This window comes from Paramormyrops kingsleyae, chromosome 5 (genome assembly GCF_048594095.1).
Source record: "Paramormyrops kingsleyae isolate MSU_618 chromosome 5, PKINGS_0.4, whole genome shotgun sequence".
Classification (NCBI taxonomy): Eukaryota; Metazoa; Chordata; class Actinopteri; order Osteoglossiformes; family Mormyridae; genus Paramormyrops; species Paramormyrops kingsleyae.
The window spans coordinates 17,473,967-17,618,145 of NC_132801.1; the positions used below are offsets into that span (position 1 = coordinate 17,473,967).

The 144,179-nt window shown below is 38.2% G+C and overlaps 2 protein-coding genes across 10 annotated transcripts in view; one reads left to right on the forward strand and one right to left on the reverse strand.

Moving 5' to 3' along the window:
* The first annotated feature begins 31,374 nt into the window (after positions 1 to 31,374).
* shisa6 (shisa family member 6) lies at positions 31,375 to 103,876 on the forward strand. Of its 4 annotated transcripts, XM_023837273.2 has the most exons (8): positions 31,375 to 31,437; positions 32,151 to 33,126; positions 36,805 to 36,965; positions 41,656 to 41,754; positions 83,273 to 83,311; positions 90,676 to 90,738; positions 94,935 to 95,087; positions 101,308 to 103,876. In XM_023837273.2, the coding sequence occupies exons 2-8, from the start codon at positions 32,585 to 32,587 to the stop codon at positions 101,904 to 101,906; spliced, it is 1,656 nt and encodes a 551-aa protein (XP_023693041.1). In that variant the 5' UTR covers positions 31,375 to 31,437; positions 32,151 to 32,584; the 3' UTR covers positions 101,907 to 103,876. The 4 variants fall into 4 exon arrangements, with proteins under 4 accessions (XP_023693041.1, XP_023693043.1, XP_023693042.1 ...); XM_023837275.2 differs by lacking the exon at positions 90,676 to 90,738; XM_023837274.2 differs by lacking the exon at positions 83,273 to 83,311.
* Positions 103,877 to 114,283: 10,407 nt separating this feature from the next.
* The window catches only part of dnah9 (dynein, axonemal, heavy chain 9), a 121,360-nt gene continuing 91,464 nt past the window's right edge, over positions 114,284 to 144,179 (reverse strand). For 5 of the 6 annotated variants that reach the window (XM_072712265.1, XM_072712264.1, XM_072712262.1 and 2 more), the window contains 8 exons: positions 143,302 to 143,429; positions 132,452 to 132,679; positions 130,973 to 131,164; positions 128,059 to 128,250; positions 126,877 to 127,047; positions 122,095 to 122,277; positions 119,330 to 119,719; positions 114,284 to 114,787 (listed from right to left, as the gene is read on the reverse strand). In XM_072712265.1, coding sequence (XP_072568366.1) covers positions 114,560 to 114,787; positions 119,330 to 119,719; positions 122,095 to 122,277; positions 126,877 to 127,047; positions 128,059 to 128,250; positions 130,973 to 131,164; positions 132,452 to 132,679; positions 143,302 to 143,429 — 1,712 coding nt within the window. In that variant the 3' untranslated portion in view covers positions 114,284 to 114,559. The remainder of the gene's footprint in view (positions 114,788 to 119,329; positions 119,720 to 122,094; positions 122,278 to 126,876; positions 127,048 to 128,058; positions 128,251 to 130,972; positions 131,165 to 132,451; positions 132,680 to 143,301; positions 143,430 to 144,179) is intronic. The other variant, XM_072712263.1, reaches the window with a different exon arrangement.

Here is a 144,179-nt window from a genome sequence, read left to right on the forward strand (position 1 = left end):
TTCATACATTCATAGCAGAACATCATCAGGAGCCGGGGAGAAACAGTGCCAGCTGTAAACTATTCCTGAGGAACACACAGATGTAATTCACTGTGGTTTGAAGTATTTTTCAGCCCACTCACAGGATCCACGACGCCTTTCTGCTACCATTCAATGTTTTAAGGCTGAGACATTATTGTTGTTGGAGACTAAGAAAAATATAATGATCAAAAAATGCATTATCTTTTTAAAAAATTTTCTAATCCTTTCGGTTTGCAACAACCAAATCCTTTGTCTGCTACCATGTGAAATTAATGTCTCCGCAAAGACATTATGGAAATTAAACTGCTTATGCCTAATTGTACAAATTATTTTGATACTGCCTGGAAGTCTAACTATAAAAATATACATATACTTGGAACAATTGGAGTATGTTTTGAGTAGCACTGTGGCCTCAGAGCTCTGGGCTTGTTTATGTCCCTCCCATGGCTTTGTTTATGAAGCTTTTCTGTTCCTTCCATGTTTGGGTGGGTTTCACGGGGTATTTTGGTTTCTGCAGTCTAAAGAGGTGTTTTGGTAAATTGGTTTGTCCCCCTGAACCGTGTATCTGCCTGGGGGGTCGCCAACTGGGATCCCAAGGTGTTTTGTTGTGTGGTTGGTGTGGTAACACGCTGCATCAGTGCCTGCTCCCTAACCTGACCTGAGCTGTTTGTCCAATTTGCCTTAAAGGTGTGTGTTCCCCTAGACAGACTGTCAACTTGGTCAGTTGACAGAAGAATAGCAATCAAACTTTTTGTACATCTACTTGAATCTGTGTTTTTATCAGAGGTGGAGAATTCTAGGTTTTTTTTCAACCAACCAGTTGAGTACTTTGTGACTCAACTGGTTGGTTGAAACAAAATCTTGGTCTGGATTTGTACTCTCTGGACCTGAAATCTCCACCTATATATAATTATATATGCCCTATACACTTCTATTAAAGACTAATTTACTTGTATTGATGTGATTCATATTTAATTATATGCTTTGTAAATTGTATTTTAAAAATGTAAATCTTGTAAATGTCAATGAAATGATCACCCAAAATATGGGATTTCAATATTAATCTCAACACTGTTAAAACAAGGCCCATCGCTGAGGAGAGGCTTATTCAACTTATTCAGGGCCCCAATAAATAAGCAATTAGCCAACTAGCTAGTGCCAAATGGTAGGGAGGCCACATAGGTTGCATTAGCCTAGGCTATGCAATCGCATGTCCATGACAGGATTTAAATAAAGCGTATAAGTGTAAGGCATAACACAGTACAGCCATGTTTATTATGCATTATGAAGCTCTATGATGTACTATAGATACAGTACCTTCAAAATGCAGTACAAAGTATCCTTAATTCTTATACATAATGAGTTTTTGAAGGTATCTATGCTGCATTATAGATGAGAGCTTCATTGGAGCTTATGAAGCATTATAATCAACATTATAATGTCTTATGTCAATCAATATAATTATTATTAATTATTATACTTACTGTACCATTATAATGCATTATGACGGTATCTATGATCCATCAGTAGTAGTAAAGTGCTACTAAAAATGTATACTTTATTATTATTTAGCCTGTCATTATCTTGGGATGTTTCTCTTTTGGTCAGGGCCTCTAATGATGACTCTGTCTCAAACAATGGCCTGAGCCTACATGAGCCTTTTTTGATGTTTTCTGAGCTAACTCACGTGTTTAGTCAGGCTGACACCATTTATTTTTAATAGATGGGGGTTTGTGGTCACTATAAATATAGGAAACTGGAAGAATCACTTTAAAGAGCGGCTGCAGAATAAGAGTAAGACACTTACATGGACCAAAAATACAGAAACTGGGTTTCTCATGTCTGATTCAAAATTTGAAATTTCTGGGCCCAAAGGAGATGCTGGGAGGGTGAGTACCTGAGTCATGTGTGTGTCCAATTGTTGAGCATGAAGGAGGCGGTAGTAGCTTTGCTGGTGAGACTTGGTGATTTTTACCGTATTGTTTTAAGAAGTCTAAAGAGGACTCTTCTCCCAGAGCTGCCTCAGTTCTTCTTGGCCTAAGACCAAAGCGTCCATATTTGCTATAATATAAACTACTACAGACCCAAATCTTGACAACCTAAAACATACTTCAGAATTGTGCAAGAGTAATCTGATGAAAATGGAAAGTGAAGGACATCTCAGTCAGCCTACCCAGTCTCCAGAACCTAATCCGATATCATCTGTGTGGGATGGAAATGCTGAAAAAACATGGAAAGATATGTTGGGAAATTTTGTACTGAGACGTGCCAACCAGATGCCTTGTGTTTGTGAAGCTATTATCAAGGATAATGTTGATTATACTACATAACCTTCTGGGAAGGCTTTCTATTACTTGCTGGAACATTGCTGGTGGGATTTACTGTCATTAAGTTGAGTGTAGTTGTTGCACGATCAAGAACCTTTCAGTGAGTTTTCCATAAGGCTTATACCAACCAACCAACTGAATGGGCTTCCAAATGTTTCCCTTTCACAATTCATTCACAGTCAGTTGACCAGGGCAGATTTAGCAGGGCAGAAATATGGCAAACTGAATTATTGCAGAGAGGGCATCCTATGATGTAGCCAAGTCACTAACCTCTTCTGTACGGCCACCTGTTCTTCTGCCATTGTTAGTTTTTGGAGATTACATGGCTGTGTGCTTAATTATACATGTGTCAACAATGGGTGTGACTTCATTAGCCAATTTTTCTGATTGATTGGGGCGTAAACATAATTTTGACTATATAGTGACTTTGATATTTACAGCAATTGTTTATATATTTTATAATAATGGTTTATATTCAACTCCAAAATTAGGAAAAGTATATCTAGCTCAATGTTTATAAGATGTTTGTTCCACCAAAAAACCATGAATTATCATATTGCCACAATAGCTTTGACAAACATACCAAAAATCATTTTCTTAATATATCTGTATATATCAGTTTTGCCATCTCTCTCCTCTTTGGTGCTATACATATGTTTTCAGATACAATAATTCATGTGATAATGTTACTGACTAAAGAATTTCTTTATTTGTTCTAATCTAAGCTATCCAAAAATTATGTTTTAAAATTTTGAAATAAATACATTATTAATTTAGCTCATCAACCACCATTAATTCACTTCAAATATGGGTCATCTTAGTGAAAGAACCACCTATGCATTACAGAAGTTTTGCAAAAGTTAATAGAACATTGAAACTTTTCTCTCCCACTGGTTTTGCTCATTAATAGAGGAATAAATATATTGGTTGAACCTCTACCCCCGTGTGTCTTTTTTTAAACTGTTTAACATGTCAGTGTCAGCATTTAATGCTGAAAGAAATTTACAAGATGAGATTTTAACACTTCCGCTCAAATCAATTTACTGGTAAGTTGGTAAGGCAGGAAAAAATACAGACTTCCCAGCACATAGAAGCATATGGAAAAATCTGGGCTGCAATTCTTATGGCTTGCCTGCATTAGTGCTGATAACTGAGCTTTAGATATGCACTCTATGCATTATTATACAGGGCTACTGAATGTTTGTAGTTAACCCACCACATCTGCACACTTACACAGATTAATTTTGCTGTGATGTAACTTTCTACACCTTTATCATATAGGAAAAAAACTTTTGATTTATTATTAACTTGTATCTGATGTGTCTCATTTGTTATAAACCCAGCATAGTACACAGTATGCCCATCAAACTGTAGGGTTCGTATCCTGGGTTTCAGTGGCGCCAGGTTTCAGAACCTTTTGAATAAACTAGATCAATTTAATCGATGGATGATGGACTCGATGTGCTTATGTATAAATTTACATGTATAAATTAGTATAATTGCTGTTACAAAACATATGGATATGTTTTGGCATAAGAATAAATATGTGCAGCACAACTTGTTAAAGAAAGCATTAGCTAACAATGCATTAGTTACTTTTGCTTCTACGTCTAGCATAAAAGCATGCAGATTTAACACATGTACTGTAGTTCTCCGTAGTCTCAAGTGTCCTTTCACATGAAGTTAGCAGTAAGTACTAAACACTATACAATATATGTTTTTACACTGGGTGATAAATGGACGTAATCCCTCTGTCAATTACCTTAAAACGAAGCCAACTTTTTCCAACCCCTGGTGGAAGTTACTTTTCCGGCCACAAACAGCACTCTTGTTTTTAATGTGCACTCATGTTTCTTCTGTGATTGCTTTGTTAAAAAGTGTCATCAGTGCATTTGAATTTCAAATGTGTTTTTATTTCAAAAACATTGTTCTTGACTTTTCCACAAATGGTTACAGTTATGAAACCATTGCATCTGTTCCATTAAACTCTTCTTTCTGTTCTAACATGACAGATGCGTTTCCATAAAACCTTAGAATCATGCAAAATCAAGCAACAAAATGTACATGGTCTATGAAAATAACCTGAATTGTGGACAGACCACTCAAAACCTAGCCAAGTACTTAGCTATTGCATTTATAAGAACTTTTCAGTAACACTTTACTTAAAGCACTTATGCATAATAGATACCTTCATAATGCATTCATAAAGTATTACAAACACAGCTATAACTATTTATAAAAAGGCATAACACATTATAGCCAAATTTATTATGCAATATGTGTGCACTATAAAGCTCTCATCTATATTGCACTATAAATACCTTCATAATCCATTATGATGGCCATTATAGTAGAAGGTATCTATTTTGCATTACAGATGAAAGCATCATAGAGCATTCATAATGCATAGTAAACATGGCTATGTGTTGCCTTTTTATAACTAGTTATAGCTGTTTTATAGTAGTTTTATGAATGCATTATATTGCATTACAAAGGTTTCTATAATGCATTATGATGACTGCTTTAAGTAAATTTTTGCCAACTTTTTTTTCCTCATTATACACCTGATGTTAAACACCTCAAATTTCTCAAACACTATGCTTCTTGGACACTTTCTTGATACTTTATTCACTCATTAAACGGAAGCAGAATATATATTGTTAAAATTAATCCATTAGTATGGATTAATTTTATGCGGATTAAAGTGTACAACTATTGAATTAAACACGTTAAAATTTTTTCAAAACAAGTTACTGTACATTATTTGACAGATGTGACAGTGAATAGTAATGTGACACACATATTGAATTGACACTTATTAATACTGGGCTGATTGTTTTCTCAATAGGGGGTTTTGAATTGATGTAGCTATATATGCAGGATTTCAAATCTGTTGTTCGTTACCAGAGATCTTTCCCCTATTTACTAATTGTACATATCTATCCAGTATTTACCAACCACATCTGAGACATTTCCCATTTTGAAAACACATAATAAAAGTAGTTTGCTGTAAGGCATTACAGTCTATCATAATTCATCAGGTCTGATAAGCTGAAATAAAGGAGAAAAGCCATCAGAGAATATTTGTCAACTTGCCATTCATGTCAGCTCAAAAAGGAAGCGTTAAGATTTGGAATCCAGAGTTTGATCCATTAATCCATTTTTTCTAGCTGCTTATGTAGTACAAGGTCATGATGGCTATTACAGAAGGCATGGGACAAAGGGCAGGGGGTGCCCTTCATGGGGTGCCACCATATCGCAGATTTCCATAGATGATTCATTCTAATATACTGTATATCACATTAAGAATGTTAAGTGTTTTTAGAACTAAATGTATTGTCACCTTGACTCCATAATCAGACTGACAAATATAAGAACATTGTAATGAAGAACCATAAGTCTTTTCATCTTATTCATTTGAAGTTACAGAGTACAAATACTTAATTACTGCATTTAAATAGTTTTTTTTTTCAGATTTGTGCTTTATTTGAGTATTTTAACTTGTAACTTTCACTTTCACAATGGTGGCTTTTTACTCCGATACATTCTGCTCAACCATCGCCCATCACCAATGCTTTGTGCCGGATCCTGCCAAAACACATTCTGGGACGTCTCTAGTTTGTCTGTGTTCTGGCACCTATCTGCGCAGATCTGGCAGCTCTCTACAAAAACTAAGACATTAACATATAAAAACAAAATTAAATAAACATGTATTTTAATTTAATGTGCACCTTTCATGCAATTTCACATACTTTAATAGTTTAGATTTATTCTTAGAAATACGTGGCGTGTTTTCAGCACCGTGTTTTGCATGCGTTCTGGGACGTGTGCCCTGGGACGTGTGCCACCCTCCACATTCATATGCCCTTTGTGTACTGGCACCTTCTGTCTGTTACCCAGTTAAACAAAAATACTATTGCATGCAGAGCACCTGAGTAGGGCTGCACAATTCAACGTAAAATATGAGTCACAATTTTTTTCACCCAGAATCGAGGTTATGATTTTCACATGCTGCATTGACTTTTAGGAGGGAAGTACACCTGTTATTGTCGAAGTACATTTCCACAATGGTGCAGTATAGACATTTGTGAATATAGTGGTTTTTTGTGAGTATAGTGGACCTGAAAATCTGTCCCCAAAAGTAAGGAAGTTTGATGTTCTACCACACTTTGGGAACATTTTGGTCCAGATGTGATCTCTGCAACCCCCCCCCCCCCCCTACCACACACACACACACACACACACACACACACACACACACACTATGTCAGCCTTATGAGGCTGTGATTTAATAGTGTTCAACTCCTTATTGTCCCATTTTTCTACCGATTATGGTATTTTGTTTGAGCTCCAGATAATTCGCAAGACAATGCAGTTTACTAGCAGTTTTCTACCTGAATTCCAAATTCAGTCCAAATTCCAAAAAATCACCATCAAAGGCTCTGAGGAAACACATTTTTATCCTAAAATGCACTTTCTGACATTTCCACCATTTAAATCAATTTGTTCTTGTTCATCTGGATGCCCTCCAGTGTCTCTCGGCAGCCCTGCCAGCTACCATTACCCAGCCACGCTGAATATTCTAAAGCTAAGCTGTTCAGTTGGGCATCATGCTCCTCTACAATGACTGCTAAATGCAATTCATGCACCCATCAAAACATTGATCCTGGAAGACCACTATCCTGTATCACACAAGCATTTTATCTCACACCCATGTCTCCTAGATTCTGCTTGCTAAAAACGGTATTTCCTCTGTAAGAAATATCCATCAAGTTTAACTGCTTTGCTGACATGATGTATTACTCTGCCTGACTGTGGTAAGGTACAAGGTCTTCCAAGTATGTATTTTGCAGAAATCTAATAGACATCCTTGGTGTTAAATTAACACTGCTGATTTATGCTGTATAGAGGATTAATACATGTTACCACATGATTGCCATCCAACAATATATACATATGTATTCAGAATAAATGTTGCATGTCTAATTATATTGATTTACGTCTAACTCCTTTGTCTAGGGTCACTTATAATGGAGGAAACTAATTGCAATAATGAATGAGATGTGTTGAAATGGAAACACTATTAACATACAACCAATTTATTGAGTGGCTTAAAAGGTTTACACATAAGTTATTCATAAGTGCCAGGTAATTAAATCACAGGCTTTTCAGCCATATGCCTATATAGCATAACAACAATAACAATGCCCATCCATCCATCTTTTGAAGGCTTATCCAGTGGCTCACAGGGAGTGTGGAGCCCATCGCAGGCACCATTGGGCAGCAGGTTGGAGGCCACTCAGAACAGGGCTGCAGTCTATCACAGAATGCACACACTGGCACACTACAGACAATTGAGAGATGCTTATTTGCCTTTATAATGCATTCTTAAAACATTAGCAGCATGTATGTATATATATATACCTTAACAGCTTTAATATACATGAAAACAAGCTTTTTATGACGATTACAATGTTTATGTATATTACAGCTGTCATGTCTTGACAATGTTATGAAGGTATACTTACATGCTGCTTATGAATGCACTATGAACGCATTATAAATGCATTATGAAGGTGCACTGAATATTCTATGAATGCATTATGAAGGTGTAGTTAATGTAAAGTGTTACTGTACCATCCACCCATTGTTCTTTAACAGTGTCATTGGACTGTGGGAGGAAACCAAGCATCCCAGCAGAAGCCATCATGACTCCAGAGCAGCATGCAAACTCCACACACATCGAACAGGGACATGACTCAAGCCCTCTGGCCTGGACATCTGACGCAGGAATATGACCCATTGAACCACCATGGCATTCATTCCAGCAAATTTTAACTTCACATTTCTCGAGTTCAGAATGTGATTTATTTTAAAGGTCCCCCAAAATAATATCAAACTCAAAGCACCTTATGAAAATTTGTAACCTAAGGAATTACCAAATGCCAAAAGTTTTGCCATATTGAGTAATTTTAAATGTAGAACAATATTTTGTTAATACAAATACATTTTTACCCTTGTTATCAAAGGGATTTATTGTCTAATAATCTTCCTTATCCATTTTGGATTTTCAATTATTACTGGTGCATAATCGGTGTCACTGTCCTGCCCTGCCCTGTCTGATCCTCCTGGATCCTCCTATAATAAGCCATGCCTGGTGTTTGTTTGTCTTACTTCTTGTTCCAGCCCTCATGTGATTCACTCCAGCTGCCTCTCGTTGTGCTCACTCGTTGGCCTAGTATTTAATTGCTTCTCGTGTGTTCTCCAGTTTTGTCTTTGAAGTTGTGTTGCCCCGTTACTTGTGCCCTAGCCTCCCCTTCTTGATCCCCCGTGATCCCATTTGTTTATCTGTTCTTTAATAAACTCCCTTTCATATGCCCTTATGTCTGCTCCTGCTTCCTCCATTCCGCCCGCAAATGACAGTCATGGCCTGAAATCACAGGAGTCAAGGGCAAGCATTATGGAAAACAAAAGGGCTTTATTGAACTTAAACAGGAGCTGGGAAACAAAACAGACCATGAGGAGTCAGAGAACAAGAAATAAAAGAGTGGGGAAGGACTGGGGCACATAGACTTCACATTGATGACAGGACTAGGGAGCAGTGGAATGAGAAGCACTTTTATACATAAGGGAACAAACAAGGGGCAGCTGGAGTGAGAAATAAACAGGCAGGAACAAGACGTAAGCCAAACGATTCACAGGCATGGCTCATTAGGGCCATGCCAGGGAGGAAACAGGAGGGTCATATGGGCAGAGTGTGACAATAGGCATAGTACTGGGTGAAGGATGGAAATGTCTTTGCCAGAAACATCATATTGTCATCATAGTGCACCATCTTTATTTATTACTGTGTAGAGATGGTCTTATTATACTATAATACACCCTGGAAAAAAGACATTTTTTGCAAACAGTACAGTAATGAAAAACAACATTGAAATATAGCTACTGCTACATGAAGGTAAAACTTAGGAAGCAAATATGGTATAGGCAGTTAAACATTTTTATTTTAAAGGTTAGTATTTCTGTTAACTCTGCTATTATTCTATCTGAAGGTCCTATATCTGAAATGATTGGAATAACTTACAATTCAAAATTTATACCTTTTGTCTGCTCTGGACCGGAAATTCTCAAGGGTGGTAACAAAAGGCCAGACTATAGGCAAGGATCTTGGGAGAGGATGAAAAAGGCGCTCATTCCAACCACAAATGAAAGCATCATTCAATGAAATGGCGGGGTTGAGTCCCATGGCTGCAGAAAGGGCAGAGAAGAACAGGTGCCCTGGCAGCCTATTCATCCAACAGTAGCACTGACCCAGGGTGACTGTAACTACTTCGCAAAACATCCTTTGGAAAGATTAAATTTAGTTAGAGTATGATCTGAAGTCATAAAATGTCAATGATGTGCGATGCTCCAGGGAGTATGCGGTGTACTATTAGTTCTGCTCTTGGCAAGATGGTTGATTCTCATGTCTGTGGCCATGCTGTCTATTCTCCAGTATTGTATTGTGCCCTAGAGAGGGAAGCTCTCATTTCCATATGGTGGTAATTCATCGTTGTATTGAATTTAATGATCTGGGGTCCAGTAGGGGAAGCCTTTATTGATCTTTGGCTCTTTGTTTTAGCCAATGAAGGGACAACCTAAATAAGAGGATTATGCATACACAACATATGGTTCAGCAAAGTGTAAACACCTCTAGGAAGAAATCTACACTTTCTTTTAGAGCACAATGTACACATGTTAGTGCATCATATATGATACTGAATAATTTCGTGAACCATTTATTCATGTTGCATTGTTTTTTCTCTTTTTTTTTTTAAAAGTCCCATATTTTACGTTATATTCAGAGGAGGTGATAATATATAAAGTAATCATCTGCGACAATATGTGTTCATAAAAATACTAGAGCTGCTTTTAATCAGCAATAAATAAAAACACCGATCACACATTTCCAAAGCTGTATGAAACTATAATGAGATTGTTTTTCTGTCCTTTTACTAAAATTTGCTTTTATTCAAAAGGTTAACAATTGAAGACTTACTGCAAAAACTTTATTAAGAAAAATTGTGTACATTTAAATGTATGTAGTTTAGTATTTTTTACCCCTTACATATTTTTTGCTATTAGGCAATATACTTAAAAAATAAACTTGGTAAGGTTTTTCTCATACTAAGGTTTATTAAAACCCTAAGGTAACTTAGCAAAATGTTTTAATATTTAAGTTCTCTCAGCAAATTGGTAAGAGACTAAATGTGTCCTCCCTTGCATGCCTGGGAACGTCAAGGACAGACAATGTATAGCTTCAGAACATAGCTCTGTTGGTCATTGGCTATTTATCACCATGCAAGCTGCACTGTTCAGCACAGCCACGAAGAGATATTGCTGACCGGGACTGCATTTTGACCAACTGGGTGCCATTTTTAAATTGGTTGTTGTCCAAAAAGCCAGGAAGAACATGGTTTAAGAGTAAGTCTGAAAGTCCATCATGTCATAATTTCATTATGGAAGCTGTGTAGCTTTTTTGTGATCATCTTGGATTATTTACTGGTCAAATGAAATGTTCTGTTAGTTTACAGACATAACTGAAATGTAAAAATCACTTTAATGTGCAGATTCATATTGCAGTGACCCTTGGATGCTTGTTTTCACCAAAGTAGGATGGCCATTCACGCAATAACTTGAGGAACATAAATATTGTTTTTTTTTTGTTATTTCTAAATGCATTTGGATTTCAAGGACCACTGAACTTCCATTCATACACACACGCACACAAACACACATATCTTCCACACAGACATTTTCTTTTGAGACTGCTTGTCAATTAACTTTTTCACTTAGAACAGCTATTTTAGAACTATAATTTGGGTTTCAATTTATTAGTACTTAAAAATATTTTTTTCCTTAAAACTACTGGCTGTTTTCTATTTTTTGTAAACACGTGAATAAAGTAATGATCCAAAATTTTTACTTAATTAAGCAAACATCCCAAGAATTTCTGTGAGCACTGTAAAGTCATTAGTGACTCCTTATACAATTGCCATAAAATTAATATGCATGCATGTTGATTTATGAATCACATGCATTACAGCGAAATGAATTATGTTCCAAGAACACAGAAGTACATCCTGCACTTTCAACAAATGTTTAGTTTGTATCAGTTTTGTAAATGACATCATTTTTATTCATATGGATGAAAATAATTATTCTGTAGTATGTTCCCTTGCAATATTTTGAGAATTTATGGGCTAATGACAATAATAACAAGATGAATATGTGCCTAAAATATTTATGGAAAAACCCAATTATTAATATTATTAATATAACCCAATTTTAATAAATGTATTTGAAAAACATTGCACATTCCAGGTCTGTTCCTCTACTTTGCTGAGTTGTCTAAGTGATAGGAGTTATGACTGCAAGTTGACCTTGCCTATCAGACAAGTGGATCAATGTCATATTGTTGTTTATACAATGGCTTTAAATCTTATAATACATTTATTTTCCACACATACTTTCACTGCAACTTTATAATTCACTACCCATGAAATTTATGCTACTCTTTTCTCCTTGTTAATTTTTTAATATTCAGATCGCATATATCTGCTTTGGAAATGTTATTAATATTTAATATTTAATACATAACATTAACACATGCTTAAAACTTTCTTATTCCATACAAGCAAAGTTGATCCAACTTTGGAGGTCAATAATTTGGTTTGTATATGTGTGGATTATTTACATGATATGCTATACATATATTATCGTATGAAACATTAAATAGCAGAGGTTATTGCTCTGAACACACCTGGAGAGTCTACTATACAAAGTTTTTTCATTCTGTACTCCTGGTTTTTAAGACTGTTTTCCCAGGCAGGGATTCCAGGAAGCACTGCATGGTGGCCAGCCTGGATGAGGTGCTAGTCCTAGACACAGACCCTCTTAAACTGTATGCAAACACTGGAAGAAGGAAGTGTGAGACCACAGAGCTGCACGCCTAGGGAGCGTGTCACCATGGATTAGTGTTATTTTTAAAATAGATTATTTTCGTGCTACAGGAAACAGCTTTCATGGAAAAACTCCATGAGAGACTGGGATTTTTATTTGGTGAGTCCCCTTGAAGAGAGTGATGGGAGTGGAGAAAGTATGGGGAAACAGAAAGAAACTTCCATAAAATTAGCATATTAAAGTAAGGTTCTTCGGGAAGAAGTCTGCCAGTTTAATAGGAGAGCAGAAGTCTTTGGTCTCTATGATAAGTATGAGTCAAAACAAGAGGTGAACTTTCCCCAGGGTTCTATGCAGGTTGCAAGCACAGATTACTATAATTGGCTGTCCTTTGTGTCTGAAACTTTGCCCCAGCACCTGTTCTGCGTGAGAGAAAACTTCCTGTGTGGAAGCATTCTTGTAATCCGCAGAGTTGGAACCACTGGGATTACGAGGCCAGAGGTAAAATGTTGTATTTCTTTAATTATGTTGATTGACACTAATTGCTGCTTGACGCCCTTAGTTTGGGATCTTGCTCAGAGCTCATTAGCAGGACTATGAACCCTGATCTGGTAAATGCAGGAGGAAAGTGCAGCCTCTCTATCATTGCCCGCTGCATGTACTATGTACATGGTAACTGAAGATGCCTGCTGGCTTTAGTCTCGGGTGGCATGTCAAATCAAAGGTAGTTAGCCTTCAATCGACATAAATTTCTTAAATTTCATATATGCAACCCATTTGCAGTGTTTGTTCTATGTTTGACCAGTGCAAACTACGCAAACTAGCTATCAGTCACCTCCCAGGCAAGAGTCCCTAGAATTTGTTTCCATCTAAAAGGTAAAAAATGTAATACATTTTGAGATTAAACTCACAAGTTTTACGTTTAAAGTTGAAAGAAACTTTCAATATTAAAATCAAACGTTTTGAGAGTAATGTAAAAATAAACTTTTGAAATTAAAGTAGGAAGTTTTGTGATAAAAGCTGAATTCTACCAATAGCTTCACCTAGCACAGCGGTTCCAAAAGTGGTGGCTCACAAAATGATTTGCAGAATATCTCTATAAATATTATGTGATAAATAATTTGACCTGCAGTTGGCCAATCATGATAAATCTGCCAAGGGCATAAATCTGGGTATGGGCGTGTGCTTACCAATATTGTGGGAGATCGGGTGCTGATTTGGTCCCTACCAGTGTTGGTACCTGGCACTGGAATAAAAGTTGGAGACCACTAATATAAGCATAGCAGAAGAAGCACGTCTCTGACTAGGGGTGCGACGGTACAGGGATCCCACGGTACAGTACGTACAGTACCTCGGTATTTGGGCCACGGTTTCGGTTCGGTTTAAACACAACACTACAGACAACAACAAAACAAATAATAAACTGCCTATTTATGTATGAAATATGTATACATGTATAAAATTCAAACTTACAAAATGTAAACAAAAACACTTCAAATAATGTTGAAGTGCCTCTTAAAGTGCTCTAAACACTCTATATTCCACTCAAGGCTCTGTGCTTGAGCCAAATCGTTTTCGATGGCTTTGCGCGATTTGTCAGAGGTCAGGAATTATAACGTCGCTGAAATGTGTACGGCAGGGCACAACATAATGTGGGTCGAGCATTTTAATTAAGTGGCGAAGACCCCGCATGTTCGACAACAGAAAAGAGTTGCAAATCTTTAGCAATGAACGTTCCCACTGAACGGGTTATTTTCTTATGTTTACCGGATGTGGCAGGGTATGTGTCACACCCTGCTCCGTACGATCCCGATGTGTGCCACGCCCCCCTCATTACCTCGTGTTCAACCCTGATTGTGCGCGCCTGTGTCCTATTAAGTCTAGCTTGTCTTGTGTATTTAGTCCTCGTCTGAGTCAGTCTTCCCCAGACTTGTCATTGTAGTGTCCCGTTAGATGTCCGTGCCTGTCCGTCCCTCCCGTAATAAACCCTTTACCTGAACTCCTGGCTGCTACTCGCCTGCTTCCTTGCTCGCCTCCCGTCTGGCGTGACAGTATGTCTGTTGAAAAGCTTTTTCGATAGACACTTGTTTACCTGCAGTTACCTTTTCTTCTGTCCTCCGTTCAGGAACCGTTATATCAGCATGACTACGCTTGAGATGCTTAGCCATATTGCTCGTTTTTCCATTAGCGTATGGGACACGTGTTAGGCAATGTTTACAAACAGTGACATTTCTATTAACAGGGTTCCCCCAGTTCTGGCAGAATAAATTTCCATGACTTTTCCAAAACTTTTCCAGTACCACAAGAAAATTTTCAAAAACCCACAAGTTTGCTTCGATTTGATGATCATGCAGTTTCAGATAGTAATTGTCCTGCCCCGATTGTCCGCTCCTTCCGTGTGCCACGCCCCCTCCTTAACCCCGTGTGGAATCCCCGTGTGATCAGCTGTTTCTGGTTGTTGTCATTAGTCCTCTGTTTCAGTTTGCTCCCCCAGTCCGGTCATTGTAATATCACTACGTGTTTTCTTGCCTGCCCTTTTTATTGAACCCTGTGTTCCCCGATTTCCTGACTGCCGCTCCTCTGTCTCAGCTTCGCGTCCCGCATACGGCACGACAGTAATACTACAATTTTCGGTACGATAATAGCCAATCTTCTTACCTAATAAACACAGACGGTGGACAACTTTTGCCAATGTGCAAATAGCATTCAATTGTTAAGGAAATTAATCCCAATATTATACGTAGCCTATGATTGGTAGAGGCAAACGGAGTCAAAAACGGGAAACTGTGATCAATAAAATTCAAATACGTGCAAAAAGATAAATAAAACCATAAAAACTGGAATAGCGAGCGAAAAAGCAGCGATCTCAAATACGCGAAATCTGCGCGGAAACGGATGTTTACCAAGGTAGTTAACTACTGACTTCCACTCGTACATTTCTGTTAGCACGTTGCGGAACGAAGCGGGAAACAAAAATGGACAAGGCTAGTTTCCAAAACTTTTCCATAACTTTTCCCCTCTATCCAAGAATTCCAAAACTTATCCAGGGCCTAGAAAAATTATTTCAAAATTCCAAAACTTTTCCAGGTTTTCCATGACCACATTGTATTAACTGTTTTGACTCCCTGGTCGTTGTATTCTACAGCTAACCCAAAAAAATCCATACTGGAGATTTGTACAAAGCCGGTGCTTCTTCAAACTTCTGCCTCATGCTTGCTTGTTTTTCTTTTTTTCCGCATCTGTGTATCGAGCTGCGAGCCTAGCTCCAGTTACGTCAGTGTGAGAGGGCGAGTGGATGGAGCCAAATCATTTAGGCAACAAGCATCAAAAAACATTTTAGCTGCATTTTGTTAGTTTTTTTGTTAGTTCATTTTAAAGAAGTTGGCCCCGGTTTATTTAATTACATTTATTAGCTATAGGAACTAGTGCCCGGTATTTAGCGACATACATCAAAAACATTTTGAAACTTTGGTAGAATAACGCCTTAGTTATTTTAATCAACAGGCTTTTTCAGTAAATGTTTGTTCACGCTCATGCGCACACACACACACACACACACAGCAAAACCCCGGACATGCACATTTTAAATAAACCCCTTAACCATAACGTTTTTTAAGTAATTAAGTGTTATTTAAAATAAAACACCCTAAGCACATCGACGGAACCCAGAGCCGCTATCGATGGATCTTCGCGTTTGGTGAAATACTTTTTCTATTTTACATTGAAATAAAACTCTTAAACTGATTACGGCTTTTATTCTTTTTTAAAAACTTGGGCTAAAATATTTGTGCTTGTTTCGCATTTGCTCTTTTTGACAGTGTTTCGCTCGGGCATGCCTCTACTTGTTTAAAAGTTAAAAGTTTGGGCATTGTGTAATTTGTGCTTAAAATACGGTGTTTGCTCTGTCTGAGGTGAAGTGTCTGCTGCAGACGTAAGTGCTCCCCTTTTTAACTGTGAGGTTTGGTCCTTCATCCCGCCGGATAGCCTGAATCCATTTACGTCGAACTTCACCATTAACAGGGAAGGAATGAAAAGATAGATGTGGCTGCTTTTGGGCATTACAAGAACAGCCCGGTACATTGAAAGAAGAAGAGGTCGGTGCTTGCGCCATTTTTTTAAAACCGGCGGAAGTAAAGATACCCTACGATTACGTATTTCCGGTCAAAAATGCGGAAGTTATGAAAAAGGTCTATTAAACGCCATTTTCAAAAGGAAAGTGCAAAACCGAAATACCGCGGTACACAAGGGCAGCGCGTACCGAACGGCCCGGTATTTTAATTTAATTAATACATTTTTTATTTAACCATTATTGTCCCTCCAGGGGAAATTCTTTTTACGCCTCCATCAACTTGCTCTTTGTAGAACAAGCTGTCTGCGAAGGGCAGCTAGCCCTTCGTTGCATCCCTATCTCTGACACTGTAATTTTGGGGCCGGGGGCTGGAAAGTTTGGCAACCCATGTCCTAGCAGTTGTGACACTTCACTGCATGTGGAATGAAACCAGAAAGGAGCTGGTTGTGAGGCATATGCATGGTGTCATCATTTAAAATGATTAATCTCCTACAGATATCTCACAGTCACTGGCAAGTTTCTACTATTTTTAACTTTTGACTTTTTTCTTTAAAGTTTATTTCAACTTTAATCTCAAGTTTTTTTTTTCTTTTCTTTTTAGGTGGCCGTAATACTCTTCCATATTGAAGCAAGCACTTCACCATGTCTTGTTTTAACATTTCAGTCGAGTTGGTTATCAAGGCTTTGAAACTGACAGCGAAGTTATCTGCATTAACGTTGTTTATAATTAGCCACACCTTCAGGCAATATCCTGAATCCTTGTCTATTTTGTCAGTTAGTAGATCAAAGTATCTTTTGATGTTTGCAGTAAGTACTCCTTGATCTTCTTCATCATTTACCTCAACCTCTCCATTTGAAATGTGCTGAGAACCTTTACCTCCTTCTCTAAGACCATGAAATGTCTGTCAGGAAGGGAATGTGTGCTCCTGTCTCATAAGATGATCCATTTTGACTTTCACAATAATTTTGCAATGTTTAATTCTGACACGCTGTACAGAACACTATAATTCACTAGTATGCAAGAATGACACTAACAGGTTTATTGAGAAAATGTAAATTATTTAATTAGCTTAAAAAAGCTGTAAGAACTGTACATTGTACTGAGTTTAACTGTTTATGAAACAAAGAAAACTTTGATTAACTGGTTTGTTGCTTGATTGATTGATTGATTGATTGATTGATCGATCGAGTGACATTCAAAATACTTGTTCTGTTTTGAGCACCCAGAATACACTACACGTCCCTCTTTACCGATGTTTGTGAAAGTATACTTTTATCCTTCAGAGTGTATAAATGCAAATAGGAAGCTTAACTTTTGTAGTGGAGGGAAGCAGCCTGCAGCACTGACTATGCAGCAGGCAATTAATCAGTCAGATGGTGCACTAAGGACGGAAAGCATTTCAAACATTGGCAGGGATCCCAACATTTCTGTCTATCTGTCTCTCTGCCTGTCTATCTCTGTTTGTTTTTGTTTTCACAGACTTTATGATTGCATCTATGTGACCATGGTGTTTATCAGTAAAGTAGTTTAATGAACTATTCTTTTTCTTCATGGTTGAAGGCTATTGAGCCCTTGCATGCTGCCAAATTGGCTGTCGTTTAAACTACCCAAAAGCAGTATTTTGTCAAGTGATTTTTAAGGGGATCTATATTTATTGCATTATAGCATTCCACTGCTTAGTGTCCTACTAAAAATTCTAATAAAAACAATTTGCTTTTTACAAACTCTATTTTATTATTATTCCAAAACATGCAATCTCACAATTTAGCAATTTATGTGTAAATGAAATATAAAGACCACGTTTCAGCTTTGTGAAATTAAAATATTAGTGACAATTCCAATGGAGCTGGGCTTCTTTTGTCTATAGTGGCCCTGGCTACTGCTACAAGATGGAGGTTCTCCGAAGAGATCAGGGTGTAAGAGTTCAAACATTGACTTTATAATATTCAAAAGAAAAAAAGAAATCTGTTGCACTGGAGGAGACAATATCACCCTCCCCCTTGAAGCTGAGCTTGGTTCTAAACATGTTTAATTAAAAAAAGAAAACATATTTGTCCATTATAGTGTAAACAATGCATCAATCAGAAACCAACTATGATAGCCTGTGTTACATCTGAAAATGTGGATATCATTAAGCTACGGGGGGAGTTAAAATGTACTAAACATGCAAATTTTGTTAATACATTTTAAACCCATCAGCTTCTCTGGATATCTTAAAATTCAGTCTAGCCAGGCATCAGATTTAGTAAATTGTACAACTAACCTCCTCAAAGTTCAATAGCTTTAACAACCTCATCTAGACTAAAATAACACTTCACAGGACAGAACTTTTAAAAACTAATTAAATGTAGTAAACTTCTTGAACAAAGCATATATAGGTTTTACACTTCACATAAAACCATTCATAAACAATCTGCTTTAGGCTAACCAGTATAGGCATGGCTGTATGATATTTGCTCTTGTGAGTTTCTGGGTATTTTCTCCTTTAGGGCTCACAGCATGTATATTCAAAAACAAGCGGACAGTTCACATAATTGCCTAGTCCCAGAGCCATTTCAACTGTGTATCCTATACAGCTTTCCAGGAATAATGGAACAAAGTTCTGTGAAATCAATATATTTTGGAGAACATAGTATTGTGGGAAGCCCTTTGACTGCCCCCCCCCCATTCTTACACTTGCTGTGTTGATTTTCTATGAGTAGTACTTTGGTTTTCTCCCACAGCTCAAGGAAATGCAGTGGGATGATTTGGTGACTGAATTATCTGTAGTCTAAGGTTGTGTGAATGTGGTGCCCTGCATTGGACTATCATCCTGTCCAGGGTGTTCCACTTACTTGTGTCCTGTGCTACCCCAATCCCAAAATCCAGTAATGGTTAGAAAATGGATGGATGGGCATCTTGCTATTTTTAAAAAAAATCTATTGCAAAAGTTAGTTAATTATTTTGCTTTCTTAGAATATCGAAGCCACTTTCAGCATACACATTTCAGCCATTTTTTAGAGCTAGCCTTATATAATAGAGAGTTTAATTCTAAGATTGGTGGCTGCTGTTTATGGTAAAATAGACCGGTTTTAGCTTTGACTTCTATTTATCTATGTAATTAACACCAGAAGCTCAATATTGTTGAGTCTATTTGGACATTAATCAGTGCTGTTGAACAATTCATGTCAAAAGAAAAAGCACCAGCTTTCAAGATATTGCAAAATCTTCCCTTAATGAAACCAATATCTCTTAAAAATGAAAGGATGGAGCAGTAATAAATGAAACAAACAGAATAGTGGAGAGAGCCAAGAACTGGCCCTTTCTCTACGTGGATCTAAACTAAAATCCGGATTACACCAATCTCACATACAAATATTGCTGTTGGGTTATCTAAGATCTCTGTTGCCCTGTTCCCAATAGCTTTGGTCACCTCTATTAAACTGTGCTTATCCTCGGTGCTGTGCACCTCTAGACTGGCTGGGCATGAAAGGTAGTGTGTGTCCTACACTGATGGAACATTGTGCCACACAATAACCACTAATGGGTGTCAGGGATTGGGCTGTATTGCTCTTAATGGTACTTGTGAGGATTAGTGCACAGACTCACTGCAGGCAATATTGAACAACAAGCGGTGATCCTTGATGGAGGAATCCTGGGTAATGTAACATAAGTCCTGATAATGAGCATTTATTAAAATATTACATTACAGTTCATTAATGTTAAGCTTGCATGTTAGTAAATATTCTTTATGAAAATAAAAGTATAAGGTATTATAATAAAAGTCTAAAGTCCATTTGTTAGTGAAAATATGTAAATTACTAATATTTTCAGGATTATAAAAATTGCAAGAAATGCACCATGAATCCTTTGAAAGCAGTTCTTATACATACCTCTGAAAAATGCAATGTTACCATAAACTTGCAATGATTCCTCCAAATTTCTAGAAGACACTGCAGCCTCACAGTTACATTCTGTCATAGTGAAATATTTTGGCAATTTTATCAAGCCCACTGAGACAACTGCAAGCGTGGGACATCAATCAGATTCAATAAAATTTAATTTAACGTGCCACATTTTTACAAACAGGATGTCACGAGTGCTGTACAGTTTACTCTCCAGACTGAAAAAATGTAATTTGCCTATACAGGGAAAAGAAAGGTATTCCTCAAACCCTTATGGAGAAAACCTTTAAGTTTGACTCCTAAAAATTATCATCATGAGTTTTTAGATATGCACTGTTCAGTTAACCAAAACCAGGAAACAATGTTATCCAAAAAAAGACTCTGAAACCCAGAATTCCATAGCAGCTGTATAAAACAACAAATGTCATCTCCTGATGCTGTAACAGATGGAGCAACAAAATGACACAGTGAATAAAATGAATTTATTTCGATCCACAGATACATACATATATACAGACATACATGCATGCATGCATACAGAATTGGCTTGGCCATTTCGCATAGGGGGCACTTTCTTGGTGGGCTGGCAAAATTGTTTGGCAAAATGTATCAGTTGGCAAAGGTTCATGGGGCTTTTGAGGATGCCAAAGTCCACGGCCGAAATCTGTTCCCAGATCAGCCCTACATGCATACAAACATACATACATACAAACATGTGCAATATCACTTATCCAGGATAGAGTGACAATGCTCCTATAATCTATTCCAGGACACACAGGAAATAAGACAGGGAACACCCTGGGCGGAATACTTGCATCATTTTATCGGAATTAAACTTACACACATCGTACGGTTAGGAGGACCAGCGTCTCCAATGTGCCCATAGTGTATGTATGTTCCCTGAGACGGATTACGTCTCATCCAGGGTGTCCTACGCTGATTGGAAGCAGCTCCGCAAGTCCCCGTATGACACGCCTTTTGAATGGATGGATGTTAGGTATGCCACATCTATATGTAATGATGACGTGACGGCATGTCAACAAAAATATGATACACTCCCTTGAGTACAAGTGCTACCCCTTTCAGAAATATAAACAGTAAAATAGGCAACATTCAATAGGCAATTACGTCAAGCAAATGACCTCTTAAGAGAAATAGTAAATGTATAAACTGTTCAGATTTATTTATGATATTGGGTGTCTTTGCAAGTATTATTTTATGATTTAAAAAAGGTCAAACAATTGTGCATATGTATGCTCATGTTTGTTTATAGAAAATGCTCCAACTAATACTCTCTCATATGTTAAAATGGAAGAAGGCCAGAAAAGCTTGTAATTATGCTGAGGTACAATACAAATTCAGCAGATGCTGGTGACAAGTAAAGGGCGATCATGAATATCTGTGAAGAATTGTGAGGCCATCAAATCTGAATTTCTAAACAATGGCAGTTAATTTGATCTTGAGCCAACCACTAAAAATACAGAACAGACATTTTTGTTTTCTTATTTTTACTATAATTTCAGAAACAGAGCTGAACAATTTATCTTGGATGGATGCTTTTAACGAGTTTGTTTGTCGTACTGGATGTATATGTCATTACCTTGCATGGTTATAGAGGCAGTAGGTTATTTTCTAGAAGAACTGATAAGTAAACATTATTTGGTAAAGCACTGCAGACAGGTGTGTTCATTGTTATTCACAGGAGGCTCTGGTTTCCTTCAAGACCTCCGGTTATGCCCATAAGAAAGCTCCACTCTCCTCCACCAAGAAACTGGTCATTTTACATGGTTTAAGTCCACTCACTTGGTAGATCCTGTTTGACACATGAATATGAATAATTATATTTTACCTGGTGACATGGTGCTATGCAGATTTTTCCATCTAAAGTAGAAAATTCACTTGCCCCTTATACTTATCTTGACTGTGATACGATCAGATTGCTGTGCACAGTTACCATTAGCACACCACATTTTCCTTGGATGTCTTCTGTTGGAGATGTCTGAAGGGAGACTGCAGGCGCGGTACTTCCAAAAGTGATAAAAGCAGTCATTTTTAATTTGTGAGATTGTGGCAGGTATAGTACCTCTGTGATGAACTTTGTGGGAATGGGAAGCATTCTTATTATTCATATCACTGCCAGGCTCTAGCTGATTGTCATCATGTTTAAAACCAGTGAAAAAACATTTACTTCTAAACCTGACATAATAGTGGAAAGAAAATTCCAGGGAGTGTTGTTTTCCACAGAAAATAGTAAATTATCTAACTCTTCATCACTGAATGAATATAATGACCTTAACTTATCTGCTTATTTTTTTAACCTGATCATAAAATAATAAAAGACATGATAAGATTTCTTTCTACTGCACAAAATCATGTGTGACTCAGTATTATACATCATGCAAAAGCAGTTTTATAACATTTTAACATGCCAGTGCCTTCTTCAGACGCTAAAAGCACACAGTTTCAAAGTTTCTTATTGACAGTTGGCACTATTGAGATGCCTTTCCCTTGTCCAAAACCCCTGCAGTGTTTTATTTGAGCTCATACAAAGATTCATACATCTAGAATACCCTCTTATAAATACTTATGAATCTATATACATGCTTTTAGAAACTAACAAACTGCTTTACTCTCATATCATTTATTACTGGGTAAAAAAACAGCAGGAATATTATACAGGTATTTCTTTTGCATTTTTCCATGGTTCATTTTGTTAAGTGGCATATAAAAATAATCTGAATTCAAAGGAATGTAATACTGAGCATTTTGTCAAGACACAGAGAAGTGTTTTTAAAAAGGTAGATGGTGGTGTCTGGAAAGATGCTGGGTTTTGCTTTGTTGAATGAAATAATGATGAGAAAAATATGGATGAACAAATGGATTGAACAAGGCCTTGTTCACACATACACAGGTATTTTTTAAAATGTAGCCTTTTCTATGCGTTTTGGCCTTTCATCCACATGGAAACGGGTTTGTAGGTCATAAACAGGGAGAACAGCGTTTTTGGCTTGTAACGTCAAAGTGCGCGTCGTTATCTACTCTGTTTGACGTCAGTGTGTGCGCTGTTCTCTGTTTACCGTAGGTGAGTTTGCTCTTGACGGCATGTTTTTAGCGTTTTCATGTGGATAGAGATTTTATAAAGCGATGTTTGTATGGATGTGATTTTTTTTTATAGCAGAGGAGGAAAAAATGCTGTTTATGAAAATACCCGTGTATGTGTGAACAAGGCTTAAGATTGAATAATTGAATGAATTAATGAATGAATGAATCAATCAATCAATGTGATCTTTAGTGTATGCTCTACATGACGTAAGTGTATGAATGCACAAAGTATAATGGTAATTGGCTGTTTGGTAGGTAACTGTTAGAATTCCAGTGGCTAATGATCTTTAGGAGAATAATTTGAGGATCAAGCAATATTGGGTAATTTTTGTCTATTTGAAACTTTTGTATTAATCTAAGGATGTTTTCACACCGGCACTTTTTACTTCAGTTAAAATGGAGTATGTTTCAATTTCCCCCTTGGTGATATTCGTTTTGGTAGGTGTGACAGTAACTACACCCAGGTGTAAACAACCAGACCAAGACCCTTGAGAGGATGTGGTCTCGGTCCTGTCCCAAATGAATTCTGGAGCAGTTTGTTTGTGGTGTGAGCGTGATTCAACCTCATTCCGACCCAATATCGAGTTTTACTCTGCGAGTTTGAGCTAAACGGCTCCCGTACCCAGGTGTGCTTTGCATTTTGCGATGTAGCAAAGCATGCAAACCAGTAGCAGCAGCTAGGCGGAGAAGGAGAAATGAACCGAGGTCCTTGGTCTAGCAGCAAGGTGCATTGCCTTCTTGAAATCGAGACGGATGACTAGGTCTGTCAGCTCCTAAAAACAACTCATAAAAACTGAAGTTTTCAAAATGTTCAATCAATGGCTGAAGGAAAAAGGATTTGACTGGTTGATTGGCCAGTGCTGTGCGAAAGTTAAAAAAAAACAAGGTAATAATGCATAAAATTCAGAGGTATTCGAATGTATAGCACAGAACACAGACCTTCCTCTATCACCTTCTTGCACCCACCACACAACACATCTGACCAATAATCAGAATGAACGTGCTCACATGGTTTGTAGTGGTGAATTCTTTCTTTTCTTGGATTTTTTGTCTGTGAAAGCAAACCAAACTGAGGGGGAAATGCTACAAGTTTACCAACTCATGAACTGATTCGGACCAGAGAACCTGAACTACAGGTGTGAAAATGCTGCTGAGATATACTGTCACAATAACAATGTAAATGATTGACTTTGAGTAGGCATAAGTGATAAAGAATTACACATTAAAAACCTGGGAAAAATCTGTTTGAGGGCAAAGAAGCAGAAAGTGTCGGTATATGGTGTTGAGTATGGAAGCTGGCAGTATTAAATTAATGTGAGCTTTGTGCAGTGCTTTGACATCTACATGAGTTGATAAGCAGTATGCTAGTTCTGCACATCTCTGGGATGCACATTAACATATGCAGTCGGGACATGTGCTCCACTGCAATACCTCAGAAATGCTAGAAGTGGCAGCTTAATAAGGAGGGACTACCTTTGGAAATCAAAGCACATCTGTTTGTTGCTGATGCGTATATATACAGGGCACCATGGCCATGCTAGTCTTTTGAGGGGATCAGATGGATCTTTGAATCACAAAAGGGTGGAGAGTATGGACTGAAGCCAGGGTATTGAGGACGTTCCAGCTGTAGAATGCAGTTTGAGTTTAAATAAGGCACCTAAGTAATCTGCATGATTGATTAAGCCAAGACTCTTCAATAAAAGCTGAAATCAAGAGCTGCCCAGTAACAGTGCTAATTCTGCTGGGACATGCCAGCAGCACATTTGGTGGGAATGATTTTAGGAGCACGTGCAGAATGGAGACTGCCTAAAATGAATGGAAATATCTTCAAATGCTGAAGAGGTAGTAACTGAGATCCTAGGGTAAAAAAAACAGAATAGATTGCTTTGATGAAGTGAGCAAAAGCAGCTGAACATTGGAGGAGCTCAGATAGACAGATAATCACTGAGAAAGCTAGGAGGAAGTATCAAGTGAGGAGGACAGACAGTGGGCCTGGAGTAGGAGTGCTGGGGAGGGGTTATAGGAGTGAACAAGGGAGCACTAGGAGTTTAGTCAAGGACTAGATGGTACAGAGAAACTGAGAAATGGAAAAGCAATACAGGGCAGAGACCACAAATACACGGGACCAGGCAGCTACTGTAGCTGGGTCCTGCATCATACCAACCTGTACACCAGAGGAGGTAAGTGGCAAAAGGCGAGGGAAACAACTGCAAAAATACCAAAGACACAACAAAAGCTCCTTGGGCACCATTAGTCAAGGAGACAGTTATGTCTGCCAAGACACTAGTGCAAGAGGCACGACTGCGGAAAGGAAATCGGGCCAGAGTGGAAGTTGCTCGGAGCAGGGAGTGAGGACATGGTGTGTAGCCAAGAAGCAATCACCGTAGACAAACTGGAACCAGCAGGTCATGGTACTAGAGGAAAAAAACAGCTCTGAGGGAACTGCCAGTGTAAAATGGCCAGGATGAGGAGGCTGGGTACTGCAAAGGGCAGCTGGAGGAGGAGGCTGGGTACTGCAAAGGGCAGCTGGAGGAGGAGGCCGGGTACTGCAAAGGGCAGCTGGAGGGGGAGGCCGGGTACTGCAAAGGGCAGCTGGAGGAGGAGGCCGGGTTCTGCAAAGGGCAGCTGGAGGAGGAGGCCGGGTACTGCAAAGGGCAGCTGGAGGGGGAGGCCGGGTACTGCAAAGGGCAGCTGGAGGGGGAGGCCGGGTACTGCAAAGGGCAGCTGGAGGGGGAGGCTGGGTACTGCAAAGGGCAGCTGGAGGGGGAGGCTGGGTACTGCAAAGGGCAGCTGGAGGGGGAGGCTGGGTACTGCAAAGGGCAGCTGGAGGAGGAGGCTGGATACTGCAAAGGGCAGCTGGAGGAGGAGGCTGGGTACTGCAAAGGGCAGCTGGAGGAGGAGGCTGGGTACTGCTAAGAGCAGCTGGAGGAGGAGGCTGGGTACTGCAAAAGGCAGCTGGAGGAGGAGGCCGGGTACTGCAAAGGGCAGCTGGAGGAGGAGGCCGGGTACTGCAAAGGGCAGCTGGAGGAGGAGGCCGGGTACTGCAAAGGGCAGCTGGAGGAGGAGGCCGGGTACTGCAAAGGACAGCTGGAGGAGGAGGCCGGGTACTGCAAAGGGCAGCTGGAGGAGGAGGCCGGGTACTGCAAAGGGCAGCTGGAGGAGGAGGCCGGGTACTGCAAAGGACAGCTGGAGGAGGCAGTAGAAGAAGCACAAGCAGGTTGGGAAGCAAAAACTGTGGCCACCAGAATGTTGGTGATCAAATGGACAGACTCACTCATGAGCAGCAAATAAAGAACAGCAACATCATGCCTAGGAAGGGTCACTGGTCAGACCAAAGAGAAATTTATCAAACGGGGGTTTTGTTATTGAAACCTACCGTAATTCATGCCTAATGCATTCCTATCTCATTTAGACTTATTGATTAGTGAATATGGTATAGAGTTACTCTGATTTTCAGGAGTAATATCGTAACATTCTAAAATTCACTAACTATGTGCAGAGTAAATGTCTGCAAAGGACAAACTTGCATTCTTATTTTTAAGCTCTATGCTACCGGAACATATCTCAAATACTTAACATAAATATTATCTTCTGTGGTATGCGTATTTGTTACTGAAATTCAAACAGCATGATTACACAGATATAGTACTGGAACATACAGTACTGCAAGCAGATGTTCTGGTATTTTTTAAAGCTTGTATTTTGATGTATTTATATAACACAGAAATTAGAGGAGAACATTTATCGTCACTAAATATCTCATGCCCTTACATACATAAATGCATGATTTTTAAAATCAGTTGAGTTTGCTTAATCTTGTCTTAACATGTGATACCAAATTGCATTAAAGATTCAGAGGGGGAAACTCCAAAGGCAGTATAGAAGTAACCATTCTTACCCAGGGGAAATGAATCTGCTTTCTTAGGTTCCATTGGTGGTGTGGCACAGTGTGCTTGACAGGGAACAGAACATGTATCCCCTCAGTACCAAAGCATGCACAATAATCCAGTGAGAAATACCATTAACCTGCTGGGGTGACGTGCAACTAAGAGTTATTTAAAACCTTTACATAGGTCCAGAGGTTAACATAATTTCCCAGTGGACTCACAGAGGCTCAAAGAATTGTCCTGTTCTATGTACCACTGTCCCTCCCCCCAACAAGGATAAAATTCATGTAATCAACAATCATGAACTGCAAGGCCATGGTACCAAAACAGAAAATGGGTTAGACTATGTTTGTATCACATTTTCACATACTTTCTTATCTGGAATACAATAGACATTATTATAAAAGAAATGTTACATTTTGCCATTCTGGTTATGTTAAGTACATAGATTTCAGTATTGTAATACTGGATATATCTATATTGATTGGCGTTTTATTCACAGTAAAGAAGTGAAGCTCAAGTAAAGAAGCTGAATATTAGCAAAGCAGCAGTTATGCTTTGTTTGTTTATGAGCTCACTGGAAAATGTTCCGGCAGCAGTTGGACACTTAACTTTCTGACCTATAGATTTTTCTGCAGTTTCACCTTGTATGTGTAAAACAATGACTGAGGTAGTAGCAGGTCCCCATAACCCTGACCAGGATAAGCTGTTGTGAGATGAATGGATGAGTGAAGAGTGACATTCATTAAACTGAAGTGTGGCAGTTTATTTACTTTGTGTCTGAGACTGTAAAGCGATGTTTCCATGATTCCATGATCTGCTCATGCGACATCTGATGCTAAAGCATTGATAAATGAGTCTGCAGTTCTACTTCTTTCTTACATATCTAAGCAACCTGAGTCAACAGAAAATTGTTAGTCCTCAATCAATCTGCAATGATTATAATCATGCAAGGGATTCCTATAGTGAGTTTTTCATGATTAACCCAGAAAGCTTCAATATACTCCTTTCTTTTTTTCCCTTTTTCCCCTAGCTCTTCATAAATTTTACTTTCAGGATTTCTTTTCAAACCACAGTGTTGATTTTATCTGCCTCAGTTATATTTTCCCACAGTTGCTTCTTTTGATACTTTTCCAGGTTTCACATTTAACCAAACCAATTATGAAAAATGCAAAGCACCATTGTTTTCTAACAAAATTGTGCCTTTCGACCCAAGTACATAATTTAAGGTATTTGGTTATTATGCTGCTCACGTGCTTTCCCTTGAGGCCATCGCTGCGATGCAGTACAGTGGTTTGATTGTCTAGTTTTAAATAAAATAATGTCATTCTGCAGAATGGATGAAGACATGGATGATGTCAGTATCAGGACATGTGTCAAGTTCATGAACAGTTAGCAATGAACCTCTGACGGTCTGGTGTCCAAGGGCATATGTTTGATTGATAGATAGAATTGATATGTAGGTTCCACATCCATCAGTGCTTGAGCAGATATTCATGCATCAACATCTAGCCATCTCTTGAATGAAAAATATATATGATGACGTGACCTTATATGCACGGTGTCCCCTGCCTTGTGGCCTGTGATTCCCGGGATAGGCTTCAGGTCCTCTTCGATCTGGATACTGGATGGATCTTGGTGCTGGATATATGGATGGAAGATGGATGGATGGACTGCTGGATGGATGGATGGATGGACTGCTGGATGGATGGATGGCTGCAATAATAGGCGTTAACAGTGGATATTGCAGTTTAGATTTTGAAATGCCGTAAATGCCATAAATAATTTTTTTTAGGTTTTTAAAAGGTTAATTATCTCCATACAACTTAAAAAAATCATTATAACCATAATGAGTTGGTCAATGCTTGGGGATGGTTAATTGTTATTTGAATGCCCTGACAACAAACTAATTGGCACAATCATTTTCTTCACCTCACAATTTTCAGAAATTTATTAGCTTTGAGATTTGGCATGAAATACCTCCTATTCTTCATTATTGACAGTCTATCAAACAAGTTACAATTATGACCGTAAAAGATGGGGTTAATGTCACAAAATCTTTTGAACATTCTTTATACATTCCTTTCCATTTCAATATTATGCAGCCCCAAATCATATCTCAGTTTTTTTTTTTTAAGTAGTGGACAAGCTTTGAATGACTCTACACATATTATGTCCATCACTCTAAAGGGTTTTTGGTATAATTAAACTTTAAACATTTTTCTTGAACTGTCTATATACATTTCATAGAAGCGCTTAAATATTTTATTACAACTAGTAGGAATGACATTAAAAATGGGTTACTTAGCAACTGCTTCCTGACTTTATAATCGTATCATTGTACAAGAACTTATATTGACAGGTGCATGTATGCAAACTTATGCAACAATAAAACATTTCCTCTTAAGTTATGGGTTCATTTAAGTAATCGAAAGGCTCGTAATTAAATAAAATGCATACTTTTGCATCAAGTCATGTTTTCTTTCATCTTAATGCACTTTGATGTTTTGCCATTGTTTTTTTCTTAATAAATTGTACAAAAAGGTCAATGTATGTAAATTAGCTACAATGAAATATAGATGCCTCTATGTTCTTTTCCAACCTGTCTCTTGGTAGAGGTAAGAGGTGAGCAGCTTCGCTTGTTCTAACCCTGGCAGGTTTGCTCGGACGTTGCCCAGTCCTGCAAATCTCAGGGGTGTAGGGCTATCAAAACCCTCCAGGGAAACTGATCTGGCTGACATCATCTCCGTCCAATCAGAACACTTCTCCACAAGGCTCAGCACGAGTTTTGGGCTGAAGTGATGCCACTGGTTTGTGCTAGGTGTCAATTGACAAAACCAGCCCATGGTCTGAAATGTCAGGCCTTTAAGGATACTGCCAGGGAGGAAGTGCACTCAAATGATTTGCGCTTCTGATATACAGTACATGTACATCTTTTGTGCACTGATTTTTTTTTCCTTTCAAATAATAATTATAAAATATAATTGAAATTATTAATTTGCTAAATTGTTTGCATATTGATTGAGTTGTGTAGTGTGACTGCTGCATCACAGAATACAACCAGGCTGAGTGTTACATAATATGTTCTGCTTCATATCTTAGTTCATTATGTGTTGTTTCCCATATGTCCGCACCATCCCCAGGTGACAGAAGGAAAAGCATATAATAATGAAGCACTATAAATGTGTGTGTGTGTGTATATATATATATTTATATATTTATATATTTATATGTGTGTGTGTGTGTGCATGCGCGTGAATGTCTGCGTTATATGTTCATAAGCCTATTTATATTTAAACCTGTAGTTTGACCTTTCTACATATTTCCTTGAAACCCATTTCAACACATAAATAAATAAATGTACAAGCAGGCAATTTCTCCAAATGTTTTTTTTCTATCCTGTTTCGGATGCTTTTTTAAACATAGGGATCGTTTTCACAGCATCTGCGTTTAGCACACACCGGCTTAATGTATCAGCACGCTTTAATGCGCTAGCTTCTCTAGAGATAAAAAAAAGGGGGTGGAGACAAAGGGAATAGCTTTACAGTATGTTGCCTACGTCCAAGTGTAAGTGTTATCCAAGTGTAAGCTCTTCAAAGGAATGCTAAAGAAATAGTTCTACTTCTAATCACAAATTAGATGTTCTAATGTAGTATAATTACGAATAAAATTGTGCTAAAGTTAGAACAGCAAATTTGTTTGAGTTACATCAAGGTATAATTAAGCTATATAGTCAAGGGTTAGCATTTTGAATATTACAGTTTACAGATCCTTATTTTACAGTCATAGTCCTAAATTGTGTTTTAAATGTGAGTCACATTGATTGATTTTACTGAATAAAGATCAGCATAAAGTTTTATGTAACCTAATTGCGATTATGCGGACGTGTTTTAGCTTTTAGGACTGAGGGAATGTTGCATGGAACAGTGCAATAACAGCCCACCAAAAGACACCAAAAGGGGACCTCGCTAATGCAATGGCATGAGTACCTGGGTGTTAAGTGCAACTAATAACAATAACCAGTTGCGCTGTTGTAAGAGAGTGATTTGTAATTAACTGGTTGCCGGTATATTAGTGACGCTGCTGCCGATGTTAAAGTCATCGACGGGGGCGGACCTTCGTGGGCTCTCTTGCCGAACACTGAAATCCATCCTATCCATTCAGTCCCCGAACTGAAAGAGTGAACAGCTGGAATCGGAAATACCCGGTAAGTCATCTTCAGGAAGAGAAACGTATTACTGCATGCTCTTCCACATGTAACTGTAAAATATGTGCTGCATTTAATTGCCTCTAAACTTATTTAAGAATTTTATATATATTTTAAATGCCGTTATTGATTAGCGTGTATATATTTTCTTAACTGTAATCGCATATTCTCTTCTTCTGTTTTGTCGTCTGTATGCATTTCATATTTATAATTTTAAGTTTTATTTTTGTAGTTGGATATTACCGAGCACGTGTATATGCCGTGATGGGCATTTATATATACCTCACGTATATCAAACGTCTATAGTGAACTTACAAGTTTATATGCTCGTATTGTGAAAGATCCACTGCACATAAAAGCCAAATGACAAATCCGTCCAATTTGTAGCTGCAGCACGAGAGACGGAAACATTTATAACCAAAGCAGAATTGACAAACGGGGATGCTTTTGTGTTCAGTGTGATTACAGAAGCATGCAATATATTTTTCTGAAAATGTACGGTTCATCTTTAGTATTTTAACAGTTCCGTCTGAAGTGAAATGCATCAGAAAATTATCAAATAATCATAAAATAGCACATCGATGTTTACCAGACATTAAATTACTTAAAAGTGCTTTCCAAAGAATTTCATTTCTTTAGTGTAGCCTATTCGTATAGTTTATTCCTAAAAAGGTGATTAATCGCATTTTGTGTGAATTCCCTGCCTTCTCTAGGACAACTTCACATTCACAAGATGTGCAGCTTGCAGAATAAAGATAGTTGTCATGAATGCCGGTCTATCAGAAACATACGACGGCAGCATTAACGTCGAGTTAAATGAATTCATATTAAAGATATGCTGTGTGCTCGAGTGAAAAGAACAAGAGAATAGAAGAAAAATATAAAATGCCTCGCATAATTTTCCTGCCGAAGCTGACGGGTGGCAGAAGCGCTCTTCCTTCATCCACTGAATGGCTTTTTCAGAAAATCCAGTAGAGTGCAGCGGGAACAAGGACGGAAATGAACAACTGAAGGATAGCGCAAGACTCGTTTGTCAGGGTTATGGTGACCAGAGAGGATTAAACCCTAAAATTTGCGTGTGAAGAAAAGTCAATCAAAAGAAAAGGAGCAAAGTAGGAAAGGTGCACCAGAAAAGAACTGTCAAGACATGGGTATACAATACCTCCTTCTTCTCCTCCTATATTTATACTTTGACCCTTTGAACGTGCATTGTGCAGCAACAGACAAGAAGATTAGAAACGTTCCCAAACGGACTCAGAAGGCGAAGGAGGTGAACAGTACTGCTGTTCCTCCAGCAGCTACACGGAGAGTTGCGCAGATCCAGCCACCAACTACAGGCAATCATGAAACATGCCTTGGTTATTATGACGTGAGCGGACAGTTTGATAAAGAATTTGAATGCAATAACACTGACCACCGTTACTGTTGTGGAAGTTGTTTTCTTCGATTCTGTTGTCAATTTAAAGGGAATCGCTTAGATCAGAGAATTTGTACTAATGACAAGTCGCCAGACTGGATCAAAACTCTTCCCCCTTCCCCTATACCAACAGTTGATCCAAAGATGGTTCAAACGAACACAACAGTCTTCATAACCTGTGGGGTAATTACTTTCATCATAGTCTTGGGAGTTTCTGCAAAAGTCGCTTATGATAAATCAACACAACCCCCTCAGGAAATGAATATTCACAGGTAAGCAGGTATTTGCAATTTATACACAGACTGATTCCATCTTTCTTGGTCAACATATGTCTGTCGTCGTCCTTGGCTCCCTTTTCTACTCGGTTTATGTACATTTTTTCTTAAATGTTTTAGCAAATGTAGGCCTATTAATGCAGACGGCATGCACATGAATCATTTTGCTGGGTGACAGAATTTGACTGCAATACTAAATGTTTTTCATAAGTTTTGCTATAATAAGTCATACCAATGCTGTGTCATAGCCATAATGAATCACCACTGTTATCAAAGTGTATACCTCAGTACAGTGATATAGAAACATGGGGGGATATATACCCCCCCCCCCCCCCCCACACAACCCAATATTTAATTTGACTTCACCTCTCCCCCCTCAAAAAATGGGCCTTTATATTAAAACGATTGTCTTCCCCAATATCAAACTCTCTCCTTCGCCCTTGCCTTACAAATGTATCCTTCATTTATCAAACCAGCAATGAAATTCGCCCTAATCAATACTTAAATTTCAAACTTTCTTCACAGAGGAAATATGTTTAGTTGAACCTTTTAAATGCATATACAGTATTTACAGTAGACACGCTTCTATGTGAAATAAAACTGAACAAATACTGTTTCCAAAGACCAAGAATGATACCTTTCCCTTTGAAGTACTGCATGTGCGAGTGCTTGCTTTAACATGCAAATATATTCTGGTTAACACTGAAAATGGATGCCCATGCTAGAATTAAGGAAAACGATTACACGATTCAGAATGTGCATTTATTTGTTTGTTTGTTTATGTACGGTTCTTAAAATACTTCTGTTTGTATATGTCATGACAAAACTGAACAAATTTTATGGCTGCAAATCATCTATAATCATTTTGAAGCTGAAGATGGATACCCTGTGCTTGTAGAACTTCAAATACTTGTATGCACAGTCCAATTTAATCTGTCCTCAGTTTCTTAACATGATTTTTTTAAAATCCTTTTTTGATTTCAACCATTTTGACCATTTTAGCCAAGTGGGTAAATAATCACGCGTACAAGTTCCAATACAGTTTATATTAATAAATTTTATTATAGTTAACATTAATAAAATAGAAAAGACTACTTCTCTACTATGGGGCTTCATATGCAGCAAGAGTTAAGATTTATCACGTTGTTGATGTTACTGAGGAAACATATTAAAAAGTGTAAGAGGAGTTTGATGTTCAGTCTGGGGGAGGCAAAAAAAACTGCATCCAGCTTACCATATGTGTTGACGCATGTATCTGCTGCACACATAACCTATTATTTTGGCAGCCTGTAGAGCGCCACCACATTCAACTAGAGGGGTAGTGCCTGCTCTGCCCCCCCCCCTCCCCAAACTCTGCCAATGTATAAAAGAACACTGACTGATTAATAGTTCAGCACAAACAAAAGACCAAAGTTAACATCATTGGTAGCAGCAAACCACAGAATAACAATGAGGAAAATGAAATTCCATTTGATTTGTAGGAAACTAGCTTCATTTTATCTAGATGAAAGTAACCAAAGGGAACCAGTGTAGGAAGGTAAGCAGAATACAGTGGTTGTAAGGTGAGTGAAAAACACAGAAGTGTAGAAGCAACGAAAACAAATGATCAAAACATAGAAAACCACAACATTTATAGTTTGTGACTTGATTGTTATATCTTACATGAGAACTTCAGTGTACATTACTCCTTCAGTAGATTGTTTAGGAAAGAGTATTTTTTGCCTTGTAACATTGTTCAGCTGGACCTACTGTAATAATTTGATCTGAATGCACAATCTGTCTTACACATAAATATCATGTATAATGCATTTTCGTCTTCATAATAAGGGTCTACATACATCCTTGCAAGAAGGTAGACCATGAACTTTGTTTGGATAATACCTTATATTTTACTCTTAGGCCAGATACACTCAATGGACATTTTCAGAAACACAGATAACAAAATTAGTGACATTTTAGCCTGCATGTACAGATGCAGATCCCCATCATTACAATATGTATATCACTGAAGTGTTATTTAAAAATTTATGAGGAGACAATGAATAACACTAAGGTTATGACATCACTGACAATGCCAAACCATTTGGTATCAAGCAATAGCCTTTACGGAGTGCTCAATCAATCAATCGATCTCTGGAATAAAAAAAACTCTCAGATTAGTTGTGTGATAATTCTTATTTTTGAGCCATAAGCAAATGATCAGGAATTAATGGCATTAGGTATATTTTAAATGTTGTCACTTTAGCCACTTAGCCAGTAAAATCATGAATGTTCTTGCAACAAAGTCACATCAAAGTAGGGAACAAATTCAACTAAATTAGAAAGCAGATTTTCAGTTCTTTGAAGTACTTTTGGACTGAACCGTTGCTAATAATTACACTTAATATTTAAAGGTTTGTATGCATTATAGCCTACAATATGCAGTGCATCTGAATATTCTTCACATTTTCTAAGGATACATCTGTTAGGAATCACTGCATTGAAACACTGGAACTGCTGAGCACTGCTAGCAAGATGAATGTTAGGTTCCTTCCCACAATTTCCCAACAAAAACAAATTTGAACATTTTATTGTCACGTACTTTGATTATCAGGCTGGTTGCATCCATTAAATGTCTTTTGTATATGATATTTCTTGATTTGAGTGAGTATTTGAGCTATTGTGACAGACCGAAATGCAGAGTGCAGCAAATGGGTGCTTGTACTTTTCCAAATACTCATAATTATCCGAAGTACATTGCAGGGCCAGTTTCACAGACTGAGATTCGTTTAGCCAAATACTGTTTGACTTGCATATCATACGAATAAATTCAGGGGATACATAATATGTATGCTACAAAAAAGTGATATGTCTTCATTGGAATGCCATTAAATTGTGAATTTACATACGTAGGTGTAGCATTTCAAATAGTAAATGTGAACTTGGATAGTCTTAAAATAATCCCAAATTGATTTGCTCCCTACAAAAGTTAAAGTAGTAGGCTGGAATATTAGAAACCAGAATGCCTACCTAAATCTGAGGATATGCTATCAAAATCAATCTCACCAGTCTGGACTGAGAAGGCTGTTAATATGAATTCCTAATACTATACCTGATCTTGTGAAGAGGAGGGCTTTGTTTTGGTTATTTTAATAAGATGACAGTGACATTTTTCTAAAGTAGTAGCACTATAACACCACGATTCTCACAATCCAGACAAGACAATTAGAGTAACAAAATTACCAGTTTAAATTGAGGTCGCTGATGTTTCTGCAGTGCTGAGCTTTAGCCTGGCATCTGCAGCAAAAGTAATTTAATTTCCAACTGAAAACCAGAAGCAGAATGAATAAATGTGTTTTGCCTTCATGATGCATGGCTTTTGTGCTTTGTAGTCCCTGAAGGTTTGTTCCATCTGCACTTGGCGCGGCCCTGACAGAAAATATTTTGAAGTTCAGCTCATTTACAACTGTGATTATGATTTACATTTTACTGGCATCTGTTTGAAGAGCTGTCGGAAAAATAAAAATCGTAAAAAGCCCAATGGATTCAACCATTCAAATTTTCTGCCAAGAAGTGTCGTGTACAGAACGCTTTATGTATGTGAGTGTGTGTCTGGTTGTGTGAAAAAACAGATATTTTATAATATTTAACAGTTTTTTCACCGTTTTTTTCCCATCGTTTTTTTGCTGTTTTCAGAGCCCTTGCCGACATTTTAAGGCAACAAGGACCAATTCCAATATCTCAATATGAGCGGGAAAACATCGCGGCAATGGATGGCACGCCCAAAGAAAACACGCCTGTTCGAACATCTTCAAAAAACCACTACACTCCAGTTCATAAATCAAAATCCAACCATGGTAAGTGTATTTGCAGAGAAAAGGTTAACAAAAAGAGACTGATTTACATTATGATAATATATTTCTATAACTAGTAATTAACATGTTTGTGTGACAGTATATTGGTTGAGATTCACACTCTTCTTTTTATGCACCCTATGATCCATAACAAAGTTTTGCCTTTTTTCCATTCTGATGAAATTCAGGCCATGTGAGGTTTAATGTCATAGTACAGTTATGTAAGGGATCTCCACTGGTGAACCATGAAGTGTTGAGTTGCAGGCCAACAACTTCTATTTTGTTCAACACCCTCTAGTAGATTCCCACACATCTGCTCTGACGTGGCCTCTTCATATGATTGTGTACATGCTCATGCTCGCTTTCTTGGCAGCTGCGCAACTTGCAAATGCACAGCTTCCAAATATTCTTTTTCACCACCCAGTAATCATCAGATTTGTCCAAGCAAACTGCATATTAAGCTAATTGCATGAAAGCCTGGCCTTCATACCTGGCACATGGCAGGATAACAGGAAACAAGGCCCAAGTGGATATTGTAATTCTCAAACCATGGGGAGGTCTAATGGTGGAAGAATGTGATATTTGTGTGGAATGACTAGACGAGAGGGGAGAGTCATGCTCTCAAGTTATGCAACATTTGATCTCTCCCCAGAGACTGAACATGGCGTCATATATCACTTTGTGCAGTTTCCCTTAATTTCCGGTGTGATTCTATATCGATTACATCAGACATTATGTAGCTAAGTATTATTTTGTCATTTATGGATTACTTTTGTTTTAACTAATCTATTTATGAATACTTAGGGAAAAAAACCCTTTCTTATATACACATGGAATTGCATCAGATTCCACTTAAGGTTAATAATTGGTAACAATCGGTAACCATAGGGTAGTTTATCATAGTATTGATTATAGTCAGTACACACTGATGTTGTGGGTGCACACTTCATAAAGAATGAGTACAGAACCTCTGAGAGTGGCATGTAATCCAGAGTACTGCACTGGCTTCTGTTCAGGCAGTATGATATTGAACAGACATATAACAGAATAACTTCCCATGTTTCTTTTAGAGATGTTCTTTTGATACAGAATTTATATGAAAAAGTATGCAGCCTGTAAAAATTTTACAATATTCTTCTGACATTCCATTACAGAAAGAACAGCACCAGCAATTAAACAGAATAAGCATAAAGAACAGATACTCTGCAATACCCTCGCACTAACCCACAAATTAATAAAGTATTCATATTTTATTATGCGTAGTCAAAATATATTATACTTCTACAGACATTTTGGAATTTGTCATTTTTATGTATTTTACAATGCAATTACGTTATTGGGATTTATCTTAAAGAAAAATAAACCTTGAAGAAACCTAGGTAAATCATTTAAAGAAGCCTAAATATTTACATAAACTTAAACTATATAGACTATACTTATTTTTAGTGCATTATTTGCCCATGAAATATGTTTGAGTATACCCATGTCTTGACAACTGAAATGCATACATGTCTTGACAACTGAAATGCATACATGTCTTGACAACTAAACTAATCTATGGATGTGAATTTGGATGTGTATTTTTGCCTTCTGAATATTGCATTATCAAATCAGAGCATAAACATCTTTTAGATATATTTGTCTATATAAGGCAAACCTGTGGGTGGATGCCTGAGTATTGCAGTGATGAACCTGAGTACTGCCACCCACATGCCTGAGTATTGCAGTTATGAATCTGAGTACTGCCTACAGTTCCCTGTGGCTGTTTAGGAATGAAGTGGGCATGGGAAACACACCCCCAGTCACCTTTAAAGCCTCACGCCATTATTGCAGTTTCTGTCTGTGACAAATATTTTTGATTGAATGCACTTGCAGATGCTTTTTTCCCAAGCGACATACAGTTGATGCAGCAGGGTCAGCCAACCCCTGGAGCAACTGGGGTTAGGGGCCCAGCTCAAGGGCCCAATGGCAAATCACCCTGCCAGGCATGGGATTTGAATCGGCAACCCTCCCACCATGGGCAAATTCTATCCTAATGAGCCACACAGTATTGCAAGGTTAAAGTGTCCTACAAGCACTTGGTGAATATGCCCTGAGACTTTCAGATACTTATTTGGGAGATACAAACTGTTGTGCCTTAATGTTTAAAAAGTAGTATAGAACATTTCCTTTGCATAAATTATCAGTTGAGGCATTACCCAAGGTGCATTTTAGAGAACTACCATTCTGATGAATAATTCATTATTTCTTTGATTGTAAAAAGTAATATAAATTAAAAAGTGGATATAGTGATCTATTTCTAGGTAAAAATGTGTTTATATAAATGAACACTTTCATACCAGTTGATCACTGCCGTAGAATCACACTGGTGGGCCGAACTCCACTGGCAAGATCATTCAAAACAGCTTTACATAATTCTGACTTTCATAGGCAGAACTCAGCGAGACTGCAAATGGGAGCTAAAACAATTAACTTAATTTGGAAAAGCTGGAGAAGGATTTCCTTCCTGAATATGTCTGCTGGAGTTTTTTGCTCTCTGTGTTTTACATGTTTTGAAATCTTGCTCTGCTTCCAGAAATCAACTTCTATAATATATGTGTGTGTGTGTATGTGTGCGTGTGTGTGTGTGTGTGCATGTGTATATATGTATTATTTTTCATTGCTTTAAGATATCAGCTCTGCATGCATAAACATTGGCTGGATTACTAAACTACGATTTAATTAGTTTAATTAAAAGGAATTATGCCAATGGGCATTTTTAGATTATACCTTCTCCTTTTTTGGTGAATCAAATATTGCTCAGTGTTGCATATATTAATAATTTTGTGGATATTAGCTGTGCATGTTTCAAAAGAATGATCATTTGGATTTCACACGAAACAAAGCTTCAGCCTGTGGTTTTTGAGAACTTGCATATCTGACCTGGCTACTAATGCTTAGGATGTTTTGTAATAGGACTTGTGGCTTTCTATGCAGTCTGAAGGGCAGGGATGTAAGCCAATGTCTCTAAAAAAGGTTCTCTACCTGTTTTTAATGGAGATGGGGGTTGAACAATGAAGAAACATAATAGTCTGTCTCAAGGCTGTGTCTATTTCTGTTTTCCATTTGCAGCCTTTTTGACATTTTGATGTATGTACTCTCCCTTTATTATCTGTTTATTATCTGTGATTATTACGCTCTTCAACCACGGCAAATCACGAGCATTACTGATAATACAGTATAATGTGGGCATCAAAGCCATTTTTAGGAGAACCTCAGAATGTATAATAAACACATTTGTAACATAGCTGTTACTTTTTGATGATTCAAAAGACTTGATTGTGTAAGATTTGCTGAAGTGTATGGCAGAAAAGGGATCAACTAATATGTAAAAACACCAATGCATTAGAATTCATAGAATTATATTAATTATGTTTTCTGTTGAAGTACGGGACATTTGACTTTTTGAATAGCGTTCCATATAAATAACACAGAATCATTTATAATGGCTTGATAATAATGTAATTATGCAGGTGTATGTGTGGTCTGTGATATTTTTTGTACCCTTGGTACAGGATGAAATTAAATGTCACACGTGATTTTGACACTTTAACTAAGAGAAAAAAAAGATGCTGTGTTTGGAGCAGAAAAACTGGTTTTTAAGACTTTACGCCTTAACTCCACCACTTTTTTTTTTTCTTTTGCAAGTGTGACCTTCGTGGTATAGACATGATTCTGGCCTTGCATCAGAGACCATAAATTCTTAATGTGCAGTCTTCCCAGCACTAATCTCACTGTGAGTCTGCGGAGATATCAACTGAAGGATGTGTGATCTGTTCTTCTGGAAAGTTTTGAAAAGTGAAGCAGTAGATGTTGGAATTGTGCGTCATGTGTGAACAAAGCATTTTCTGAACTGTGAAAGTGGCATGAGTCGTGTGTGTTTACGTCAATGGTATTACGGAAATTGCTCTTGGCTGAGATGTTTATCAGTGTTATTTAAGGCCTTTGAGGAAGTTTAACAAGGTAATCTGAGAAAATGTGTAGGCCTATATGTGTATTTTCACTATCTGCTTTTGTGGTTTTGTGATTTTCAGCACATTCAAGTTGCAGTTGAGTTTATGAATTAACAAAAAATTCTTTGTGCTTTTCTCTTTATTGCAAAATCAGCCAAAGTAAAGCTACTTACATTATCGGGATAACTAAGAAAGGTGCATGTTATTAGGAAAACAAGTGCGTTATGTATTCATAAAAGATTATAGCTTATAATAAAAAAAAATCATAGATCAAATTTTGAAATCAAAAGAAGTTAATCTATTCAAGGAAATCACATTTAAGTGTATAACATACAGCATGTATCAAAGGGAAACAGAGTACGGAATGACCATTTTAATTCAGCATAAACATCTTTGGTTTAAAAAAGGAAATCTGGAACATTGCTAGTATTTCATTCATTAGTTCTAAGTCGCAAACAATTTTTAAAGTATCCCAAGGAGAGCAGCCATTGCTTTACAGTTACACTTTACAGCTAAAGTGAAGACCCACTGTGTATGTCTGTGTGATTTTAAATTATACACGACTGTATTGTCTATCAGCTGTGATCCCTGTGTCAGCAGAGCAGTTTAAAGCCTCTGAGTGAATAGGACGTAGTGCTTCAGATGTAGTACAGTCTAAAGCAGAGCCCTGTCCGTGATGCTGTGGTGTGTGTTTTATTTAGGAGGACACTACACGAAAGAGAACATCCGGAGTGGAGGCCATGACTTTCACAACTTCATCTCCTCTGGGTTTGTGACATTGGGCCGAGGACACCTTAAAGGTAATGCCTGTCATTTTTGGGTGCTGCAGTTTCTGGCTCCCCCTCAGAATCCTTTCTTGCTCTCAAAGTAACTTCAATACTGCTGCGCAGAATTTAATTTTTCATGACGCTTCCACTGGTGGAGAAAAACTGCCAGTGCACCACAGAGCAAAGGGTGAGTCCAGGTGGAGTAGGGTCTGAAAACAAATGTATTCAGCCAGGCTGAACATTGTCCGCCCACATGGCACAATGACGATCTCATCTGTCAGCTGTGTGGTTGATGGCAGACAGATGTGAAAATGGGAAAAGTAGAAGGGGCCAAAAGATTCTGATCGAAAGGGCATTTTACGCTGGGGTGTAAAACTGCACCCATGTGGCTATACACGGGAAGTCTTCATAAGACGTTAAACAAATTACTATTACCAGCAAGTTAGTATTTCAGTTATCGTTGCTAATTGTTTAAATAGCTTATAAAATTATTATGATTACTATATACTTTTATGAGTTCAGTAATTCAGGCATTATTACAAATTAACAATTGTTTTCCTGCCTACACTCAAATACCATGGATAATCTCCTTTAGTTTTCATAAAACATATCTGCTAGTCTGATTAATTCTAACGCCCTCTTTGATTATAGTTTTTTTTGTCTTATTGTGAACCATACAGTAGGTTACATGTTCATCAGACAGCACAGCTGAACACAGCAGACTTTATCAGCAGACAGCTTCTCCTACACTCGAAAACAGAGAATTGAATGACGAAATGAATGAGCTTAGAGACGACAAGATTAAAAGTGTTGTTCGAAGTTTTCTAGAGTCTGCAGGCTGTACGTTGGAAGATCTGGAGCGTGTGTGTATCGATGCTGTGTTTTGTGTGGAAATTGCTGGTAGTTGCTTAGATTGCAAGAATGAATCGAGTTTTGGGTAGAAGTCCATGACAATGGCAGAAACACTAAAAGTACGATAAGTAATGTCATTATACACTCATTCTCCCCTACACATCATATGACTTTGGCATAATATGAGTATGGAAAGTTTATAGCAATCCAGCTATTCTTTTTCTCCTGGCATGGATAAAGAACCTCAGGAAAGCAATTACTTATGCAATGTAGCTTTTATTCTCTTAGGTCATCTCTGCAGTGTTCTTCTAACATGCAAGGGCATCGATTCGATGCCCCACTGTGACACCTCAGGGTAAAACAAACTTCTAAGCCTGCATTGACACATACATCAATTTAAGCATGGACTAACCTTGGTTTACATGTCAGTGTAAAAGAGCTTTATTTGATGGTGGGTGAAAACTTTAAGCAATTAATTACTGTAGGTATAAGAGAACTTGCTGTCCAATTTTTATTTTGTATCCATTTTGAAGTGGTACATTCTGAAATGATAAATCATTTAGGATGCAATCACATTTTGAGGTTAAGTGCAGTTCATGTTCATCTTTAACTTAAGATAATAAGGTCAAAGACATCAAAATTTAAATTGTATCTTTCAGCTACATAATAAAATCAATTATAAAAATATCTATGATTTAAGGGAGCTCACAGTGTAATTTAAACATTAATGAGAGCTGGCTGGTTAAAGGTTTTTTTTTACAGAAAATCATAAAAAAAAATCACACACAAACACATTTGCTAGATTTTTTTAAATGTATGTGCTGTATCTTAAAGCTATAACATCTCAAATCATTGTAGAGTTTGTGCATTGTCCTCCTAGAAGAACCTTTTATATATAACTGAACAAAACGTTAATATCTTGTTCAAATCATTGATAGTAGTTATGAGATGAACAGATAAGGGGTGGAATAAAGTCTCAAATATTGCTCCTAATTCAGTGGCATTTAGGTTGATATGTATATAATTATTATGTACATTACAATTATATTTAGTGTTCTGTGATTGATAAATGTGTGGGTGATCCCACTGAAGCTTGCAGAACCACACAGAGACAGGATCAGGTGGTGTGCCTGTATTTCCGAGTACTCAAAGATTCCGTTTTTAACAGGCGTGATTTGTGAGTGCTGTCATATTAAATTAACTGCTTTTAAAAAAACAAAAGATTTTTAAAAATCGTGTTGAAGCACATAATTTTTCAAGTCATCTGAGTTGAGTGGATCCTAGTTGAGTATATCAACACAAGCAAAAGGAATCTTATTTGAAGTTTGGATTAGGGTAAATCAAGAATAGGGAGGGTTGGCTTGAAGTAAAGTTTTTATGGTTTTATCTGACATAAACTTATGGTCTCATTGATGTCTTAATTGCCGTATTACAATCACATTACTACACAATATGAAGAAGCAACTCTGAACTGGACAAACAGATGGAACATGAATGGGTGGATGGATGGAGAGTGAAGATTTGAGAATTAGGTTTCTAGAATTTTCAGTCATGTTTTTAACCCATGACCCTGACCATGAAAAGCAGTTGGAAGATGAATGGATGGACTTATTATTTGAGAGAGGTGGTAATTATTGCAGCCATTCTGTGCATACCATTTCTAGTCAAGTTGCTGCAATACTTATCAAAAAAATAAAGTTTTATTTAATAATTTAAATGTATATGCATGCAGCTATTGGAAACCAAATGAAACCTGGTGTAAGGTGTCACAGATTTTCTGTTTATATAACATTAAATACATACTTATATACTTAATATAAGTTTCACATTTTATCAGTTTATTGGTATGGATGGCAAGTAATCATAAACACACACATACAGTACACACACATGTGTGTGTGTGTGTATAGATATATATATATATATATATAATTTAGAGATAAGGGCTGATCAGGAAGTGTGATAAACATGCGTCATTTTCAGATTAATATCTTTTGATTTCGCACTGTTTGCACTGAATTTGCTTTTGCTATTCAGTGCTTGCCTTACTGACGGATTAGCGTTTTTTTGGCAATACTGCAGCTTTGCCTAGCCGGATTTGTTTTTCAGAAACACTTCATACTTGCCATCTCGCCTTAAGGTGAGCAATCAAATTTGTCTTGTTGAATTGTTTATTAGTAGAAATTTTAGTAGAGTAATGTATTTCTAATTACGTTAAATTGATTCCACACAGCAGACATTTTTCTAACTGTTTAGTACACTGGTGTGCAAAGCAATATGGGTCACCATTTTAAAGGGAATTATCGCCGGTAAATATCGGCTCATTTTTAATTTTTGCCCAATGCAATCAACGCAATCAACAGCATAGTCCAAACTTGCTTATATGCTACCGTATAGTCTGCGATGTATTATTTCAAATAATTTCTAGTCACTGTCACTAAAAACCCACAAATCTACCCCATAAGCCACAGATTGGTTACCAAATAAGTAACCATCCTTGTCAGGTAATTCTGCTGCAGACCCCCTGCCCTAGTATCTGCAGTGTATGTGTATGAAAATATGGGACGAATTTGAATTCATAATGGAGCCTTTCATGATCCACCTTGAAATATGCAATGCATTCAGTGTTGGTCAGTAGAATGACCACAAGGACACTACAGTGAGTCCTGCTGCAACACAACTAATGCATTATTGAAAAACCTCATATTCAATAATATTGTGTACCAAAATTCATATATCCAATGGGAAAAAGGAGTCAGTGGAATGCAACTCAAAAACTTCTTAACTTACGCCAAATTAAATGAATTAAATAATAAAACCAGTGAAGCCAGTGGCCAATAATCTAATCATACGCATTTAAGTAAGAAATAATAAGAACACATTAATAAATTATAGGCCTAGTTGCACTTAAATCCCACACTTAAGTGAATGGGAGAATACGCATAAGTCAAAAAAGTGAGTAGCTGTGCGTTTTTTTTTCTTTTACTTAACTGTATGGTAGAATTGACCCCCAAGTAGTTAGCAGCAGATCCTTTACTGTAAGTCCTGTGAGTTTGAAGGTGGGGTCTCCATGGATTGGACTTGTTTGTCCAGCCCATCCCACAGATGCTCGAGCAGACAGATCTGAGGAATTTGGAGGCCAAGTCAACACCTTGAAATTTTTCCTCAAACCATTCCTGAACAATACCTGCAGTATGGCAGGGAGTATTGTCCTTCTGAACGAGGCCACTGCCATCAGGGAATAACGTTGCCATGAAGGGGTTTACGTGGTCTGCAACTATGTTTAGGTAGGTGGTTCGTGTCAAAGTAACATCCACATGAATGCCAGGACCCAAGGTTTCCCAGGAGAACATTACACAAATCATCACCCTGCCTCCTTCTGCTTACCTTTTTCCCATAGTGCATCTTGGTGCTATCTCTTCCCCCAGGTAAACAGTGTACAGTACATGCACCTGGCCTTCTACATGATGTGACACAAAAACTCATCATACCAGACCACCTTGTTCCGTTGCTCCTTGGTTCAGTCCTGCACTCACATGCCCATTGTAGGTGCTTTCACTCTACCGGTCTGCAGCTGTGCAGCCCCATACACGTCAAGCTGCGATGCACTGTGTGTTCTGACACCTTTATATCATAGCCGGCATTAACCTTTGAGAAATTTGTGCTACAGTAGCTCTCTGGGATTGTTTCAGACGGGCTAGCCTTCACTCCCCACATGCATGGATGAGCCTTGGGTGCCCTTGACCCCATCGCTGATTCATCAAGTTGGCCTTCCTTTGTCCACTTTTGGTAGGCACCTGCCGTTTTGGAGATGGTCTTACACAGTTTTCTAACCATCACAGTTTGGCCCTTGTCAAAGTTGCCAAGGTCCTCATAATGGTCGCATGTAACCATAATGATTACCATAATGACAAAGTATTATTTTAGTATTTCGTTTGACCGAACATACACTGGGATTAAAATCTTTTATCTGCTCATTAAACGGGATGATCTATGACAGAATTCATTTTAGGTTACATTCATTTCAAGTTACACGGTGGTGTTATCAGCACTTCAGGTGTTGATGGTTCTGACCTTTTTTTCACCTTGTGACAAGTCATGTTTGATAATTAGATGCTGCAAGCACAGACAGTCACCAGTGATAGAGATAATCAAGATAATGATACTGTTATCTTCATCAGAAAACACACAAAAAGGGCTTGGTGTATTAGTAACGCATATATGACTACAAACAAAATGAAGCCACTATTGATTATTTAGTTCTCAACCTGGTGGTTAGATACTAATGTTCATTCATGTCAAGTGTCAAAATCCACAACGGAATTCGACTTGCTTGTGTTTCCCCTTGCCCAACCTGTATTCTTCCCTGCCTTTGCCCGTAGCCTCTGGGATAGGCTCTGGACCCTCTGCAATCCTGAATAGGATAAGCGGTTTTGGAAAATAAATGGATGGACGGATGGATGGATGGATGTGTTTCCCCTTGATATACATGAACTGTACAATGCCAGGCCATGGTGAGCAAACCTGGTATGTAGTGTACATCAGCCTCTGAGAGTGCAGTCCTTACTTGATTTTCTTGGAACAAATTTGCATATGTCTATTGCAGATGCTCTAGGTTGTATCTAATTTTTGCATAATGGAAATTGTGTCACGTCTTCAGGAGGCTTTCACGTTCCTCAATCTCAAGGGACTGGATGCAGTGTGAGACATTCGGCGGACCAGCAGTAGCATGGACATGGCATGGATAGGGCGAATGCCGTGAGGCTTTACACTGTGTGAGACATTCGGCGGTCCAGCGGCAGCATGGACATGGCATGGATAGGGCGAATGCCGCGAGGCTTTACACTGTGTTAGACATTCGGCGGTCCAGCGGCAGCATGGACATGGCATGGATAGGGCGAATGCCGCGAGGCTTTACACTGTGTGAGACATTCGGCGGTCCAGCGGCAGCATGGACATGGCATGGATAGGGCGAATGCCGCGAGGCTTTACACTGTGTGAGACATTCGGCGGTCCAGCGGTAGCACGGACATGGCATGGATAGGGCGAATGCCGCGAGGCTTTACACTGTGTGAGACATTCGGCGGTCCAGCGGTAGCACGGACATGGCATGGATAGGGCGAATGCCGCGAGGCTTTACACTGTGTGAGACATTCGGCGGTCCAGCGGTAGCACGGACATGGCATGGATAGGGCGAATGCCGCGAGGCTTTACACTGTGTGAGACATTCGGCGGTCCAGCGGTAGCACGGACATGGCATGGATAGGGCGAATGCCGCGAGGCTTTACACTGTGTGAGACATTCGGCGGTCCAGCGGTAGCACGGACATGGCATGGATAGGGCGAATGCCGCGAGGCTTTACACTGTGTGAGACATTCGGCGGTCCAGCGGTAGCACGGACATGGCATGGATAGGGCGAATGCCGCGAGGCTTTACACTGTGTGAGACATTCGGCGGTCCAGCGGTAGCACGGACATGGCATGGATAGGGCGAATGCCGCGAGGCTTTACACTGTGTGAGACATTCGGCGGTCCAGCGGCAGCATGGACATGGCATGGATAGGGCGAATGCCGCGAGGCTTTACACTGTGTGAGACATTCGGCGGTCCAGCGGCAGCATGGACATGGCATGGATAGGGCGAATGCCGCGAGGCTTTACACTGTGTGAGACATTCGGCGGTCCAGCGGCAGCATGGACATGGCATGGATAGGGCGAATGCCGCGAGGCTTTACACTGTGTGAGACATTCGGCGGTCCAGCGGCAGCATGGACATGGCATGGATAGGGCGAATGCCGCGAGGCTTTACACTGTGTGAGACATTCGGCGGTCCAGCGGTAGCATGGACATGGCATGGATAGGGCGAATGCCGCGAGGCTTTACACTGTGTGAGACATTCGGCGGTCCAGCGGTAGCATGGACATGGCATGGATAGGGCGAATGCCGCGAGGCTTTACACTGTGTGAGACATTCGGCGGTCCAGCGGTAGCACGGACATGGCATGGATAGGGCGAATGCCGCGAGGCTTTACACTGTGTGAGACATTCGGCGGTCCAGCGGCAGCATGGACATGGCATGGATAGGGCGAATGCCGCGAGGCTTTACACTGTGTGAGACATTCGGCGGTCCAGCGGCAGCATGGACATGGCATGGATAGGGCGAATGCCGCGAGGCTTTACACTGTGTGAGACATTCGGCGGTCCAGCGGCAGCATGGACATGGCATGGATAGGGCGAATGCCGCGAGGCTTTACACTGTGTGAGACATTCGGCGGTCCAGCGGCAGCATGGACATGGCATGGATAGGGCGAATGCCGCGAGGCTTTACACTGTGTGAGACATTCGGCGGTCCAGCGGCAGCATGGACATGGCATGGATAGGGCGAATGCCGCGAGGCTTTACACTGTGTGAGACATTCGGCGGTCCAGCGGTAGCATGGACATGGCATGGATAGGGCGAATGCCGTGAGGCTTTACACTGTCTGCACCGTCTGCATTATTCAGTGGGGTTTCCTCTAAACAAACTTCTGCTTTTAAATCCACTGTGATAAAACCTTTTCTCCCAAAGAACCTTAATAAACCATCTAATACACATTTGACACATTTTTCCCACCATTAGGAGTCAGTAATCTTTATTTTATCCTTTGTGCTTTTTAAAGCAAAGCCTTGAGAAACATTGCAGTACTGCAATGTATTTGGAACAATTTTATAGACCAAAACTGATGTATATTGAAGTAAATGCTTACAGAAAATGCAGGCTTTTGGTACAGTGTTGTGACCCCTTTTCTCCATTCCCTCTGTTTCTAATGAAGTGTTTATATGCTGTGGGAAAGGCCTGTACAGCTGTGAGCACTGCTATCAGATGAGCTTCCTCATTCATTCCCAGTATTTTATGCCTGAAAGTGCAGATGATTGCCGTATCTATGAAGAAGATGCATATGCAGACCTCATACCCCATTTTTAAGCACTGAGAAAAACAGCACTTTCTTTTTCTTGTCAATATAACTGTTGGTTTTTGAAGTTGGTTACCTTCGATGGAATAAAGGAAATAGGTGCGCAATAGGAATTCTGTCTGCCACTGTGCAACTTGTCTATTAAAACAGCATGCTAATTCAGGTAATTAGTGACCCTTCATAAATCTTTCCTGGGGAGTCATTTGGTTTTAAGGAGATATAATACCTGCCTCACTTTGCTTTCTTCTCCTTGTGTATTCTTCTTCTTCCAAATCTATTTGAATATGAAATGGCAAATGTGGAGTCATGCAGACATCATTATATGCAGTAATTATGTAGCTCCATATTCATTATGATTATGGGTTCATTAAAAATGTTTTATAGAGTGACATCAAGGCCAAGCCTAATTCTTATTTTTGTAAATTGTTACATTTTAAAATATGGAAGAACAATGCATTATGTTTTAGGTGCTTACTATAGCACCTAAAAGCATGATTGCAGGTTATATGAAAGTTTGTTTGATGGCAGGATTAATCTCAAATACAAATTAGCATGCTCACTGAGTATGAATAATTAACTTCCACATTATTATACTGCATAGGTGATATTTCAAAATAAATGTTCTTCTAAAGTAAAGCAGGATTGTAGATTTACCTCAGCATTAAGAAACACCTTATTTAGGTAGTTTTGTGTTTCCTCAAGGCTAGAGAAATAGTTAACATTTTTTCATAGAGCACCATGGGATCTCTCTGCAGTAAAAGTATATTACCCAATCAAATGTCCTGTTATTAATAAGGAAACAAAATTAATCTTGAAAAACTGTTAAAGTAATGGATAGATGCAAATAGGCATATAACTATATGCACTTTATTAAACCAGCATTAGTTCTGTTTCAATTTTAACAAACAAAATGTAATCAAGCACATATTTAATGAAGAATTAACATTGTTACACAAAACTGGCAATTACCTTTGGAAGCTGTGATCTGCGGCTGTCATTGGTAATCTACTGGGAAAATATTACTGAGTGATATTTTAATAATTTATTTTGGAAATTAAGGAAGACAGTATCAATAGGTAGCAATATGGTTTTGAACCTCCTGGGTGATGAGTGATGATTCCTGACATATGTTCTGTCTGTGAAGTATGCAGTTTCCTCCCCAAATAAAAAAAAAAAATCATAGTTTACATTTATTGGGTTTTCTGAATTATCTCTTATTTGTGGTTATTAGTGACTGGCAAGTGTGGAACAAACATGGTTTGAAATACAATGTTAATGTGCTTGTAAAGGAAAAGGAGAAAACTGTATTATGGTTTGAAATGTATTCACCATTTTACAGGATATTTTCTGCTAGTTTTTAATTTACTACCAACTTTAATTAAATAAGATTTATTTTTGATTGACAGAAAACAGAAAAGTAATCTTAGAAAACTGCGTCAGCAAGTAATATTATTCACACTGCATTGATATATCAGTTTAGAGCTAGATATGTTTACTACAGGATGTGAAAGTGGGTTGTTCACAGCTGGGATGATTCTGTCACCTGCATGTAATCCTTTACTAAGAGGAATTCAAAGAGCACATCCACAGAAATGATTTTGGTGATTTCAGCGGAAATTGGTGCACGGTTAAGAATAAGCAAAGGAAGCTGGTGACTGAAGTTGAACGAACAGACAAATAAAATGCATTTTAAGCAAAAATTCTATTAACATTTTTCTATGCAACTGTATCAGTAATATCTTTAATTTTGACATGCTGAAAGTGAGTAATGTAATCTCAACATTCATTTTTTGACATAAACAATAGTTGCTCTGCTTGCATATCCCACGGCTACGGTTGATCAGCGGTCCTTGTCAAGGTGATTCGATCCCATCTATTTCTCCTTAGAGCCAGTATGTGAAATAAAAGCACTTTCTGAAATCCCCCATTTATGCTGAAGTACCTGCAACTGTACGCTGAAGTGCTTCTGTTCGGTGTACAGACAGAAAATTTCACTAAAAAGACTCTAGTGTGCTTTTCAGGCAAACTCATTAGTATTCTGCTGCTCAGATCTTCATCTTTTCAATGAATGCCTCCAAAAAAGATCATTTTCCTTGTCTCATTCACTTCCCCTCTTTAATGTGTAACACTATTTCTGCTTCTGAATATTTCTCTGAGCAGAAAAGTACAGCTTTGAAAGCTGGACTATGCTGGGCCTCATCAATGGCGAGTGACGCTTTTTGACTTTGCTTAGATCTGTGTGATTGTGATGTACAGTTTACCTTTTAATTATGCAAAGACTGGCATAATTCAATGGTGTATGGCCATCTGTTTGCAGAATACTAAGTGAAAAACTCGGTAAGTTTACAGTTTTATATGACCTTGAATTGCACTAGCTCATTTGCTTAAGTGTAATTTGAAGGCTTTTTAGTTATGGTAAAACACGTCGACTTACAGAGCCTCCACTAACTTTCATAAGTTTTTAAAGATGTTTTTGCTTCATCTACTTAAATGAATTTATAACCCCACCTCCCATATCATGAGGGCTCAGTGACTAGCACTGTCGCCTTGTGCCTCCCCAGGGTTAGCTGTTTAAACCCTCCCCCCCCCCTTCTTCCAGTATGTGGAGTTTGCTTTTTCTCCCTGTGTCATATATTCAGGTCAGATACCCATTAGGGTAACTGACTTTCAAATTTGCCCATAGAGTGTGTGTGGGTTTTAACCCTTCCATGTGCTGGCCTGCAGGCTGTCTTATGCCCTATGCTGCCTGGGATAGGCTCCAGGCCCCCTGTGACCCTAAGCAGCATAAGCAAAAATTCTGCATATTTACATTGTCTAGCCTGCATTTATATAACAAGATGCTGTTAGAATGACAACAATTTATTGCCTTAATGCCCCATGACCTCCTACCCCCATCTGTTCCCTAATCCCCACCCAATCTCTAGCTCTAGCCCCCCCCAATCACCAGGCTTTTTCTTACCATCATATGTTATATTGCAGTTGGGTCGTCGTGGGGTTTCCTTCAGGTACAGTTACCAAATTGCCCATAGGTGTGCATGTTAATGTGTATGGTGTGTGAGTGTGCCTTGTGAAGGGTTGATGCCCCATTCTGGGTTGTTCCCTGTCTTGCACCCATAGCTTCTGGGATAGGCTCCGGACCCCCCCCCCCCACCCTGAGAAAGATAAGTGGTTTCAGGACAATGGATAGTTGGTGGGAGGACAAGTAATTGCAATATTTATAAACAGTTGACAATAATAATTACAAGATGCACATCCGCCAGAAGGTGGTACAAATGTGGTTTAACAACATGACACAGGTGGAAAAGACGGTGTCATATGTTTTGTGAAACAAATGCACAGCGATCGACAAACCATTTAAGAGTGTACAGACTTTGCGAAATCCCACACAATCTACAAGATAACACACACAGTCTGTACCCGGAAACAGAATTACAATGCAAAAAAAAAACCAGTCCCAAAAGTACAGCTATCAGTTGTTCCACAATGGGCCTCATAATTCTACTTAAAACAGCATCCTCATTTTAGGCCACCAATCATCTTCTGTGTTGGAGGCTCTTCCGGGTTCCAAGTGCAAATCTGTTGGTCACATCCTCTTGAGGGGGGGAACCCATCCACACAACCAGCTTGGTGCCCAAGGGGAGGGGGATAAATGTGCTCAGTGAAAATACAATGATATACTGAAAATATCACCATAATATGCCCAGACCACACTACAAGATTCAACACTCCAAAAACATCTTTATTAAAAGTCCAGCTTGTTATAATCAGGTTTGCCAGATTTTCACTGAGCTCCTGATGATAAATTTCACCAAACGGCAAATGGATTGGAGGGGGGTACCATGAATTTCGCTGATGGATTGTTTCTGATAAATTTCACCAGACTGTGACGAAACAGAATTATAATCATATTCAGAAAAACATCTCATACGTAACCTCTCCCAATTATTTTGTGAAGTAATAACAAGATACACCAAATACTTCTTGATTAATCACATTCACAAAGTCATCCGACAATCGCCTTTACCTTTGCTGCCACTAAGCGACATTTCTTAGTTTTTGGGGGGATTTGTCACTTAACAGCTGACAATATTACATTAAACGGCAGTTTGAGGGGGAAAATAGCCAGCGACAAGAAAAGAGAAAAATTCCAATATTGAGATGGAAAGAAACCAAAGCTGTCTGTCTTCTGCAAATCAGAAAGCAGCGTGTAAGCACTGTTAGGGTGAAAACTAAGAGCGAAATGGTGGTCTTGCACAGAGCGAAATGGTGGTCTTGCACAGGGTCGGCCTGTTTCAGTGTCACGTCCGTGTGTTGATGCTCCCCGGCCTTGCAGCCAGTGTTTGCCTCAGGCACTGCAGCAACCTGCCAGGAAGGAGAACAGAAGAATCAAATGGAGGGTCAGTACTGATATCGAAATGTGATATTGAAATATTCACAGCCAGATAAAATGCGGTTATGAAAACTCAGGGCAGCAGCTGGGCGGCAAGTATTTATTACTACAGCTCTGGCCAAATTCTGGCTTTACTTCTCACAGCTTTGGAAAGGAAAATCAACCACTGAGGGAAAAATATGGATGCTAGTTTGAAGCTATCCGCACATGGATTTAAACTGACCTTCTGACTATGTCTTAACTGATCCTTTATGCTTTCGGTTTGTTCCTCAGCCATTAGGGTAATGCTTGTCACAGAGCATCTCTTGAGAAAATTAGTATTTAAAGTAATAATTGTACTACTTCTATAAAACAAATATTATTTTTGTTGTGTATAGTAACATGACAGTTTCGTTTGGGATGATTTTTATATACTGTAGCTGATTTGAGCAGGGGAGGCGGTGTTTATTGATGGCTGGGCCAGTGCCCAAATCAGCAACAATTAAAACAAACAATAAGACACATAAAACTTAATGATTACCAGTTTTCATCTTTACTTTCAAAATGGAATTGGAGATACACTAATTGTAACTGTTTAATAAATTTACCATCATTGTAACTTTTGCTTTAATACTTTACTACAACATATGCATGTATGTTTTTTGATGCCCTACCTGACCACAGTACTAAAAAACCTTAAAACAAAAAAACTCTATGATGGGTGTTTTATGATGGAAGATAAACAAGTAGCAGTAATGCTTTGCCTATTTAAGATTTTAAGAAATTAATTTAATTATACATTACATTATAATTGAAGAACCCCTCTCTGTACATCTTTGTTGAATATTGGCCAGTACTGGTAATTGCTGGAGTTGTTAAGACCTGAAAAAAGTTAAAATAAATGAATAACCTAATTTAGCTTCACTATCATATTGTTGACAATTCTGAAACATAATACTGCCTTACAGTATACTGCATATGCTTCACACAGCGGGAAATGTTTTTTGCCTCATTTTTAGTTTCTTTGAAAGATCTGATGGTCTGCATTTATTTTATTCAGTGCGGAATTCAATATTTTTCTTGGATTTGTTATTATGTTTTTTACATGAGAAGTAAATGTTTGTGTACATGACCCCTTTTGAATATAAAATAGGACATAGCAGAGTGAAATGATATCCAGCGCTGCTGAGTCATGCCTTGATTAGGATTACTAAGCCAGCGTGAGACCTGAGCATTTCTTCAGTTGGCAGATGCAATTGGAATGATAGCAAAGAGAAGTGGCAGGTTGAAGGGTTTGGAGAATGTGTACTGGTTATTGGCTTCAGTTAACCAAAACTAAAGATATATCCACCAACTTGGCACCAATACTTAAGATTGTATCATGAACAAAAGTTAACAAAACGATACAAATCTTCTTAGGAGAATAAAAAAAATACATGTCTGTATCTGGAAATAAGTTGAAGAGATTTATAGTAATTGTGATCCTACCCAAGGTCTGGAATGCTTTACTGTAGGCCGTGATCCTTGACCGAGGAGGTATTATATTTAGGAAACTCCATAGTGGCTCAGTGGGCTCAGAGTTTGACTGCTGCCTCTGCTCTTTGGGTATAGGGTTTGCTTCTTTCCCCTGTATTGTGCATGTTGCCTCCTGAAGTCTAAAGGAATGCAGTTAGGATAAACTGGGCAAAGAATATGTGCAATTGACTGTCAATCGGTCCAGAGTGTAGCCTAGCATTGTGGTCTGTGCTGCCTGAAATATCCATATCATTTCTTATTTAGCTGCTGACCATGAAGCTTTGCTTTGCTAAATATTATCTATAACAATAATCGGCTTTATCTGGGATTATGGAAGGGATCACAATCAACTTCATTTCAACTCTTGGTATTACAGTATGCTGCCTTTGCATGATTTATATGTTTGCAAAACCATTAAAACCATTAAAGTATTAAACATAGTTTAACTTGCCTGTTTATCAAATAATTTTCTTGGAGTGCCTGTTAATGCATTCTAATGTGCTAGAATCCGTAGTGGTAAAACAGGATATGTGTAGTCATATAGTTTTATATAATTAGGTTAATATTATTTGCTATCAAAAATCTTTGAAGCTGTTCTTTGCTTGTTGTTAGCTTCGTTGCCTCGGGTACAATCAGTATGATTCTGCATATTCTGTATTGTGTACATACTTTGTATGTTGATTCTGATAAATCAACAGGTCTCATTTCCAATTTTGAGGGCAGTATAGCGTGTAGTTCATTGGGTTAGGGACCCACATATGGATGGTTGTGGGTTCGAGTCCCGTGGCTGACACATTCAAAAATATCACCTTAATCCCAACAGCATTTCTGGCTGACTCAGCTCTCTGATCAGTGGCATTGTGCTGATCACTTTAGGTTGACACGTGCCTACCCAATATTTTGTAAAAATGTAACAGACAATTTAATTAATAAGTCAACCAATAGCATGCTTCCAATGACTGTGAATAACACTCTGTTAGACTAACCTTACAGTCAGGGTAATCTGGACAATGAGCAAGCTTTCTGCTTCAGATCGCATCTCTTAGTCCCCTCCCCCATCACCCTTTATTCCCATTTTCTACCGATATCTCTACACAACATCAACGAGTTGTCATGTCATGACATTCACGAGTCACATATCAGTGGCAGTAAACAAGGTTACCTAGACATGTTTGAACGTATAATCGCTACATAAAGTTAATATCTGAATAAATGTATTTTTTATGGTTCTGAAATGGTGCCTACCCACCAGTTTGGTTTGCACAACACCCCCATCTCTGATCCCAAGCTTTTCTTACTGGTATACCACTTTGGACACAAGCATCTGCCAAACAACTGAGGGTAATGTAACTGTCATATTGGAAAGTTTAAAAATCACTAATTAAAGAAAGGTTATGAGCAACTGGTTATGTCATTTACCCAGTTACAGAATTCATGACATTTTATGGTCAATGTGCTCTGTAGTTATGATAATCTCCTGTTCTTGTTCATTAACTATGTAGATAAGATTACATTGCATAAACTGTACTGAAAGCATAATTTTGTCCTAACATCTAAATCTATACAATCAAAATTAAAATTCAAATGGATTTATATTTCTAAATTTTCTTGAACAGTTGAAGAAACTTTGTTATAAACATTATAAAATTTTGTATTAAACTGATGTTGTTATAAAGGGTGAACCTTTAAAACTGCTTGCCATATGCTACTCAGGTATTGCCTTACCTATATGCAGAATCTCTATTATTGTAAGTGTGCTTCCCTTGCCAAGAGCAGAAATTACTATATGCAGTTTGACTTTTTGCATACTAAGCACAAAAGATGGTGCATTCTACAATGCATAGATGGTGCGTTCTACAATGTGTAATATCCGATTTACAAAAAATGGTTAAAATAAATAAAATATACTGTGTTCAGAGACTGATGGGGAAACAGTTGATTCAATTGTTTAAATTATTTAACATAGATGAATTTATTGTGTATTATGCAAATTTATGTTCCATCAACTTAGCCTCATATGAAATTAATATTATTAATACAAAGGTAATTGCTTTGGATCAAAACTTACTTACAGTACCTCTGTTCAAATCTGGTGGATTAGTAATTCATGCATGCAACTTTATTATACTTTTTAAGAAAGAAATATATTTATAATTGCAAGTAATTCTTGTTGTGCCTTTGATTTTTTTTTTTATTAGAGAGTTGAATTTGTCACATGACACTCACAAACTGCTAATCTTTTCTTGGCTGCTTAATAGCATTTGTTTTTTAATGAATTACCTTTCTATTTCAACATACACCAATGGTAAACATTTTATCCAGTGAAAATGATTCCGGCGGAAGACAAAGAAGAATATGGGATTAAACACTTGTGAGTCATACACACTGATCATATCATGCAAAACAGCTTCTGTAAAAACATACACAAATAGCAATGAGAATGAAGACCTTTCATATGTATACTCCCTCTGTTTTGTTGGTATTTATCTAATCACTTAAAAAACAAAGCAAAACAGAAGCATACAAATGAAAAACCAAACTAAAAGGTGGCTTCTACAACACATTGTTAAAGTGAATAAGGGTCGGTTGATCTGTGGAATGAAAAATATGCTTATGCATCGTCATAATATAATGATGCAGTTTTATTTATTAGCTACCCTGAGGCGGCGTCATCTATTTCATTTTAGGAAGTATAAATCAATGGTTATAATGAAGCGCAATCCTTCCATGTTACAAATGATAATTCACGCCAACGTTCTTTTGTAGTCCCCCTACTGTCAATATCTGTTAGAGGGAGAGGGCAAGGACAGAGCCCAGTCGCCCATGGAACTGCTTCTGTCAGCATGATAAGAATAAGGCAATGCAAGAAATCAGGACAGTAGTTCACGGAATACTAAGCACAGAACACTTGCACAGAATTCTAAGTAGATCGATAATGACTTACCTTTGTCTACGTCACATTTAGAAGCTAAAATGAAATTACAGGCTGCACGTAATTATATAAAATCATATACATTTTGAAAAGATGTCTGTTGAGTGGGAATAAGACAGTTAACACAGATGTCACTGGGTGAATACAAAAAAAGACAGAAGAAGAAAAAGGCGGGATAAATACTCCTATCTGCCCACATTGCATTACTTCATGTAGTCTTTTTGACTTATTTCGTGATGTTGCATTCCCGAAATCTACAGCAATCGACAAGCTTTGGTCTTAGACACAAGTTACGTGTAATTGCAAAACGATGAATAGCTGTCATAAATAATGATTTACATCCGTAGGCTGAAGATTTGTCAGAAGTTCTCATTAAGTACTCTCTTCTGGCAACTTCATTAGTGTTGCTCCTCAAAGGAGATGGTATTGAAGATGCACAATAAACAGGAAATGCCTCCCACTCTCTCCACAAACAGTACACTCTCTAAATGTCAGCTCTGTCATCACCCTCCTCTTCCAGTCCAGCTGTCTGATTCAGCATCAACATTGCCACATCAACTGGCCACCCTGAAAAATCATGTAGAATCACTGATTTTTAAATGTGCTATAGTTTTCTACTATAGAACACCGCCCTAGTAATGGATAAGTGGTTACTGGCTATTGTTTTAGTATCCGACTGTTTAATTGAAGAAATCACCAATACAACAACATTAATTTCTTTCAAACTCATAATAAAACATTTGTCTGATATTGTATATTACTGTGAATATTCATGTCAAATGCAACATGCTAGGTGTGTTCTTTACTGAAAAGTCAGTGTGGTATGCATTAAACACTATCAAAAAAGATTTTCTATAGTAGAAATAAGTAACTAATATTGCATATGTGGTAGCTAAAATAATTTCTGCAATAAATAAAATAGTATAAATGACCACACCCTAAACAGCCCTTCCCTCTTTCTGTTTCATCAGCTACAATTTGTCTTTCGAGCTGGAAGATGCAAGTGCACAAAAAATTTCTTTTGAAACTCATGTGACTTTATTTTTTAATATTTAATTCCCAAGCTATTTACTTTTATTTTGTTTATAAATATGTGTACTGTACCAGGGAAGTCTCCATTAGTCAGTTACAATATCATTTATAATTATGCATTCATCATGTTTAAATGATAAGAATTCTCGATGTTTTGAAATCTTTAGCAATTTGTAATGAACTTCACTGATTGTGCTGACGTGTTTAATAAACCTGGGAGATGTGGATTTAAAGTGAGCCCACATGACATGGCTATTATCAGTCTTCTCATTTGTAGCCAGTTCTGAACACTTGAAGATGCTATTTGTCTTGTGCCCAGGTGTTTTGTGCTGGAAGATAAACAGGCAGCAGGGTGCCAGGATCCTCAACGTAACAGAAATAGGAGCTGAGGAAGGAGCCAGAGTTTGTTGTTTGCTTTAGAACATTTCATTTTAATGTGAAACATCAATCAAGCTACTCTCTACATGCTGTGTGGTTACTTTTTACTGGAGCTCATTTTATGCTTTGGCTTGCAGTTCTAAAAAGCTCTCATGTGGACTTCCTGCCTCATGCTTATCATTTGTTAGTTTGAGGGGACACAAATGGTTTTGACAAGAGGCTGTTTCTGGGAATATCACAAGTAAATATATTGTTGGACGACCACTGTTTTTGTTGTGTATAGCACTTGGAAACTCTCCATATCACTGTCATTTCTACATTCTTAACCAACTAGAGTCACATGACGTTCTGGTCCAACAATATAACACAAAGTTCAAGATGAATCATAGTGAGTTTATTTGTGAGACTGATGCCTTTGCTATTTTTTAAAAATATATATAGCATATGCTTTTATCCAAGGTAATGCACAACTGAGATAACAGGGTCTGTCAGTCCCTGGAGCAATTGAGGTTGGGGATCTTGCTCAAGGACCTAATAGTGAAATCATTCTGCTGAGCCTGGGATTTGAACTGATGACTTTCTGATTAAAGGCCAAGAGTCCTAACCTGCTGAGCTACACAACACCCTCACCAAACTGGCACATGATGTCATGCATGCTGATTTTGTGCATGATGTAATGCATGCTGATTTTGTGCATGATATAATGCATGCTGATTTTGTGCATGATGTAATGCATGCTGATTTTGTGGTCCCGTTCACCATTTAATATTATTTTAAAATGCTGAAATAATCAGTATAATACTTTAGGTTTGGAATCAGTCTCAATATTTAGAATCACTGTTAAGGAATATATTATGTTAGTTTACACGCATGGCGTTTTGTTTCCAGGAGAATAAGAGACATTGTCTACAGAGATGGGTCTATTCAAGTGGAACTTTGCAAAGGTGTAGCTTCAACTGAACTTCCTAATTACTTCTATAGATTGTTACATTTTTTCATGATTATTTTGTGACATTTCTCAAAAGAGAAGGACACATTAAAAATCATTCATAGAAATCTACAAACAGCATCCCATAGTCACATTTTAATAGCATATTGCAAAAGTAAATGCAGCACGTTTTCTGCTCTGTTTGAACATAGTGCTCCACACGAATTTATTTATGGTACATAACCATGCCTACTGCTTCTGTATACTGCTCTCCTGTATGAGAGCACAGTAGTGTGCCTAGTATTGTGGCACTTTCAATTCTCGACAATAATACATTGCCCACATACATTAACTCTGTTCCCTGGAACAGAAGCTATATAGTTCGTCACCTAATGAAGCGCACTTACAGAGTCATACTGTGCATCATTCATCTATTGTCCAACTGAAGGACGCAGACTGTTGAGGCAGCATTTCATTACCTATGCTCGCCCAACTGCTGAGCTGAGAATCTCCTGTTCACCTTGCACAAATTCAGTTCCACAATGGACTGCTTGTAGACAATACGCATGGTCACAAACACAACCATGGCCATCTTAATAATGTTCAGGATAGTTTGTGTTCCACCTCTGCCTTCTATTGTTTGTAGTCGTTATCTTTATCTTTATCAGATACGCTCGTTACAGATATGAATAATTTATTAGAGTTTTATATTGTCTGTATCATTTGAAAAATGTATCAAAGGAGAACTGTAATCACCACTTCATTATTTTCAATGTATTAGTCTAATGATAAAACTTCTAATGATGGTTTGTCTTTTAATTACAAGACAGCAGTTTGTTTCATGGGGAAATTAAGTGATAATAAGTGACCCATTAGTTAACAACTTGAATTATATTGTTTACAGTAAATGGCATATTTTTATGTTTTGAGACATACAACTTCTGAAAAAAAAACATAATTTTTTATCATGTGTTGTTGTTAACTTGCAAGTTCAGTTATACCATGGGACATATAAAGTGATTATAATAATTTATTTTTACATTTCACGTTTTTGTTTCGTTTATCCAGTATGTGATGGAAAATTTGCTTGAGATTTAATTTTTCTTCTTTATTTTGCATTTTTGCAGGGTGTGCTCAGGATTGTATTTGAACAGATAGCATTATTTGCACCTGAAGACACCATATTCTGCTTTGCACAGACTTATCATATATCACTAGGTAGAAACACGCATCAGTCAGAAATGCTTAATAGGTTCCAGCTCTCTCTGTTGTGAGGATCATGCCTGTTGTCCCACACATGTGAGGACAATGTTACTTTTAATGCCACTGCTTGTAAAGTGAATGTGATTGACTGTCAGTATCTACCTCCAATTACTGCTGCTCAGCTGCAATTACAGTATGTGATGTTATTCCCCTGGTACCTACTGAAAATACTTTAAAATTAAACATAAAAGGATATTAACCACATGAAATGCTGAGAAATATGTTTATAAGTTTGCTTAATGCATGTGAGACAAAAGCCTATAGTTTTCCCATTTAACACGTTTTCATCCATTTTCTGCCCAGTCTATAGGCACCAGGATAGAAAGGCAACGCATCACAGGGCACACTCACACACCTATCGGCAGTTTAGCAACTTGGGGGGGGGGAAGCCCCACAAGGACATGCAAACTCCAAACACATGGAGCCACAGCAGAGACTTGAACCCAGGACCCAGAGATGTGAGGCCACAGTGACCACCACCATCTCATCTTAATGCATTTCATAATTTGCTCTTATCTTTTCTTTGCGATTTCCATTCAAGAGCTGAAGTGTAACATTCAACAAGACAGTGCTCTATACCAGCAGTGGGGAATTTGAGGGCCGCTGTGGGTGTGGGTTTTTGGAATGACCTCTCTATCAGGCAAAAATAAGGCAATGGTTCCCAACTCCATTCCTGGGGACCTGCTGTTACTAGCTGATTGAGAGGTCATCCCAAAAACCCGCACCCACATCGGCCCTCCATGGATCAGGGTCCTCAACCCTGACCTAGACGTTCTTGGAAAATGCCATCACAATGGCTAAACTACAAAAACTTTCACAGTTACTTAGGGTGTCGCATAACATATAAAAATATAAGATATAAAAATTATTGTGTTATTTGTTTACTCAAATTACATTTCATAAATATCATTGCAAAAACTGGTAAATCCCTTTTCACAGTACTGCAGGTTCGATTTATGATTAATTTGCACTCCGACGAGTGTAAATGAGGAACACCATACACTGGCTCATAGTGTAATTATAGTTTGCATTTTAAATAGTTTTCACGTTGCAATAGCTTATCTAGAAAATAATTTTAATAAATCACAAATTTTATACATAAATTGAAATAAAGTTCTTTATACTGCTGCAAAATGGCCTTTGTATAGTTTTATTGTGTAATAAGTCATCATATAGAAATACTTTATGAGCAATTAAAAAATGCAAAACTCTTTAGACAGTGCTATAGCGTTCCCTAGTAGTTCACCTACAGTAGGTGAACGTTAAAATAAGCAGAGTCTTTATCAGAGCAGAAAGTAATAGCTACAGGCAGTGAACTAACAGCTGTGACAGAACACAATGTTAAGGAACCTGTTAACCTCAATATGTGAAACGATAAAACTTGTTGATTATCCTTGTATGTCGGAGATGATGCCTGTATCAATGCTCTGCTCCTCTGGCACTTCATCTGAGGTCATTTGAGCCTCAGCTTGTTCTGCTCCATGTAGTCTAAAAGTATCAAATCTGCCTTCTTTTATCTTTGCCTGTAGCCATGTAGAGCATTGATGTCGGTTCTTTAATGCTACTGACAGCTAAGACAGCTAACCCACGTATTTGTGCATATATATATATATATATATATATATATATATTTATATATATATATATGTGCACAAATCCAGACACACATATACAGTATATGTGTGTATCACACACGCATTTTTTTTGTAGATTTTTTTTGTAGATTTTGTTCATTCTGGTTCATGATGTGGTATGACGGTATGTTTCTTGACAGTGCTGAAGATTTATTTGATATTTTTGGGGGGGGGCACAACTTTATCATCTAAACACAAAGGCTTTATCATCCCCCCCAGTTCCTATGCTGCAAACTGTAGACATCTCTAATCCAATACTAAATGTTGCACATTAAGTATATAATGACATATATGTAATAAGTATATTTGCAATAACATAAGTACAACACAATGCTAAATGCAGTGCTTACTTTCTTGAAGTCCCATGTAGATTAAGAGCAAAGCTGTTGTACAGGTTTTCTAAGTAACACGCCAGGCTCGAGAGCAGAAATGAAGCAGTAAGACACCAGGAAATTTTTACAAGACTGCATTAATTGAACATTGCTATATCTATAACAGAAAATCACGCAAATTTCATTCATTATACTTTCAGTGTTGTAATTAGGACTGTTCCTTAACATTACTGGCAGTATTAGTGAACTACAGTGTGACAGTAACTTTCTTTTACAATGATCCTTTACAATGAACATCGCCATTCTTTTCGCCTTTCAGGGAATTCGGCAGGACAATTCATTTTAGTTTGTTGTTTGAGAGTTCTGCCATCTTGCTTGCATCCAAAACCAGACCACTCATCCTGACACGTATTGTATCCTTCCATGTGCAACACATAATCCCAATAGTATTTTGTAGGTAGTGATGCGTACGAGAACTAAATTAAAATGTATCAGATTCAGTTATGAGCTTTACAAAAATCAATTTCCTGAGCATTAAAAATTGAATGGAATGGGCTGTATTCATGACTCATGGTGAGGAGGGATTCTGCATTGAAGCCTTTATATGCTTAACCATGCTTTCAATCCTCCATTTCCCATAAATCCAATGGTGCTCTGAAAAAAAACATAAGTCTGATTGAAAAATGCTCAAGAGGAAACTATGTGAAGTGTGATCACCCCTACAGGACACGAACTGTAAGAATGCTCATGTTGTAGTGAAAATTCAATAAGTGATACTATATTCATAGATTGCTAAGAGTATAAGGATTTAACACATAAAATACAAATACATGCTGTTATTTTTTTTATTATCATTTTTTGTTTATTGCCCTTAAGAGATTCATTTTGGAAAGTTTGATGTATCATGTTTTCCAAGAGCATAACTGGTTGAAGATAGCATATTGATTTGTTATCTGAAAGTGCTTCCTTTCCCACTGATACATGTAAACCGTAGGGCATTCTGCAGAGAGGTAATCTCAGTAGTCCTCTTATTCTTATTCTGCAAGCTTTTCTCCTTCTAGCCATGGATTGGTATAAACACACCCTGCTGTACCCTGCTGCGTGCAGCTATACCACCCAATGGCATATAGTTGGTTGTGTTTTTCCCAACTTGTGATTAAATTCTGTCAAAAGTAGTTGAATATCACTAAGACAGTTTAATCCAGCATATACTGTACAGAAATCCAGAGAACCATGAAAGCGTTAAATTAAACTCAGAAAGTTGCTTGTGCACCTGCTATGTAGAGCCCTTGGGAATTCCAGCCAAGAAACTGTGAAAACTGGTTATATTATCCAGAGAAGGAGGCACTTATCTGTTTGTGAAGGTCAATGCGGCCACGCCACACTTCAAGAGATCCTCTTTTATTACCCAAATGAAAACGTTCAATAAACTAAACTGCTTTCAAGAACCAGTTCTCAAGTATATGATTTAATAGCATTTATTTTGAAATGCAGTGTCATGATATGCCTTTTAAGTCCAGGTGAGAATAAAATAGGAATTTATTTGTAGCTATTAGTACCTTATTTTATAAAAATAATACCATCTTGAGGCATTATAACTTATCGGGTAATTTCAGAATGATTTTATTTATTTATTTTTTAAGTAGAACATATTTCAAGTAAATATCTTATTTAATTAGATACTATGAGTAATATACACACATTTTCATATAGAAATGTAGTAAAAATATCAACATTACAAAATACATTTTTTTTTTTGGTGTATACAATTTTTTTTTGCTTGTATACAAAGTTTTTCCATTATATTATTATTTATAATGCAAAAGAAAGATTTTATTTTGAATTACAACTTCCTTTTTACATTTTTACATAGTACTAGTTATATTTTGGGTATGCGATTACTAATAAAATATTCAATGTAGGTATTGAAATTTGAATTTGCTTTTAAAACAAAATACAAATGACATTCATATACTGTCTTTTTTAAAATAGGGGATGGCATAATGGCTCAGCGTGTGGTCCTGGTGGGAACATCCAGCTCGTAGAGTAAGGGATCCCTCCTTGTGGTGAAAGGTTCAGACTCTGTGACTGGCAATGTAATCATATCACCATCGGGTCCTTCAACAAGGCCCTAACCCTTACCTACTCCAGGGACACTTGACCTGACCTGAAGTCTAGCCCCAAACTTTCCTTGTTGGTACGTCACTTTGCACAAATGCTGCTGCTCAGTAAATAAATATAAATACCCTCATACATTCAGTGATTGGGGTTTCAAATAATATGTGGAGAGCATGCATCCTACATTGTATGGTTGCTCCAGGTACTAATAGTCTGAAGTCCAAAAACAGTAGCTGAATTGGTGTTTCTACACCAAGGTTTCCCCACAGTGTGTGATTCTACTTGTTTTGTCTTTGTGAGTAACTGACACACAACGTAGGGTGTTCCTGTGCTCTGTGCCATGGAAGTCTACCTCTAGGCTGTCTTTATGAGTAACTGACACCCAACGTAGGGTGTTCCTGTGCTCTGTGCCATGGAGGTCCACCTCTAGGCTGTCTTTATGAGTAACTGACACCCAACGTAGGGTGTTCCTGTGCTCTGTGCCATAGAGGTCCAGCTCTAGGCTGTCTTTGTGATTAACTGAAACCCAGCGTAGGGTGTTCCTGTGCTCTGTGGCATGGAGGTCCACCTTTGGGCTGTCTATGTGAGTAACTGACACCCAATGTAGGGTGTTCCTGTGCTCTGTGCCATGGAGGTCCACCTCTAGTCTGTCTTTGTGATTAACTGACACCCAGCGTAGGGTGTTCCTGTGCTCTGTGCCATGGAGGTCCAGCTCTTGGCTGTCTTTATGAGTAACTGACACCCAACGTAGGGTGTTCCTGTGCTCTGTGCCATGGAGGTCCACCTCTAGGCTGTCTTTGACCATATAGCAGATAAGTGGCTGGAACTTGGCTGGATTTAGTAACTTAAGCACGTTTACTGTAATTCAGTCTTGACAAAAGTAGGTTTAGATCATGCTCTGCCCTCCAATGGAGAGTTTGTTTACCCAGTTTACACGAATTTATCTAATATCAGCCACCACTTGTTGTACTTCAATTACGCAGAACAGTTCATGTGGGTTGGCAGTTTTTTACATTGCTTGACTCATGCTTTTTTAACTCTGGCCAAATGCTATTGTGTCTCATATTAGACCCATTCCCTCAAAGGAACAGCTTGGTTGATAGCACTGTTTTAACACTTATTTTCCTGTCATAATAATCCAAAACAATTTAAAAAGTAGCCTGAAGATGAGTGAAAGTATATGAGCTTTTCAGGTGCAAAAGAGAGACGCAGATGCGCCCATAGACATCAAGAACACAGATGTTGGCAGAGTGCTGAATGGGGAGGATGAAAAAGGTTTTTACTATTTAAATTTACAGCTTATGTAACACATGCATACATCTGTACAATTCTCTGTCTGTCTTTATGTTGGTTGTTTTGATGAGTACTATTCAGTATTGCTGATGTTTATCAATAAATCAAGATCGGTACTGTTGTCTGCCAGTGTGTGGATACATGAAGGTTAATCAGAACCCACTCAGAGCAAGAATAAATAAATCATTCAATTAATTGTATACTCATTGCTATCATTTGCTGATCTTGGGAAGCAGGAGTTTTCCAAAAAGCTTTTCACACACCGAGCTTGCTATTCAAAGGTCCAAGATAATGCCTGCATTATCAAGGTATCTCATAAAATATACTTTTCCTTTTCATATCTGTAAAAATATAATCTATTTTCTATAGCACCCCCTCAACCACCAGAATAGGCAGTTAAAAAGATTGATTGGCAATTTAAATAAGGCTGTGCAACTAATGTAAGCCTGTAAATTTTTTTTGCAAAACATATAAAAGACGACTTTTCACTGGAAACCATATTCTGGAACCCTTTGTTAATTACAATAGGTGTGTTGACTATTATTTCTCAACTGTGGGAACATTTCTGAATGTGTTCAGAGTCAGTCACAATTAGCAAAAATAAATGATTTAAGCATGAAATCATTCTAAATGTTCACTCCATGTTATGCACACATGGTATTTCTAGATTTTTAAAGAAAAATCTATAATTACTCATGACATCTTGCTTTTTACTACAATCATCATAACTTTTAATATAATTTTCCTGTTATTTTGAAATTGAGGCAATAAATTCAACAATTGTAACCGTAATTTAAGATTTCTATTTAAAAATACAAGAAATTCAACTAATAACAAATTTAGCAGTGTTCATTTTTCAAGTTTTCCTATGAAAACTTTTTCCTTTCCAAACAGTATCATTTAACATTTTAATTATTCTTCTGTCACATTATCATTCAGTCTTTTTTGGGATATTTGAAACTCTGAAGAGTCAAAATGTTTGTTGTGACCATTTAGGAAATGATTAATTTGCATGCTACTACATACACAAATAATTTAATACTAGTTTTAAATGATTGAAATGTACTGTATTTATGCTGTCTGTTTCAAAGGCATACCACAATGTCTGTATATGAGATACATTGATACTAATTATCAGTGAAAATAAAACTGAACAAAAACCTTGATTATGTATTTTTGACACAAATAGTTTTATACATTTTTTATGTTCATGTTTTGAGTAGTATTACTGGTTTGAGGGTGGGTTGTCCCATCGGGTATTCGTTTATTATGTGAAAGTCCTTTCAAATTGGATTAAATTGGTCTTAGTTTTAGTAAGTACTTTGAAGATATATTTTCCCAATGTAATTTACGATAAAGAAGTGACAAAGTACTTGTCCTCTGCCATCCCCCTGCTAGAAGAGTCCTAAAGCCAAAACATGGGGATGCTGAATATTGAATTATTTAATATACCCTGTGTGGATATTCATTTTTTAATATATCTGCACCTCTAATTTAATTCCTTGAAATTCTATCTGAAGCGGAGCGATTTATGGGTTTACCATAGTGTACAAAGCAATTCTACGCATGTCTCTCTCCTGTCATTGTCTCCCACAGTTCACTGCATGGGAGCTCCTTTGATGGACTCAGTGACATTGGTCATGACACTGCAACTTGGTCTGTCACAAAGATGGACTGTTCCTAGGCTGTAAGGTGTCTTCCTGGTCATGGATATTGTAGATATTGTATCATTTGGTATTATAAGTGGCTGGCCTGGGGGCTCAGTGGGAAGCACCATTGCCTCACATCTCCAGGGCTGGGGATTCGAATGCCACCTCTGCTCTGCTAAGTCGAGTGTTAATGTTCTCCCTCTGTCGTGTGGGTTTCCTCCAGGTAGTCTCATTTCTTCCCACAATAAAAAAACATTAAGCTAGGCTAATTGGCATCCCTAAAGTGCCCATAGTGTATGACTGTGTGTGTGTATGTGTGTATGTGCCCTGCAATGCACTGGCACCCTGTTCAGGGGTTGGTAAACTGTAGCCTCGCTTTCTGTCCGCTGCCTGGTATTGGCTCTAGGGCCCCCGTGACCAAGTGCTTTGATGATGGATGGATGGATCTGGTATCATAGCAATGTAATATATTAATACCTTCATATCAGTATAGTAACATGTCATATCCAGGAATAAAATATGAAGTTCAAAATAAAACACATGAAATATTCAACAAATTCACCAAAACAAAACAAAAAAACTATAACTCTATCACAGTATATACTTCAAAACTACTCATTTTAAGTTATAGAAGTTTGCACATGAACAGCTCTACTTACTATTAAGAGACCATGATGTGAAATTCGGTTTTAGTAATAAGTGTTATTTAAATGACATTCGGCCAGCAGTATATTTGATGTTATAATGTTACAAATTTAAATGAATAAATTCACAGATGAATAATGGGTACAATGGTCTGGTTCTTTTCATGACAGAAGTTTGGAATTGTCACTTGGAATTGTGCATTTACCCTCAGAGTTGGCCTGTGTACAGACTTTGCCTACGCTTTTGCTTTGAGTGGAATGCTGTTTGACATTTATTCCGCATGCCTTCCAAATAAAAAACCTTTAAATTTGAAGCCAACATTTCAACTGCCAGCCTTAAACAAAGTGTATAAACAATTATTGATCTGTATGCATATGTTTAAAATATTGAACTTTATAGAATCTATTTTTGACCAAGAGAAAGGAGGCGCTGTTATCATTCTAAAATGTAGCTGTTGGCTGTATGGGTTTAACTACAAAATTAATTTCATTGTATTGTACTGTATGAATGGATGGATAGATATAGATAGATATAGATAGATGATAGATAGATAGATAGATAGATAGATAGATAGATAGATAGATAGACAGATAGATAGATAGATAGATAGATAGATATTCTCTGAGCTCCAAGCAATGAGCCAGTGTTTCTTTTTCAGAGGACCCTATCATGGAAATGTATGCTTAAAACTGTCAGCTTCAGAGTATTTTACCCATTTTCCTTTAGTCTCCAATGAAACTATGTATCAGCATTAAGCAGTGGCAGAGACATATGTAACACATTTTGCAGATGCATTCAGGGGCCTTTGTGTGATAGCATTTTTCATGAAACAGCAGCTCCGTGAGGTTCCCTGGGAAGACAGTGATTTTTAAGCAAAGCTACAGCCAAGCAATGCTTGTAGCAAGAGGAAGCAAGAAAGTAATTGAAATGCACAGATAACAAGACGGGTATAATAAATATCAAGGTATTTGAGTAACCCTAGGAGTGCTGTTTAATAACAGGCTATTCATCAAGATATGTAAGGTGAATGGGACCACTTAGACTTCTGTCCTCAAAAACTGGGAACTTGGGTAAACTGAAAAATCAGGCAAGATGGGAAAAAATGTTTATGAGCAAACAAAACCCCAAGCACTTGCATACTGTATATACCAATCAGCTATAGCATAAAAAAACACCTGCTTAATATTGTGTAGGTCCACCTTGTGTTGCCAAAACAGCTCTGAGCCGTCAAGGAATCGACTTCATAAGTCCACTGATGGTGTCCTGTAGTCTCTGACACCAAATTGCGAGGTGGGGCACCCATGGATCGGACTTGTTTGTCCAGCACATCCCACAGATGCTCAGTCGGATTGAGATCTGGGGGATTTAGAGGCCAAGTCAACCCCTTGAACTCTTTTTCGTGTTCCTCAAACCATCCCTGAACAATTTCTTCAGTGTGGCAGGGAGCATTATCCTGCTGAAGGAGGCCACTGCCATCGGGGAATACCGTTGCCATGAAGGGGCGAACCCTGATTTGCAACAATATTTAGGTCGGTAGTACGTATCAAATTAACATCCGCATAAATGCCAGGACCCAAGGTTTCCTAGCAGAACATTGCCCACAGCATCATACTGCCTCCATTAACCGGCTTGTTTTCTTTCCATAGTCCACATATTGTTACAAAAAATGTAACTCATCAGGCTATGTCATCTTCTACCATTGATCTATGAGCTGGTTCTGATGTTTATGTGCCCATTTTAGGCACTTTTGATGGTGGAAAGCCTCAGATGCAGCAAGCTGTGATGCACTATGTGTTCTGACACCTTTCTGTCATATCCAGCATTAACTTTTAAGAAATTTGTGCTACAGCAGGATCTCCTGTGGGATCGGACCTGACGGGCTAGCCTTCGCTCCCCAAGCACATCAGTTACTTTTGGGCACACGTCACCCCATTGCAGGTTATCTGGTTGGCCTTCTTTGGACCACTTTTGGTAGGTTCTGACCACTGCATTCCAAGCATACCCTACAAGGCCTGCCGTTTCGGAGATGCTCTGACCCAGTCATCTAGCCATCTCAATTTCTCCCTTGTCAAAGTTGCTCAGATCTTTATATTTGTCTATTTTTCCTGCTTCCAGCACATCAACTTCAAGAAGTGATTTTTGACTTGGCTGTCATAATATTAGCATTTCATGTTGTTGACTCAGATGAATACGGCAAGTGGTGGTTTATTTTGGATCTGATTATGGAGCATAATAATTAACCACCACCAAGTTCACCCCAATAACTTTATTCAGTTAAAATTGAGATCCTCTGCAAAATCCTGAAAAGTGTTGCCAGGAAGAAGTAAATCACTTCCCTTTGCAAAAATATGGTAAAGAATAATAAATTAAGGTATAATCTCAAAGTAACAGACTGGAACATCTCTTTCCGAGGGACTTTCGTTTTATGCAAGTAACAACAGAAGAAGACTGAAGTAACTTCTCGTGTCAACAGTCCCCTATGTTTGAAGATATTTTCCTTTATATTATTTTATATGTAACTTATTCTTTATATGGCTTATTTTATTTCATTTTCTTTTCACACAAGTTATTTTAATTGTGTGACTTATGCAGGGAAGGAAAAGATATTGAATGTGCTGTGCCTAGAGTTTTATTTATTCATTACTTATTAATTACTTGCAGATACAATGCATTTATTTTACACCTAAGTTCAACACATCTTTCTTTTACTTCTATAGGTTATAGCAATGGCATGCATAATAGAAATCATTGTTTCCTAAAATATTTAGTTTCTCATTTAAAACAAATGGAAAAAGTAATTATGCATGACTATCAGACAGTACGTACTAGGTCTTTTTTCTGCTCAGACTAAAGCTTTAAATTAATTTGCTTTACAATTCCAGGCACAGTTTGTTGGTTGCAACAAAACAAACTGAATAATTTGGGTTCAATTTTATTTTAATTACTAATTATGTCAAACTAATCATACTGTTCAACTTTACACAATTATTGTAACATTTATTGAAAAAGAATCACAATCAAATTTGAAATGGTTAACAATTTTAAAACGTCTATACAGTTTCTGAGACTGTGTGTCCCATTCAGGGTTGTGGGGGGGGGGGGGTCCAGGGATTTAAACCCTAGTCCTAGGTGTGAGGTGTGAGGTGACACTGAGGTGGCAATTTTATCTGCCATTATGAAATAAACAGATTTGTTCTGATACAATGGATATGTAACTGAGAGTCGGTAAAGTGTTGGTTAACAAATTAGCAAATGACCAAATTAAACACAACTTAAGGTTCTCTCATCAGTGAAAGGGTGTATTGATCAATCTAGTCATAGACTGACTAATATAGGGCAACACAGCTGCCTAATAAGACTCTCTAGATGACAGGTGTCGATGGTACTTAAAGAGCATGTTGCTTATATTAGTTATGGTGATATTGCTTAGAACTAATGATTCTCAATGACAAGGCATGAATCTCATGTTGATTTTTTTTTTCCTTTTGCATGATTTTACTGTATGGCTAAGCTTTCATTAAAAATGATCATCTGCTAATATCCATGACATTATCAAGTTTCCTAAAATAACTTTAAATTCAAAACCAACAGTAGTTTTTGTAAAAAATAATAATAATAAAGAAAAACCAAATAAATGAAGGCATGCCTGTATCTCTGTCAGAAATGCCATGACAGATAAAAATTCCATATTTTTCTTGGTTAAAAAAACAGTTGGTATACATGTATCGTATAGTGTACTGTAATTGCTTTTCTACCATAAGATACATTCATTTTTGGATGTAGCTTGAAAACAGCAAGCAAGATGCCTTCAGTGTGATGTTTAATGGAAAAAAAGAAAATTATTATAATTGTGGTTATTTCTTTTCTAAACAGAAAAGAGGTCGGGGTCATTCTGTGCTTGCTTGGCTATGCAGCACATAATTGATTCTATTGGGGATATGATTCTACGAAAGTGCATAGAAGGATAATGATTGTGCCTAATGTTTGGCAGCTCGTGCTGTCATTATTTTCTGGATTGTCTTTCTGTTTTATAGGTAGTCACAGCATTGTCATAAGATTAGCATTTCATGTTGTTGACTGAATACCTCTTTAAGCTATAGACAGTTCTTTATGTAATTAATAAAGACAACTGTTAACTTTATTGGGTTTTTCATTCAATCCTCCTACCAAACAATGACTCCATATACAAAATGTATATATTTGCATCTTAGTCAGGTTTCGTCAAGCGCCTTCATGGAGTAGTATTTTATATGACTCTTGACTTGGGCCAGATTAAGCTGCTTTTACTGTTTGATTACCCAGGCTAGTCAGATTTCTTTCAGTGCTTTCTCGTTCTTTGACTGCCTCGCTCTCTCTCACAGCAATAAACATAGAAATTGCTTTTGTATGTAGGTAGAGACAGATGGCTGATAATACAGTGCCAGACAGGTAAGAGATTTCACTCATTGGAGAAAATGAGAAAAATTTTAGAGTAGCTTCATGTTATATATCACATATTTCCACATATATATTTTCTCAAATTATGTAGTATAAGCAGTTAATGAACATATGTATAAACAAGTTGTTTCATAATATTATCATTTCAGTATTTAAATGTTTATGAATGAAACTCTGAATGGAGAAGTCCCTCCAGTTAATATAACATTAAATCTCTGTACAGTCTTCTTAGAAGGGTTACAGGAATGGCTTCTCTTTTACAAATAAAATAGTGATTGCTCCTTCTAAACATTTGTGACATGATAAGCGTTTGAACTGAGCAGGCTCTGACAGAAGGGAAGAGCATGCCTAACTTCTGAAATGCACGGCAGATCTCAAAGAGGGGTGTCAGACAGAGTGATTCAAATTCTCAGCGTATTTTACTTGTTCTTTTGTCTCCCCTCTCAGAATCACGCAAGAACCAACTGCATTTCAATATTTGAAAAATTGAATATATCAATGAATTTGTCAGGATTTAATTACATCTTGCCCTTTTTGTGGGAATGGATTCATATTCATAAACCCATTGCTCAGAAGGCAGAGTAGCATGTTTGTATGTGTACTGTATGCAAAAGTTCATTGGAAATGTAGTGATTGCATGAGTATATATTTTACTTCAATATTTACTGCACTGTTTATGCATAAATACTATCCCTGCAAACAAACCTAGCTCATTTTTTAACTATTGATCTGCAAATTTTGTGGTTACTATAGTGAAACCTTGCACGATATAAATCTTATAATTGCAGTAACAAGATAGGCAAAAGCAGAACCCCCCCCCCAAAAAAAAAAATGTACAGGAATTGATTAAATGATCTTTCATCTTATATTATTTATGGTTACATTATACAGTATGTTATAGTGTTATTGCAAAAAAACAAATGATACTCTTGGATTATATATTTAATGGTTCATTTTCTATACTACCATGTGCACGTATTGACGATACATTTAAATTTTTCTCCAAGCAATTAGACAAGCATCTTGTGTTGAATTTTCTTAGAATTATTAAACCAAAGGATTGCATGAGTCTACCGTATGGCCATGCTTTCATTTGTGACAGAAACAGCCCTTGATGTGCCTCTGCATTTTCTTTTTTTAAGAGAAACATGCAATATAGCTTAATTAAAGTCTCTAAACCAACAAACACTGTGGATCAGAGACAGAACAAGACAGTGACTTTCACAACTGGGTTTGTTTATCATTTACACCGCAGCAGGAAGTCACCACAGAAAGCAAATCTAAGTGAAAAAAATAACGTGTAACGTTGCCATGCATGAAGCGGAATTTGCCCTTTTCATCATCTGTGATTTTCATTCACCCTCATATCTTGCTGTAGAATTTCTTACTAATGAACTTGTTGGAAGCAGATGAGCTGTGCATCCTGAAATGATGCTGGCCTTACATAAAACTCCAAGAATCACTAGCTGTGTCCCTGATTCCCTCAGTCTCTCTCGCTCCTGTTTTTTTTTTCTTTTCCAGGATGGAAGTCTGATACCTAAAAAAGAACATTTAATGAAAGCATCATGTACACCTGATTGGTGTTCTCGAGCAGATGCTTACTGTGGAGAAAACATTGTTATCCTTGATTAAGTGAAACTGCTCTGATTTTCTCAAATAACAGAACTGAAACAGGATAATTGCTTTTCGCAATTATGAAAAATATTGAGAGAAAAAAGTAATGAATGAGTTGCGGAGAAAGTTTTTGTCAGACTTTGACAAATGCACTCCCAGATTTTTCTTCTTATTATGCTCATTAATGCCTCTCTTAAGCAGCATAGGCCACAACCTAGATGGGGTGCTAGACCATCACAGGACACATTCACATACCATGGGCAGTTTAGGGATGCCAGTTAGCCTAACTGCATGTCTTTGGACTATGAGAAGAACCCAGAACCTCACCCAGCACAGGGAGAACATGCAAACTCCACACACACAGGTCAGATTTGGATTCCCAGCCCCGGAAGTAGGAGGCAAGAGTGCTATCTACTGAGTCACCCCATAGCAGATTTAGCTCATCTGTGAAATGATCTTTAGATGATAGTTGTTTATTGCTTTATTTAAATGGTGTTGTCTAGGAACAGAGCATTTCTACAGATTGCAGCATTATGTCCTTGTCTTAGCCATTGTATCATTATACTGATAAGAATGAACAGAGGCAATAAAATTGATTTTTTTTTTTATATTTGTTTAGGTAACAGGTATAACACTGAAGAGGTATCGAGCCCACATTGTCACGAACCACCACAGATTTAAGAGGATGTGTCTTCTGAATGAAGGGCCAAATTATTTGTCCCTTTGTAAAAGAGAGATGGGTCTGATTAACAGCATGTTTGTAACACAGTTGATTTCATCGCAGTGCATCATCGGTCACGTAATTTTAAAGTATGAACTGAATTGCTGACTGCAAATTAGATGCATTCAAAGTACTTAGTGAGCGGCTTCTTAAGCACGCACCCTGGAAACCTGATGGTGCTCTACATGTAGGAACCTCTGACAATGGGAATTTCCCCCGGGGAAGTTTTCACATTACACAGATCACAGCGATACGCTCTCAAAAAGCAGGCAGCCGACATCAGATTTCCATGGGGTCATTCGTACAAGGCTATATATCAAGTCAAATCCTTTTTTTCACCAGGAATAGGGAACACACATTATCAAGAGTAGTTTTCTCAATTGTCATCGAGAAACCCTCCGTCGGTAATAGGCTGAACTCAATAGCACAGGTCCCATCAACAAACCTCCCAAGGAAGCGTATTGTTTTGATGCTCACGGGCTGCCTTCAGCATTAATAATGATTACCATCCGGAATTGACGTCCATATATCATTATTTTGCCGGTATGGACGTGCCAGCAGGAATCACGGAGGGATGGTAGCAGAACATTCACAGTGGGATGCCTAACAAGACGCGAGCGGCGCTTACAGAGCCTCCTGCCACAGGTTCGGCGAGAAGGAGAATGGGATGCCAATTAATTTGTTAGTATGCTAATGAAAGAGAGCCACGGTGCTTCTAAACAAAAGGCCCGTTCAAAGTATGTCACCCCGCAGGATGTTTAATTAATGTGAGCATTACTGTGCCGAAGTGCTTATCTCAGTGAGTGTTTATTCTGGATACTTAGAACGGCGCACGTCATTACAGCACAGGCACTGGCTCAGACAATTAATCTATAATGCCCATGGCTTCAGCGTCGTGCAGCTCTATCCGTCACTGCCTCGAATTCAGAGTAACACGGCCGCAGCAGGTGGCCTGAATAACCACAGTATGGCAGACAGTGGCAGGGATGCCCTGCAAAAATTTTCATGAAAATGCATAAATGAGTGAAACACGTCTTGCTTTTTCCGTGCACATTTCCAGCTGAATGAAGAAGGTACTAAGCTGTATGTGATGCGGGTATGCTAAGGTACTCAATCCTGAATGTACAAGGAACATATCTGCAATAAGATGCTGAGTGAATAGTCTAGGTTTACTGGGACATCCAGCTCCTTGTCAAGTTAAATACATTTTTCTCATAAGTTCAGATGGCTTGTATGTCATGTTTCAGTTTCTTATGCATGAAAACAATGAGAATATTTTTTTTCTTACTAAGCAAATGATAGGAAACCACTTTGTCTCTCACAGTGTGACTTAGACATATTCGTAGGGCAATGGTTAATGTGCAAACTACTTAAGTACTTTCAGTATGATCAAGAGGTTGCAGATTGAAATCTCAGTGGAGGAACTCCTGTTTTAGCCTTGAACAGGGTACTTAACACAAATTCCTTAAGTAATTATCCTGGTGGGTTAAACTGTAAGGTAGTTAGCTATGTACATCACTTTGGTTAAAAGCCTCTTCAAATTTATTTTGCAAATGAATGTGATTTCATCTGCAGCACTTCAGTGTTATCATCACCTTAATTGTGATTGCCTCTATTTTCATATTTCTTTTACCGTATGCAGTTTTTACTGGAGCATGCACCGGTCTCCTTATCTGCAGAATGCGCTGTCAAAGGAAGCTCGCAGCCATTCCAATTCTTACGAAATCCTATGACAGTTAAGCATAATTGTGTCTTTGAGTTGCGACTGCTGGCTTCTATGTTATCATAGTTACCTTCATTGCCATCCACAATAGTGAAATAGCCTGGGATCTCCTTGTTTCTTTAGCAGAATTAACTTTTATTCATCCAAGTCACATTAGTACAGGGCCATAATTATGCTTACATAAGTTTTTTTTTTGGTTCTCCTATTCCCTTCCCCTTGGACCTAAGATCAAGATCTGAACATCAGTGACTAACTAGTGTAAAACAAGACAACAAATGGCTACATGGTCAAAAGAGCACTATCAGTGGACTGGTGGCCTTAGCTAAACTGCATTGGTTTGATTTGACTGTCTGAAACAGTCATATGACCCACAAGTGTTAGAACCTCCATTTCCTGTCACTGTCATCCCTTCTGTATGGATGAGTGAAACCACTTGTTTTTCTTCAGTCCTACAGTGTTTTTGATCTATTGAATATCTTCTGTGGCACTTCGCTTAACAGATAAATTAAGCCATCTTACTAATTGTTATAAAAGGGACATGACTTGTTCATAAACCATGTTAAGAGCTCTCTGCTAAAGCAGCTCTCTGCTATGACTCTAACCATAAGTATGTTTTGCACAAGCGGCAGAAACCCCAGCCTCCCCCATAAAATTGCCAAAAGAGTAGAATTAGACAGTGTATCAATGTAAATTCATTGTATTTGTGGTTAAAAGTGTAATCCATCTTACTAATTGAACAACTGCACTGATCATTGGACGGAAGTTGCTTTGGACAACATATATGTTACTTTTCCCTTTGAAATCAGGATAAATACAGCCCACAGCCAACATAGCCGGTTGACGTCATGCTTCAATGGAAGTCTATGGAAGACCCTTGTAAACTTCATCTAAATGGAGAATAGACAAAAGCTTATTGTTTAATATGCTCTGATTACGTGATTTCAGAGCCCAGACGAGTCTACGGGAGCCTCAGACATAGATTTTGCTTAGGCGATGTTGACTGGATAGATAGACTTTCAGTCAAATATTTTAGAACACCTGGAAGGCACGTTTCTCTGCACAAGAAAGGATTAACTTCCCAATAACATCGACGCTCATAGTGTCTGTAGTGTTAGCTTGCAGTATTCATTCATTCTGTTGCATGCAGGTACACAAAGGCATTACATTGAAACCTGGCGAGACAGTTCGTTTTATATGTCATCTTTAGCCACTGGCATTTGTAAATATTATAAATAAAGTTGTTGTGATTGGGTTTTGAATTTGATCGTTTGTTTCATTTTCAAGTTCAGTGATTTTTAGTAGACTGGTTAGTTAGCTTGCTAACTAAGCTGTGTGTTTGTTCAAGCTGAGCTAGAGGCTTTGAAGTGTGGTAGACGTGGCAGCTGATCTTGGTGACTTCATTCTAAAGTCCTTTGATGAAGCAGAGCAGAATTAGCGTGTAAGTAGCTAGCCAGCTAAAATACCTGATTACCAAGGTATTCCCACACGCTGCTTCCCCCATTTTAGAAATCACCATCCACCATGTCACATGATTTGCTTTTTTCACCCCTAAAATTGGATTTAAAGACAATGTTTTAACCTCAGCTGAAGTTAGTTGAAATGATTGATTAAAATGCCTTGTAAACACACTCGGATACTAATTCCAATTATTCCATAGTAGTGTGAAACAATAATGGTTAAAACTTATTTTAACCCGTCGGGGTTTCTGTTGTTTACCTACCCTAGATCACAAATTTTCATTAGCCTCCCTGCAGCAGGACTGCTCCCTTGTCCTGTTATTAGAAAGGTTTATTGAATATTGCTCTGACTGTACCCTCCTTAATGTTGCTCTGTGGTACAGTATATCAAATTTTAGATACATTAGAGAATTTCTCCAGGGTTAGGGCAATGTATGTAGCTGAGTAAATTCTGTGTAACATGGACTCTTATAGACATCCTGGTTTTCTTATAGTGAAGCTGGAGTTTAAAAGCCTGTGTACATGCATGCATAAATATTGAGTTTTCATAGAGAAATGGATGGATATCTATGTGGAAAAACTAAGAAATTCTATGTGTAAACTGCAGCTTACACATAGGGTATGTATTACACAGCCAATGCATACCTTCATTTTATGGGTTTAGAAGTTGTACATATGCGTGCTGTCAAGCAATGTTCCTTAACAACAGTATATGGAAGTTCGTCATTTTCTTATCGTTGAAACTTTATATGACAGTAAGTCGATATATCATTTATATCGCCCAGCTGCACAGTGTGCTGCGTAGCGTTGTGAACAAGGAGTAATTTTTGAAGAACTTTTTTGCTTATTTAGCATAGGTAATTTCATTGTTAAAGATTATATCATAATGTAAGTCTTCCTTCAGAAATATAATTATGATACCTGTGTTTGTGCCCTGTGCTGCACTGTGCTATGATGCAGGGTGTCTCCTGTCTTGTGCGCTGTGCTGCCTAGGGTAGGCCCCAGGCTAGCACCGTACCTGTGTGCGGGATCAGTGGCTATGGCGGACAGATATTCAGCATTTTTTCAGGCTTACACATCTATTCCCCCAGCCATTTTCCATGTATCAACTTATGGTTTCTGTGATCCTGAGCCTTATGCTAAGAAACAGAAGGCAGAAGCAGGGTTTACTCTGGACATATCTGTAAATCAAAGTCTTCTTTTACAGCTCTCTTATGGCTCAGGCAGGACTGGAAACAATAACCAGTCATCACACTGAACGCACAATGCACTTCTGGGAAATTAAATCTGTTTTCCAACAGTCATTACTAACAGGAGAGGTTAGTTCCAGAGAGAGGAGACTTCGGTCTTGTCTTGTGGTTAGCTGAGCTACACAGATTATTAACTACCTTGTTTATGCTGCTGTAAGAAAAGCTGATAATAACCGTTATGAACACAGTAAACTGAGCATAATCAATACTTGTGGACCTAATGGCTTCATCAGAGGTGTACTGTGGGGACTTCACTATATATAACTCCCTTCAGAGCCTTGACCTAGATGCCTATGATCTACACTGCTGCCTGTGTATCTGATATGTATCTGATATGTACAGTATATCAAGCAGGAGCATGGATCTGGGTACAGGACATGTTCCTACCAATGTTGTAAGAGTACCGTGTGTTTAGGGGAATGGAATATTTGTGGCTGATTTGGTCTCTACCAGTGTTGAAACCAAACCAACACATTTGAGACGAACAAAAATATGAATTCAAGGCCCCTAGTTTTGTTTCTTTTCTTCTTCTTCATTTTAGTCAACACTGGAAAGCCATGGAAATATGAAACCCCCACTGGCTGAGCCTTCACTGTGCGTTGGTGTTTAAAACTTTAATGTTAAATTTGTCTGTGACCCTCTACTTTAAAAGTGATTTAACTATGCATGGATGGATACTACATTTGCAATTTCTGGAAAAAATAAAAATAAACGCTTACAGTATCATCATAAGTCTTAAGAGCAGTTGCACGCCTCATGCTCATGTTAGTTCTTTTCTCCACGATTCCTAAGTTTGACTACATATTTCCCCTCCCTTTATTATTGTCTGTTTATATTCAGGGAGCTTGTCCCTGCCATACCCTCTGGTCGTGTGGCTCCGTGAAAAGGATTCCCTGCTGCTGAATTGAACTGTCACTCCTTACTGAGTCCCTGTCCCACAAACACCTTCTGTTCACCAGGATTTTTATAATATTCATTTAATAACTCAACCGTATTGTGACAATATTTATGTTAGTCAAAATATATTTATTTACTTAGTTGGACAGCACGATTAAATGCTTTTTGTCTTGAAATCAGTCTAGGACTATTTTAAATGCTAAAATTTAAAAATAGTCAGTAGAAAATGAAGGAATGCAGCCTTTTTTTGTAACACAACCTTATCAGCTTGATGTATAGCATGATCCTAAATTTTAAATTACTTTAATGATCAGTCTGTATATCCCTCAGTGTAGTTATAGCTTAGATCATATTTCATGCATTATCTTAACTGAAGAGTGCGTCTTTTGCCATTTCAGATTGGCTTTGAGAGACATATTAAGCAGTTAATTATTTTCGAGGATATATTTCAGTTTCTACCATAGTGTGCAAGATGTACTACCAGTATACAGAAATGGGACACAATCTTTTGTCAGGAATACATTACAGTGATAGTTCACAAATCAATGTGGTTATAACAATGGACATTAGAGAGATATGGTTTAAAGTTGAATTAAAATCTAAATGTCAGCGCACAGAGCCTAAATTCATATTTCCAAATTTATTAGTGTATCTCATTTTCAGTTCAATATCACTTTCACAAAGGTTCACAGTTCTGTTTTACTGAACTGTCTCATTAAGTTGTTCATTTTTTCATACCAACATTACATAAATCTTTTTGTTGGCTATTATTGTTTCTATACAATAAAGGCAGAGCTTTTCTTAAGCATTTTTCTCCCTCTGGAGGATAACTCTCATATGTTCTTCATCATAGTCTGATGTCTCAGACTTTGTGTGGTTAAGACAGAAACTGTAAGACAGAGATATTCCATTTCGGAAACTGGAAGTTCACTGGCAGGTTACCAGAAATAAGACATGTGCCACTTCATCAGTCATCACATGACAGTCCTCCTGTATAAAACCATGAGACCTGCATTTTAAAAAGAAGCTATGGGTGTATAGAAGGATCGCACAGCTGTTTTTAGATCATCTAGGCATGCCTGAGAAGCCTCAAGCGAAAACAAGAACCCACTGATTCTGAACTGGGTTAAGAATTGGGTATGAAAAATGCCCACAAAATAAATGAAATGGATACTGTTTTCAATGAATCCTGATGTAAACTGTGATCTGCTTTCACTCATATAGTTCTTTAGATGGATACCTCTGCTTAGACAGTGCACTTAAATGCTGCAGTTGTGGCAGATTGGTAGATTGTTGCTGTTTTCAGATTGGCTGAAAGAGAACGTGATTTGTTTGCAATGTGTTTGATAGCTGTATAGTACCTTAAGATGGTGAGTCATGATGCCACTGACCATGTTTTTAAGCAAACATCAGAGAGTGCCGTACACTAATGAATAGGAAAGGTCTTCCACACTAGCTTGTCCTCATAGCACAATAGCATGTCATTTATTACATACATCTTTATTTGTTTTTTTTTTTCTTGCAGCATGTGCTTCCACCCATTTTGCCTAATTTTGTTTTCTAGGGGACCAACACTGGCCGGGGCGATCGCAGAGCTATTATGGTAGGCCTGTATACTCCCATGATCCATGTCTGTGTTTGTGGTGAATGTGTAGTCTTAACCCTACAACATGCAAGGACTAGAACTTTCTGTCGTACGTTAATGTGATGTGGTGATGTGTCGTCTCTCTCACTGCCTAGACCCAGTATTTAGTCTCTTAAACTGCCACCTTCAAGTGTTTGTTTCTCCAATTTCTTGGTCTATGACTCCATCTGTCAAGAAGACACCTGCAGCAGCAAGGATAAAGACAGTTTTTAATGATGTTACTTCTTATTAATTAAAGAAGACATCAGATAAATCTGTGCTTATCTTTGCTGATGACTCGTTGAACCTCTGTCCGTGGAAAAAAATTGAGAGAGAAGACTTGCACCTTTAAGAGGAGTCGTGGGGCTTGGAGGTAGCTTCTAATTAATACAGTCAATGAGAATAAAAAGGTTAACTGCTAACATTTGTTTTATCTCAAGAACAATGTGTAATTTGTCCACCTTAAAATGAATTGTTTTTTAAATGTACCTATGAGATGAACATGTCTTCAAAGGAGATATGTTCTTCTTGTAATAATAGTTTTTCTTTCTGGGTATATATACAGTATTATTGCATTTTTTCGGTTTTAACAATGCAGCAAAAATTTGATGTATGAACACACAAGTCATGTTAAGTTGCTGTACTAATGGTATATATGTGTATTTCTTTGAATTCACCAGTGATTTACACTATCTGTTTATATAATTTTTTTTGTTCTATTTTTGCTATGTAATATACAAAATTTCATACCCTTTGCAGTTTTTTTTATCTTTTCTTCTTGTCTATTCTGTCCCCACATAGTCTTAATATCTTTTTTTTTCTATAATAAGATCACGTCTCTGCTTAGATGCCTTTTCTCAAGACTGAACCGGTACAATGGTAACACTGTCCTTATCTCCTGTCACTCTATTTTCAACTGACTGTAGTGGATCAATACTCTTCATATGTGGTGACTATTGCTTTACAATATTAGTCTTGCTATTGCAATGTCCAGCTCCATTTTACTTCTGCTTCTTTCAGAGTAACATCACTTGTATTAACACACCAATAACACTTTGGTTGAACCTCTTCCAGAAGATGTTTGTTGTTTTCTGGTTAATCTGTCTAATGTCTACTAATGGGACAGAGACTGGTACTTACATTTTAAAAAGTGTACATTTTGATTCAGTATTGGGATTCTCATTTCAGAATGAACATTTTGCAATATTAATTATTCCTTCTACAAAACCAGCAGGTTACAGAGGACTGAATATCAGAGAAAATGCTCTGCCATTATGGGTTAACAGGGGATCAAATTGCAGGGGTAGCATGGGTCATTCAATATGGTAGCATGCAATGAGGTGGCTGGGAAACGTGTTGACCCCCTTGAAATGCACTTAAGCTGCAACGTTCATGGTGCATTGCAGAGTACATCTGTCAATACATGACATTTGCTATTGCAAGTCCCCATAAATGTAGGTCCTTGTGTCTGGTTAAACATTTCTTATAGCAACACTGAGCAGTACCTCATTTTTACCTCAATAGAGCACCGGTTCCAGGCAGGCTCTCCTGGGTCACCATGTCAGTTAATCAATGCCTGCTACAAATATTGTGTAGGGAATCTTAAAACCTCTTTTTAAAGGATCATGTCCAGTTTTTGGCCTTGAATTCTTTGCGGGATCCAGGTGCCTTAGCGTTTGCACTGTCTTTAGTGTTCAAGGGGGTAAAACATCAAAATTCTTGTGTGGCTTTGATTCAGTATAAAGGTGTTTTTAATAATTTTGGTAGTCTTGAAAATGGAGGTTGGATAACGAAACAGATCCTTACATGTTCTGAGTAAGTTGACTCTCTGTTTTATATATATATATATATATATATATATATATATATATATATATATATATATATATATATATATATATGTGTGTGTGTGTGTGTGTGTGTACAATTAATTTATTTAGCAGGCACTAATACAGAGTCGTGCACAGACTGTTCCATTTCTAGCACCTTATGTGGAGAACCTTACACCTGGAATTAATAGAATTCATAGAGAAGGAATGAATCCATGGGGCTGCTGAGAAAGGAGAACACTACACGGGATGGGGAGCAGAGAGCACTGAGTCCAAACCAATCAGGACTGATTTTGAAGTGGTACCACAGCCCAGATGTACTGAAACCAACACAAAGTCAGTCACTTTAATGTGAGATAACTGTGGGGTACCGGAAGATTGGGTTCTTGAAGGGTTTTCATTCCTGTCTGGGCACTGTTGTTGTTCTTTTTGAGAAAGCTACTTAACCTCAATTTTCTTAAATATGGTGTATAATGATAAAACAATCACCATGGAAAGGGAATTTGCCAAGCATATAAATAATCATAATAATGTCACAGCAGGCTATTGTACTGTATTTGCCTCAAGACAGAACCGTAAGCCCTCATAATTTAATAAAGGCAGCTATTATGGCATTTAGCACAGCAATTAAATGGTAACATTTCCTATCTGCGGTTAAATGCCAGCCCCCTAGACTGGTACTTACCTAGCGGTACACTATTCTTCCATCTGGAACTGGGGAAAAGGGGGGCGGCATTGAGCCATGGTCCGTATGTGCTGCTGTCAGCAGGCTGGGGAGGGAAGACAGAGCCCAGCCACCACCACGAAGGGCACTGCAGCATAGGGGCGGCCACACTTCACACATGGCTTTGGTAATTAAATGGCATGGACTCTTGTTTTTCAAAGGACCCCGGGGGATGCAGACAAAAGAGGAAAAGGTCCAGCTTGCAATGGATCTGGGTCGTCACTGCCGCCCTCTCTTGTCTCCATACCCGGCTGTGGTCCAGCCCTAGGGGGGTTTTCATTAATTTTCGCACAAATGTCTGCTGCTGGCAATAATGCTTGTATATGACATGACATTTAGATGGCCATTCAAGAGCCCGCATTTGGTAAAAACAACTTATTAATAACACCATTTCATTAAGCCTGCAATCCTTTATTACTGTGGTGTCTTGCATTTCACGATTGTCATTAGTAGCCACCGAGTCAAATCATTTCATTCTCACATTTTTCTGCTTTTTTACATCTCATGTTAGTTTACGGCACCCTTTAACATTTATTCCTGTGGACAATAAGCCGTATTTGTAATTCTGTAGTCAGATTGCTGTTAGCCAAACTTTCTGGCAAGCTGCAACATTTAGTGGGTTCCATACTTCTGCATTTGTTAACCAGATGTGAATCATAACTTGTTTTAATCCTGTAACATTTAGGGACGTAAGCATTGTGCCAAAACAGTGGCAAGGAAAGAATTGCACTTTTCACTGCCCCTAAGGAGCAGAAAACAAAAAGTTGCATCTAATTCACATAAATAGCGGCCTTGCGGATGACGCAGCAGAGCACATCGCCCGGGGGCTAAAGAACTGCTCATGCAAATGTGCAGTGAAAATTTGGCTTGTTTAACCTTTGCTTTCCAGGGGAATTTCGAGCATTTTTTTGCGGAAATCTTGAAAGAAATTAGTAAAGCTCTCGACATCATTACTTATCAGACGAGTGGTTTCTTTGTGCTTAGATCATGATATCTGGCGTCATTCATAGGAAGGTGTTCTCTTGAACTGATTACTCATCCAGCCATGTCATAGAAATCAAATAACCAGCAAGTTTCCAATCACCCAGCAATACTGAATTGACTATTGAGACAAATTATGTAATATTTTTATATTTGCATAATGGTTTGGCCTGGTAGCATCACATCCTTTTTTTGTAAATCTTACTAAAATGTTTTACATGTGATCAGGCTCTGGAAATGTCAGAATGTTGAATCATTGGTATGCCATCTGGTTATTCATTATGCAAAATTTGCATGGGTGTCCTTGTCAATGTATATTGAATATGATTATAACCATGGAGGAGGAAAGCAGATGTGAACTATCGTTAGATACTGGGTTTCAGCTGGACTTTCATTTACTCTTTCAATATTATTATTTAAATAAATCATGTACCCAAAAAAAATAAAAAAAATCCTGGAACAAGTCTATCACAGCTATAATCAGACAAACTCTGGAGTCTGTTGTGGTATTAATACCATTAATAAGAACATGTATTTAATAAAATCATAATACCAGTAAAGTAGTTCATAGATATATGCAAATATTTGCATTATAGATACTTCTGTCAAACAGCAAATTTTTGCCATAGACAATGTTTTTATTAGACCAAATAGTTATGAGATCATCTCGTTACTGGCTTGTGGGATACATTGATTCTGTTATGTGTAGGTGTAACAGAATTGTAATATACCTAAAGTGATTGTAAGAATATCACTTCTGGTGAAATATCAAGTAGAAAGTACAGTTGCAATTAGTGAAAGCAAACATTAGGCCTACAGTTTTATTGGTTTTTTTATATATATAGCGCACAATCATTGTCAATGTCATCATCATTACCATAGCCTGTATTTTTCTGACTTAGCTGACTGAATGTAAAGGTATGTGTTGTGTTTTTAAACCTACAGCTCTATGACCTAATGACTGCAAGAGGGGCAGCATTGTTGGGAGCTTGAATCCCGCCTCTGCTCTGTGTGTGTGGACTTCCGATGTTCTCCCACCAGTTAAACAGAACAGTCTCCAGATCAGGGATTATCAAATTTTTTGATCAAAGATCTACATCAGATTTTCGTTTAAAGTCAGAGGTCCAGAACAATTTTCAACAACAAAACAACATTTTGTGAACTAAAATGAATTGACAATGACTTTCGATATAGGCGTCAATGTATAACCATAATGTGGTGGGATTATGATGAGTTATGTGTGTGCAAAATATAGTGGTTCTGCATTTAGTTTTTGCATTTCACACCACATTAAGCCTTTTTTATGTTAACCGTATAGATTCATAAGGTGCATTATCGGCTGGGTCTGGATTAACATGCAGTTCAGTCCACAACCAGATCTTGGTCCAGACGTTGAGAACCCCTGCTCTAAACTGAGCATTGTATATGACTATGAGCGTGCATGTGTTTGTGCAGGTACCCTGTGATGGATTGGCATCCCCTGCAGGGTGAACCCCAGCCTTGTGCCCTTTGCTGTCTGGGATATACTGTACTGAGATGAACACGAAAAATTCTCGTTAATCAACCCCTTTAGTTGTTCAAACACTTACACTTGTTCTGCAGAAATTGACAATAGCTGTCAGACATTCTCGAAAAAGGTTCTGTTCTAATCATTCCTGCTACCCTCTCTCATACTGTACACCCGCTTTCCCCCATCGCAGCTAAATGAGCTGACATGAAGCCCTTGACTTGAAGAAACCCAATTTACAGAGCTGACTTACCCGTTAGGTAGCTGACAGACTGCTTGTGTTTGACAGGGCACTTTTGGGTGTGACTATAAAGGGATTCACTTCACTGAGGCTTTCTCAGAAGCAACTAATTGGCCCCTGAGTCAAAGCATGTTGATGGAAATGCTTTATTCTTTTTGTTAATTACACTACAGTAGAGAGGTTGTGTTTTTGTATTTTTGCACCCAAGTATAAATGTAGCTAATGGTCGCTGCTTTTAGAAGTGATGCATTGCAGGCAGTTAGTCTAAAAAGCAACACAAATGTCTCCTGAAAATTCAAAGTGAAAGAAAAGCACAGAATGTATTTGTTATACAGATTAGATACAGAGTACAAATTTCTTTTTGTGATTTTAGCCAAGTATAATGGAGACGTATAAAAGTAAGGTTCATTTGCAGTGTATTTTGGGGTTGTATGTTTTATTACTTTTTATCAATTGTTGTACAAAAAGTGCCATATATTTGTTGTTCATTGATGTTTACTTATACCTAATTTAAATTCATTCTCTTCTGTACCATAAGCTTTTACCCATCAACCATTGTGGATTTCACCATCTTTTTTTTCCCTTAAACAAAAACTACATATAAAGAATTTGCCTTTTCAGTTGCTCAGCTGTCAAACTGTGGGGTTATCCAGAAAACCCCTGTGACCTCACTGTTTATGCCTCAAAGGAGAAATATGAGAAAAAAATGTAGCCATGGGAACAGCATTATCTATGTAGCTGGAAGGAGTGTAAACATAAAATGGCCCTTTATAACAGCTCTGGATGCCGTGGGAATATCGGAGCAGTTTGAAAGTTTGACTTGTCTATGTGTTGCATTTTAAAATGCAACGACTATATTCTGAATCAGGATGATACAGCAGTTGAATGGAGTTAATCTGTTTAACACCCTTAGTAATGCATCTTGAGAAGCACAGACCAGCAATCCATTGTACAATCCATGTAAAATGCAACAGACTTGGTAAAGCACTTTCTCTCTGTCGAGTAAATCCTGAAGCCAACTGCTCGATCATTGGCTGCATTGCCATTCTATCATAGTAAAATAAACGTAAGAAAATGCAACATGTTACATAAAGCAACATTAGAATAAGTATGTGCAGGTGTATGTAATAAATGGATTTCTATGGCAGCAGAAAAGGTATCATTCCCAAAATGTTATTGAAGAGACACTCCAGGTAAATTGTACTTAAGAAATGTTCTACAGCGATATCACTCTTTTCTGTTGGTCCCACTCTTCCTCTAGCTTTCCATTTCCGACTTGCACTGCATCTTTCAGGAACATGTTTTTAATATTTGTAACAGAATGTGTTATATCTACAAACTGTAATATGAAATAGCTTGTTCCTGGAGGACAGCTTGAGAACAAAGGGACTGTAATTACAGACAGCCAGCAGGAATGCATCTTCCCTTTAGTTTAGAATCATATGAAGTTCCTCCTATCAAGAAGAAAGGAAATATACCATGGTTGGGAATGTTTTGTGTATATATCACCTCTTTCATCTTTTCATTAAAAACTATTTTGCCATCTATTATACACTTTAATTTAGTCTAGGGATCATACTGGGTTTAAACTCTGCTCATTATATATTGTAACGGTCTGACAAATGTTTTTCCACCAAAAGTGACCTGGGTCATTCACTCTGTTAGAAAGTTTTATTATCATATCGCTTACTTCTCAGAAAAAGCTGTTTTTGTTTTGACTTAAACTGTGTGTTCGAAATGCAGTATAGACAAGGACAAAACAGAAATGGCACAGGAAGCTAGCCAGCAGAAAATATCATTTACATTGCCTATGATGGAGATGCTTAGTGTGTGTCTTCCCAAGTTTTGGCAGATCACAAAGGGACGAGAGTGATGGCAATTTCAAGTCCAAATATCTTGAGCTCAAAAAGTGCAGGCCTACAAACAATGTGGGTTCTTAATCTTTCTATCAATCAATCCTTCCTACTGTACTGTACGTGTTTGATTTATCTGTATATATAAGTCTGCTTGTACATTCCCTTGGCTGTTTTTCAATAATAATATTTCCTTGCATTTTTATAGGTAATCACCAACATAACTATAACCATCTGCCACTTACTAGTCCAACCTGTACACCTAAGAATGGTAAGAAAATAAGTTGACTGAATGATATTTTGTAAATTGGGATATAAGGTTAAAATAGCAGTGTGTTTATATTAAAATACTTGAATAGAAATACCTCAGTACCATGGTAGTTCTATTTTGCTTCATACTTTGCATGATGCCACTTTTACATCTCCCTGTATATAAATCTGTACACGTAACTTCACACGTACTGTGTACAGCATTACATTGCTTTTTTTTTAACTGTTATTTTGTAATTATATTGTACTTTTGTTTTAAAACTGATTCTGTTCTACATTGCTCTTATTTTGGTATTTCATTATTTGCATAGTCTCTGGAGTGTTTCAAAGCTACATGGTATACAGTACCTATTTAACTGTGCACAGTATGTGACAAATAAACCAAAAAAGGGAGAAAGGGTGTATCATTAACAGCCTGCTTTTTGATATTTCGTAAAAAAAAATTATTGAAAAAGAAATAAAGGATCCTTTATTATAAGAAATGCAAAACAGAACTGTCATTGTACTGAGGTATTTATATCAATTACTTTAATAGAAATTAACCAGAACATGCAAAAATATACACATTTGACTTGTCCAGCAGGCAGATCAAAATCGTTACAAAATTGTTACTTTTTTTTTTTTAAGTGAATGCATAACTTGCCGTATACATTAATGTAGAGTTTGTTTCACCTAAAAGCATTTATATTATCCAGATTTGGATTTTCTTTTCTAAAGGCATTGCATTTATAGAATTTAGAAGGAGACATAATTACATTTTATATTAGAACGAGATAACATCTAAAATTAGATTTGTAGCTTTTCAACAGTACCAATACAATGAGTGTGCAGTGTACATGAGAGCATGGTTGCTGTATGGTTTTTGAGTGTTGTAGAACCCACTGTAACATCTCTTGTATATTTGAAAGCCTTTCACCACATACTGCATATAGGTCTGATCCAGACTGTGATACACCTTTACTTGTCCCCCACAAAAAAAAAATCCAAAACTTAAATGCAGAATAACATGAATCGTAAAATACTGGATCTGAAATTCTTTACTGAAATCTTTCAAAACCCCACCTACTCCTCTGGTTTGTTTACATAATAAAATGGTTTGCAGTGTTGAAATTGCCACTGGCAATGTGTGATGGGTATCAAGTACAAACAACCTACATAATTTATAATATATACATTATATTGTTGTTTGACTTCTTGATATAATCTTTTTGGTAAGAACGTGCATCCTTATGCATTTATTTTGTATTGTGCTTTTCCTGATTAAATCAGCTTCATATGCTTAATTCAAGATTTCTTATTATGTAAATAACACCCTGTTTATTATGTAAAAAGCACCCTGTTATTATGATGAAAAAGAAAGGAAAAAAAACTATCACTAAATGTGATTAAGACAAGTTTCTTACAAACGTCTATTACCTTACAGACAGAAAAAGGCAATACAGTACTTCTGTAGTTTTTCTAGTTTACGAATTTAAACTGAGGAACAGTATCCTATAAAATAGTCCCCAAATCCCACTCCAATTGTATTTTTTATTTGTTTTCCATACTTTTACAATATATGCAGTCACAGTATCCTAAAGAATTGACTTTTTATGTTCAACAGTGGGCAGCACAAAATATGCACAGGCATTTTTCTGCCTGTTCTGATTTTCTTCACTGACTGTGGCAAATTACCTGAAGAACATTTTTCACCATAGAAGAATCATTATTAGTGCCAGTAGTAATTTATCTTTAATACGCATATAATGTTTCATAATTTTTTTACATTCAACTCGAATGCTTTTTTTAGCATTTGGCTGTGAAAAACAATATTGTTAATTAAAATGAATGCTTAATTAAAACACATGATTTAATTAAGCCAGAAGAAACTACAATATAAGAAATTTTTGATGAATTTCACATTTTCAACTTGGAGTATTATTTAATTTAATAATACATACAGTTAGCTAGCTGGTGGCACTGCCAGATCATAGCAGTAGGCTGGGGTTCCGATCCCACCCCTGCTTTCTGTGTGGCCTTGGCATGCTCTCCCTTGGCACGGTGTTCTCTGGGACACTCTGGCTACCTCCCGCAGCTCAAAGACATAACTGAACTGCTGTCTGTGAATTGCCCATGATGTGTGTGAATGTGTGTGTGTTTTTGTGCTCTGTGAAAGACTGAGTTCCCATTTCAGGCTTGTGCCCTATACTTCCCAGTCAGTCCATCCATGACCTGTACTGGATCAATGGCTAAGTGGCTGATAAAGTTAACAACTGAACGCCTGTAGCAGTCTCCCTCTTGTTGTGTGTGTGTGTGTGTGTGTGTGTGTGTGCGTGTGTTTGGATTAGATTTTACATTAGTAAAATAATTATTTAGACAAAATGATTACCTTGCTTACCTGTTTGGTTTTAGATTATAATGTAAAATACAAGCAAATGCAAATAAAATACAAATACAATATGATTGTTGGGTAAGCATTTGAGCTGATGGAATCTAACTATTCTAAATTATCTGCTAATCTCATTGTGGCGATTTGATCCATGAAAATCCATGAAAGTCCATGATACCTACATTTGGGGTCCCAGCATCCTAAGGATGTAAATAAGGTTAATGAAACTATTGGCCTAATACCCTCTAAAGGTCATGGCATTTCCAATCCACTCTGCGCATTTTCTGCTTGGATAAGAAACTGAAGTGCTGTACAGTAAAATGTTCTCCACTGTCATTTTTAGATTAAATTTTACTCTTAGCCTTGAGCGTCAAATGAGCTATTCCTAAGTAATTTTTAAAAGTATATGACAATATGCTTAGCCGCATCTACATTTCGTCGCACAAATCGAATACAATTGAAGTAAATTTTCTAAAGCACATTCATATTTCTAAAAAATAAAATGCCTCATTGTGAGCATTTCACCCAAAGAGTTCCAGGTATGAATAAATTCATCTGTTTTTTGAATCCAGAAATGAAGGATTTTAATCTAGCCAATTGTCCCCCACAAAACCAAAAAGACATGTGTCAATAATATGATACTACCGATGAATCATGGATTTCACTCACCGATACCAGGAACGTAAGGAAGGAGACACTGCTTCCCCTTTTCTACCATTGTTCTTTTTTTAGGTCTTGACGTAATAAGGATAGTAGTGGGTCCTCACAGTCCCATTTTTGTTCATAACCTTGACAGTTATTTATCTGCTGGGGGGTAAAGACTTTAATATGACACACTTTCAGCATGAAAATCAATTTGTAAAACATTTTAAGTGAATCACAGAGAGAAATTTCATTAAAATATTAATGGAATCCATGAAAAGTTATGGAAAATCGATTTAAGGAGGTTTTTTCCATTAAAAAAACTGACAAAAAAAAGAACCGTTGTGGAGAACTGTGGATAAAGTTTGATGTAACTGGTGTCTTTCCACTGAGAAACTACAAAGTATTTTTTGTGAAACCATGACAACAAAGTAATTCTGCAGGCTGCAGTTACCACAGAACCAGCACCGTAGGTACCAAAATCGTAAGCAATAACATTGAGGCGAACACTGAGGAAATCTGAAATAACTTCCATGTATATATAATAAACAACTAGTTAATTTTTTTTTTTTTAAATATTCTTGGGCTTGTTTGCTTGGAAAATAGTAAAAGCAGGTAAGGAAAACATAGAGGCATTATGTGCAGAATTAATGTTTGCCAGTGAATTTAGAAGATATCCTGGGTGATGTGGTATTTGAGTGTAATCGGTCCAGGGTGCCAGGATAAGGCAAGGGATGACTTTATTTTCAGATGTGCCATGAATTTAATGGATTTCCTGCGGCCACTGGCACGTAACCCACGCCTGTCCCTTTCGTTAATGCGCCTGGATGTCATATTCCCGTTTCTGCTGCACTCTGCCTGCTTTTAAACCCGCTTCACCTGAGCCCCGTCACCCACACCCCCTAATCTGTCCTATGTCTGAATGACGGACATTTGTCCTGCGGGGGTGGTGCCCCTCACCAATGTCACAACATGTCACGATGCTCCCCTGCTGAGCACAATGCATGAGGAAGACAGATGCAGGAAATAATCACATGTAAACCAAGTTTTCTGCATGTGGATGCCTTTTCTACCTGCCCCCCCATTGCCAAATGGCAGTGAATCCCTCACGTCCTGCCCTGCCCAGTCTTTCTAGGCATTGATTGTGATCTAATTGTGATCTTCTGTTCTCTTCTGTTTCCCTGCAGAGAGCACTCGGATGAACAGCATCCTTACCTCGCAGACAGAACCATATGATCTGTCCTTCTCGCGCTCGTTCCAGAGCCTGTCCCACCTGCCCCCCTCCTATGAGTCAGCAGTGAAATCAGACCTAAATAAATACTCCTCTCTCAAAAGATTAAGTAAGTGTGCCCTACCTTCATTTTACAAACTTTAATATATTATTTGATAATTATTCCTCAAATTTAAAAAATACACAGAAAAAACAACCAATATGCAATAATTAAGATTATAATAATGAAACTATTAATTTCTATGTCTACTACAAAATTCCACTATGTCTGTTACAAAAATTAACTGTAGTACCATATGATACAGTTCAATTTAGACATTGTTAATCATGAGGATATAACACAAAGTTATCCTTCAGTCCAAACTGATAAACATGCAATAAATTCAAACTTACTGCCAAAGTTTTGTGTGGTTTTGGATGATAAGTTCACATAAAATAAGCAGCACCAACCTTAGCTTCTACTAGGCAAACAAGCAATATATTAAAAGGTATTCGCCACAGCTTTTCTGCCGTTGTGCAAATGTAAGGGTGCTTATATAATTTTGGTGCTTTAAGATTCTGCAGCGTTTGTTTGTTTTGCTCAATATTATATATTCTGATTAGACATTTTTTCTCTTACTGCAATGCTTTATGGGAATCAATTTTGAAGTAACCTCTAGGTGGCTTTTATATCAAAAGGAAGGAGTTACAGTATATTTTAACAAAGTAACAATAATAGCAATATTTCTTCTGTCCAGAATTGTTAAATGAATGACAAAATGAAAAAAGACTGTTTATGAATTCATATAAAATCCATCCATCCATTAACTACCGCTTGTCCGGGGTTCGGGTCGCGGGAGTAACAGCTTCAGGAGAGATACCCAGACCTCCCTCTCCCCAGCTACCTCTACCAGCTCCTCGGGGAGGATGCCGAGGCGTTCCCAGGCCAACCGAGAGATATAATCCCTCCAGCGTGTCCTGGGTCTGCCCCGGGGCCTCCTCCCTGTAGGACATGCACGGAAGACCTCTCCGGGTAGCCGCCCAGGAGGCATCCGCACCAGATGTCCAAACCACCTCAACTGGCTCCTTTTGACGTGGAGAAGCAGCGGTTCTACTCTGAGACCCTCCCGGATATCCGAACTTCTCACCCTATCCCTAAGGGAGCGCCCAGACACCCTGCGGAGAAACCTCATTTCGGCCGCCTGTATTCACAATCTCATTCTTTCGGTCATTACCCATGGCTCATGACTATAGGTGAGGGTAGGGTCGAAGATGGACCAATAGATCGAGAGCTTTGCTTTCCGGCTCAGATCTTTCTTAGCCACGACGAACCAGTTAAGCGCCTGCAAATCTGTAGATGCCGCTCCGATTCGTCTGTCCAGCTTCCGATCTCGCCTACCCTCACTTGTGAACAAGACCCCAAGATACTTGAACTTCAGGCAGTACCTCTTCCCTGACCTGAAGTGGGCAATCCACCCGTTTCCGGCTGAGAACCATGGTCTCGGACTTGGAGGTGCTAATCCTCATCCCCGCCGCTTCGCACTCGGCTGCGAACCGCCCCAGAGCACACTGGAGATCCCCAGCAGATGAAGCCAACAGGACAACATCGTCCACAAAAAGCAGCTAGGCAATCCTGAGGCCACCAAACTGGACACCCTCAACACCCTGGCTGCATCTAGAAATCCTGTCCATAAATATTATAAACAGGAGCGATGACAAAGGGCAGCCCTGGCAGAGCCCAACCCGCACTGGGAACACGTCCGACTTATTACCGGCAATGCAGACCAAGCTTCTGCTTCGTTCATACAGGGACCGAATTGCCCACAACAGTGGACAATTCTGCAGCACCTCGGGGAACCCGGTTGTAAGCCTTTTCCAAATCCACAAAACACATGTAGACTGGATAGGCAAACTCCCAGGCCCCCTCCAGTACCCTTGCAAGGGTATAAAGCTGGTCCAGTGTTCCATGGCCAGGACGAAAACTGCATTGTTCCTCCTGAATCCAAGATTCGACTATCGATCTCACCCCCCTCTTCAGTACCCCGGAATAGACTTTCCCAGGAACGCTGAGAAGTGTGATCCTCCTGTAGTTGGAACACACCCTCCGGTCCCCCTTCTTAAAAAAGGGGAACAGCACCCCAGTCTGCCAATCCAACAGCACTGTCCGTCACCTCCACTCGCTGTTGAGAAGGCATGTCAGCCACGACAGCCCCACAACATCCAGAGCCTTCAGGTACGCTGGGCGGATCTCGTCCACCCCCGGGGCTCGGCCACCACGCAGCTCTTTAACCACCCTGGCCACCTCAGCCCCAGTGATGGGCAAGCCCCCCCCCAGCACCCTCGGATGATGTCCCCAGGTGAGGTCAACAGCACCCCTTCCCCACTATAAATAGTAGGAACCAGGAGCTGCTTCCCCCTCCTGATATTCTGGATGGTTTGCCAGAACCTTTTTGAGGCCGACCGAAAGTAACTTACCATGGCCTCACCAAACTCCTCCCACGCCCGGGTTTTTGCTTCTGTGACCACCCGAGCCGCGTTCCGCCTGGCCTGCCAGTACCCGTCAGCTGCCTCCGGAGACCCCCGGGCTAATAATTCCCGGTAAGCCTTCTTCTTCAGCTTCACGGCCCCCCTCACCTCTGGTGTCCACCATCGGGTACGAGGGTTATGGCCACGACTGGCACCGACCACCCTGCAGCCACAGCTCTGTACAGCCGCTTCCACAATGGAGGTCCGGAACAGTGTCCATTCAGACTCAATGTCCCCAACCTCCCCCGGCATGCAGTTGGAATTCTGCCGGAGGTGCGAGTTAAAGCTCTGGCGAACAGGAGCCTCTGCCAGACGTTCCCAGCAGACCCTCACTATGCGCTTGGGCCTACCAGGTCTGACCGGCTTCCTCCCCCGCCACCTGAGCCAACTCATCACCAGGTGGTGATCAGTTGACAGCTCTGCCCCTCTCTTTACCCGAGTGTCCAAGACAGAAGACCGCAGATCAGATGATACGATTATGAAATCAATCATCGACCTGTAGCCCCGGGCATGTTCGTACCATGTCCACTTATGGACACCCTTATGCTTCAATATGGTGTTTGTTATGGACAAACCATGCATTGCACAGAAGTCCAATAACAGAACACCACTCGGGTTCAGATGAGGGAGGCCGTTCCTTCCAATCACCCCCCTCCAGGTCACACTGTCATTGCTCACGTGAGCGTTGAAGTCCCCCAGCAAAACGATGGAATCCACTCATTGCGTGCTAACCAGAATACCACTAAGGGAATCCAAGAAGGTCAGGTACTCTGAACTGTCATTCTGTGTATAAGCGTAGATGACAGTCAGAGACCTATCTCCGACCCGAAGGCGCAGGGAAACAGCCCTCTCGTTCACCGGGGTAAACTCCGGTGTTAATGCACCGAGCTGTGGGGCCACCAGTAGCTCCACCCCAGCCTGGCATCACTCACCTGCTGCAACGCCAGAAGAAAAGAGCGTCCAGCCCCTCTCCAGGAGATTGGTTCTAGAACCCACGCTATGTGTTGAGGTGAGCCCGACTATATCTAGTCGATACCTCTCAACCTCACGCACAAGCTCAGGCTCCTTCCTCACCACAGAGGTGACATTCCATGTCCCGATAGGCAGTTTTGTCAGCCGGGGATCGGACCGCCAGGGCTTCCCTTGGCCACCACCCGATCCACAATGCACCGAACCCCTGACATTCCCCTTGCGGGTGGTGGGCCCACCCTACGAGCCAAGGCCCAGCCACAAAGCGCTCGCCAACGGGCCCCTCCCCCAGGCCTGGCTCCAGGGTGGGCCCCGGTGACCCTAGTCTGGGCGAGGGAAACGAGACTTTGATAAAATGCTTTATCATAGGGTTCTTTTGTCTGGCCCCTCCCCTGGGTCCTTTTTGCCTTGGGAGACCCTACCAGGGGCTATTGCCCCCGACAACATAGCCCCCAGGGTCACTGAGGCATGCAAACCTCTCCACCATGATAAGGTGGCAATCCAAGGAGATGTTCATATAAAATATACATTGTATATCTTACATTTATGTTTAGTTGTGTTACATTCTGAAAAGATCTGATCCTTTGCATGTATTCTTTCTAAATATCTCATGTTAGTTTATTAGGAGGAGAAGCAGCATTTCAATGCAAGCAGATTCATTTTGGTTGTAGAATGTGTCTGCGCTTACCTTTCTCAGAATGAGTTAAATGCGTTAACTTTGTTGTGGCATTTCTAGCTTTTTATACTGTATATAAAAGAGGGGCAGACCATTTTGAAGAGTCTTAATTGACAGCTCTTCAACACAAGCCTTCTTCACTTGCACGGTGACCGGTAAATACTCACCAACCCAATCACAAGGAAACATTTCTGGCAGCAGTTCCTTCTAAAGTCTCCTCCGGCGAACACCGTCAGAGCTGCACCATTTGTTTTGAAATCAAATCATTTGCAGTAGCAAATATCCAGCAGGCTAAGCTGCTTCTACTTCACTCTGGGTCAGTGTTTGATTGTACTTGGGAGTTGATACATTGTTCAAAACCACAATGTATTGTTTTTTATAAAACACAAAACCAGCCTAAGAAAAAGCCCTTCTTATACTGTATGAATGTGGCATACTGTCAATATAACATTGTTACATCCTGAATAGTATATTTCTCATGAAATATGATATTATGAAATTATCTAAGCAATAGTTGAATTATTAGAATTGTTAGAATCACATTTTATTCTTCGCACTATAGCCATAAAGTGGATGAGAGTGTAATTCTGGACTACAGTATGTTTTAATGCTCATGCTAAAAACAGAAAAATAATATTTTTGAGCAATTTATCATAACACACCTTATCTAAATCCGTTCCTGAAACCATATTATGATTGATGTTTTACAAGTAGACAGCATGTGATTAACATCCCTATTGGAGTATGCTGGCATTGTCAATCCGTGATCAATCCCGATAATGCACTTTCTGGTACGTGAGATATAGCTGACATACAGTGAAACGAATTATGAGTTTTCCAAGTGCACTGAGAATTTTTTAAACTGATACGATGCATTTTCAATCATGATTGAAAAAGGTCAAGACATGACATAGAATTACATACAAATGTATAGAAATAGTAATGCTTGGATTAACACAGAAAATTGTCAGAAATATCTTATTAAAAGTGTATCTTAAAAATGCATCTGACACATCCACATTGAATTACAAGTTAATAATGATGATACAGTTGTGAGAAAATGTCTTGTGTTGCACATGTGGCAGAAGGAAAGTAAAAAACTGGATTTTCAACAGAAAATCTAATAAAAAGAAGCGCTAACAGGATTTTAGCAATGCAATGTTGTGAAGGCTGCGAGCACATCTGGGAGGCACGCCAATCAATGAGCTGCTAACTAACGATCACATCATCAAAAATAATTAAAAGCAAATGATTAAAATGGTTGTGGCTCAAGTGTGAGCAGGTTGCAAATTAGGAGCTGAATACACTGAAGGAGATTTTCTGAGGTGTTCAGCGGATTCATACCTGAGCTCTAACAATGTTTCTTTGCACCATGTGGGTTTACGCAATTTAGTGACACTGTAGGGCATCCTATGACACTTAAATGTGTTTTTAAATAAATATAGAAAGACGACATGCATAATTACAGTACAACTGTACTTCGAAAGCACTTGATTCACATTCCTACCAACGTAATGATTCAGTGCTGGATTCAAACTGCTTGTTGCAACCTAAATCGACACACGGGCGTTCCTGACTGAGCTGTTTGCAGCCTCTTCTCACGCCTTAAACAATTGTCACAGCATAAGCATGAATTTTACACATTCCCTTGCTACATGTCACACCATGAACCTATCGTAATACTACAATGGGGAATATTCATTATTATGCACAGCCACATATCCAAAAGTGAAGCTGATTTTAACAATACTTATTCTATTATTTAATTGATTTATATAATATGGTGTGAACATGAATTTAATCAGTTTAAAATTGTAATGTTATATCTGGCATTGCCAGGAAAAATTACTTTATTGGCACTCATTCTATTAACATACAGGATAATACCAGTAAATATGGGCCAGTGTATAGCTTAGTGCAGGGTTAGGGCACTGTATCTGTGGTCAGGAGGTCTTTGGTTCAACTCCCATTGTTGCCAGAGTGACTCCTCTGTTGGGCCACTGAGCATGTCCCCTAATCCACATTTGCTGCAGGAGCTATCTGACCCTGCTTTATTGTATGCATGTCTCTTTGCATAAAAGTTTCTGGTAAATGAACAAAATGAAAAAAGGGAGGAGGCAGAATGCGTTACGTAGAGACAGTGTTTGTGTTTTAACTCGTGATGTGTCCCTCACCACAGCTGATAAAGATGTAGAGGAGTACTACTCCCGGAAAAGGCACCTGCCCGACTTGGCAGCTCGCGGGACGCTGCCCCTGCACGTGATTAAGATGAACCAGGAGCAGCAGGCTCCCCCGCAGCGCCAGCGGCCGCGGCGTGTGCAGAGGGCCATGTCGCAGGACCGGGTGCTTTCTCCGGAGAGGGGCCCCGTTCCCGACTACGACATGTCCCCCTACAATGTGTCCTCCTATGGTCGAATCCTGTCCGACGAGCAGCTCCTGTCCGCCGAGCGCCTCCAATCCCAGGACCCGCTCCTTTCACCGGACAAAATGATGTCACTGAAGCGCTCGAGCTTATGTGACAAATCCATGTCACGGGCTCTGTCGCACACCGATGTGTTCGTACCCACCACGCCCGTCATGGACCGGTACAAGATGACAAAAATGCACTCCCATCCCAGTGCCTCGAACAATGCGCACAACACGGTGACTGTGAACCAGACCGTTTCCAAGCGGCAGGCTTTCGCATCACGACGGACACACACAATGGAGCAACTACACTACATCCCCGGACATCACCACCACTACCGCACAGCAAGCAAGACCGAAGTAACTGTTTAACCTGAGGGACTTCAGTGTCACACGGGAATGGGAAACGCATTAGCGGCAGTAAATGCGATGACAACAGGATTATCCACACATGTGAACAATCCCAGCAAAATGTAAACCTAAGGCACCAACTATAATAGGACGAGCTGCATTTAAATCAGATAAACAAATTAAAAAAAAATAGTCTTTATTTTCAACACCAGCTTTCCAGAATAGCCGGTATAGAGATCATGATTTTTGTGCACAATTGCACATCAACCAGTACTTGTACACGAATGGGAAAGGATGCACAAGAAATGTCTGACACTTCATGTGTAGTTTAATCTTTGAGTGCAGTTTACAAAGGGCTTTTCATGTTGACACATATGGAGCGGTATCTCAGTGGTTATGTTATGACAGGAAACATGCTTAAGAGTGTGAAAGGAGAACGGTACTGTAATAACTTTATAAATATATAAATATATATACTATTTGTACTTCCAGTCCTATTTAGCTTTAGAGATTCTTTGTCAACTAAACTGGTGTTAGCACTTCAATTGGTGCCTCTCAAAACTGTACCATTTCAGTAATGAAGTGGATTCGTGGGTTAAAAAGCACAATAAATTCAAAATACCTTTTTACATTTCTTTTAAATTCTTCTTTTGGTAATGGCTAGCACGTATTAGCTTACTATATAAAAATGGTCAGTTTCTTTGCAGAGATTGTTGTAAATACGCTATACTAGGATCAGTCAATGGGTTGGTTGGCTTTTGTAAAAGAGTTTTTTTTTTTCCTTTTTTGTAGCAGTAGTAGTAGTGAAAGGTAATGACCGTAATTCCAGATTAGACAGGCCACTAAACAAAATGGACATAACTGAGTTGAATAATGTATGTTTGTCTATTTACATGTCTTTGTAGGATGAGAAGTGAATGATTGACCGAATATATACCACTGTTGATACCCGGCTTTAGACTGTGTCCCTGTGATTCAAAAGGCAGGTGAACATATTATGCTTAGTGCAGTAGCTTAAAAAAATAAACTAAAAAAAAAATCATAATTATTTTCACAGTATAACATATTCCTGTATGTCTTATATATGTATTTAGCCAGGAAAAGCTGCTTTCTTTTAACATATCAATAACTGTGTTGTTATATATAAGGTACTGCATATGTCAGAACTGGAAAATTATTGTTGTGTAATGGTTGAAGTGTTACAGCTGTCTTGACATAACTAAAACAATCAAATGAATATAATATTCAAATACTAGCAAAGAAAGGATTAAAACTGTGAATTGTTTGTCCAAATGTTTTAATTAAAGCAATGCCTTATATTATGAATCCTAAACTAATATCTTAATTTTATAATTATGCTTCAAATATGCTGAAACAATTTTCCCAATTGTGAAGAAATTTATCCTCCTATATCATTTCGTAACAGTGACACTAAGAGTATAAGCATTGTGTTCAGAGTATGACATGTGGATATGATATGAAATATATACCTCAAATTTTGAATTGAATGGTTCATTCCTGTTCATTCCAGTTTATTTAAATATTTATATGGAAAAAGTGAGAATATTTGCTATATTTGTACTGAATTCTCTTGAAGAACCATGAAGTTATGATGTAGTTCTTAATTTAAATCACAGTATATTATCAGTCCTATTGTATACCTGAGCCCAGTTAAAAAAGTGTCAAAATCCTCCTTGCTAAGTATTGGCTTTTTACAATTTAGAATAATATTTGGATGATTTTAACTTTTGAATTTGAAAAAGGAAAAACTGAGACACCAGTTAGTAGTTTCACAAATGATTCCTCTTCTTTCCACCTGTTCATCGAAGTGGTTTGTAAAGAGATAAGAAGTAACACTCACGTTTGTTTTTTCACATGAATTTGTGAAACTACAAAAATATTAAGTAAAAGTGGTTATTTATATTCCACATCTGATTAAATATTTCATGCTGATAACAACCAATAAATTCCCTGCCTTGTGCCATATGCTACTTTACTTTCTCAGAGAATTACTTTACACATCCAAACAGGTCTTTTCTCAGTTCAATTGTTGTCCTTTTCCTGATCTTTTTTTCTTAAAGGGATAGTTAGTCTAAAGATGGACAAAATAATCATACATAGTAAAACATTATAGAAAAGGATTTGTTCTATTTCTTTCACTCTTACTTGTTTATTAGTAAATTGTTTGTAGAAGACAATGCACCGCATAATTAAAATGTCTAGACACAGTAACTTGGCAGTCCAAGATGGTAATGGTGGATGAGTTTATATGAGAATATCCCTCTTTAAACATATGTTAATATCTAGCATTGATATCCCTCCAGTAAAAAGAAGCGCTTTTGTTCTAATGTAAAATTCAGTAACATCATTAAAGGACCCTTTTAAAACATATTGAATAAGCCATGCATTAAAAATTATATTAGTGGTTGTTGAGTTCAAACTAAAATGCGACAAAAAAATAATTTATTTGTGTTTATGTATAACTTCAGTTGAATATTTCCCTACATTCTGTATTTTGTTCATTAACCAATCCACTAGACCAGCATCTCACGTTCTTCTCCAAGCAAAAAAACTGTTAATGTGTGCTACACTCACCAGGGTCAGATATGCTGTGATATTCATATCAGTATATTTAAGAGTAAAATTATGTTTCCCTGCTTTGTGCTTTGTGTCTGAGGACAGACTGTAGGATTGATCGATAAATCTGCATTCATTACTAGTTTTTTTTTGTCTAAAATGTTGTGGTACCTATAAAAACATTATGCTCAAAACAATTTTCCACTGTAACACACTATTACTGCATGAATCCAAAAGTAAAATATACTTAAATAAAATAGATTTTTTTTTCTGATTCACTGTTGAGATAGACTTGCCCCATCTTTGACAGGATAACAAAACCAGGTATTAATGAATCCCAACACGGATTCTGCAAACTCCTAGTTAAGCTAACCTGCATACTTTAAAGCTACATTTTAATGAAAATGGCAATACGGTGTAGTTATGCAGGGTAAAAAAAGAATCATCCTAATATTTTACACTGAAATAAATCCCTGTCTTGTGAACCTATGAAAAGCCTAATGTTATACAATGAGGTATACAGCTTATTTAACATGTACTGTCTGTAATTAACCTCTTGGGCACTGTATAAATCTGCTTATCACATTTAAACTAATGCCCTTTAACTTAATTTTCAACAACTATGTTATAAACATAAATATAAATATATAATGTGCTATTCGCCGAACTTGTATGACACTTACAAAAAAATCTTCTGCTAAATATATTATGTATGTATTAAGTAAGGATTTACCGGTGAAATACAGCCTTAAACAATGTGCAAATGGAGTTACACTGTATACACATTGTCATATTCTATGACTTTCGAGGTTCCCTTACGAAAGTGTACAAAATTGTTTTATATATGAGACCCCAGATGAGGGATATGAACCTGATCTATCCCTACTGTACTTCAAGTACATTTGAGCCAATGACAACTTCATTTCATTCAAATCATTATCACTTGCAGTTAATTTTTGACAGTTATGTGCTCAGTTTTCATTAAAGGCATATGAGTCACTCCAGAAAGATCTATAACACAAGCACTTAAAAAAGATTTAAGAAGATGAACATCAAGTTACCACCACGGCAGTTAATGTTATGCTGTAGTTAAAATCTGAGTGGAGAGAGGCAGATATGAACAAGAGGAGACAAAAGCTCCTTTTTGTAGTCGTAGGAGAGGAACAAAAGAAAAGAACCTCCGGTGGTCCAAGGCCAAATGACTGCCCAACCCCCCAGGCGTGATAACTTTATGCAATATTCTGAAATACAAGTGTAGGTGTTGTTAGAACTGAAGATCAAAGTACATATCATACAAGCCTGTGCGCTACTCAGCTTGCCTTCCATATAAATTATAATAAACACATGTAAATACACAATAAAAGGAACAGCAACATGAACGGCCTTGCTGGCATGAGGCACAATAACAGCTCTGCTGCACTTTGACATAGATGTTACATGTATGTTACATGTATTGGTTAGATGAAACACCATTATTCCGTGTTCTCAGGTACTTCCTGTAAGTCCTCACCTGATGAATGAATTGACAATGACACATGGTTCATCAAACCATTCAGTGGGAGCATCTTGGGTAGATAGGGTGCATTATTACGCTAGAAGATTCTAACCCCATTACGACTGAAATGTTTCACCACGTAATGAATGTGATTGCTTGGAATGGCTTTGTCGGCTGGTACATACAGTGGGTGGACAAAAAAAGGTTGAACGGCAATTACCAACAAATGAGCACTTTGATATGTGTGTTTCATACAACATGGAACACCCAAAAAGACGATGTTGCTGGTTCCCAAACAGCAAGTGTATTGGTCACCCTCAGATTATTTAATGTCAAGTCGAATTTAAGTAATGTTGAGCATGTGACAAAGCTGGAATTTATGGCAGTGCTGCCATTCAGAAACTACTACCATCCCAAGGCTAACGTAAAAAGATGCATGGCTTAGTGTAAGGGGCACAAAAGATGGACTCTTGAGCAATGGAAAAAAAATTATTCAAAGGGACTTGGCTCTTCATAAAGCAAACTCCTCAGGAGGTCCTTGCTACTAATATTGTTGTGTGTTTGTTTTTTGTAATCAAACTAATGCTAGTTTTGATTCATCCTAGCTTAGCCAGCTGTTTAAGCTGTTCATTCAGCCGTAAAACTGACTTCCTTAAAGAGGTAGGGGGATGGGGGCAGGTTGTTCACCTGACGAGCTGGCCTCGTCGGGAAAGTTTAATAACAAATCGTTTGCAATTACTGAGACAATCATACAATCTAGCTCCAGCTAAACTAACCTGGGTTTAATGGCTCACCACAGGTCACTTACTATAAATGTCAGTGTGCACCAGCTTAAGAATAGCTTGCCCTGATTGGCTAAAACAAATGTCTTCCTCCAGTTACAATACATTGTTGCTGTGGTACACCCTGGACAGGATGCTGTTCCATTGCACGGTACATACATGCACGTGCTTACACACAATGGACAATTTAAAGAAGTCAATTAACTGCATGTCTTTGAACTGCAAGGGGAAGCAAGAAGGAAACAAGCACAGAACATGGGTAGGACATGCAAAAACAGAGAGAGAGCTGACATGGGATTCAAATCCCCAACCCTGGAGGGGTGAGGACATTATGACTTATGTAATGCAATAGATACTCAAAGAATAATAAGCGTACACCATGTCAACATAACCAAACATAAACGGATTTGACAAATCTAATAACACATAACACATTAAAGCATCGACATGATTTTGTATCTCCTACAGATGAATATCTGCTACCTTATTGCCAGGCAATGTAACATCAAAAGCTTCTTTAAATTCATTGGAATTAAAGGGTGCAAATACATTCCTCACAACATGAAAACAAAAGCTTGCAAATGCATTTTTTAACAGATATTTGTAGGCAATAGTTTCAGCTTCCAATTTGCTTTCCTCTCTTCATTCAGATAAGAATATGACATATCAATTATAGAGAAAGTGCAAAACTCAGGTAGAAAATGCTTTGGCACAGTAGTTTTATCTAAATATCAGTAAAGAGGGAGAGTAGACTTGATTTTACATATATCTTCCAAATATAGAAAGGCATGTTGTTAAAGTAAAAACAGCTGTCTCTACCAGATTTCCTAAAAGCTAACACCAAATGTCTCTCCACAGATACATGTGCGCAGTTCTTGTATCAAGGATTTGTGCATTGCCCTCTCTCATCAATTTCCCACTTTTCTGACAAGCAAGAATAAAACTAAATCAGCTAGACCAAGTTTGATTTCATTTTGCTACTACAATGTGGAGAATTAACCATTGATTAACCCACTATGGTGAGGATGAGGTGAAAAGAAAAGCTCAGCAATTCTCAGCAGTAGAACCGCCACATAATATAAGAAAATTCCTAACAAGAGTTACTTGGAGATACTTTAGCTAATTAAAAGTAGACGAGCTAACATACTCTCGCAGCCATGTATAACAGAAAAGCATTGCAGAGTAAATTACAGTGTTACAGTGTTAAGTGCTGTAGATTGTAAAAAGGAGACCGCTAACATGGAATACATTTAAATTCAAATGACTAAATGAATCTCCAAAAACAGGTATAATATTTTACTTTCATAATGCTTACTGAAAACTGCTGCTCAGAAGAGGCTATTTTAAAAACAGCATTTGGTAAAAACAATCTTGTTTTCTGAGTCTTTGACACCAGTACAACACAGCATTTCAGCAAATGCAAAAAACACGTGGGCTACTTGGCTGAAAGTGGTGTCTAGTTATGCTACCTCTGTGTGTGTATATATATAAATAACTGTAGTTACATTAACATAATGTTTCTCTGATACTCTAAAAAGCAAAGTTTTTAACTGTTCAATAAGTATTGAAATCAATCCAAAATATGTCAAAACCTGGTGAATGTAGAAATATATTAAATGATGAGACAAACGGCACTTGTACCTTGCCTTCAACAAGCATATTTCTGATTTTAATTATGCAAATCCTCATCCAAAGCAAAGAAAATGGGATTGCTGAGAGCGATGGCATTTGAGAGACAATTAGCACGAACACAAAGATGCTTTGTTATTTTCAGGAAGGCACTTGCTGAAATCAGTCACAAGCAGAGCTTTGATAGTCATCAGAATAAAATCTCCATAATTCTCCACATACTTTTACACTGCAGAAGAGGAGAGCAACTTGCACTAGAGGAACCACTGAGGTGGTGATATTGCTTTACTGTGGGCCGCCCTTCAGTTCTGCCACGGTTGGTGACCCTGGGCTGGTCCCCATTGAACTGTGTGAAACGGCATACGCTAAAGTGACGTGACCTTCAGTGATCTAGGAAGTGTACACCCACACTAATATTAATGGAAATAACTTATCTTGTTTTGTGTCTCAACTTCTGAACAGATTATTTAATTATTCATGAAAAGCTGTCTAGATTGCTGTCACCTTGAGAACATATGTCTTTGATTTGGCTATTTTCTATTTAGGATTACATGATATAGTATTTTGCACTCGTTCCAAAAATCCCTCAGCTCGTCTCTAAAATAAGGTATATAATTAATCACAATGAAACCTCAGCAGTTTTAAAAGGTATTTATTATGATTATTAATACTGTTATTATTATTAGTAGTAGTAGTGGTGGCAGTAGTAGTATTAGTAGCATTAATAATGATAATAACAAAAAAATGATAGTTTTATTATTATTGTTGTTAATATTATTATTCTCAATATACAACAATAACATAATAACAGAATCTTGAAATGCACTAAGACACTACTGCAGCATTGTTACATACACCACACAAACTCTACCACCTTCACACTGGCAGTTACTCCGACCTGTAACCTAGCAACCAATCGTCCACATCGAAAAGAATGGAAGTTGCCTTCTTGTATATTCAGAGCATGATCTTTGGATACAATTTTCTCCACGCAGAGGCCTGCTCCCTCTACTCTGACAATGGCTTGTGAGAAACCCTACAAAAATCAATTCTGAATGCAGATCTTGATTTTTAATCCTTTAATTTGTATGTTTTAATTTGCAAAATAATACATAAAGGGAAAAAAATAACTCAGTAATCACCGAATAAGTGTCTGTTTGAATATAAAAGATGGATATTGGTATAATGTCCTATGGTGGTCAAATGTTTTCTCTGGAGGAGCTATGATATACTGGATCCAGCATTTGATGCATTACAGCTACCATGTTCACAAAATTATAGGTTACATGCTTGTGTATGTATGTGTATGCATGTGTGTGTGCATGTGTGTGTGTGTGTGTGTGTGTGTGTGTGGGGTGTGGGGGGGTGGTGGTTTACCAAATGTCACCACAATGTTATTAAAAACATGTTATTTTGGCCTAAAATAGCCAACATATTCTGTTTGGTTACTTATGGTTAATGTTAGGTATGGCTGGGTGTGTGGATTATGTGTATATTGCATTGTGGGGACCAAATGTTACCTACAATGTAATTAAAACATGTTCTTTTGATGTTGTGGGGACCATTTTTCAGGTGCCCACAAAGGTCTGTAAATGCAATCAAAAAAGTAGAAATGTCAAAAGTCTCATATTTTATTTGATTACTTATGGTTAAGGTTAGAGCTGGGTAAGGGTTAAGGTCATCCTGTTGGGATTTCCCCATAGAAATGAATGGAGAGTCCCCACAAAGATATAATTACAAATCTGTGTGTTTGTGTGTGTGTTACAGTCAATTGCCTAAAACCTAAACTAAAACCTTGCCTCCATAGATTTAGTATTGCCAGAGTATCCCCATATATATTGTGCAACAGTATGTCACAATGAAGAGGGATTTCCTGAGTGAGTCGGTAAATCATACCTGGGCAGACTAGTATCATTGTCAGGGTGAAATCTTCCACAGTGTCTTTAGGGAAGCTGAGAGAATGGAAGGATAAAGGCCAGCAATGAGGATCCCCTCCCAACGGGGCGGCTGCCCCTGTCAAACAGCACTGCAGGCCACTGTGATTTATCTCAATAATTGCGCAAAGAATGACCCTGGCTGTTATGCTATTTACTCCACAATCTGCCTTGTTAAATTCACCACCAGCGTGCCCCCAGCGAAGGACCACCCCTCGAGGTCTGTGGCTTGGCCGCACAAGGCGAATGACCCACAGGGAAGGTAGGTGAAGCAGAGTTCTTTTCAGTAGCTGGGAGGTCAAGGTGAGCAGCTTCACCATGTGGATCACAGCTGGAACATGCCGCCCTACAAGCTTTACCTCGAAGTAGTGAAGACCTAAACTGTCTACTGTTCTAAAGCAGGTTCTGATACGAGTCATTAACCACGTCCTTAACATGATCCAAGGCATGCTTGGGGGTCCCTGCTATGTGCAAGCGCAACAAACAATATAGTAATACTGGGAAACATGTCATGACCCCCTTTGTGAAATTCTTAAATTGCTATCCATGCATGATGGTTTAGCTGGTTGTGTCTTGATTGTACACCTTTAGGACTATAGATTTAAGTCCTGGCCCATCTCTGGGTGTGTGCATTTTCATCTTGCAATCTTTCATTGCAGCGTTTATTGAAACTTTCCTTTTACGATGTATAAAAGGCAATATAAATCATTTAACCTGCACCCACAGACAACTAAAACCACCAAAAGGCAGACTGTCGACAGATATTAGCTGAGTTGGCTACCAACTGTTTAAGTGTCAGACTTTCTTTGGTTGAAACCCCTTAAAGCAGAGTATCTATCATTAGTGGGTTGATGGCATCGTCCCCAACAGCTAGAAAAGATAGTGGACTGCTAGTCTGAAATGTTGTGCATGCAGACTGATGCAGAATGATTCGTTAGATTAGGCATTCAAATTAAGCATGCCCAGAAGACTTCTTGAAACTGGCTACATAGTGCCAGAGGATAACAGACCACCCCTTAGTAAAGTGGAGGGTACATCAGGCGTAATAAATATATATATAACAAATCAGAGGAAGAGTATTGCCTCACTCTCAAGCAAGCATTCAACTTCCCCCACAATGTAGGCCTTGTGGGAAGGATTACACCCCCCAGTGCTGGGATGCACATACGGCCTGCCTCCACATTGCCTAGCCTACACTCACCTTCCTTTGATTTCCCTGCATTAATGCTGCGTTACTTCAAAAATTACCTCATTTTTTTTTAGTTGATAACTATAAAAATATGTTGAATATGTTCATTTTTAACTTTCCTTAGTACTTTTTCCTAGGTGTTAAATAAATTTGATCTCAGTCATCTTTTCATAATCTTTTCAGTGGTCCCCTATGAAAATATAATCTAAGGCATATATCTTCATTACAAAGGTGGCAACTCATGTTTGTACGTTATTGATATTTCACGCCCACTATCCCGCAATCCTGTGGCAGTATACGAAAACGAGTGATTCAAGTGATAAGTTTCTGGAAAAATAATGTTATTTGCCTTTTCATTGGCTTTCCTCTTTGAAACTGCTGAAAATAGGAATTGACTCAACATTCAGCAAAACCCACAGGCTAGATAACCCAGAATTCACAGCACAATACAAACATATTCTGTTAAAAGGAACTAAGATTAAGTTAAAACCAGGATTTTACATACAAGAAGATCACATAAATAGCTGCATTTGATTTCTGCAAACCTTTGCGGTGCATTGAATGCATTGCTCTGGTGATTGATCAACAATTGCTATTGGAAATTTGATATTTTTAGGTTTCTGTTAATAATAATATTAGCGATAGATGAGGTCAGAATTTTGTAGGACTCTACTTAATGTTTTTTCTCCTTTGGGTTGCTGCTACCTATTTGTACTGAAAAGATCCTTTTAAAAGCTTTTTTTTTTATGTTGTTTTGAAAAGAAAAATCATTACATATGTTTAATTCCAGCTAAACATTAGCAGCTAATTGTCTCATTAGCACTCATTCTAAAGACGTAAAGAATGTGGTCAAGGAAGGTAATTTGGATGCACAACTAACTTTATGTAAAGTATAGATACATATAACCAGAAAGAAAAATATTTTGGCTTTCTTAAGTGAAGGACTTTCATTTCCGCTGAAGACTAATTGGCATTTACTTAAAAGACCGTAATGTAGGGCCACACAGAATTCAAATGCAAGGTTTAACCACAGCTTTGAAAAGCGGTAGCGAGTTTTAAAGTGCCTTCCATCAGTAGCCGCCTGAAACTTCCATAATGCTGTTTTACTGTTATCCATCCATCCATTTAGCCAGTACAAGGGCACAGTGACCATGACTTCCATCCCAGGAATCACAGGAGTTAAGCCAGGGGACATTCTGGATAGGACGCCCATGCTAACTGCTATACATATCTATCTTTAAAATATATTTACTACAAAATGAATGAACTGAAAAATACTTACCATTATTTAAGGAACCGTAGTATTTTTCAGATTTTTATACTCAGGATTATTTGTGATGTGACTCATATTAAAAGGGGTGGGAAGCAAACCTTGTTACCCCCATAACCCGTCAATTATCTTTCACCATTTATCCATTTAATTGCAGGTTGACAGTGATTTTTGAGCCTTTAACATGTCGATAATTCAACATGTATGCACAGGGTGCTATAGAGACATCATTCCACCACAAGTGTGCCTGTACGCTGTGGGAGGAAACTGGAGAACCCAGAGTGACCTCCCCCCCACAAAAAAATTAATAAAAAACACAGTAAGAACATGTAAACTCCACAGGCACACAGGCCTGGGCGGGAATAAAACATCACAGCCATCACTGTGGTCTGCAGTCCTATTATTCTGTCTCAAGTAACAATTATAAAAAGGATTTAGCAGCCATACAATATACTGTAAGGATCGGCGACAGTATTTCCATTCACAATTTCCTGTAACAGTTCCATGAATCATTCGTTCCTGGGTAAAATATGTGATAGTGTGTTTTAGGGAATTATCACTGAAGAGACAACAAACTGGAATGCAGATAATGCATCAACAAGATAGGGGAATTTTTTTGAATCAGTTCTGAATCCTACAAAGTGAATCCTTTCATTACCTCCCTGACAGTCTGACAAAGATGCACAGTGTCCGTTAGGCCTTTTTCTCTATTTGCATTGCTTTTTCTATAAGTGCATAATACCTGAAGCCCCTATACAGTAGTTCTTGTTCACACTAAAAGCTGAAGCCTTTAGCTCCGATCATGTTTTGAATCGGGGCTGTGCCATTTTGACCATAAGTTCTGGAGAAGGAGAAATAATTGGTGTGGTAGAGACACGGGAGGGCGGGGATAAATCAGCGAGGGTGTCTTATCTGACTGCTATACAAGCAGTCTTCACTGATATGTCAGGCATCTGCAATTTGATGGCGGCGCTGGGGGGTTGCATCGCTGCTCAAATTTACTCTTTGGTCTCCTGTGTTCCGCCATGTGTTTCAAAGTGTGAAAAGTGTCATTGGCAAGAGTGTTAATCAGAGGAGCAGCAGTCAGTTGCCTTTGGCTTTGTAACAGGCACAGAAAGAGTGCAGACAGACAGCCTAGTCTAATCTGGAAATGACTCAATCACTATAGGGCTGACACACAGGAAAAAGGAAAAAAAAATCTAAATGAAATGCATAAAAATGTGAAATGTGACACTGAAATGTGAAAAATTGCCCTAATTGGAACTCTTCTCATTTTGCTTAGTTACAACCATAAACTAACCTATTTGTTCACATATTTAAAAAGGGGTGAATTCATTGGTAGTAATATTGAAAAAAGATTCAGCTGGAGTTCTTATTTTTTAACAGAGACTTTCCAATTTGCATGTATGGGATGCCATTTTGTATGTTTAAATGGGGGGGGGGGAGATGGTAGAAGGTTGAGGGGTACCTAAGGTGCTTTTACAGTGCACAGGAGAAAGAAGATACAAAATTCATCCACAGATAGGTAGAAACCATACTTTATTAGGCTGTGTAAGATGTATGAATGATGTTGTGAAACAAACTGCCATCTGGAATTGAGAATACATCTTAATTACATGATTTATTATATTATTCAGGAATGTAGTTTTAAGAAATAAATCAAATTCATGTTGCAGAAACAGATGATGCACTGATTACATGTAGAAAAGGTCACAGATTAGATTAAGCAAATTTGACTGAGTTGAGATTTGTGAATTAATGAAAAATATATATAATTATATAAGCTCCGTTCAAACCTCTAGATCTGAAGAAGCAGAGCAACTCCAGCAAGGGTCCATTTGGATGGGTTCTCCTTGGTCTTCAGGCTGAACGTCCACACAAACGTCGGCCCTCTCTGCCTGGTTTTGTACACTGGGCACTGGTACACATTGCGAGTCTCCTGCTTGTCTACAGGAATGGCTTTTATGAAGATGACAGGCATTGATGGAGTCAGCTCCTTCAATCGGGCTTCGCTTATTATTCCTGCCTGCAGTACAAGACATCACAACACTGCTTGTTACAGAAGTGACATGTTTTCAGTTTAATGCATTCCACAGTTAAGCTACACTGCAGCATTAGGGTTATACATGAAAATTACTACTAACTGCATTTTACTTAAAAATTAAAATTCTTATTCCAATTGTTTAGTTTTAAATAAGATAGAGGTGTTTTATAGTTTCCAATAGTATAAATTATATGATTTTGAATGTGTAGCTGAGTGATCAGAAGGCCATCGGTTTGAGCTCAGCATCAGCAGAATAGTCACGTCTGTGGACCCTTAACCCCTAATTCCATGGGCACTGCTGCAGGTGGCAGCCCTTTGCTGCCAAGCTTGCTCTCACCTATGTATGTGTCATGGAGAGCCAAATGAGGTAAGAGAAAAGAGAATTTCTCCATGGGGATCAATGAAGTCATCATCATTTCATTTCAAATGCATTGAAGGTTAACATATTTTTCCTAATGCACCCTTAAAATGTGTAGAACAAGCACGCTCTTTGGAAAAGGAAAAAAAAACAGACACCTACTCCTTCAAGATCATTTTGGAAGTAGAGATGGCAATATTAATTCAATAATTTACTATGAGCTCTACTGTTCGATACTGGCAACTGAATCAATAGCTCAGCAATTTGCCTTAAGGATTTATTTTACACTATAGTGAAAACTGCTCAGGGGGTTCTTGCTATAAACGTATAAACGGCAATTTTGGTAGCTACAACAAAATTTACACAATACACAACCTTAGATTTATAAAATTGAGTGCTATCATACAGTGAAAAACATATTGACCTCAAATTCCCTAAGAAGTCTAATTGTTTTAGCCAAAGACAGCCACTCAAAGAAAACTGCACAGTAAATGCATGTTAGAATCATTCAGTATTTCTCTCTAAAACCTTCAGCATACGTATGTTTAAGAATCCAGAGCAGTACGGATGTTCCGTGTCACTGCTATGCCATTCTTTAATCGTATAATCCATTTGTCCTGTAATGGAAGTTTAGACCCTCCATTCGGCTGTCTGAATTTGAATTTAAGGATACATCCTTTCAGAGTTCTTCCATGGTAGTTGAAACCAGGCTGACATTAAGAACCCTTGGCATTACAGGCTTTCACTAAACACACATGGAATTGTTTTATATGACATATGGTCTATAATTCAACTGCCCGATGAAAATCTGTGCACTGTTAAGACTTGGAATTTACTTTCTGAGATTGTACGAATACAAAGGTAAAGGCATATGTGCCACTCAGAAGTCTAATGTATCTTTCAGCCTTACCATCTGAACACACAGCATACATTCCAAGTGCCCATAATTCAAAAAAGAAAATATGCATCATGTACTAGACCCTAGTACATTATAGTAACTAGGGTAACTACTCAATGGACCTGATTAATCACAAAAAAATGTGTAATTTTACTATGGATTTGGATTTTCTGCAATTTATTGTGATTATTAGCTCTTTTTAAATGTTTCAATTAATACTTTAAGCAAATATCAAAACAGCCCATAACAAAATTAAGTATTAGTTCAGTATATATGCAATACATTTTCACCAAAATGAGGCTGTACACGTCTTTGATCTCACACTCTCACTGTTCATTGATATGGAAAAGCATCATGGCGGACCTCAAACCCCAGCTGATCAGCGCACGCTCCTTTCTCCATTCAGCTTCACAGGATTGTGATAAATATGCAAAAGCGGTGCTTGAGTAGCAACACATGTGCATCCTTCCCTTTCCCATAGCAAAACACTTTCTGACTTCGCATCTATTCAAAATTCACACAGTACATGAATAATACATGATGCCACTATGGTATATTATAGGACAAGCACAGAGAGACGTTTTAGGCAGCAAGCAGAATGGTGTTTCTCTACCCTGGAAACATTTGCCTCTGCATTACACATCTTTTGTGTCACACTTTCTGCTGCCATGCTTGTCATGAGTCACAATTTTAAACAGATCAAGACGTCCACTGAACTTTATCTGCAAAACAGCACGTCGGGGCTGACAGTTCTCATCTTCTTCCTCACATGTAGCACGCTAAGCTCTGAGGATTGTCAGCACCATTTTGCTTATTATATGCAAGATGGTTTGGATAGCTTTTGCCTGCAGTGTACTGGGAGCCCATCCCTGTGCTGGCCAACTTAGCAAGAGAAAGTAAGAGTTCTTTGTTTTCTCAGATCTATTGATTTCTTTGTATAGCACAAAGCTCCCTCTCAAACTCTTCAGCGGCTCGTGTCCAGCACCATTCAGTCATGACGCAGTATGAGGTTGTACGTTTTTTTCTGATTCAGACACATCGACAAGCTCTGTTAGGCAAGCTATTCAGTTATTCCGCACAAGCTTTCAAAGTGACTTGTCAAGGGGAGATCTCTCAATATTGTTAAAATATAGTGTCACTTGTGGCACCTTACCTTTCTCCTTACTGCTTATCTGAAGAGAAAATCCACTATACTGAGGCTACAGTCAGTTTCCCTGCATGCAAAAGAGAGAGCCCTTGTCCAGGTATTGAAACTTAAATTCTTCCCGGACTCACATTTGTATCTAACGCAGTACGTTCACCATTTAAATCATGTCAATAATTACATCAGTTTCACAAGAAATTTATTTCATGAAGTACATTGACTGCTTGATTGCTTTGTGAGAATCTAGTTCAGGCTCATGTTGTATCACTTAAACTTTAGAAGTATATCCTGCATAAATAGGATAATGCACAACATTTCATTTCTCCCAGAGAAATGGCTATGCAGATGACCTCTAGTAAATGGTGATCTGTAAGGTTGACTTTCCCTGTGGTTTGCATTTTCACATGGCAGCTAACTCACACACTCAGATTTTAGACTGGCAGACAAAACAAGGACCAACCTGATCCTGATCAGCATCTACCTTTGCTATTTTCTCTGCAATGCTGACAAAGTGATGCCAGCTTCTAATAATCCTTCCAGATTGATTCCCTTTTCTATTCCCTCATCAACCCCCCTCTTTTGTGCTTAGGGAAGATGATATCCCCCATTGTCATAAAAGCAACAATCAATACATTTCTCTGTCAATCCTCTCTACTCCTTGGTTTCTTAGCACCCTGACCAAACCCTAAATATACCAAAATAGTCAATAATCTCCTTTCCCTTGGTGTGTTTTCCCTTATGTGACACCGACCGCACTCATCAAATCTTGTAAACCCACAACATGGCAACAGAATCCCATTTTCTCTCCCCTGCTCCAGGATGTAACCTATTACATAATTCCCTTTATCTTCGTCTAACTCAACTTCCCGCATACAGCTGGCTGCCTCCCCTCAGGTTTCAGACTCTGCTTGCAAGCTTGTAATGTCCCCGTCTTTAGAAAATCACTCAACAAATCATCCTCACAGAATTGCCAGTTTCTTCACTTGCTTTCCTTATAGCGAGTTACTTTCAACTTCCTTCTTCGAATGGTAAATTACAGGCCTGTGAAACTAGAGTAATCCAAGACAGTCCTTCAATCTCTGACCAATATTTTCCACTAAGGATATGCAGCCTACACTCACATGTGATCTTCCTGGCACTCTATACACCAACCGATCAAATCGCCATTAGCGAACACTGGGAAAAAGCATTTAAGTTGATTTTTTTCTGTAACTGTTCAATGGAACTGACAAAATCTCACTTTACATAAATATCCAAGAAGACCTCATCTTACCGGTCATTCAAAAAGGCTGAAGGTTCCAGGTGCATCAACAATAATTTTAAAACTTCTCCTAAGCTAACAACACCTATCAAATGACTTACACATCAGATGTTAAACAAAGAACTCAACCATTTCAAAAAAAAAACACAGGCTACATTTCTCCATGCAAGTCACTATCACTGCCGATGTCTGCCAGAACAATGTTATGCTGGTAGTATTAGAAGTATTAGGTAGTAGAGTATTAAAAATCATAATATGCAACCATAATCTACAGAAGAATACAAACAGCTTGTTAGATTAAAAAGAGAAAATGGGGATATTTCTATAAGCAACATATAGTTTGCATACTTTGGTCCTTCAAAATTCTGTCACATTTGCTCATACTAGATTTTGGAATTTGAATGTGTACATGTATATTTCACATCATTAACAACATAGGAAAAAATTACAAACTACATTTGTATATAATTTTGATCTTTGAATTCAGAAAACTCATTCATATGAATGAGATGGTTATCAGAACCCAAACCCCCCCCCCCCCCCCCCCCCCAAGTCCAAGCCCAGAAGCAAATTCACTTTTGCATCTCGGTCCTTTCTCTAATATATGAAAAGCAGCCGTGCTGATAATTAAATCTTGCCTGTACCTACTGTTTTTATTTGGTAATTAATAGCAATACTAATGCAATTCACAGATGCCTTTAAGGAGAGCAGAATGTATACATGTTCTTTCAAAATTACAAGCACTCACAGGAATGAATGTCAAAGGTACTCAACACCGATTATATGCACCGACTGGAGTGTTTGACCTCTGACCTCAAATGATGATATTCTGACCAAGAGGCCGCCTGTTGTTGGGGACGTACCTGTATATCCCAGCGTGCTCCCTCCATGAAGAGGCCATGTATGTAGGCTCCCTCTCGCGGCGTGCTGCTGAACTCCTCTCGGCTCTTCTTGGTCACGTCGCACTGTAGACACATCTTGTCCAGCGGCCATTCATTCTTCCTTGCCATGGACTGCATGATGGCAGTGAGGAAGGACTGAGGATTGAAGAAGCCAGCCAGCCACACCGCAGATGGCAAGGTGAAATCCGACGTCCATGTTTCTAGCTCTCTGATGCGGTTGAGTAGGTCCATGAACCAGACGGCCAGCCCAGACATTGACGCATAAGCACGCTTTGTCCATGTATCCGGAACTTGGTCAAGAAAAAGGGAATTTTGCAGATTCTCCATGTCACTTGTCATTGTGAGCTCCCCCTAATATAGGTAACAAAAACAAAAAGCTTTAAACTAAATCATTTCAAAGTACGAGAATTTTTAATAATTCAAGAAGACAGTTTGGAATCATAATGTCAAGCATACAAAAATGGGTGTGCCTTCTCTCAAAAGGGGAAGGAGAGGCGAACAAGAATCCAAAGTAGAGTAAAACCATATTAATGATCAAGTCTTCAGAGATACCTTATCAATACCATCTCAACAATATTTACTTTAGTTGTGGGGAGGAAACAAAGACACGGTCCTTAGGGCAAATGTAGAACCAAAATAAGCAGGATTGCAGTCATTGTTCATTGTGATGCCTTTAATTTAGTTTACAGCCAAACAATGAACTCAGTCACTCCCTTGCGTATTCCCCTAACTCCCTGATTCTCATGAATCACAGTGACCTCATTAACCGTTTACCGATGTCAGCAGTAACTGCCCCCAACATACATGCCAATAAGAAGCATACATGTATTTTTGCTAAGTAAATGGTGCATGACATGAAAACTGAGCTGTCTGCCCTCAGTGAAATATGTCACCTAGCCATGCTTGTTTCTTTAACATTCTTCAGTCCATAAACAAACGCAATATGAAGAAAAATATAACACATAATACATAATATAATGTTCAAATGAAAAAATATTGACAAATAAGTGGAAGTAAGAAGAGGCACAAAATGTTATTCTTAAATTTAGATGTCCCACAATGAAAGCTTATGCAATAATCAGCTTATATGCCATTTGTGCATCCATCTTCCACATCTGCTTATCCAGCAGAAGGCTGCAATGCGCCTGAAGACTATCCCAGGATGCAAATGCATGTAGGACAGGAAGCAGAGGAGACTCTGTATACAATTACAGGCCATTGCAGGACACACTCATACAATCACTTGCTAAGGGCAAATCCGAGATGACAATTCACCTGACCGCATGCTTTCTGACAGAAGTAACTCAGCGTACTTGGAGAAAACCCATAAAAATGAAGGTAGAACAGATAAATGTCAGACACAGAGCTAAATGTCGAAGTGTGAAACCACAGTGCTAACCACTGAGGCACCTTACACAACCTTATATAACAAAGAAATTATAGCCTATAAGCTCGTAGGGTTGAAAATGTTACTCTAACAATTTAACAAGCCCTATTGCAAATACCTTTAAAGAAACTTTCTGAACATTTACAAAGCCTTGATGTAGCTTTTGCTAATTTTTTACTGTACAACATAGTTTTAATAGACAAAGGGTTCGGAAAACAAAAAAATACCATAACCAAAAACAAAATTGCCCTATCGATGACATTGACTGTGGCACATGGCATTTTTTAAAATTAATTTTAACTAAAAATCCATTACCAATTATTTGAATGAAGGTTTGTTTTATCTGTATGTGGGAAATTAATTATTATACAGTCGCTCCCTATACAGTAGCATACTATATTTCACAAATATTGCTTTTCAGAAATGACCACTTCCACTACTCTGCAATGTCATGACCCGATCGTCCGCTCCTCCCGTGTGCCACGTCGCCTCATTAACCCTGTGTGGATTCCCCGTGTTTACCAGCTGTTCCTGATTGTTGTCATTAGTTCATTGTATTTAGTCCGTGTTTCCGTTTGTTTCCCCAGTCCGGTCATTGTATTGTCAATCTGTTATTGCTTGCCTTTCGTCTGATTAAACCCCGTGTTCCCCGATTCCTGGTTTCCTGCGCTTACCGTCGTGACATGCAAGATCTGGGCATCTGTTTACTGTGTTTTTTGGGTTGGTCAGATAATGTTTATTGAGGATTTTTTTTTCCTGTAGCATGAAGGACAACTTCTATGAAACAGTTTGCCCGAAAGCCTCCACAATAGCAATTTCAACATAAAAGCCCAGGGTTCTTAACAGGCAATAAAGCAGACTTGCTGCAAAGATTATAAGGGCAGATTATAATAAATATTAATACAAGAACTGTCAGCAAAAGACTATGATAGGATTCATTGATCCAGTAATAAAAACAACTTGGAAAGTCAGCAAATTCTTTGAGTATTTTGTATTGAATATAAATTTTTTATAAACACTCATTTTTTTAAAGCTTCTATCCTTCACGTCCACTGATTTTGTTAAAAGACTTGCACAAGAAATAAATGTATTTATACAATTAGTTTTAAAAAAATATTGATCTAGCTTGATTACAATGATACAATGAATGGCACATCTCGGTTCAAGACTATGAATTATCTGTGAAATTAACATCCACACAAAAAAAAAAAATGATGACACTGCACTGGTTTTTCCCCCTGTGAGAGTGCCAGTGTCTGACTTAAATAAATAAATCAATTGAGGCCTATCCATCCATCCACCAATCCATCCATCTGTGTATTAATGATAAGTCACTTGCCTTCAATCCCAGACCAAGTTCTTTCAGGGAGCGCTTGATTTCCTGTGTTAGGATATTCATGTGCTCACACTCCTGGAAGGCGACCACAATGTAAGGTGTCCGATCCTCCACCTTCCCCATAAGCTCTGGGATATTAAACTCATCAGGCAGTCTCTCCAAAATTTCATCCAGAACAGACTTCACCTGTTGGGCAGCATGTGCATTATTGCAAAAAATCACAGCAATAATTGTACTATTATTATTATTATTCAGGATACAGATCTATTACAATGCTTATTAACCATAAGACAAAAAGAGTCTATGCTGTAGAATTGTTTTCAATACCGTATAAATAATTACAGATTTAAATATCCATTATCAGTTTAACTAACAGCATACTGTAAACCACTGTTGACTAAAAACCATATAACCATATTGATAACATGTTATAAGGATTAAATGGAAATATGAAACCGAAGGTGGTTCTAGTCAAATGACTATGGGAGGGAGTGGGGAAGTTTTAGTTTAGTAATAAATGTGCTCTTTATCTAGGAAGTTATGTGAGTAAGCACTAGAATCTGTCTCATTTTAGTATGATCTATTCTTTGGAATAGGCCGGAGTATTAGAATATAGCTATATTTCTTTCATGCTCTGTAGATAACACTTTGCGAAATCCTGTATGATTCATGAGTTTCAGGAAGTAGCTGGCCACAGGCAGCATGGCATAATAGAAAGATTATGTCATAATGCAATGAAAAAATTCATTGCCTAGCCACCATCACTAAGAACCAATTTATTATGTATTAATGGCTATAAAGACAAAAACCTGAACCACAATTATATGCTATATCCCTGGTTTTATTTTAGTTGAAAATTTGCCCCTGTGGGTTACTTCTTGAAAGAGACCCCATTCCCATCCATAGTACACACACACACACACACACACATATTTTACTGTGTTCAGTACAAAAGGACACACACACACTTACTTATATTAATTACTACATTAATTAAAAAATAAAGTCAACATTACACTAGAATGCCATGTTTGAGAAAGGAAACAACAACCTACATAGAGACAATTGATACAAATATTTAAGAGAAGGCATCAAAATTCCTTCAAAACACAAAAACAATTGTGGTGGTGGAAGTGGCTCTCCACTGGATCTGTAAAGCGCTTTGGGTGTCTTCAGAATGGCTATATAAATGCAACACTCACTCATTCATTCAGGAAAGAAAGGGAAAAAAAACTAAGCAAGCAGTATTTTACTGGGAACAAAAAAGTAATTGAGGAAAGCCATTTTTAGTTATTCTGGAAGAGATTGTTAATTTGAAATCTCTCTCAACAGCTCAAACCTTTATCTTCCTTTCTGTGTAACCGACAACTTAAAATGAATTTTAAGCCTATTATGTCTAACTTCCGAACTCCCAAATGTCTCTGGATCAATGCCATGTCTTGTGTGCTTTTATTCATCGCATCGTTTTATATGCACTGTGCCTCTGAGCTGAGAGGCAAGTTACATTAGAACAACTTCAGCTCTTTCTATTGCAATCAGTACATGGATGAACTAAGCAAATTAAGCTTAGTATAAACTTTTTTGAAGAATAAAACCTTATTCAGGCCCTGTACAGGCTACAGTAATTTGGAATTGCGTTGCACTCAATAAGCTACAAAGTTAGAACAGAACAAAATAAGCTAGGTAATGTTAGCCAGATATTATGCAGGCTTATTATAAACCTGTGTTCTTGAACAATTATACAAACAATTGCTGGGGCTAATAGCTTTGAAAACCTACTATTTAATTATTTCAAGTCTATGTACATATAGAAAAAGGAATTAAACTGACCTTTTATTTTGTTCACACCAGTTCAGAAATGCTATGTTGGCATTTGAAATACAAGAACACATATATTGTTTCTACTTTGTTAAAAATTCTGTTTTTGAGCCTAGTTCTGCAGATGTAGATCTAAGGCAGGATCTGGGCCTCTGACAGTTTTATGAAGCTCATACAGTTCACCCTGCCATGTCATGTTGAAAGACTGGAGAAAAAAAGTGAATGCACAGTACACAATAACTATCTATAGTCATTTGTAGTATACATTTTATAGTGGGCAAGCAATCTTTTCTGTTCATCTTTCCGGGCCAATGGAAGGACTAATGATTTTGACCACAGCTGTAGATAACAGCATATTTACGCTTGGAAAAATCAGTCTGGACGCCACCTTTTTGGTACTATACATACGTTTACTTATGCCCGCAATTTGATAAGCATGCTCCGCTAACCAGATTTAATAAACATAAGGGTACGCCAAATTGATACGGATTATTGACTTTTGGGCATCACAATATGCCTCTCATTAATATTTTAGGCATACTACTAATCTGCTTATCAAATTGTGGGCATGAGTAAACATCAATAAAGTACTGAAAAGCCGGCATTCGGCCTATTATCTGGGCATACATATGCTGGTACACCCATTATTTAAAGCCCTATTTGACAGAGGATGTAAAATGCCGGGAGGTAAGGCCTACGTTAAACACATTTTCCTCATTCAGCAACAAGAACACGAAGATGCTAAACACACCTATTGATAAGTCTATGCTTTTGGCAGTTGTAAAGACATGAATGACCCTATTCTTAAACTCAAAAGGTCATCTCTCATAATACATTCTGGTGCACTGACATTGTTCTGATCTCTCATATTTTAAATGTCAGAATACAGCAAGGGGGTCTGGAGAAGATAGACACAGTTTGATCTGCTGGGACAAATGTGTGCCCGGCCTAAGTCATAAACATATAGCTGAGATGGTTTTTAAAAATTATTTTACTGTGTTCAGTACAAAAGGCCAAGAATGGCAGGCTAAATCTTTGTGTAACAGAAGCTCAAATAAGGGGTTGATGCAAAAAATTGTTTGGTAGATGATAAAAAGTGTTGGATGGGGTCCAAATTCATTTTTCATTATGAAAGACATTACATTTACAGATGGGAAAATTCAACTGAGTTTTCACAGGACAAAAGTCATTAAATTCAATGGGGAAGAAGACTACAAAGAAGCTCAAACACTATACATCAAATGTGCTTAGCAGTCAATAATGCTCCTACAAGAGACTAGCAGATTGAGGGCGTGGGAGAGATCAAAACAAAAGCTTTACTGCATATTCCTATAGATATTTCTGAGGAACTACCTGAAAACATCTGTCACAGCATTCTTCAGATATCTTTAGTCACAGAGAAAATTACTGAAGACAGGTTTCATTATCCTCAGCATGATCACTTTATAAAATGGGTTCCCTAGTCAGATATTTCACTTTTGCGCCTGAAGCTCACTGAAAACAAAACCAACCATCCAAATGTCCTCTGGCTTTACAATTTAAATGTAATATGGGCTCAGCCACATTGGTTGCAAACTCTGCTGACTGCCAGATTAACACTGTGCCAAAAGATAGAGTATCAGGGAAATACTGTCACAATGGAGGAATATGCTACATGAGTAACATCCATCCATCTTCTATCAGTACAAGATTTATTTTTTTGGGGTGGGGGGGTTTCGGGAGCCTACCCTAGGAAGCTCAGGGCACAAGCACATGGACATGAAACCAGTCTGTGACATTAGTGCACACACACACGTTTTCATATCTTTTTGGGGACCACCCATTAATTTCTATGGGTTATTTATAAAAAGCATCTTCAGACTATGGTATGCAAAACACTTGAGGAACATAAAAAACTCTATACACAGATGCACAGAGGGTGTTGGGATTCAGATCACTGACCTTGAGTCCCATAACAAGGTAAATACAAAGTGAAACTAGCTAATGTCTGGAGGTAGCAGCTATCTTACAAGCAAATGTGACATTGTTTCACTTCTATTGGTATGTTATGAACATTTTTTTAAAAAATTCAACAGAAATAATAAGCAGAAAAAAAATAACCACTAACGGAGCCAAACAGTGACTCAGAGAGTGATGTCCTTGTCTCTCACAAACGTCAAGTAATATCTAATTCCCAAAACAATTAACTTCAAATCTGTGATTATAGTCAGGTAGATAGGCACTACAGAAAAGTGCTGCTTGAAATCAGCTTAAGAGTCACAATCTTATCTTTTAAGGATGGTATTAGAAGACCTCTATAGCACTGTAAGAGAATTTATATGAAGTCTGTTTATGTTGTACTGACATTGTAAATCTTCAAATATTTTACATAATAATTTAAGAACACAAATCTATGTTTGCCTTAAAGTTCAGAGGACATAATATATATGCATCAGACATAATATATATATATATATATATATATATATATATATATATATATATGTATCAGAACTCAACCAGTTAATGTTATCTGTTAGATTTATTATGTATTTCTGTTAAATATGCTATATATTTCCATTTTTTTATGACACCACATGGCCGCATCATGTGTTCGCCTCTGAAAAAGATGGAAACAGTTAAACTTATAAAATCGGCAATTGACCTTGAAATTTTTGTCCAACGCAAATTGGTCCGCTACCTTCGTAAAGGTTGGGAACACCAAAGTCAGTAGATGATCTCCTGACTTATAAAGTCCCAGTGTGTTAAATTACTGTTGAAATGTGAGATTTCCACAATACATGGCAACGATGTAGTTTGAAAATTAGCCATATGTAATAGTATCGATTAACAGAGAAGTCAGAGTACAAGGTTGATATGCGTGATCCTGGTCTGAAACCTTTGAAACTGAGGGAATAGCCAAAGGGGCACATAATGCTTCAGAAGATCGGCGCATATATACAACAGTACTATAGTGTCTGTAATTACTTTTTCATCTCTTGTACTCCCACTGCCCTCTCCTGCACTGCTGTCTCGGGGCTGCATCTCCAGCAGAGTCCGGAAGAGCTTCTCTGAGGTCTGGGTTAGGAATCCAATCTCGGCGTTAGGATGTAACCCATAAAGATACGGGGATTCAGCAGGGAGAGCATCATCGATGTACTGGTGGAAAAGCAACACAAACAGCACACTAAATAATATCTTTTTTTCTCCATGCAGGTAAAATTCATGTACAAATTAGTTAGTTAACTATTATAAACAAGATGGCTTTGTGAAAAAAAATAATAATAACAAAAATAATAATGTTAATGGTGATTATGCCGTAAACAAGCATGCAAAGCTTTCTTAATTAAAACTGCAGCTCCACTGCCATTTTTCTTTTGGACTGCTGTGCTTTACAAAATGCCCTTCATCCACATCCCTGCCAATCAAGTGGCTGCCGCTCACACTGTATAACCTGTGATTTGGAGAAACAATCAACCGAGCACACTGGGCACAGCCTGACATGGCCGCCCCGCTGGCCGAAATTACATCCCTCTGTATTTACATCTTCACACATAGGTAGAGACGAAAAGAGAGAGAAACCCATTTCATTGTTACCTAGATGCTTCTGCTGGACATTAACAGCAAAGGCAAGAAGGAAACCAGGTAAGATGCAATAGTAAAAATGTCTTAATTTATCCCCTTGAAGGCTGCTGTATTGCAGTTGTAATTCACTGACTGCCCCAACCCCCAAATCTCCCCATTATGGCTGAAGTGGACCCAGCCCTGCAGGTGGCTCAGGGCCCAGTATTACTCTTGAAGGCCTCTTTTAGACTGAATGAATTCTCATTCTCCTCACACTTACAGAGACTAAAAAAGAACACTATACCCACAGTGGTGTCTGCGTCTGCAATGCAAAGATGCCAAATGAGTACCATCTGGATCTGGAGCAATGAAATATGTCTCGTTCCCTGATGTAATGGAGGGAGAGGCACAAGTGGTCTGCACGCTTCACCGCTGTCACATCAGGCTACCAATTCCTATCTTGGCTCTAATACAGTATACCTAACTATCACAGGGGAGGTAGGCCTTCCTACTACCATTTCATACTCAGCACTGCATTATTTGCAGTGACATGTTAAACCACTGTTTCCTTTAATGAGGGGGGGGGGGGAGAGAAATATGTAAAACCTGGTGATAACTGTTGTAGTCCATGTTCCCAGGTAAAGGGAAACCAGGAGCTAGGCAAAGCTCTCCGTCCATCATCTCAGGCTTGATGAACTCCTCCAGGTAGGTTCGGCACAGTCTGCGGTCCCAGTCATCTGTGATGTGTCCCCCATACATGATCTCACCAAAAAGGTAGCGGAGGTCGTCGTAGGGCACCTGGAAACAATAAGCAATTCTGCAGCTGAACGAAATATTTAACCAAAATACAAATTATTTCATACGTTATTAAAATAGAAGGATAGCTGTCACCATTCATTACTGCCGCAGCTGAGTATTGCCAGACAGTGATGGATGGGAGGTCCACACTTTCTGCTGAATTACCAGTTGCAGTTTTCAGCAGAGTTTACAGTACACAGCACCAGTCTGTTGTACGTCAGGCTTTAAATCGTATTAAGTACCATTACACCACTGATGTTGTTTTATCTTTTTTATACACAGTATCTTCTTTTTAAGTGACCTTGGGATTGTGAAAATCACTTTATAAACGTACTATTTGTGGCTGCTGACCAGTGTCTTCACCAACATTTGAAGCTTCTGCTTATACAGTATGTTTGATGATATTGCCAAAAACAGTGGCATGTGACATGCTCTGCCAACTCAATCACCCTGGCCATCCATTTGATGGGTTCAGGTTGTCCGTTCATAAATATCAATGATTGGTTGGAACTGTGTTTGTTTCAGTAATGTGTTCTATAAAGCAATGTTCCTTGGTGACAGTTCACTCTGACATTGTCTCAATGGTGCTGAAATAAAATAATTTAATTGCCAGTTTTTATCATATACGTCATAATTTTTGATTTTTAAAGAAACAGGTACCATGGTGCTATCATCCCCATGGTAGCAAAAAGAAGAAAAACTTTAAGTTCTGCTTAATTCAAAGCAACACGTGCGCAATAAAGTGGCCACATAAGTAGAGGTACTTATAGATAGCAATCTAAAATGGACTGATGATCACTGATCAATCAGTGGAACAAATAAGGTAAATATATATCCATAAACCTGTACACTATTAATATATATGTGAAATGCTATGGCGAATATACTGTAATAAACGATGTCCTTTCATCATTAGTCTATTAAGGGTAACTCTACTTCTGTATTCTGATTTAAACAAGATGTATTTAGGACACAAACTCTAAAAACACTTTTGATGAAAAATGTTCCAGAATGACCAAATAGCCAAGCTACTGTTGTTTGGGAGAAATAAAATATTGATCAGTCATATGCAATATTTAATATTTAAAACATGTTGTTTAATTCTAAGTAGATGGGTTATTAATAGATTTCTTTAAAGAAGAAAATACACCAAATTATTAAAAGAAATTTATATATATATATATATATATATACACACACACACACACACACACACACACACACACACACAAGGGTAAACAAAGGCAAATTTTGAAGAGCATTAAAACTGTAGGTTTCCATATTTAGCCATTAAATAAGGTTTTTATTCATGTCCCCCTTTGTAATTGAAGGTTTGTCATTTTAGAATTTTGATAAGAGGTTTTAAATGAACCCTTTTTTAACAGAAAATACTAGAATTAGGTTGCATACAAAGCTGAATATGAACCACAAAGCTTGATAGCATTGTTCTGTGGTTCAGCAGGTTGGGACACTGTGCTTGTGACTGCAAGGTCGGACGCTCAAATCCAGTGACTGGCAGGGTGATGTCCCTGGAGGGCCCTTGAACAAGGCCCCTAATCTCATTGGCTCCAGGGACAGACTAACCCTGATTTGTCAAGTGCTTGTTGCTCTAGCAATACATTGTAAATATCATATTATATACCAGACAAAGGTTTGGACATGCCAAGCCACCTTGAAAGGAGAGTGGTGGAGGTGCTAGGTTAATCTGACCTAAATGCAGTAGAAATGGTTTGGGAGGTACAGAGAATGAAAGAAATGTGGCCACTGAGTGCTTGGCATATATGTAGGACCTCAGCTGGAAAAGCATCCCAGGAGGCCACCTCATGAAATGGGCATAGAGGAGGAAGTAGGGGCAGATAGTCCCTGGAGCAACTGGGGTTAAGGGCCCAAAGTTAGGTTCACCCTGCTGACCCAGGGATTCAACTGGCACCTTTCTAAGTAACAACTCACAGAGTACCCCCCCCAAAATAAAATCAATGTTTTTTTAGTCAGTGCATAATTACATATATGTTACATATTTATAGTTGTGATGTCTTTGATGATATAATTATTCTAAAACACAGACAATAGTACAAATAAACATTTTTATGTATGTATGTGTGTGTATATAAACTTAATGTGCTTAAAGGCTAAAAGCGATGAGGTCAAATTTAAAAATAATTTACAAATACTGTGAGGTATTTGCACCCCGTCCTGTTTCTGACAGTCAATAATACTCTCACCTTGAGGTATTAAAGGTACAAAGGTATACAGTGGTAGTACAGAGATGATAGATCCAGTCAAGTATAACCTTAATAACAGCACTTAGATCTGCCTGAATTAGAAATTCTTCCGAATTTTACCAAAATGCATAATTCAATATAGATGCTGTGTGCTGAAGTAGTAAGTTTAGTCGCACCTACAGTCAACACATTTATCAATTTCTGCGGTCAAAAAAAGCAGTTGAATATTTACTATAATAAAACTTCAGTCACACTGATGTGAAACATGTCACCTTAGCACAGAGGTTTCTACAACATTTTAGATTATGGAAAAAAAAATTGCCTGGCGGGACCAAGTTGTTGATGACAAGGCATTGCAGATATTGAATTTCCTAATTATTGAAGTTCGGTTCAGTTATAAAGTTATGAGCTGAAACAGAGCTGAAAATGCCTCCGGCTGACATTTCGCTGTATTTTGCACTTAATTTGATATACCTCTGTAGCTAGTGTGTGCCTCTTACCTTTGCATTGGCTTCCAGGTAGTTGTAAAGCACATTCACAGAAATTGTCAAGTCTCCAGTGTTGAAGGGATAACTTCTGTTCCAGCCCTGTGGTCCAAATTTCCTCCTCTCTGCCACGACCGCGTGAAAGTAGCACAATGCAAAGAGGATGCCTTTAAACTCATTCTCCTTGGCACACATTTCCAGCGTGTCCTGAAAAATAAAATCAATGTTAATAAAATGATTTTTAAAAATGATTTTACAGCCGTAAAAAATCTCAAGGTATTGCTAATGGCCTCAAAGTAGAAAGCTGTTCTTTGTCATTTGTTTCCAGTTACAAAACCATCAACGATACAGTAAATGTCTATAGATAGATGAATAATTATAAGCCAATAGAGCCAAGGATTAAAATCCCTTTTAACTGTTAATATCAGTACTTCAAGCTTTCAGATTTCTGAAGGCTAGTTGTTTTATGACTTAAATGCAAACCAATCACAAAATCCACATTTATTTTTTCCAGTAAAATAATGAGTTAAACTTCTAATGGCAGCTTAATGGCAGTTTTGATAAAGGGTTATTCATCATTGGCACTTGTAAATGTAAGAACTTCATTATCAAATATTTAATAAAGAGTTGTGTTTTAAGGGCTTATCTTTGTTGTTCCAGGCCACAAGCATAGAAATAATATAAAATACAATCTGAAGAGTTTAAAATAAAGTATCAAGGCTAAAGATTGAGAAGCATGTTCATTAAAGCGGCCAGTTAAGGTTTAAAACTTATACCCAGTGACGAATAAGCTTTTGGATATATTAACGTAAATAAATTCATATTAATACAATTAAATAACACTCATTGTTAGTGTTCCAGCTAATTGAATTTTCATTTGGCACAGAGTATGTATAGTGTCATTGTAAAACATTTTACGTTATGCTTTCCTTGATAAACTACTGATATTATTAGTGTGACACACGTAACTCATTTTTATAACGTAAAAGGGACCAGTGGAATAAAACAAAATACTCAATACAATGCGATTTTTGTTTGCCATATAGTTGTGAAATTGCGTAAGCAGAGACTTATAGCATTTGATTATCGTCCCATTGATTAGCTATCAAACAACTGGGAAGAGAGGAATGTCGTCTTGTTATCTCAGGATGCTGTGCCATCAGATAAGATAACAGCTTAAACTGTAGCCTCCAATTGCTCATGAGCATATACTGAGAAAAGGGTTCTGTGATTGGTTGATAACATACAATATCAAGAGGAAGAGTAAACTATAATCGAAATAGCTGGCAGCTCTTGGAATTTCACTGTATTTTTAATATGTTATTTATAATTACTAATTTACAGTCATTTTCTAAATTCCAGTCATCACTGACAACCATATCTGGCAGTACACATGGGTTGAACTTCCAACTGCATGATAATTTTTGGAAAAGAAAAAAAATGCTGTGATGAATTTACATTTTAAGTCACATGAATGCAAGGGTTGAAGGATACCTGGTTGAAATTGTCGAGCGCCTTGTGTAAGTTGGCGTGCATCCCAGTAGGAGGCTCATTGGTGATCTTGATGGAGTTCTCCAGGATACCCTGAGGGATGATGTGTCCCTCGGGTGAGGCGGAAGGCTCGGCGCTGATGAAAATGCGGAAGTCTGCGTGGCCTCCATCGCCGTGCTGCTCCACCTTCTTCTCCAGAGTGCTCAGCCATTTAGCCACCAGATGGATGTTCTGGCAGTGGAAGGATCAGAACAGAAGACAGTCAATCAGTAAGCCAGTGACCAGCACAGCATACACTCATAAATACTCCGCTAGTGTTAGAGGTTTAATTCACAATTTTAAAAAACAACATTTTTCAACTGACTGAGAGAACTCTTCTGGTAGTAGGACTATATATGCAGTGTCGCTGCCCTTAATGTGCAATTACAGCTGCTTATACCACAAGGTATTTGGTTTATGCTTATGAGCCACTACAATCTCAATAAAAATGCTACTAAAATATATAAACGTATTTCTTATTGCAGGTCATCCTGAGAGGTGCAAGAGGCTGCTTCACCACACACTTGTCATTTCTGTAATTTAATAATAATTTAATAATTTAATTGAATTGCATTAATTGTAATTTCATACCGTTACAGGGGCATTTCAACAACTGGAGGAATAATATGTACAAATGTTTTTAAGCAATATCTTGGGATCTGCTCCATTGTGCAGGGTGAAAGCTGAGGAGTGCACAAAGCAACGCACAATTAAATGTATGCAAAATGAAGAACGATAAGTGCAGTTTATTTTAGACCATGGAAATGTTCAAATAATACATATATCTATAAGTATCTGTGCCCACAGTACTAGATACAGCTAGCTAGTACCGGATACACTCCAGTTTCGTCCTCAGAGTTTATTCAATGAGTTATTTGTTCAATGAAGTCTTTCTGCACACTCCTGTTGTAATCAGCAATATTTTTTGCACTTAGTGCCTTCTTGTTAACTTTAAGGAGTCTGGCCATTCCTCTCTGACCTTACTAATTAACAAGGTATTTCTGCCCACTATAACACCACTGACTGGATGTTTTTTTTTCCCCCAGTCGCTTTCTTTTTTTTGTAAACTCTAGACAAGGGATCACCAACATGGTGCCCGCGGGCACCAGGATGCCCCCAAGGACCACATGAGTAGCCCACGGGACTGATCTAAAAATAGCACAACTCACCAGTGAGCAGCGTCTAAAATTTTATTTAATCCTATTGCTATTCTTCTTTAATCACATTTGCATTCATATAGATTTGAAAATGACAATATCTAAAATAAAGCATTTAAAACATGTTTATTATACATGAAGTTTAGGAGGGCGTTTCAAACTGATAGCCCATTGTATGGCTCAGTACCCGTGAAGTAGCTCAGTATCAAAAAGGTTGGTGACCTCTGCTGTAGACAGTGTAACTCCCAGGAATGTGACTGTCTATGGAACCACCATATCTGACGCTGACAATTCTACTATTAGCTTAACTGCATAGATCAGACATCTTAGCCATTGCAATGCTTACTCAAATAGTTTGTTAAGCTATGAAGTGCCACAACTACACGAGGAGCATGCTGTTTACGTTCACAGGCATACCTATTAGCCATTGAAAAGACAAACTTTATTGATTCCAGGGGGATATTCATTAAAGACTTGCATTCCTACAAGCCAAAATCAACCCAACGACCTAAGAATCGCAGTACTCATGCTACTACAGGCTGCTGTACCACGTGAGCTATTAATGGTCAGCTAGAAATACGATTAGAATATAGTTTCTTATAGTTGTAGTACCTATCACATTAACACCATAAATGCAGCAGGTTGACACTCAGATTTATTTTTTATGGCCCTGTATATACATTACGGTATGATAAAATTAATGGCAAGAGTTAAACAGAACATTTAAGCATTATTCCAATCTACCCTTTTGCATCATGACTTCAATATATAGCAAGGCAAGCATCAAAAATTAAACGCAACCTTTTTTTGGAGTTTTGCAAAAGCCGGAGATGACACGCAAAGGCCAGCAGACAGCAGACAAAAGGTTTAGTAACACATAAGTGTATAACATACATGTACAGTGCTGGATAGTGAACACCAAGTGTGATTAGGGCAGCCTCTCATGTGATATCACGCCATGATCTTTGCATCTCGTGTTTCTTGTATTTTTTCAATTTCCACTTTATTATTATTATTATTATTATTATGGTTTACTATACCTGTTTTATCCAGTAGCAGTTTCTGAATTTAAACAATGCCCGATTTCACAGGAAGATACAAAGGTATTTGTGGATCACAAAAGACAAATATACTCTGCAGTCATCCAATTATTAGCGTCCTTTTGGTTCTGAGATTTAAGCCATACTGCAGGGGAAAGGGTGCAAACTGAAATAACTGCATATAAATATATAGATTAATGCATTCCATAACATTTGAACAAAGTAGTTACATTTGCTGCTCTTTCTTAATAAGAAAATCAGTGATGTCCACTTTAAATAATGGCAAAACTGTAAATTATCTGTGGATCACAAAAACATGAAAAACACATTCAGAATTACCAAAAGAGAAATCTATTGCTACTTTAGGAAATTACAGAAATGATGGATGCCATGATGAAAAAAGATGGGCCACAGCCCTAAATGTAGCGATTTCTAATTTTAAAAGGCCATCTGCTATTCTTCTCAGCCAAGTGAACAAGATTCCAGCTCTCTGTGCCCTAAAGGCATTTTATTCATTTTCAACACCTCTGATGCCCCTCAGCTTTGTGGGCCTAGCAGTAAAATCCCTAATAAAAATCCCTATAAGTTTCAAGGTCTACAATAATACAATTTAAACACTCATTTATTGGGATGTCTTTCTGAACACCATTCAGCCACATTGATAAAATAACACAGGCACACAAATAAATAACGGTACAATATAGCAAAACATAAAATCAAACTATTTCTTCCCAAAACATTCTTCCCAATCTTCCAAAAGACACTTGTGGCAACTAACCATTATTATGTTTTTAAGAAAGTGTTTGGATATTTACAATAGATAAAGAATTTTATAAAACTAAATGGCCTTTCATGGTAAAAACAATAATCACTGATTGTGATGATCCATAGAAACTATAACACTATAGTGGATGATACCACTTGTGTGAAACAATAAAACTAACACAAAACCTGTTTCCCCAAAAAAAAAAAAAAACAACTTACGTGTACATCAGCACAGATGTAACAACGAGGTTTGGCATAATTTCAAATAGCCCTTTTCAGTAGCAATGGTTATGTGAGCTGGAGACTATTCTGTAAAATATAAGTCCTGTTTACTTATCGCATGCTTGCCCTACAGGACACAGAGCAGCTGTGCTGCGCCATGACAAATGTGGCACAACTGAAGATTGACAAAGTGAATAAGACAGCGAGGAAGATTGGAGCGACAGTAGTAAACTAAGCTGAGGGCACTTTCTGGTGCAGTTCACCACATCAAGAGATGGCGTAAATTTAAAAAGTCCACAACTCGGCCTATCGTTAACACAAACACAAAAGATAAACAAAGAAATATTCTGTGGTTCTAATAAAAAGATTCTACTTACTAGTATTTAACCTTTAATGTGCATATATGTATTTCTGTGTATGTACATGTGACTGCATTACCTGTGAAATGGATACAGTATTTGTTGCATCGACTTTGAGAAACAATTCATAAATTTTACTGTCAGACTTGAATAGCTAAAAAGTGTAACATTGATAAATTTAATAAATAAATAGGCAGTTATACAAACAAACAAATAAACAGAAGGTTATTACACATTTAATGAATACAAGTTTAATAGTTATAATCCTAGTTTGTATAATCCTAGCTATAATCCTGTTTTTTAAGTTCTAATGCTGAATTTAAAGTATATACGCAAAAGTTCTTTAAATTGTTTACTGAAAAATCCATGTTTATTATCAGCCAATTACAACAATGCAACTTATATTCTAAACAGGCAAAAGCAGCTGAATATGTGCTAGCATATAAACAGTCAGTTAATTACAGCAGAAAAGCTAGTTATTCCTGTGATACTCAAACATGGCTTAAAGGCACATAGCTTTAGATCTGGCAACAGCAGGCTTTCTCTAATTAACAGCTGCTGCTTAACTATTCAGCTGCCTACATATAGTTTTATTCTTGTAATAAATGAAATAACTCTTTGGATTTTTGCATCATTGTTTGGTTGGTATTTGAAGAAGCATACACATCGATCAGCCATAACATTAAAACCACCTGGCCAATATTGCGTAGGTCCCCCTGGTCCTGCAAGAACAGCTTTGAATCATCATGGTGTCCAGTGGCATTTGCCACCAAGATGTTAACAACAGATTATTTAAGTCCTTTAAGTTGTGAGGTGGGGCCTCCATGGATTGGACTCATTTGTCCAACACATCCCGGAGATGCTTGATCAGATTAATCATGAGGTCTGGGGAATTTGGAGGCCAAATCAACACCTTGAACTCTTTTTCATGTTCCTCAAACCAGCCTTGATCAAATTTTGCAGTATGGCAGGATGCATAATCCCATTGAAAGCTGCCACTGCCATTAGGGAATACCGTTGCCATGAAGGAGTATATTCTACTTGGTCTGCAGCAATGTTTAGGTAAGGTTGCATGTGTCAAAGTATCATCTACGTCAATACCAGGACCCAAGGCTTCCCAGCAGAACATTGCCCAGAGCATCACACTGCCTCTGCTAGCTTGCCTTCTATCCATAGTGCTTCCTGGTATCATCACTTCCCCAGGTAAACGATGCACACATAGCTGGCCTACACGATGTAAAACAAAATGTTGCTCATCTGAACAGACCACCTTCCACTTCCCCATGGTCTAATTCTCATGCTCATGTGCCCATTGTAGCTGCTTGTGGCAGTCGACAGGGGTCAGCATGGGCACTCTGACTGGTCTGTGGCTTTGCAGCCCCATACGCTGAAAGCCGCAATACACCATGTGTTCTGACACATTTTTACCATAACCAGAAGACTTTTTCCTGCAATCTGTGCTATAGTAGCTCTCCTGTGAGATCGGACCAGATGGGCTAGACTTTGCTCTGCACACGCATAAACGAGCCTTGCGCACCCATGACCCTGTTGGTAGTTCACAAGTTGGCCCTCCTTGGACCATGTTTGGTAGGTACTAACCACTGTATACCAGAAGCACCCCACAATACTCACCCTTTTGGAGATGCTCTGAACCAGTCCTCTAGCCATCACAATATGGCCCATTCAACTCAGATCCTTGTTCATTTTTCTTGCTTCCAACACATCAACTTCAAGAACTGACTGAGCACTTGCCTAATATATTCTGGCAGCCTTGACAGTTGCCATTGTAACCTCTGCGATAATGTTGCCCTATGACATCCCCCTCTCCCATAATGTTGCCCTATGATGTCCCCCTCCCCCATAATGTTGCCCTGTGATGTCCCCCTCCCCCATAATGTTCCCTGTGATGCTCCCCTCCCCCATAATGTTGTCCTCTGATGCTTCCCTCTCCCCCATAATGTTGCCCTGTGATGACCCCCTCCCCCATAATGTTGCCCTGTGATGACCCCCTCCCCCATAATGTTGTCCTCTGATGCTTCCCCCTCCCCCATAATGTTGTCCTCTGATGCTCCCCTCCCCCATAATGTTGCCCTGTGATGTCTCCCTCCCCCATAATGTTGCCCTGTGATGACCCCCTTCCTCCATAATGTTGCTTTGTGTCCTACCTCCCCCATGACCCTGAACTACATTGGGAGTTTAAAAGATGGTTTAACAACTCTGGTTTATTTTATCGGTACCATGCATCAAAATTGCAAGTAACTACAAAAATTGTATCCCATAAGTGAACAGGGAGTTGGAGCACTATAATGTAAACTGACAGAACAGCTTTAACATGCCTTGGCAAAGATTCTGTCTAGAACGCTACCAATCTTCCAGGAGAAATTTGCCAAACTGTCTGAGACGCACCTCTATAATTTGCTATGAGTGCTGGTATTTCAATCCATCCTGAAGACCAGCTATTTTAGAAGAGCTCATGCTAGCCTATCCTAGTGTATCAGCTTCACAAAACACTACTGATGCTGCTACACATTACCGTATATTGTCATGGAAGCTCATATTTCAGCTGCTGTAATTCAGTGTTTCTCCATGACTAGGTGCTGCGCTTAGGGCAAATGTCAGGAACGTGAACTGCAAGGCTTTCATCCACCATTTACACCCCCAACACAGCAATAGTACCACCTGACCCGCCAAGCCACCAGCAGTCATTGGCTGCTGGAAACGCAGCTGCACCACCATTTCAGTTCTTAGTTCTAATGGCTAAGGATCAGAATGGAGGGGATCTTGGACCATCAGTGAAGTATCCTGCACTGTTATCTTCTGCTACTCCTTTTCATTTTAATTGCTGCATAATATGAATTAATGTTAACTGCATTTTTTGTGTCATTCTTAATATATCCTTTTTAAGTGCTTTAGGGCAACAGTTTTGGAATGGGAACCATAATACGATGAAGTGCGCTACTATGTAAAATTTAAAATTGACTGTACCTGAAGAAACCGTCTGCCCATAACTCAGACTGATATTTTCACACAGCTAGTTCAGAGCTGCTCATTTGTTTTCCCTTGCATCTTACACCACAGCCAAGGAGTACGTGTTTTCAGGCATGCAGTCCATAATTGATGATGTCTTTCCCTAATATCCTATCCCAATCTCACCATAGCATGTGGATTACTTAATGTAATGAACCATACCTGTGCGGAAGCACCTTTTTCTAATGTATTTGCTACCCTTTATTTACTCATGTGTTTTGTATTTGGATAATTACTCACATATTTACTTTTAAATTGGAACACTGATTTAAATCCCACTATGTCCATTATACATTCTAGAATATTTAAAACTTTGTCATACTGCTTATTTGTGAATGAATGTGATGGGGGAACGCTTTTACTACTTCTTTAACATATAGCTATCAGCATATTCAGAACTATTAAGCGAATAATGGTGTTATTAAATATAATTAAATTTCATTTATGTGTCCTGATCCAGCGCTGAATGGGACACAGGGTTAGGCACCTGCCCAGTGGGGACTGAAATGTAAGGCACTTAATTAAAATTACAAGCAGGACACAAAGCAAGAAGGAGCCTTAAATAAACTAACTCACAGGAACCACAAAAATAAATGAGATATGCACACAATATATTCAGAGGCCTACAAGCGCATCATGATAATATATAAATCTATTTGCCCAGTCAGTGCTAAAAGTCCAAAATTTTTAAGTGTCTGTATTAGAGCTATGCTGAGATTTACATAATTAAACAAATAAAAATATATATTTGGTTTTATCTGGAGTGTTTTTACAGTGGTATTATAAGTTATCATTTGTTGATTGTTATCACTGTATTCATTATAATCATTGATACTAATATAAAGGATATGTGCAAGTAAGAATTTAAATGTACTATGCAAATATGGCAATAAAACCACAAAACTTGCAATTTAGTGCTACTCAGCTTACACACTACCCACAGACTGATACGTGAGCTTTGGGGATTGGCAGATACTGAGTACCAATCCGATACCAACTGTAGGCTTTGCCTCACTGTGTAGAAGAGACTGTTTCATTTATATATATAGACACACACACACACACCGCTTATAGTGATCACGTCTGTCTGGGTGAAATTTATCACTATAAGCATTATGGGGGAGGGGGGGTGTCACTGGGCAACATACCATCTAATTGACATTTGTACATTTATTACATAACTATAAGGTAATAAGACGCACAGCGTCGCTATTTACTGAATTTTACTGACTCAAACAGTACAGCTGCATCAAATTACAAATAAACAAATAAAATTACTGAAATATGTATAATTCAAATACGCTACAAAACAGTAGCCTACTGTACATAAAATGTAGCTTAATGTAGTTTTGCTGATGCATCTCGTTGGCTCGTTTTTTATGGTTTATCATAAGCTTTGATGAGTCTATATTTGTCATTGAGAGAAAATTAGTTTATTTTTCCCATGCACAGTTTTCTGTGCATGCAGCATTAGCCTCAGGTAGCCAGACAGGGTAATTACCGTAAGGCAAAGTAGGCTTATTAAGGTAAAGTAAAAAAAAGAAAAACGTACTGTAGTTTTAATTTTTCCCAAACATTTTCACATATAAAAAGACCCAAAATAAACACTGTAAGCGGACTACTTGATTATTATAAGCAGATTATTAAACAGTATTTGTACAGGAATGATTCTGTCTCAAGCTTTTTGATCCATATAAGCAGTTGATCACTGTAACCATGATCAATATAAGCAGTTTCCACAGTATGTATTTACTTACCTTATAATCATTTATATCCGTATTCTAAATTCTCAGCTTGAAAGGTTTTTACAGAGGAACAAAACCTTGACTGACTGTATAGGCTGATATATACTTCTGCGTTGAATGGACATCGTAAGTACGACATAGTCATGGACCCAGGGGCGTTGCTAGAGATTTTGGACCCCATGAAAGCATATCATATTAGGCCCCCCAGTCCAAACCAATCCAGTTATTTTCCTAATTTTTTAGGGCCCCTGTCACTCAGGGGCCCTTGGAATTGTCCTAGCTTTCCTCCCCCTTACGGCGCCCCTGCATGGACCCTACACCATGGCCTGATGCGCACCTACCCTGAAATATATCAAGCCATAACAGCGACATAGCCCACAAGGACTGTGACTGGTCTGCTTGGTAGCATTCGTTTTTTTATAGGGGGAAGAATGCATACACCCAGGTGTACTTATATTGGTGATTGAACCTGAAGCGTTAATTATATCTAAAATTAAATAACTAAATTTATTTAATGTTAGATCTAAATAACGTTTCAGTTTCATTTTCTTTCACTTCTCCATAATTTGTGCTAAAGTTTGTTGTTGTGTTCTTTTTCTGCTAGCATTAGCAAACTCCATGCACTCTGCACTATGGACACATTTGATCAAATTGCTTGTGTTAAGTGGCGTGCTGTCACTTCCTCTTCTTGAGGCTTTAGCAGAACAGACCTTACAGTCTAACAAAATGCAGCGGATTTGAGTTTTATCGTAATGTTGCAATTAAGTGGTATAGGTCTTTTGTATCGGACAATTTTTACAAGTACGAGTATGAATATTTGAGCGCAGTATCAGCCCAATACCCGATGCCAGTATAGGTGCGTCACTACTGTGTAAGTTTTATGATCTTTGTCAAAACATTTCTTCATAATCTATTTTTAATCCATGCAAATACCACTACTAATTAACAATATTAATTTTTTTAAGACCCATTAAACTACACTTATAAGAACATGATTTATAACAAAAAAGTAGCTATCTTATCTAAATAAGACCTATGAAAAATGACCTGACTTTCAGTCCGTGAAAAACCATTAGAGCAGAAATCACATTATGGTGGGAAGCCTTAACGACTACTCAACCAGCACCCTTTGGTCAGTAAATTCTGGCCTAGAAAACATATGCTATCATATTTACACTGATTTCAGAAAAGGTCTCCAAATATTATTTGCGCTAGATTGTCACCTCACAAAAGAAAACAGAGTTCATAATTAAAATTCCATCCAAAGGACAACCCGCAGCGCACCAGTGCCTTCAGTGGATCCTTATATTATTAATTTAGCTTTCTTAGGTCATCTAACTTATGGCATAAACCTTATGCAATTAAATTTCAAGAAAATTAAGCATCGGATTTGCATTTTTACTGCAGAGGATGACTGCATCTCTCTCAGCCTGGCCAGAGCCAAGTCCTGCATGGTGCAGTATAATTAACCATCACTGAAGGAGAGCTTTTAAAGATTGTTACATCTTCTGTGCAAAACCAGAATTCATAAGTGGCATGCTAAATCAGGGGGAGTGCCTCACCAATTTTGCAGAATAGCACGCGCAGATGATAAAGCAGATAGAAGTCAGTTGCCAAGGGATGTGCCTTTATAAAGGTATTGATTGCTGCTCTTATACAAAGATAATTAAACGACTGCTTATGTTTGCAGTCCTGGCCCTGCACTGCGGATTACACTTTTACTAATTGCATGCCCTAACATGGGGTGGGTCTCTGTGCTTTGTGTCATTCATATCCATCAATAAAGCCCATTGAGATTCAGCAACATGCCTTAGCAAAGAGCACCCGCCTGAAATAAAAACCACGGGCTGTGGCTCCAGAACTGACCTTACCTTCCTTTTCTTCTCAGATAAAAGTGCAACGAATATAAGAATAACCTGCAAAATATCATGCTGGACAAATATGAAAATTACAGTCTGCAGTAAATAGTAAAGGTGTTTACAAAGCGTGGTTAATTTTATTATGTTTAATGTTTAATTTTATTTTCTCTTTAAATAGCCCATATTTTTAGGTTTTCTAATGCATTACTGCATTAAAAGTCTGTGTTCTGACATTTCAAGCACACCTTTCCAATCTAATCGACTGAGTAGTGACATGTGGCTCTCTCTCCAGAACGGCTGATTGGATAGCGTGGAAATCTGGATGCGTTCCTCTCCCTTTTTCACAGCCAGGCCCATTAGGTCATTAATCACCTAGGGGAAGGAGCCAGCCACTCGCAGGCTACCCTTGGTGGAGGAGAGATGCTGTGCGCTCCATTCATATATCACAGTTAAAGTGTTTACGTTTGTTTTCTGGGAGTTTTATTAATAACGACCGGTTGTGGTTTGTTTGTGCATATAGCTGAAAGCATTAACTTTGAATGGAATTCCAAACTTCCACTGAATTTCAGTTTGCAGGCAATAAAACCCATGCTTCCAGTACCAATGGAGGCAATAGGTGAGCATCAAAGCTAGCACATACCTGTAAGATTACCCAGTGGCCCTCTTTGGCTGCCAGGTCCAGCACTTGTTCTGCCACCACCTCCTGTCCTTGGCCCAGGGATACATTGTGGAAGTTTCTGTTGTCAAATGTGTAACCCAGTTTTCTCCCTAAAAGGAAAAAAAATCATTATGAGTTTATTAGCCTATGGCCAGGCAGGCTACTTCCAAACAGAAGGAACACTTGTAAAAATACCTTAATGAAAACACGAGTTAAGCAGCCAAATTCATGATGAAGTTCCTCTTTTATTGAAACAAATATTAAAGATAAATATGCTCCTGATTGATTATTCTCATGCCTGTCTTACAGTTCCAAAGAACTGTATTTACTGGCTCCCCGTCCAGGGTACGGCCTTCTCTGTGCCCAGGGTTTCTGGGATAAGCTCCAGGCTCACCATGAGCCATCAAAGGACAAGAAGTTAGGAAGAAATGGATAGACGCATAATTGTGGTTGGGGGGGGGAAAGTAAAACATGCAAAACACAGGCATTGAGAGCAGATGGCGTGTGAGTGATTCATGCTTACACACATGCAAAAAAAAAATCAAGACGACGAAATTAAAAATGAGGAGAATGTTAGCGCTCATGTCGAAGCTGCAGTTGCTGATGTAATGGCTTTGCGCAAAGGCCATTAGAGATTAATGAAATCAAAGTCAAAGCATGAATAAGCTGGCCTGCGTCTGCTGGGGAGTCTTTAGGGACATTATGGCACACGCAGAATGTAAGAGAGCTGATTACATGCAGTCCATGTGGATTTGGCATGTTTGGCACGTCAAGTGAGTATACATCCTACTGGACGGCTTGCAATTCAAATCACTGCAGACAAATGAGCCAAGTTGTAAACCTGAATTACACTTCGCTAC

Excerpts from the sequence above, each read along its gene's own strand:
- shisa6 (XM_023837273.2), top strand. The coding sequence starts at position 32,585 with ATGGGTATACAATACCTCCTTCTTCTCCTCCTATATTTATACTTTGAC. Across the intron at positions 36,966-41,655 it reads TAAATCAAAATCCAACCATG|GAGGACACTACACGAAAGAG; the intron begins GTAAGTGTATTT and ends TGTTTTATTTAG. Across the intron at positions 83,312-90,675 it reads GCGATCGCAGAGCTATTATG|GTAATCACCAACATAACTAT; the intron begins GTAGGCCTGTAT and ends GCATTTTTATAG.